General features: G+C 44.0%; 1 protein-coding gene and 2 pseudogenes across 1 annotated transcript; all 3 read right to left on the bottom strand.

The window, feature by feature from the left end:
• Positions 1–34,511: 34,511 nt before the first annotated feature.
• Positions 34,512–34,629, bottom strand: LOC124712733 (annotated as a pseudogene).
• A 419-nt stretch (positions 34,630–35,048) lies between these two features.
• Positions 35,049–143,802, bottom strand: LOC124712111 (roundabout homolog 2-like). The gene is made up of 18 exons (XM_047242408.1): positions 143,787–143,802; positions 121,097–121,425; positions 116,678–116,879; positions 105,772–106,082; positions 96,932–97,174; positions 93,765–93,990; positions 90,940–91,055; positions 86,022–86,209; positions 82,517–82,671; positions 78,024–78,295; positions 69,721–69,883; positions 69,530–69,639; positions 61,133–61,280; positions 58,003–58,130; positions 53,205–53,361; positions 51,821–51,945; positions 42,192–42,345; positions 35,049–35,478 (listed from the first exon to the last, which is right to left on the bottom strand). The coding sequence occupies exons 1-18, from the start codon at positions 143,800–143,802 to the stop codon at positions 35,276–35,278; spliced, it is 3,246 nt and encodes a 1,081-aa protein (XP_047098364.1). The 3' UTR covers positions 35,049–35,275.
• On the bottom strand, positions 75,140–75,257 carry LOC124712934 (annotated as a pseudogene).
• Positions 143,803–144,179: the final 377 nt, after the last annotated feature.

The raw sequence follows: 144,179 nt of genomic DNA, 5'->3' as shown, positions 1-144,179 counted from the left end.
GTGGATTTCTTTTGCTATGTATGCGCAATGTTGCATTTATTTATGTTCAGGGTCAACTACCAGAGTCAGTACCATTCATCAGTTCTCTTCAGGTCGTTCCGCAAATTCTTACTACCTTCTGCCGTTGCTACTTTGGTATAGACAACTGCATCATCTGTGAATAGCCTTAAAGAGCATCCGACGGTTTCAACTAGACCACTTATATATATTGTAAACAACGACGGTCCTGACACACTTCCCTGTGGTACGCAGGGTATTAACTTTACATCTGTCGATTTTATTCCATTAAGCTCGACGTGTTGAGTTCTATCTGCAAGAAAGTCTTGAATCAAATCGCAAGTCTGCTCCGACATTCCGTAACCTCGTATTTTTTTTTTATTAAACGGCAATAGTGATGTTGTCAAGTGCCTTACTGAAATCAAGGAACACAGCATCAACCTGAGCGACGTTGTCCATTGCGCTGTGAATCTTATGGAGGAACAGAGCGAGCTGAGGTTCGTAGAATCACTGTTTGCGAAATCCATGATGATTTTTATACAGGATATGTTCATTTTACAAAAACGTCATCATTCTTGAGCAGAAAACATGCTCCATAATTCTACAACAAATTGACGTCCACGATATAAGACTATAATTGTGTGGATCTGTCTTACGGCCTCTTAAAAACGTGAATGACCTGGACTTTTTTTCTAGTCGTTAGGCACCTTTCGTTGCTCAAGCGATCTAAAAAAATTACTCCTCGAAGGGGAGCAGGTCCTTTTGCATAACATTCAGAAAATCTTATAGACATCTCATCTGGACCAGAGGCCTATCCACTACTAAGCGATTGTAGCTGCTTTTCAGTTCCACGATCGGTTATCTCAATATCTGCCATTTACGACTATTGAAAGGAGGGACAGTGTTACTATCTTCCGCGATGAAACATCTTCGGAAGACCAAATTCAGTAGTTCGGCCTTCTCTCTGTTATCTTCCGCTACGGTGCCGGTGTGGTCGCTGAGAGAATGAATAGATGATTTTGACCCGTTTATATACGACCAAAATCTCTAAGGGTTGTTACTCAGGTCGGTTGACAACATCTTACTTTCAAAATCATTGAACGCTTCTTTCATTGCTGTCCTTACGCATATATTCACTTCGTTCAGCTTTTGTTGGTCAGCTTAGTTTTTAATTCTCTTGACTCTCAGATGAATTGCTCTTTGTTTACGTAGCGCTTTTCTAACACCGCTATTAAACCATAGTATATCTTTTCCATCCCTTTAAACCTTACTCGGAACATATTTGTCTGGGGCATAATGGAAGATGCCTTTGTATTTCTCCATTTGTTCTTCGCATCATAGTCATCATCATCGAAAATTTCATGCTGTTTGCTGAGATATTCTGAAATTTGTAACCTGTAACCCTTGCTGAGAAAATATATCTTCCTACCTTTCTTAACAATCTTTGAAGGACCCGTCGTCATAGATGCTGTCACAGCCTTATGATCACTGATAATTTCTTCTACGTTAACTGATTCGATAAGTTGAGGTATGTTTGCTGCCAGGAGGTCTATGACGTTACCATCACGAGTTGGTTCTCTAACAGCTCAAGGTAATTTTCGGACAAGACATTCAGAACAATGCCACACGAATCCCTGTCTCTGCTATCAGTTTTGATTGTATAAGACTCCCAATCTATACCTGACAACTTGAAGTCAACCCCTATTACAACGGGACGATCGGGAAACTTACTAATGATATTCTGCAAGTTTTGTCCGGGTAAGAAGCACGCGAAAGACCTCTTTCCCTGCACTGTTTCACAGTTACTGCGGAAATTTAGATCCTATGGTACTCTTGAGGGGGTCGCGTGTCGCCACTATCAGTGATTGCAGACCAAGCGCCGCCACACGGCAGGTCTAGAGAGACTTCCCAGCACTCGCCCCAGTTGTACAACCGACTTTGCTAGCGATGGTTCACTGACAAATTACGCTCTCATTTGCCGAGACGATACTTAGCATAGCCTTCAGCTACGTCATTTGCTACGACCTAGCAGGGCGCCATTACCAGTTACTATTGATAATGTGAATAATGTACCGTCCAGAGCGACGTTCACCATTAATGGATTAAAGTTAAATATTCCACCAGCTACGTCCGTTTTTTCTCAATTCTAATTTCCTTGTCCTGTTCCAGACCTCACGCCAGCCTGCGTGAGCTAAAACGCGTGCCTTTCGGCTTCCCCTAGTAACAGGGTGTTGGCTCTCCTGCCAACCACAACATTCAGTAACTCAAAATACGTTCATGTTGCTACCATTCTTTTTCGTCCATCCCGTCAAATGACAGCATATTGTGAATCGTCGCCAAACTTCTGGGGACCTTGATTTTCTGTTGTTATTAACGCAATGCAACTGTTTCGCCTTGTTGTTTGTTTAGGCCTACTTGTTGACTTTGTGCGTGGAAGACCGGCAACCAGTAAACTGGCAGCCAATAAACCAAATATACATAAATCACAAAAAGTTTTTCATCACCATGATTCCCAGAACTTCTGAAGATAGACGTTGACTGTGGATATTGTATCACACAGTCTCTTTGACTGTTCAGAGATGTCACTAAACCCATCCAAAGATGTAAACAACCATGCATGAGAAGCGCCTATTAGACGGAGGGGGTCCGACAGCCAATCAGTTCCAGTAATTCTATCAGGAATGAGGTACACGATTCGTGTTGTTTGTAGTTCAACCACGACTAGATGGTCAATACCGCGGTTCGATCGTGTCCGCATCGTTACTTCCAGGAAGGGCTCTCAACAAGAGAAGTGTCCAGGCGTCTCTGAGTGAACCAAAGCGATGTTGTTCGGACATGACAGAGGTACAGAGAGACGAGAACTGTTGATGACATGCCTTGCTCAGGCCACATAAGAACTACTACTGCAGTGGATAACCGCTACCTACATAGGCTGCATGACGCGCAACTTCACTCCCGATGTCCATGGCGAGGTCCATCTTTGTAAACACGGCACCATGCAGCTCGGTACAGACGGGCCAAACAACAAGCATCACGTTCTTTGCACAGACGAGTGTCGCACATGCCTTTAACGAGACAATCGTCGGAGGCTTGTTTGGAGGGAACCCGGTCAGGCTGGACGCCTTAGACACACTGTCCAGCGAGTGCAGCAAGGTGGAGGTTCCCTGCTGTTTTGGGGTGGCATTGTGTGGGGCCGATGTATGCTGCTGGCGGTCATGGAAAGCACCGTAACGGCTGTACAATACGTGAATGCAATCCTCCGACCGACAACCATATCGGCAACATATTGGAGAGGCATTCGTCTTCATGGACGACAGTTTGTGCCCCCATCGTGCACACCTTGTGAGTGATTTTCTTGAGGGTAACGACATCGCTCGACTGGAGTGGTCGGCATGTTCTCCAGACATGAAACCTATCGAACATACCTGGTATAGATTGAAAAGGGCTTTTTATGGACGACGTGACCCACCAACCACTATGATGCATCTCCGCCGAATCGCCGTTGAGGGGTGGGACAATCTGGACTAACAACGCCTTGATGAACTTGTGAATACGAATACAGGCATGCATCAGTGCAAGAGGACGGGCTACTGGGTATTAGAGGTACCAGTGTGAATAGACCACTATGAATAGCAGTCTGGACCATCACCTCTGAAGGTCTCGCTGTATGGTGGTACAACATGCAATGTGTGGTTTTCATGAACAATAAATAGGTTGGAAATGATTTTTATGTTGATTTTTGTTCCCATTTTCTGTACATGTTCCGGAACTCTCGGAGCCGAGGTGATGCAACATTGTTTTTGATGTGTGAATCTGAATGCAACTGACATTATTTGTTACGTAAACCTATCTACTTCTCTAAGGAGTAGCAGAACAATGAACTGGCCGAAGATGGGAATCAAACCTTAACATCGTCAATACATACAAAAACCTCATGAGTCTCATCGTTACCTTTACCAACATAACGCGAAATTCTAATTCCTCCTAGTTTTGTCACTCTTCCCAAAAAGACAATCACTCAGCCTCGCTTTCGTCACCCGACTACTAGTACTACTCTTATCTCGCACAAACTCACATAGTTCACACACTTCCTCAAACATGTAGAACAATTTAGCCTCTTCAAGAGCTCCTGTAAACTTGATTCGCAACAGCCTATATTATACAGTTGGGTCTACAGTCTCCCCATCCTTGAAAACCGGTGTCTGCTGCCGCGTTTCTGTCAACAGTGAAACATATTTTTCCCTTGTCACCCGTGTGGGCTAGCCCTGTTAGCTATTGTAATCGGTTCAGCCAGCATCTAGCTGTACCGGGGAAATAGGTTCTTGTTCGGTCTCAAGAAGGTGGCTCAGAGTTTCCATAAACCTCCTAAATGGGTTGTGGCGGGAGCTCATATGGCGGGCTTACAGTTATTTCTCCACGAGGAGTAGTCTTTCCTGCATCTGTTGCAGCAAAAGGCAGGAGGCAGAAGTGCTGCAACCAGTACCTCGAAACGGCGAATGAGAACGCCCACATTCTGCCCCTTATTCTGACTGGCTGCAAGACCTGTGAGCTAAACATTTTTTTTGATGGATTTTGGAGCTCACGAGGGGGGGTGGGGGGGGGGGGAGGGACTTGTGTTTTAAGGAAGTTATCATTTTGGAAGTTAGGAGTTCTGTTCCTCCGTCGTCAACAAAGTTATATCCCCGGTACGGAAAGCCTACAAAGCATTCAAAAGTGCGTTTTTGTGGGTGGCCGTGATGTTAGCTACCTTTATCGACGAGTGTAGCGTATTATGAACGTGGACTTGTTCGATATAAAGAGGCCGCAGAGCATAGCTTGGAGCTCCTAACTAGCTGGTGTTAGATAGAAGTGGTAGCACTGGCTATGGTTAACCAATGCCACTACATTTCATGTGTTTCCAGAAAAATCTAATGTTTATATGTGACTCTTTCTCTATTGACTTCGATCTATAATCTTATTTTGTTGTTGTGATTATCGGAGATGGTTGCTCGCGACCAGTTTGGGGGTGGTGAATGGGCTGTTGGCAGTGTACACATTCCTGTTCAGTTGTTGTACAGTGCATTCTCTGTCTGTGCGGTTGGACTGTTTGAGTGCTTTGGTTATTTACATTGGAATACTGAGATCTTCGTCTCGCGGAAGAAAGAGAAGCTGACGAAACTTATTTAGATCGCTTTGCTAGCGAGACAGAGTAGAGGTTTAACAAGAGTTCGAAAACAGACGTTTTGAATTATATCCACGAAGCAGTGGGTTTCGTAATTTTATCTTGGGCCCCGTATATCACCAAGAGTGGGCGGAATGAGGTAGCGGCCGTGTAGCCAAGGAAACGCCTAGGCGCGGACGGATGCCCCGTTCCCTGCATCTATATGCACTTCACGTTCTTTCGTAGTGTAAATTCATAACCTTCTGTCAAGCAGACCATCAACTCATCCCCGAAATCTACTCTTCCAGCTACAAGCTATCTTACCCCCAACACACCAAAATCTGTCTCAAACCCACCCTTGCCCTCTCTAGCTGTAATCTAACCCGCCCCACCTACTATTTCTTTCACACGCAGATATGGGATCCTTCTCCGTATGACATACTCTCCGGTACTACATCCCAGTACCCACCCACAGTCACCTGGAACCTCTCATCCTCATACACTACTGCCCATTAAAATTGCTACATCACGAAGATGACGTGGTGCAGACACGAAATTTAACCGACAGGAAGAAGATGCGGTGATATGCAAATGATTAGCTTTTCAGAGCGCCGGCGCCGGTGGCGACACCTACAACGTGCTGACATGAGAAAAGTTTCCTACCGATTTCTCATACACAAACAGCAGTTGACCGGCGTTGCCTGGTGAAACGTTCTTGTGATGCCTCGTGTACCGGAACTTCAAGCGCTGATAGAAAGCACCGAAGCTGAAATCGTTATAGGTACAGAAAGCTGGCTTAAGCCAGAGATAAATTCTGCCGAAATTTTTACAAAGGTACAAACGGTGTTTAGAAAGGATAGATTGCATTCAACCGGTGGTGGAGTGTTCGTCGCTGTTAGTAGTAGTTTATCCTGTAGTGAAGTAGAAGTGGATAGTTCCTGTGAATTATTATGGGTGGAGGTTACACTAAACAACCGAACTAGGTTAATAATTGGCTCCTTTTACCGACCTCCCGACTCAGCAGCATTAGTGGCAGAACAACTGAGAGAAAATTTGGAATACATTTCACATAAATTTTCTCAGCATGTTATAGTCTTAGGTGGAGATTTCAATTTACCAGATATAGACTGGGACACTCAGATGTTTAGGACGGGTGGTAGGGACAGAGCATCGAGTGACATTATACTGAGTGCACTATCCGAAAATTACCTCGAGCAATTAAACAGAGAACCGACTCGTGGAGATAACATCTTGGACCTACTGATAACAAACAGACCCGAACTTTTCGACTCTGTATGTACAGAACAGGGAATCAGTGATCATAAGGCCGTTGCAGCATCCCTGAATATGGAAGTTAATAGGAATATAAAAAACAGGGAGGAAGGTTTATCTGTTTAGCAAGAGTAATAGAAGGCAGATTTCAGACTACCTAACAGATCAAAACGAAAATTTCTGTTCCGACACTGACAATGTTGAGTGTTTATGGAAAAAGTTCAAGGCAATCGTAAAATGCGTATTAGACAGGTACGTGCCGAGTAAAACTGTGAGAGACGGGAGAAACCCACCGTGGTACAACAACAAAGTTAGGAAACTACTGCGAAAGCAAAGAGAGCTCCACTCCAAGTTTAAACGCAGCCAAAACCTCTCAGACAAACAGAAGCTAAACGATGTCAAAGTTAGCGTAAGGAGGGCTGTGCGTGAAGCGTTCATTGAATTCGAAAGTAAAATTCTATGTACCGACTTGACAGAAAATCCTAGGAAGTTCTGGTCTTACGTTAAATCAGTAAGTGGCTCGAAACAGCATATCCAGACACTACGGGATGATGATGGCATTGAAACAGAGGATGACACGCGTAAAGCTGAAATACTAAACACCTTTTTCCAAAGCTGTTTCACAGAGGAAGACCGCACTGCAGTTCCTTCTCTAAATCCTCGCACAAACGAAAAAATGTCTGACATCGAAATAAGTGTCCAAGGAATAGAAAAGCAACTGGAATCACTCAACAGAGGAAAGTCCACTGGACCTGACGGGATACCAATTCGATTCTACACAGAGTACGCGAAAGAACTTGCCCCCCTTCTAACAACCGTGTACCGCAAGTCTCTAGAGGAACGGAGGGTTCCAAATGATTGGAAAAGAGCACAGATAGTCCCAGTCTTCAAGAAGGGTCGTCGAGCAGATGCGCAAAACTATACACCTATATCTCTGACGTCGATCTCTTGTAGAATTTTAGAACATGTTTTTTGCTCGCGTATCATGTCATTTCTGGAAACCCAGAATCTACTATGTAGGAATCAACATGGATTCCGGAAACAGCGATCGTGTGAGACCCAACTCGCCTTATTTGTTCATGAGACCCAGAAAATATTAGATGCAGGCTCCCAGGTAGATGCTATTTTTCTTGACTTCCGGAAGGCGTTCGATACAGTTCCGCACTGTCGCCTGATAAACAAAGTAAGAGCCTACGGAATATCAGACCAGCTGTGTGGCTGGATTGAAGAGTTTTTAGCAAACAGAACACAGCGTGTTGTTATCAATGGAGAGACGTCTACAGACGTTAAAGTAACCTCTGGCGTGCCACAGGGGAGTGTTATGGGACCATTGCTTTTCACAATATATATAAATGACCTAGTAGATAGTGTCGGAAGTTCCATGCGGCTTTTCGCGGATGATGCTGTAGTATACAGAGAAGTTGCAGCATTAGAAAATTGTAGCGAAATGCAGGAAGATCTGCAGCGGATAGGCACTTGGTGCAGGGAGTGGCAACTGACCCTTAACATAGACAAATGTAATGTATTGCGAATACATAGAAAGAAGGATCCTTTATTGTATGATTATATGATAGCGGAACAAACACTGGTAGCAGTTACTTCTGTAAAATATCTGGGAGTATGCGTGCGGAACGATTTGAAGTGGAATGATCATATAAAATTAATTGTTGGTAAGGCGGGTACCAGGTTGAGATTCATTGGGAGAGTGCTTAGAAAATGTAGTCCATCAACAAAGAAGGTGGCTTACAAAACACTCGTTCGACCTATACTTGAGTATTGCTCATCAGTGTGGGATCCGTACCAGGTCGGGTTGACGGAGGAGATAGAGAAGATCCAAGGAAGAGCGGCGCGTTTCGTCACAGGGTTATTTGGCAACCGTGATAGCGTTACGGAGATGTTTAATAAACTCAAGTGGCAGACTCTGCAAGAGAGGCGCTCTGCATCGCGGTGTAGCTTGCTCGCCAGGTTTCGAGAGGGTGCGTTTCTGGATGAGGTATCGAATATATTGCTTCCCCCTACTTATACCTCCCGAGGAGATCACGAATGTAAAATTAGAGAGATTAGAGCGCGCACGGAGGCTTTCAGACAGTCGTTCTTCCCGCGAACCATACGCGACTGGAACAGGAAAGGGAGGTAATGACAGTGGCACGTAAAGTGCCCTCCGCCACACACCGTTGGGTGGCTTGCGGAATATCAATGTAGATGTAGATGTAGATGTAGATGTGAGGAGGAGGAATGCGTACCATCACGTTTCCGACTTTTATAAAGGTCGGATTGTAGCCTATCGCGATTGCGGTTTAACGTATCGTGACATTGCTGCTCGCGGTGATCGAGATCCAATAACTGTTAGCAGAATATGGAATCGGTAGGTCCAGGAGGGCAATACTGAATGCCGTGCTGGATCCCAACGGCCTCACTTAACAGTCGAGATGACAGGCATCTTATCCGCATGGCTGTAACGGATCGTGCAGCCACGTCTCGATTCCTGAGTCAACAGATGGGGACGTTTGCAAGACAACAACCAGCAGGAGCATGGATTATCAGCTCGGAGACCATGGCTGCGGTTACCCTTGACGCTGCATCACAGACAGGAGCGCCTGGGATAGTGTACTCAACGAGGAACCTGGGTGCACGAATGGCAAAACGTCATTTTTTCGGATGAATCCAGGTTCTGTATACAGCATCTATGATGGTCGCATCCGTGTTTGGCGATATCGCGGTGAATGCACACTGGAAGCGTGTATTCGTCATCGGCATACTGGCGTATCACCCGGCGTGATGGTATGGGGTGCCATTGGTTACACGTCTCGGTCACCGCTTGTACGCACTGACGGCACTTTGAACAGTGGACGTTACATTTCAGATGTGTTACGACCCGTAGCTCTACCCTTCATTCGATCCCTCCGAAACTTTACATTCAGCAGGATAATGCACGACCTCATGTTGCAGGTCGTGTACGGGCCTTCCTGGATACAGACAATGTTCGACTGCTGCCATGGCCAGCACATTCTAGAGATCTCTCACCAACTGAAAAAGTCTGGTCAATGGTGACCGAGCAACTGGCTCGTCACAATACGCCAATCACTACTCTTGATCAACTGTGGTATCATGTTCAAACTGCTTGGGCAGCTGTACCTGTACACGCCATCCAAGCTCTGTTTGACTCAATGCCCAGGCGAATCAAGCCCGTTTTACGGCCAGAGGTGGTTGTTCTGGGTACTGATTTCTCAAGATCTGGGCAACCAAATTGCGTGAAAATGTAATCACATGTCAGTTCTAGTATATTTGTCCAATGAATACCCGTTTTTTCATGCCCATATTTATAAAAATAAAAAAAGAACCTGTCTCAGCACCTTGTTCTGCAGGCGGTGCAACGCCCGCATCCTGGTGACACTAATCGTGGCCCATGCAGCAGATCCATACGCGAGGGCAGGCAGGATAACTGTTCGGTAAATGCGGAGCTTGGTATGCAGGTTAAGTTCCCTACTGCGAAAGAGCGAGTACAAAGCCCTGGTTAGCTTTTGCCCCTTGTTGGTGACATACTCCGCATGACAGTGGAAGAGCATAATATTGTCATGAAATCCTCAGTTATTTTCATTCCCCAAGTTAATAATTAAAATTGTAATTTGTAAAACTTCTATTGGAAATGAGCATGTTAGTAAGGAGACAGGCAGTTTAACGTCAGGTGTCTTGTGAACGTTGTTAATCGGCGAGGAGGGGGAGGCCTGTCGATAGCCAGTCGATAGCCTGTCGATAGCTTGGAAAGGCACAGTACCCTTTTGTAAAAAAGTGGAGGTTACGCACCTCATCCGAAAGGATGACGCCAGAACACCAGTGGCGTACTGAGCAACCGCCCATCCCGCCTTGGGCATCCGGATTACTGGATTCCACCAGAAATTGAAAGCAGCGAATCACAGCACTGCATTTCAACTGCGTATGTTTACTATAAAGTATAGTTGAAATATTCAAGACATGTAATCAAAGAAGTGCTGCGCCACGAATAAAGACTGTACAGGCGTGGATTTGGGGAATCTTTGTATATGTCGCGCAGCTTTGGCTGGAAGTCAGTAGTTAAGAAACCGACTGGTACATCGGATGGCAGGTATGGAGAATGTTGGTATTTTTCAAACGATTCTGTGAGCCAGGGCTATGAACCCGTACGCTGCAGTTACAGCAGCGTCTAGTGGCCTGTGTGTACTAGCCGAAGCGGGCTGAAGAAATCTGACGTCGTAATTATTAAAAAGTTCTCCAGTTGTCCTCTCCAGAGGGTCTACTTTAGAGGCGTAGGGAGAAGACATAAAAAATCCAGCTAGAAGGCTCAAATCTGGCAATCGTGTCGCCATTCTGTCCGCGTCTAGATCCGGGGAGAATGATTATTGTCTAAGTTGCAGGTCAACCACGACGACATTTTGGTGGTGGATAACGGCAGCCAGCCGGTCCGCTGAAGCTACCTGTTACCTCCGCTGCACGGACGCTTCACTGCTGTGGCGGGGCGAGTCGCACCTTGGAGCTACACCGGCGCGAGGAGCGAGAGGGCTGCTGGTCTCCGCTCTCTGGGTGACGTCGCCCGTGCGGACAGCACGCTGCCGTCAGCAAGGGTGCGGCCGGAGCGCGAACTTCCGTCCCCCGTGTACAGAGCTTGTCTGCGGTCACTAAGCAAGCTGCCCTGGACGGATGGATGGAGCTGAAAGGCTCATTACAACGACGGCAGCCGGTCGTTTTCCTTCTGCGCTCTTCATGAGGACCACGACACGCGCGTGAGGGAGCAATCTACATCTACATTTACATCTACATCTACATCTACGTCTGCATGATTACTCTGCTATTCACTATAAAGTGCCTGGAGAGGGCTTAATGAACCACCTCCAAGCTGTCTCTCTACCATTCCACTCTCGATCGGCACGCGGCATAAACGAGCACTTAAATTTTTCTGTGCGAGCCCTGATTTCTCTTATTTTATCGTGATGATCATTTCCCCCTATGTAGGTGGGTGCCAACAGAATGTTTTCGCAGTCCGAGGAGAAAACTGGTGATTGAAATTTCATGAGAAGATCCCGTCGCAACCAAAAACGCCTTTGTTTTAATGATTGCCATTCCAATTCACGTATCATGTCAATGACACTATCTCCGCTATTTCACGATAATACAAAACGAGCTGCCCTTCTTTGTACTTTTTCGATATCAACCGTCAGTCACACTTGATGGGAATCCCACACAGCACAGCAATACTCCAGAATAGGGCGGCAAGCGTGGTGCAAGCAGTCTCTCTAGTAGCGGCTGGTCACGGAGGAGGTTCGAGTCCTCCCTCGGGCATGGCTGTGTGTGTTTGTCCTTGGGATAATTAAGGTTAAGTAGTGTGTAAGCTTAGGGACTGATGACCTTAGCAGTTAAGTCCCATAAGATTTCACACACATTTGAACATTTTTCTCTTTAGTAGACCCGTTGCACCTTCTAAGTGTTCTGCCAATGAATCGCTGTCTTTGGTTTGCTCTACCTATAGTATTATCTATGTGATCGTCCTAGTTTACGTTATTTGTAACTGTAATCCCTAAGTATTTAGCTGAATTTACAGCCTTCAGATTTGTGTCACTTATCGCATAATCGAAATTTAGCTGATTTCTTTTAGTACTCATGTGAATTGCTTCACACTTTTCTTTATTCAAGGCCAACTGCCACTATTCGCACCATGCGGATATCTTATCTAAATCATTTTGCAAGTCGTTTTGATCATCTGATGACTTTACAAGATGGTAAATGACAGCATCATCTGCAAACAATCGAAGAGGTCTACTCAGATTGTCTCCTATGACCTTAATATAGATCAGGAACAGAACAGGCCTATAACACTTCCTTGGAGAACGCCAGATATTATTTCTTTTTTACTCCATCCCTTTCCGTCTATTACAACGAACTGTGACCTTTCTGATAAGAAATCACGAATACAGTCGCACAACTGAGGCGATTCTCCGTAGGCACGCAATTTGGTTAGAAGACTATTGCGCGGAACGGTGTCGAAAGCCTTCTGGAAATATAAAAATTTGGCCTTAATTTGACATCCCCTGTCGATAGCACTTATTACTTCATGAGCATAAAGAGTATATTTTCTGAATCCGTGCAGACTATGTGTCAATAAATCGTTTTCATCGCGGTAATTCATAATTTTCGAATACAGTTTATGTTCCACAATCCTACTACAAATCGACGTTAGTGATATAGGCCTGTAATTCAGCGGATTACTCCTACTTCCCGTTTTTCGGTATTGGTGTGACTTGAGCAATTTTCCATTCTTTAGGTACGGATCTTTCAAAACGATTCAAATGGCTCTGAGCACTATGGGACTCAACTGCTGTGGTCATCAGTCCCCTAGAACTTAGAACTAATTAAACCTAACTAACCTAAGGACATCACACACATCCATGCCCCAGGCAGGATTCGAACCTGCGACCGTAGCAGCAGTGTGGCTCCGGACTGGAGCGCCTAGAACCGCACGACCACCGCGGCCAACGTACGGATCTTTCTGTGAGCGAGTGGTTGTATATAAGTGCTAAACACGGAGCTATTTTATGAGCATACTCTGAGAGGAAATTGACTGGTATACAATATGGACTAGAGACCTTGCCTTTATTAAGTGATTTAAGCTGCTTTGTTACACCGAGGATATCTTCTTCCATGTTTCTCATCTTGGCAGTTGTTTTTCACTGGAATTCAGGAATATTTACTTCGTCTTCTTTGGTGGAGGAGTTTCGGAAAACCGTGTTTAATAAGTGGCATTATCATCAGTAACTTCACCGTTGTTATTGCGTAGTGAAGGTATTGACTGCGTCTTGCCACTGGTGTGCTTTTTGTATGACCAGAATTTCTTTGGATTTACTGCCAGATTTCGAGTCAGATTTCGTTATGGAAATGATTAAAAGCATCTCGCATTGAAGTACGCGCTATATTTCGAGCTTCTGTAAAACTTTTCCAATCTTAGGGATGCTTGGGTATGCTTTTATCGTTGCTGCTGCAACAACGATCTGACCCATTTTGTGTACTATGGGGGTTCAGTACCATCACTTATTAATTTATGTGGTATATATCTCACAATTGCTGTCGATACTATATCTTTGAAAGCATTCCACAGCTTTTCTGCACTTACATGATCAGATCGGAAGGAGTGAAGACTGTCTCTTAAAAAGGCGTTAAGATCATTTTGATCAGCTTTTTTAAATAGATATACTTTTCGCTTCTTTTTGATGGTTGTAGGTGTTACGGTATTCAGCCTAGCAGCAACTGCCTTGTGGTCGCTAATCCCTGTATTCGTCACGATACTCACTATTTGTCCAGGATTATTTGTAGCTATGATGTCAAGTGTGTTTTCGCAACCATTTACGCTTCAAAAAATGGTTCGAATGGTTCTGAGCACTATGGGACTTAACATCTGAGGTCATCAGTCCCCTAGAACTTAGAACTGCTTAAATCTAACTAACCTAAGGACATCACACACGTCCATGCCCGAGGCAGGATTCGAACCTGCGACCGTAGCGATCGCGCGGTTCCAGACTGAAGGGCCTAGAACCGCTCGGCCACACCGGCCGGCATTTACGCTTCGAGTGGGCTCATAAACCGGAGAGAATGATGCTTGTCTAAGTTGCAGGCCAGCCACGAGGACCTTTCCGTGGTGGATATCGGCGGCCAACCGGCCCACTGATACTACGTCCAACCTCCGTTACACGGACGCATCATTCTTTTGGCGGGGTGCGTCGCGTCTTGGAGCTGCACTGACCCGAGGAGCGAGAGGGCTACTGGCCCCCGCTCTCTGGGTGACGTCGTCCGGCGGACTGGAGGCAGCTGTCCGCAGGGGTGGGGCCGGAGCGCGAACTTCCGTCCTCCCGTGTACAGAGCTTGTCTGCGTTCACTGAGCAAGCTGCCCTGGACGGATGGATGGAGCTGCTAAGGCTCACTACAACGACGGCAGCCGGCCGTTTTCCTTCTGCGCTCTTCATGGGGTCCACGAGTCGCGCGTGAGGGAGCAGTCAGCCGTGTTCTTGGCCAACACCGACTCAAAGGAAGGCCTCGGCGCTTGTTCGTGACGTCACGTCAGCTAGGCACGGCGACCGCCAGGTCTGTTGCAGCCAGATACGTTCTTATCACTATAAATCTCTTATTTTTGGACAAACTGTTAGGTATTGTTTTGGATTCTGCAGTTTCATTTAGATGAAAAATTTTCTTATTATCGTAAAGCTACAAATGAAGGTCATAGTTCTGTGTTACTGAATCCTGTCGAAACAAACGTAGATCAATATGAGAAGATGCTTTGCCCCATTACAAGCTTCGCCAATTTTACGTTCAAGAAACTATATTTACTTGCTCCATTTTGTTATCGAAACTTACCCCCTTACAATGAACTCGTTTCTTTTATTTATTTTCGTTTGACATCGTCACTGGCAATGTGAACTAATTTACATGTGTAGGTTCTAGGCGCTACAGTCTGGAACCGCGCGACCGCTACGATCGCAGGTTCGAATCCTGCCTCTGGCATGGATGTGTGTGATGTCCTTAGGTTAGTTAGGTTTAAGTAGTTCTAAGTTGTAGGAGACTGACGACCACAGCAGTTAAGTCCCGTAGTGCTCAGTGCGATTTGAACCATTTACATGGGCAAATGTCAAACTGTTGCCAGTCATTAGATTACAGTCGTTTTCAACGAAAGGAATTCTAAACAGGAAACAAAATAGCTTCATACCTTGAAAATACTGCTGAGCTTAAATTTTTTTAAACATGCACATTAGAAAAGATAAATATTCCCCTCTTGCAACTGAAAGGAGAATATAAGATAAAAAAGAATTATTTGATAAAACAAGTATCTCTCTTTTGCCTCTTCTTCTGTCCCCCACCCCCTCCCCCAACGTGTACAACCGCAAGATAATTCATTAACATTCATTGCTCCTCACCCCATAGTCAACCAAGATACCTAAAGAAGAGCGCCAATATGTTCACAGTTTCTTGTAAAAGCAACCCAGTACAAACGTAACTTCCTCAGATTTACAAATAAGGTAAAGAAGCACGAATTCTGTTGCTGCTGGACCATGAAGTTGTTTTTGTATGTCAATCCTTAAAACAGGTGGAAATTTAAGTTCAGGAGTACACTGTTTGTTAAGAAGTGTAATGCATTGCACAATTAATTGATTGCAGAAATCTCTCAGAACAACGTGTGTTGGTCAACTACCGCCAATAGTTTCACATTTTCCCGTGTCAGAGAGGGAGACGCCACCATTATGAGTATGCCTGCAACAGACCTGGCGTTCGCCGTGCCTAGCTGACGTGACGTCACGAACAAGCGCCGAGGCCTTCCTTTCAGTCGGTGTTGTCTTGGCCGGCGGCCAATTAGCCGTGGCGTGAATAGGAGCGCTACGTCCGCAAGGCTAGGCGAGCGGGCGTGGACGGTGATTCCGACGTTGGCATCGGTGCTGACGCACGTACACACGGTGTGCGGCGCCATCGCCGAGCTTATCAGAAGGCCGCTGTGTACCTTACAAGGGAACCTCCCCATCGCACCCCGCTTAGATTTAGTTATAAAAGGGCACAGTGGATAGGTATTGAAAAACTGAACACAGATAAATCTAGAAAACAGGAAGAAGTTGTGTGGAACTATGATAAAATAAGCAAAATATACAAACTGAGTAGTCCATGTACAAGATAGGCAACATCATGGAGAATTGGAGCTCAGTGGTGCTGTGGTCCCGTGGTTAGCGTGGGCAGCCACCGAACGAGAGGTCCTTGGTTCAAGTCTTCCCTCGAGTGAAAAGTTTATTTTCTTTATTTTCGCAAAGTTATGATCTGTCCGTTCGTTCATTGACGTCTCTGATCACTGTAATAAGTTTAGTGTCAGTGTTTTGCGACCGCATCGCAAAACCATGTGATTAGTAGACGAAAGGACGTGCCTCTCCAATGGGAACCGAAAACACTTGATCGCAAGGTCATAGGTCAACCGATTCCTCCACAGGAAATCACGTCTGATATATTCTGTACGACACTGGTGACGGCATGTGCTTCACATGACAGGAATATGCTGTCGACCCACCTAACTTGTACACTTGGCGAATGGGTAAAAAGATTCTTCTATCTTGCCCGATTTAGGTTTTCTTTTGGATGTGAGAATCACTCCCAAAAAAGTGATGAAAACATGAGAGTTTGTCACATAAACTGAAAATAAAAAAATTAAAATTTCCATTCGAAGGAAGACTTGAACCAAGGACTTCTCATTTTTTATTTTTATCGTTGTGTTTGTTCGTTGCGGACGTCGCAAGACATCCTATTCAAGTTCGGTGGTTGATCCATCCACTCAGTTTTTTTATTACAGAGGTCAACCGGCTCTCTGACCGAACACGCTGAGCTACCGCGCCGGCTATCTCATTCTGCAGCTGCCGACGCTAACCCCGGGACCACGGCACTACTGAGCTCATATTCTCCTTGATGTTGCATATCTTGCACATGGACTACTCAGTTTGTATATTTTGCTTATTTTATCATAGTTCCACACAACTTCTTCCTGTTTTCTCGATTGATCTGTGTTCAGTTTTTCAAGGCCTATCCACTGTGCCCTTTTATAACTAAATCTGAGGGTGGTGCGATGGGGAGGTTCCCTTGTTAGATATAATAAAGTCAGTGACACAGTTTCCTGTGTTTCTCTGCACGCTTCGGCGTAAGTCACTCCGCTCTCTCAAATCATACATCTACAGAAGGCTCGGCCGGAAGAGATGAATTACTACGTTGGTCCATAACTTCGTAACGTTTTTCCATAAGTTTATTAAATGCAAAAGAGATACACATAACAGAATCTTTATTTATCAGCAACGTATTCTCCTTCTGTGACTGTAGAAATCACGGGTTTTGAGGCGTAGAACTCGTGGGATGCATTTCCATCTGTAAAGGAAGCTCCTTCAAGGTTGTTCGATAGAGCTCGGGAATGGTGAAAATATGAGGGCGCAAGATCAGGTGAACAAGGTACGTGTGGACTGACTTCCCAACCCAACTCCTTTATAGTGTTTATCGTTCGTCTAGCAGAAGTCGGACAGACGTTATCGTCGAGTAGCGTCACTTCACTCGGTCTTCCTGGTCGTGTTTTTGGACTGCGTCTGCAAGTCGTCTCAGCTGCTGACAAGAAATGTCAGCAGTGATGTTTACAGCTCCTGAAGCAATTCGTAGAACACTACACTGTCGCTGACCGAGCAGATGCACAACATTATCTTTTGTGGATGCGCACAGCTCTTTGTATGGGAAGCTGCTGTTTCGTCTGGGCTCACCTATTCCTTTCTTTTCTTTATGTTAACATGAAGACTCCATTTCTCGTCACCAGAAACAAGGCAGGAAGATCGATGTTGGTCATGAGCCATTTGACGACAACCTAAGAGAGATGCACATACGGCCACCCAATGATATTTGTGACTTTGCCTTAGAGGATGCTGCACCCAAACACCAGATTTTTTAATCTTCTCCACTGCATACAGATGTCGCACGATGGTGGAATGATCACAGGTCACCACATATGTTATTATCCCCATAGGCGGCGCAAATGTTTCTGGCTGTCTCCGCTGCTGTCACACCTCTATTGAACTCGTACAAACTGAAAAATGGTTCAAATGGCTCTGAGCACTATGGGACTCAACACCTTAGGTCATAAGTCCCCTAGAACTTAGAACTACTTAAACCTAACTAACCTAAGGACGTCACACACACCCATGCCCGAGGCAGGATTCGAACCTGCGACCGTAGCGGTCCCGCGGTTCCGGACTGCAGCGCCAGAACCGCACGGCCACCGCGGCCGGCGTATAAACTGAAGAATACGTTGGAAATGTTCCGATTTCTCCACTTGGCACATAATTTTCTAGCGTCCGCAGCTACAGTCACTATTTCCAAATGACAAAATGACTACATGGGAACTCAAATAGCAACAGTGAACTAGAAATAAAAAATGGCAATCGATAAATAAACCCATAGCAACCGGAAAACCAACATGCAACATGCATCGTTGTTTCTATTTTGTTGTTGAGCGCGACAGTTCAAGACTAACACGGGCAGTATAAGACACAGAGCAGGTTTCTTTCTCATTTCTCTGATTTTGCAAGCTACGAACTTATGCATCAGTCTAATATTTTTGCAATCCGTAGTTACCATGAAATATTATTTAAAGCGAAATTAGCATGCAGGAAGGTGTCGGAAAATCATTAGCACGAACACTCATTGTGCGAGCCAGTCTGGAGGCGATATCGTTGGGAAACTTGCCTTCTTTCTGGGCCTTTGTGAGCGGCTGACGCACAAGATTTCTGAATCGAGACTCGTAAGCTGGCTGATAGTCTTGAGTATAGCGATGCACAACATTGGTGAGACATTGTATTTCAGTTACCTTGCACCAATGTAGTATGTTTTCCCCAATCAAAGTCAGTTCCGTGCCTAGCCGTTTTGTTCCCGGGTTCGATTCCCGGCGGGGTCAGGGATTTTCTCTGCCTCGTGATGACTGGGTGTTGTGTGATGTCCTTAGATTAGTTTGATTTAAGTAGTTCTACGTTCTAGGGGACTGATGACCATAGATGTTAAGTCCCATAGTGCTCAGAGCCATTTGAACCATTTTTGAACCTAGCCGTTTCAATATAAGTTATTAAAGTTAGGCTTAACTTCTGCTTCCCAAACGTAAACCAACACTGCATTCTAAATGGGGCGTCACTATAGTTATAAAAACCAGTCTTATTTTGACTTAGCTCTGTTTTTATCCAGGTTGGGACCCGGTGGCGAACTTCACGTTTTATTAACCCTGTTGAACATGTTCCAAATTCTGCAGGTGGATGTATCCGCTGTAAAACAGCCCACAGAGGTAAATGTATAGGTGGGGATCAGATGTGCTGGAGCATCAAAAAGCAGATCTCTGGATTCGATCTGGATTCGACAAATTACGGAATCTGTGCGCAATAGCACGACATAGTAAAAGCATTACGAAGCCCCCTAACCCTGGAAACAACTTATATTTGCAAGGTGTCGGTACAATTTTGCCCCTTAACATACTATTTTCAATGTAGAAACGTAATCTCCTCATGAAGCTGAGGAGTTTGAAATCACGTGTGCCCCACTTCAGGTAAAGTAAGGCTGATTTGCATAGTACGGAGAGTAATCATTCGTACGTGGCCGTCATGGACTCGATACTAACAAGCATTCCCTAATTCGCATGTTAATAGTCACAAAGTATCGCAATCATTTTTAACTGAAGTGGACGCAGAGAGTTCCCAGCCATCGAGAGAAGTAGAACATGGAACGCATTACGAAAGTACGTCGCTAAGCCAATAGTTTAGCGAGGGAAAAACACAGTTTTTCGCCTCACGAAAACTCAGGGCAGTTTTCGACTGCTGAGACAGTCGGAGTGGTATTGAAGTTTACAGGTCAGCACGGCATCCACGCGCCGCCGTCATCATACGCCAATGCCGACCACAGCAACCACCAACCAAGCACGGTAAATATCGTGTTTGCTCAGGCGCCCAGTAAAAGAGTCACTAACTTGTGTGTGCACTTCAGTTCTATTGCAGATTGGAGTTATTTTAAGTATTTTCTTCTCATTCCCTCGTTTCAAGCTACCCACGTATCGCTTGTGTGTTCATAAGGCTTAAAAGTCGAGAAAGGCATCGGTAAATATACGTTGTTGTCCAGCTAAAATAGCATAGACAAAGGGCATATTTAAGTGTTGTGAGTGTAATATTTTGGAGCGCCAATTGCTTTGTGATCATTGTATTGTAAGTTACGCTAAGGGTTCATTTCTTATGTAAGAACGCTTTTGAAAAGGTTGTTATGTGTTCACGTTTATCCCGATTAATTTCATTTAGTTTTGTGAATTCATTGTCAGGATCTTCCTTATTACAGAGGATTTTTCAACGTCACCAAATACACATGTGAACCCAATGTATGAGATGATTCTGTAATAAAAAGATTTATTACAGGTAACAGTTGTTTGTGTGTTCCAGAGTGGAGGCTATACCTTCCTCATTGAAATATTTTAGGGCATGTATGACTGCTGTTATCCTGATATGTAATCGTGACGTCATCCGAGATATCCTTACGTTGCGGGGGCTGATTTCCCAGGAACTTCAGATCTGTCAGATATCTCCGTGCGTGGCAAGTAGTAAGGGTCATAACGATCGGGGGAGTACATTAGATGCTAAACGGTTGAAAAGTGACAGTGGGACCGTTCCCAGCCCGCCCCCCTCTCTGAAGAATGTAAAAAACGTTCGATTATAAAAAGTTACTTGCTGAGTTTGACTGTTCTTCATCCTAGTATAATAATACAAAACACACGATTAATTACGTCATGGGGACGGGGGTCATCGCTGTTTGGATTTTGGTGTTGAGCGGGACAGTTCAAGCCTAATGTCGGCAGTATAAGGTAGAGAGAGGGTTTCTTTCTCTGTTGTCCGGTTTTGTAAGCTACGAGGCAACGTATATTCCGGTCGACGTACTGAAACTGAAGCGCAGGTTAAGTTTTCGTACAGTATTACAATTGGATATTTAACTATCACTCTCTATAATTTATAACAACACGTGAAAGAGCTTCAACCAAATGTGAACTTTGAGGATCGCTTGCAGCTTAATACGTCTGAACTTTTAACAACCGAAGTTCAGCGCAAGAAATGAGACTGTTTGCTGTAATATCTGTCTTCACCTCAGAAGGATTATGATTTGTTGTTCAATGTACAAAATAAACATAAGACGGAAGAAATACACTGCAATGCACGATACTTTGACTATTCCTGTCAAAATGAATATGACAATTCCACAGCGTGCAAGTTCTTGACATACGATTAACAACCACTCAAGTTTGCCAGTAACTTCAAGAATATGCAATGCACGAATAGAACTCCGCGCCTAATCAGAGTGGAGCCAGTGACAGGTGATGGCAAAATAGCTGAGCCATCGAAAAATTCGTGCGTTTCTGCCAGATACTGGCGGAGAGAAGTACGGAGAAAATTTCTTACAAATTGTGCTACGAACACCAAAATGACATGAATCAAAATAAGTAACAGCATGATAACATTACTCAGCAGAAGAAAGTTGACAGGACCTGACTGAATGCCTATGCGATTGTACATACAGATTGCAAAAGTTGTTGTTCCTGTTCTAGCAGCAGTATGCCGTAGGTCGATGGAGGAGCGAAGCATTCCTAGCGATTATAAGAATACGTTTCCAAGAAGGGCCACCGAACAGATGCTCATAGCTACACGCCCATATCGATGACGTCAGTACATTGTAGATTACAGAATACGTTTTATGCTCCCGTATAATAACTTCTCACCAGAATGAAAATATCCTCTGTTGGGATAAACATAGAGTCTGCAAACAACGGTTGTGTCAAACCCAGCTCACTCTGTTTGTTGTCGAGATCCAGAAGGAAATAGATACAGGCACCCGTGTTGATACCATGTTCATTGACATCTGAAACGTGTTTGTTAGAGCTCCGCAGAGTAACTTAATTAATAAAATCAGAGTGTACGGAGTATCAGTCTAACATTATGATTGGATCGAAGAGTCTGTAGTAAATGAAACACAGCATTGCATGCTTAGTGGAGAATGCTTTCCTTCCAACCTTAATCTAACACACCCGTACGAAATGAAGGTTCGAACCCACTCATTCCTTGCCCATCTGACATTCCACTCATCTCTTAACATCTGCAACCCACATGTCAACCATCAGTTCCTTCATACGTACAAATGGTTCAAATGGCTCTGAGCACTATGCGACTTAACTTCTCAGGTCATCAGTCGCCTAGAACTTAGAACTAATTAAACCTAACTAATCTAAGGACATCACACACAGCCATGCCCGAGGCAGGATTCGAACCTGCCACCGTAGCAGTCGCTTGGTTCCAGGCTGTAGCGCCTAGAACCGCACGAGCACTCCGGCCAGCCTTCATACGTACACATACTCATCATTTTCTACGTAACATCCTGTTCCATACTTCTGATCGCAGAACTCTACACCTAGTGGCTTCAAGGGCTCTGGACTGGCTGTCACACCTGAACATATTCATTTGATTGAAAATACATTTGTGTATATTAATTGAGGTGACAAAAGTCATGAGCCAGCGACATGTACATGTACAGATGGCGGTCACATCGCGTGCACAATGTATAAAAGGCCAATACATTGGCGGAGCTGTCGTTTGTATTCACGTGACTCACGTGAAAAGGTTACCGTCACGATTATGATCGAATGACGGCCATTAACGGACTCTGAATGCGAAACGGTAGATGGAGCTACATGCATGGGGTATTTCATCCCGGAAATAATTACGGAATACTGGCGTTACCATTCACCATGGACAACACAGAAGGCGGCGACCTTCACTTAATGACCGAGAGCAGCGACGTTTCCGTAGAGTTATCGGTGCTGACAGACAAGAAAACTGCGTCCAATGATAACAGAAATCAATGTGGACGTACGATGAATGTATCCTTTCGGACAGTTCGACAAAGTTCGGCATTAATAGGTTCTGGCAGTAGACCGAAGCGAGTGCCGTTGCTAATAGCACGACATCGCCTACAGCACCTCTCTTCAGCTCGTGACCATATCGCTTGGACCCTAGGCAACTGGAATACCGTGGCCTGGTGAGATAACCCCGATTTCAGTTTCAAAGAGCTGATGGTAGGGTTCGAGTGTGGTCATGGACCAAAGTTGTCAACAAGGCAGTGTGCAACACGATGATGGCTCCATAATTGTGTGGGCTGTATTTACATGAAATGGACTGGGTCCACTGGTCGAAATAAACCGATCATTGACTGTAAATGGTTATATTCGACTACTTGGAGACCATCTGCATCCGTTGATCTGTTGACTTCATGTGTCCATACATGTCACCGGGTGCCAACTCATCGTTATTGATTTGACAAACTTCCTGGACAATTGCAGCGAATCATTTGGCCACACAGACCGCCGGCCATAAACCCCGTCGAACATTTATGTGGAATAATCGAGCGAACATTTCGTGGAGAAAATCCTACTTCAGCAACACTTTCGCAATTACGGACGGTTATAGAGGCAGCGCAGCGCAATATTTCTGCAGGAGTCCTCCAGTGACTTGGCATATCGAGTTGCTCCATTGCACCGTCAAAAAAGGAGGCCCGATACGATATTAGGAGGAATCGGATGACTTTTCTCGCCTCAGTGTATGTCGAAACAGAACTTTTTGCACCATCGAATTACTTTCAATCGTGGTACTCTATATTATCCGTTAACAACACTTAGTCAAATGGTTGGTTCAAATGGCTCTGAGCACTATGGGACTTAACATCTACGGTCATCAGTCCCCTAGAACTTAGAACTACTTAAACCTAACTAACCTAAGGACAGCACACAACACCCAGCCATCACGAGGCAGAGAAAATCCCTGACCCCGCCGGGAATCGAACCCGGGAACCCGGGCGTGGGAAGCGAGAACGCTACCGCACGACCACGAGATGCGGGCAACACTTAGTCACTTTGATAATTTGTACAGGTATAATTTTTCTTTTCCTGACATCTCGCTATTAGTTCGGTAATGAGTGAACGATTTGCTTGTGTGGTGTCATAAACGGAACAGAGGTAACTCACACGTGGATGTGCTACTTTAGTTTTGCTGCCAACTCAGTGCGTGTGGGGAATTATTAGTGAAGAGGAATTGGTAGTCGAAGATACACCTGTAGTGGTATGAGTCTGGTGTATCTACAGGGTTTGTAGGCCTTCTCCTCAGCCCCTCGAGGTAGTTCCGTCATTCTCAGCACTCGGGTTCCGGCGGGCTTACAGAATTATCGGACTCCACGCTCGTATCAATCAGGTTGTATGGTAAAGTATCATAATGCGGTATATTTTAGTTAAAATCACTAATCTGCTATTTTCCAGGCCTTTTTCGGAGAAGATCATGTTGTGAGAATCATCTGTACTAATTTTGAGCTTAATTTCAGTGCTCCTTGCAAACCAACCGATTGTCCCTAATCTACTTACGCCTTTTGCACTTTTATTGTACTTGTTTCACTGCGTGCTCGTGTTTATCCGTTTTCTGTAAGTTTTTTGTAACATCTTTCAATGACTGTCTCCTTGAGAGCCGCGCTGTGTGGCAGCGCGGTCAGGGGCACCATGTCACGGATTGCGCGGCCCCGCCTCCCGGAGGTTCGAGTCCTCCCTCGGGCTTGTATGGGTCTGTTGATCTTAGCATAAGCTATTTTAAGTAGTGTGTAAGTCTAGGGGCCGATGACCTCAGCAGTTTGGTCGCTTAGGAATTCACTCACTCACATTCTTGTTGAGATGGGCCTTATGTAGCCATATGGTCGCAACCGCTCATACAAAGGGCGAGTGCCTGAATATAATTGTTCGAGTTCGGGGAATTATACGTGCGACCAGTGCGAAATACTTAAGTCTTCCTGCGAGTGAAGTCAGCTGATTGTTTTAGAGAGACCTGTATGGTGTTTGTCTTTATGCATCCATACAGGCATGACTGCATGGATCCCCCATCGAGATTCCGTATCATGTCTTGCGTGTGTTACGTGCGCAGTTTTGTATAATGATCCAAGAACGACCACCTATGGGGAGTACAGAATTTGCTACTGTCTGCCATTCACCCATGAGGTGTCGGCTGCACAGTCAATGAGCCCAGATCGCTCTTGCAGATTTCAATAATAGGTTCTGTGTGTGCGTTACGTGTATCGTACTCGATAATGAGCGAAGGATGATCGCATACGGTGAATGGATGAATTAATTTTTGTTACTTCTATTCATCCATATAGTGTTAGCTGCATAGTCAACGAGCCCAGATCGTTCTTGCAGAATTTCATGGAAAGTAATGCGCGTCTTCGTGTGGTGACTAGTTAGGACGATTTTTTGATTTGTGTGTTGTTCTGTATAGAATATTTATGTTTGCTTGACCCCTCCACTAGCCAGCATGAGATGGCATGACATCTCGCATCACTTTTCCCGCCAGATCTAACCGGCCCCAGTATTTACTTTGTGCGTAAGCTCACTAGAAATGGGAAACCCAGTCATGTGTTTGAGAGGCATGAGTAGGAAGGTAATCCATACAGATGAATTTAATCCCACTAGCAATGAGTGTTCGTATTACCAATACCCATCCCGTGGACTATAAAATTAAAATATGCTACGAGCCACTTAGGCACAGGAATTTAGCCCCCTTAATGCCTAAAACACTTATAATTCTAATCCCAGGCTTGCGCAGTGATCGCTAATAAATTGCATATTCGAACCACATATACCATCTTGTTGTTCAACTGGTTACTTCAAACGCCTAATCGCGCCTAATAGTTCATTCTTAAGTAGATATCAACATCCCGGCCGCATGTTATCTTGTTTTAATACTGAGTTATTGTTTTACAATCTCATGTGAATAGTGCTCATGTGAGAGTCGCAATGTAATTTTTTTGGCTGCTCGGTCTCCTCTTCTGCGTTACCCGTTGTGCTAAAGTTTCAAATGTATGGGCAAAGTAATGAATTTATTCAGGAACTACTCGGGTCGACCCTCGTTGTTTATTATCTAGCACTGAATCATAGAAAATAGTGTCGTCGTAGGCAATTTCAGAAATATTAATACATTCCATTCACTCTTTCACTAATGGTACTGGACAGAATAATCAAACGACAATCCACATAAACACCAAGGAAGGTATAATGAAACAAGCAAACACCTCTTAATGTAAAAAGACAGCGAAGGGTGGGAATTTAGCCAATGCGAGCCCGTCCCAAGTAGAGGGAATATAAATAACATTTAAAAACAGAAAAATTCTGAGGTATTCTGTGGGCGTCCATCGTCCATCACGCTGTTCACTCAACGAAGCCCCAGGACTACCCTACAGACAATGACTACAGCGCTACATGGGTGGGCCGGTCGGCGTTCTTTGCACCAACAGCTGCCGCACTATTTATGACTTGCTGAGAAAGGGTTTATAAACTTCCACTTCGGTCTGGCATCTGTACAAACACTTCACGTATGGACACGAGTATTGATGCTTGTAGGGACTTTCTTGTACTTGAATCCCAGCGAATCCGGTATTTCAGAAAGATGAATAATTCTTGATATAGGACTGCGTGAAAGGATGTTGAGAGCTACCGTCAGTATGAATCTACCGATAGGAGCCTGTTAAAAATGGTGACTCTCAGCATATTTTCTCGCAGTCCGAAACCAAAAATTATTGATGGCTCACGGAAAATGACTGATTAGTCAACACGGCTTAAACCACTGAAATATTTTCTGCGAGTATCCCACTACAACAAGCTTCATAGTTACAGAGCAAAATGTACAAACCGCTGACACTTCTTCTACCAGGTGACAGCGGTGTATTTCATTTCTGAGAAGTAAACTCTCGTCCTATGTGTTGCTTACCTCCGGCAGCAGCCAGTTGTACGTTATATTTGGCGACTACATCGCCATGTTTGGCAGCTCACTTATATTTAAAAGGATGGGCCCTACTACAGCGAAAACTCAAAGAAAGACGCATGTTAGAATTTTCCTTTCTTATTAAAATTCCTGCAATTGTTCGGCAACGCTATAGAGGTCTAAATCGATTAGCTATTCTCTGAAGTGATTGTATATCTTCCCTTTGGGCCGTTACCCGTGTATCATGTCAGATACAAACAGTAGTCGTGGCTATCTTTTAACCTTTTACTACCTCAGCTTCTCTCTCTCTCTCTTTCTCTTTCTCAGATGGTTCAAATGGCTCTAAGCACTATGGGACTTAACTTCTGAGGTCATCAGTCCCCTAGACTTAGAACTACTTAAAACTAACTAACCTAAGGACATCACAGACGTCCATGCCCCAGGCAGGATTCGAACCTGCGGCCGTAGCGGTCACGCTGTTCCTGACTGTAGGGCCTAGAACCGCTCGGCCACTCCGGCCGGCTCTCTTTCTCACTCTCTCTATATCAGCCAACCATCTTCCTTACCCTACGATTACTTGTCTACAAGGTGAAACGCAAGTATTGGCCGTCAGTCCCTTGTTGTTCGGGATTCTGTCACAGGTCATTCAAGACCGTTGGAAAATGAAGGTAGGCTTTGCGGAGAACACATCGATTGGCTGTATGGCGCTGTCTATTGAACTACGTAATATATAACACTCCAGGAAAAGCAGCTATGGCCTCTACCAAAAAGCTTCAAATTTGCGTGGCAATAACATAAAATAAAACACAATTAAAATTATTAGACGGCTGTCTGACTTACTGCCACACTTAACAGTGAACATAGAAGATGTAAAAATAATTCCAGATTCAAACCTTATGAGCACAGTCGCTATGTTATTCTTTAGAACGCATAGGAAATGTATATTTGGTAAAAAAAATTATAAAATAATTTCAAAGCACAAGGGGAGACAAGCTGTATTCTGTGACTATTAGAATTTATTTGATTTAAATTTGGTATCTTTTGGACTATTTTTCTATTTATCTAATCATCGCGGCGAGGTATGCGGTTCCTCTTACTTACTGAATAGTTCATAGATGGCGACATATGACAGCAAGATGGATAGTTGGTGTGACTTGCCGTTCCGTTACGGATGTAGAGTCTACTAATTTCAGTGGCACCTCATATAGGTTTTAATTATAAGTACAATAAAATCAATATGCTTAACAGCTTTTATTACCAATGTACAGTCATCTAAACTGACTTAACACGGAAAATTTCTGTAGGTTCAATGTTGTAACCATCGTTTTAATGCAGAATTATATTAACGGCTGCTACATATTGGCAAGACAGTATCCATTTCCCTGGTCAAGCTGTTCCCTGCTTCCCAGCAGGACGTTTTGAAACAGTTCCCAAAACTGCGTGTTTTTGTTAGTGATGTGATCGTTAATCAAACTGCAACTAACATTTTTTTGATGGAAAAATATCTCTAGTTCTTGAAGGAGATGGAGGAACATGCCCTTCCCACACTTATGCAACTAACCTTCATTAAATGTCAAAGTCGCCAACTTATTTTGCGTTGTAAGTAAATGAGCGGCTATACTCGATTCCTCCCGGGGTGGCCGAGCGCTTGTAGGCGCTACAGTCTGGGACCGCAAGACCGCTACGGTCGCAGGTTCGAATCCTGCCTCGGGCATGGATGTGTGTGATGTCCGTAGGTTAATTAGGTTAAAGTAGTTCTAAGTTATAGGGCACTGATGACCTCAGAAGTTAAGTCCCATAGTGCTCAGAGCCATTTGAACCATTTTGAACCACGTAGCAACGTTTCTGTCCAACACGACATGTTTCCCAAACATAATTTCCAGCCTCCTTTCCGTTTGCCCAACGTGACAGGCCCCATAGTCCAAGCAATCAATTTTATAAACTCCAGAATCATTAAATATATTCTTTGTATCTACAGTACGTTGCAAAATACATTCAAAGCTACTTTTTGTTCCGAAAGACACTGCCACTTTGTACTTTCTAAAGACAGTTGTAATCCTTGCACTCATTTCTCCATAGTAATATAAACTAACAAACTTAGTATTTTCTTTAAAAGCTATATTATCGTAAAGGGTAATCTTATTTTCGTATTTATTAGCTATGTTCTTATATATACTACCTACAAAGTAATGTGGATGGTTGTTCGCTTTTGCAATATGCCTTATTATTGCGAATTCATCCTCATGTTCGTATTTTGATAACGGGATTTTGTAACTTTTTATACTATCCTCTGATTATGTACCTCTTGTATTTTTTAGTAATAATACAGGCTAGGCACTAGCCCTAATCCAGATTTACTTTAATAAAACATGAAAGGAAAGGACGACTGATTGCTGAGCTCCATCATTTTGAAAGTACTTTTTCTTTACATTTTGTGAAAAAAAAATTGTTCAAATGGCTCTGAGCACTATGGAACTTAATTTCTGAGGTCATCAGTCCCCTAGAACTTAGAACTACTTAAACCTAACTAACCTAAGGACATCACACACATCCATGCCCGAGGCAGGATTCGAACCTGCGACCGCAGCGGCCGCGCGGTTCCAGACTGTAGCGCCTACAAACGCTCGCCCACTCTGGCCGGCTTTTATGAATGCACTTGTAGTTATAGCCTTTTACAAATACGTACTAAATGCCAAACATAGTTTAGTAAAAGCCATCTAAAGCATAAATTACACTTCGAACTATGCCAGAAAGTTGACAGATGCACAAATGTCTCATACAGCGACCAAGATGCTGGGTCTCCACACCTACCTTCCATTTCATAGAATCACCAACTCAAAGCATTCGTATCCAAGAACATGAGCATTCGTGTTCTGATTAGGGTACTCATCCTTGAAAAGTCGGAAAATAATCTGGTTGTCTAGAGAGTGGCTTTTTTTCAGTTCCGTTCTTTTTTGTTATCCCAGGCGTAAGCAGCTTAAATGTCTTATTAAATGGTTTTTTGTCTACGGTTTGATTTTCTGGTCTGATCGAGAGGTAATGCGTAGGGTGAAGGAAGGAATTAATAAATTTAAGGTCTCGTTGGGATTCGATCCCGCGACCTTACAATTTGCAGACATCCGCGGAACCACCAGATCACCAAGTCCGAAATGGTGAAAACTACGCATAATTTATTCCAAAGTGCTTAACACGTTCACGCCGTTGCTGAGAAGTGGGTTCTCGCTGTGGGGCTTCATGCTTCCCTTCATCTGGTGTTGCCGCTTTTCCTGTTTCTCGCTGTGAGGCAGTGGACGTATTCGAAAGGCTTAGGCATCTATTTAATATATTGAGCATTTACAATGAAAGTGGTGTAAGTCCATTTCTTTTTTTAAAAAAAGCAGAAACGAATGTAATTGTACACTGGATTCATCACAAATTATGTGATAGCTGAATTGTCCAGTAAGCTCTCTCGTTGTAGGGGCGCATGGGTAGTTAAAATTTGTTCTTTACTGCTGTTTGGTAGACAATACATCGTTCGTTAGTGTATTTCTGGTAGCATAACTGGTAGAGTCGAGCTTGAGCCACAACGAGTACACTTGGAAAGGCTGTGACGTATTTGAGCCGATGACGACATATGCCACGGGGAGGGAAGAGGGAGGGGGTGGCAGTAGATTTACTGACAATGGCTTCGTGGTCGTCCACCAACAGATAGCTTATTGGTACAGTCACCAAAGCGCCATGCCATCTATGTCCACACTTTAATAGGAAATGCTCACAGCCAGAAGACTCAATGTGGAGCAAACGTGTAGAAGCAAACAGGCAGCCATATCACAGAGACCCCCTCGTGCTTCCTACAGCCAACTGAACGAGTTTGAAAGGGGTCAAATTGTGGCCTTGCGAATGGTGGGATAGCCCTTTAGGAGATTTGCCAATTGGACGTGCTGCGTCAGCTGTGCAAGGAGACTACTATCAGTGGTCACGTGAACATTTTCACACCTGTAGACGAGGTTCTGGACGTCCACGCAGCACAGACGACCGCCAGGACTGTCACACTGTATGGTCAGCAGCGGCAGGTCGTACAGCTACCACAGCAGAGATAAGATGGCTCGTGAGCCCAGACGTGCCAACACGAACTGTTGCAAACCGGATATTTAGTTAGAGACTATGGGCACGCACAACACTAGCCTGTCTTACAGTCACACCGCAGTTTCGACGTGCCCGGCTCAAGACTTGTGCCGTCAGGTGATTGCTTGGAAAATAGAATGGCGCGCCGTGGTCTCCAGCGATGAAAGCAGATTCTGCCTGCACAAAAGTGATGGTCGTTTCCGCGAACGTCGTAGACCTAGAATGAGATTTCCCCTCTGCAGCGGAGTGTGCGCTGATATGAAACTTCCTGGCAGATTAAAACTGTGTGCCCGACCGAGACTCGAACTCGGGACCTTTACCTTTCGCGGGCAAGTGCTCTACCATCTGAACTACCGAAGCACGACTCACGGCCGGTACTCACAGCTTTACTTCTGCCAGTATCTCGTCTCCTACCTTCCAAACCTTACAGAAGCTCTCCTGCGAACCTTGCAGAACTAGCACTGCAGTTTGGAAGGTAGGAGACGAGATACTGGCAGAAGTAAAGCTGTGAGTACCGGCCGTGAGTCGTGCTTCGGTAGCTCAGATGGTAGAGCACTTGCCCGCGAAAGGCAAAGGTCCCGAGTTCGAGTCTCGGTCGGGCACACAGTTTTAATCTGTCAGGAAGTTTCATGTCGTAGACCTAGTAAGCACTGTTTCATAGAGTGCATTCCCCCAAGACACGTTGACCCCACTCCAGGTCTTATGGTCTGGGGTGCGACAAGCTACAGCTCTCGTTCACCTTTGGTGTTTCTGGAGGGGATGCTAACCAGCGCTCGATGCTTGCAGAATGTTGTTAGACACGTTCTTTTGCCGTTCTTGCAACAGGACGGTTATGTGTTGTTCCAATGGGATAATGCTCATCCACACATTTCCCATGAAACTCATTGTGCTCTGCAAGAAGCGCAACAACTTGCCAGGCCTACACAATGACTTGTCTCTAATCGGTCAAGTGTGGGATACGAGATGCGACGAGTAGAGACTCGTGCGACTGGTCAAAAAACAACTCCTGTAGAGTTACGTGAACAGACCGCAAAGGCGTGGAATAACGTGTTCCAGGGCAGTATTCCACATTTGTATGATCGTCCTTATTGCAGAGTCAGCGCCTGAAGTGGCGCAAGTGGAGGCTACACCACATTAGAGATGGGTAGTTCGCGAACGAACGTGTGTTAAGGAACGGTTCCCCAAGATGAACGGAAGGACTGAGGAACGAATTCCAAGAAACGATCGGTTCATAGTTCATTTCGGTCGCGGCGGCCTACTTATAGTTGCCGGGAACGAGGAACGATCGGTTCATAGTTCACTAGTTCACTTCGGTCGCAGCGGTCACTTCGGCAGTTCTCGTTCCAGCCTCGGTCGCGTGTTCGCCTCAGTCTCGGCCTCCCTCGGCCGCACTCGTCGTTCTTGCATGACCAGTTCCACTGCCGACTGCTCCTAGCTAGTTCAGTATCCAATTGTTCGTTTCGTTCACTGCGCTCGCCTATTTTACGTGTGTTCCAAACTGTTCTTGCACTTGGTTCTGGCTATTCAGCGTCCGCGACCGGTAATCAAAAAGTATTTTATAGTTATGTAAATTGCCTAAAAATTACGTTGTATGTAATAGGTACGTCTTTTCGGGTAACAAAAGGGCATATCAGCTCACTTCATTATATCGATGAACAGGTGAAGACATACTTATAACAAGGCAAGTTTTTTTTGTTATTCATATATTTTTTGGTTTCATCGACTTGATTTAGCAGCTTTCAACAATTTGCTTAATTTTTAGTGTAAGAAAGTTCATATAAAACGATTTTCGTGTATCTTTCATATACAAAACATTACGTTTAGGAAGGCTCTAATTATTTTTAAGTTTCGTTGTTTCCAATTTGCATTACCTGCTAGTTTGGTTTCTTTGGGAAAAAAAGTGGGTTGTGGGTCATTTTGGCTCAGTAGAAAAAGCAGTGCCTCTCCATTTGAAAAGACACAGATTGCCATGAAATCATATTTATTTATTATCCCAAAAACATTTGTTCAGAAGGAGCTTTCAGACCAAAAACTTTATTACTGCGAACTTAATTATTATTATTATTGCTGCATTAACGTTAATAATGCAACATAAAAACCTAATTTAAACTAAGCGTCTGACGCAAGTATGACAAAACCACATTTTATTTTATGGTTCCATAAAGTCTCTACTTCGCCTACGAACTCAGAGTCAACGTGAAGTATATATAGGGTGTAAACGATTATTGTTTACAACGTAGCATAGCTATGTAATGGAAATCGAAACGAAGAATTTTATACAAGACACTTGTGATCTATGAATTTGGGAAACAGCCACCAACAGGTTTTGAACACCACATGAGCTATAGCCCATGCGCGTGGCGTGAGATTTTCATGTTCTCTTCTCCAGCTCTCTACACATCGTCATCGATTGTTTCGCAATTGTTGCTTGCATGAGCTTGTTATTTCTTCACTGCCTAATTATTACATGTTTGTCTGTGTGTTGTATCTGCTCGTAACGGGCAACACATCGTCCGTAATTGGTGAGCAGTCTTCACTCGGGGCCAGTTTTCCGTGTGCCACCCAATATTATTTCCCTGCGATCAGCCACAAAAGACTACGGTTGGCTAAACGAGCCGGCCGCAGTGGCCGTGCGGTTCTAGGCACTTCAGTCCGGAACCGCGTGGCTGCTACGGTTGCAGGTTCGAATCCTGCCTCGGGCATGGATGTGTGTGATGTCCTTAGGTTAGTTCGAAGTTCTAGGGGACTGATGACCTCAGATGTTGGATTCCATAGTGCTCAGAGCCATTTGAACCATTTTTTTGGCTAAACGACAGGTTCTGCAGAATCACACAAATTACTTCTAAAAGTGTGTAAGAATTCTGTAATGAATAAAAACTCTATACTTTTGGTGTCCTCCATCCTTCAGTCACCTTCGCTACTAGTTTCCAGTTTTTCATTAGAACAATATACCAAGCGCAAATGAACGGTGAACGAGTAAAAATGAACGGTTCCCAAAAAAGAACGATCAGCAGTGAACTAGTTCCCAAGGATGAACGAGTTTGCCCATCTCTACACCACATACCACCTGAGTCGATAGCTGGTTATCTCAGAAGCGCTTGTGCTATTGACGTGTGAATATATTCACTTCATGTGCTCCATATTCTCTGTTGCAACAATAAATCCTGAGCGAAATGGAGACCTCTACAAGGTTGTACATTTTTTGGAGTTCGTTTAAATATTAAATAGTCTCTACTACATATACATTAAACATTTGATGACGGAATACATGAAAATGATCCCATACTCGCAAAAAACCGTCGTAGAGAGTAGACACAAGAGATGCTGAATTTAATTTCATCTTTTAGAAGGTTGCCTGCTATATCAACCGAAATATTAGTACTTTAATTACATCACGACGAGATAACAGGCAGGCAGGCAGCAGGTAGCCCTTCTTCAGGCCACAAGTGGCCCATCGGGACCATCCGACCGCCGTATCATCCTCAGCTGAGGATGTGGATAGGATGAGCATGTGGTCAGCACACTGCTCTCCCGGTCGTTATGATGGTTTTCTGTGATCGGAGCCGCTACTATTCGGTCGAGTAGCTCCTCTATTGGCATCACGAGGCGAAGTGCACTCCGAAAAATGACAACAGCGCACGGCAGCCCAAACGGTCACCCATCCCAGTGCCGGCCACGCCCAACAGCGCTTAACTTCAGTGATCTGACGGGAACCTGTGTATCCACTGCGGCAAGGCCGTTGCACGAGATAACAAACCCAGAATAATTTAAATGAGCTCTGACAGCGAAAACCTACGTTCATCTATAGACGGTACTTGGTTGTGACTGTAACTGGTTTACAAAGAACAGGTTATAACTTGTGGACTATTCTTGGAAATATCGTTAGAAATCGATTATGTTCTGTTCTGTGTTTATAAAGGAATGTAGGCATGTGTTTGAGAAGAAATATCATCTGTAACACGCTTTGCTATGGATGTGACACGATAGTGGAGGACAGAGGAGGATAAAGATGGGCATTCTTACAACAGTCTTGGCTGAGCGGTAACAACTAATTGAGGTAATTCAAAAGTCAAGTAAAATCAAGTCTAATTGTTCCGAAAATTTATTCCAAACAGTTGTACATGATATATATATATATACTCAATACGTATGCTTTGCACAGATATATTTATGCTGCTTCTCTAAGCAACATTTTCGTATTCTACAAAACGTATTTACAGTACTAAAATACACAGTCAAAACATTTGATACAGGTATGAGTGTCTAAAACTAATTTGTAAAATACATCAAAAATGAAGTATTACGTTTCGTCAGACGAACCAGAGATTCATCTCTTTTTTTAAAATCACACATGGTAAACAGACATCACACTATGAGCAAGATTCGTAAATCAGACCGTATACTTCACATCCGACACAGAGTTGTTGGCATCCGCGGAGCTGGACGTTGTCCACGAAATCCGGTTGTTACGGCCGCACCTCTCGTCTGAGCAAGTTTCGTGGATTCGGTGCCCATCTTCTACGCTAGCACTCGTTTCGCTGTTGGGTGACTGGGAGTTTGGGTAATCCAATTTCGCGTAGCCGGGAAGCTCGTCTGCAAAGGGAGAAAAACAGTCATTAGTTTACATAGCTCACTCAATCAACTATACCAAAATAGATGGTTCAAGGGATTGTCTAGCTGTTGAGACAACCCTCCATGATTACCAACTTTTTCTCGAAAGAAAAGATTGGGGTGATCCAGATCATCTTGAGCGAACATGAGACAATCATAAATTTCTTAAAGTAATTTGTACTGAGCAACATGTGATGTTCACATGTAAATTATGGAACTGCGCACTATTCTTTGATGAGGATGGTGTAGTAGACGTACAAACGGGATGTGTTTCTGGTTGTTTTTTCCGCTTATTGAAGCAGATGGAAATATTCATGTACTTGAGGAAAATGCTAAGATACTGTAAGATTTCACAGACGCTAAAAAATTGTGTTATGCATAAGAATACAAAAGCATAAGGTGCGAGAATCGTACATGATACAATTTTTCTTCATATGCGCTGGAATGGCTTGCAAGATATGTTGGACGGAACATACAGCCAACACAGCTAGGTATTTTAGTTGGGTGTCAGCAAGGAAAATGCTTAAGTTATGGAGAGAAGTCATAAAAGCTACTTGTTAAACAGAAGAATAAGAAAGGAAGAGGAAAAAAATTAAACAATCCTTGTATCAACGAAAAAAAAGCTTAGAAAAGATAGGAAAAATCAAAGGAGTCATCAAAAGAAAGCTGTCGCATCCGAAGAAATACTTCATCAACAGAAATCTTCTACTGACATCAAAACTGTGATGTAATTCAGGATTATCTTTCTAATCTTAGCTTCTACAGCAAACCGTTATGTGCACTGGGACCACGGCTGACGGAAAAACTATTAATTTGAAATATGATGTTACAGAAGGAAATCTTGCGGATTGACATTGTGCAAAATGACGAGATACTGCGATCATAGTCTGTTTGGCCTCAGGGTATCCAATAAAGAACAACAGTACAAATCGTCTAATACCGCGAATGCGCTATCAAAGTGGGCACTGGAACGCCTGGAACGAATCGGGACCAATGCCATCGGGTTATCTTCATAGAGGAGTACATGATTCCTCTGACCAATGACAACTGTTGAATAAGAGTTCGTTGGTACCCACGGCCGGTTCCCGAACACTAATCGATGTACATTTGGCGCCCCTTCCCCCTCTTCCCCCCCCCCCTTTTTCCCTCGTACAGTTCCATCCGTGTCAGTTTTCACTACTAATTGTGATGCACACTGTGTACAAATCTTGGTCGCACTTGTCCCTCGCCGGTCGCTGTGTCGGAGCGGTTCTAGGCGCTTTAGTCCGAAACCGTGCTGTTGCTACGGTTGCAGGTTGGAATCCTGCCTCGGGAATGGAGTTGTGTGATGTCCTTAGGTTAGTTAGGATTAAGTAGTTCTAAGTCTAGGGGATTGATGACCTCAAATGTTAAGTCCCATAGTGCTCAGAGCCATTTTTTTTAACTTGGCCCTACTCTCAGCTTGGTAGCCCAAGGGGTGGTTTATGTCACTCGGGTCGTAAACCGGCCTGCTGGTACCTGTCAACGCAATTCTCATGCATGCAGCTTTACTGGTTCAGTGTGCAGAAAGGTAAGACATGTTTCGAATTTCTAACGTCTGTAAGTGTCACTGTACACTATCTGGTCAAAAGTAATCCGTATGTAATGCGGAACTGGCCAGAAGATGTCGCAAGTGGCGGCCCCGCCAGTATAAAAGAAGGCGCGGAGTGTGGTTTGGTCAGTAGGTCAAAAGAAGCAGTTACAGCAAAACATGTCGGTCAAGAAAGGTCAGTGACTTCGAAATGGACAAATCACTGGATGTCAACTGAGTAACAAATCCATCATGGACATTCTAAAATTGTTCAGGTGCACTGTTGGTGATGCGAACTGCGAAGAACAATTACAACTAAACCAGGACCAGACAAACATCGTGTACTGACGGACATGGACTGTTCAGCACTAAGGAGGATGGTTGTATAAAATCACTTGAAATCAGTGCAAGGAATCACTCAAGAGCTACCAGCAGTCAGCCAATACGACGACTGTGTGTAAGAAATTAGAAAGAATGGGGTACGATGGTCGGGCATCTTCTGAAAAGCCAGACATTTCTGTAGCGATTCTTGAGATGGTATAAAGACCGACGTCACTGGACAGTGGATGCCTGGAAACGAGTCATTTGGAGTGATAAATAACGCTATAATCTGTGGAAATCCGTTGGAAGGGTTTGGATTTGGAGAATATCTGGAGAACGTCACTTGTCTTCATCTCTATTGGCTACAGCGAAGTATAGAGGAAGTGGTTTTATGGTATGGGGGATGGCCCACTTATTGCGCTTAAGCAAAGGGTGAGTGCAGAAGTATATGAACACATTTTACAGCATTGTGTTCAACATGCTGTAGAGAAAGACTTCGGAGGCGATGATTGCATCAGCGTGACAGTGCAACTCTGTCATGAGGCAGTATCCGCGAGGCAATGGTCTGTGGACAATAACATTCCTGAAATGGACAGGCCAGCTTACAGTCCCGACCTGAACCCTATGGAACACGTTTGTAACCTCGACTTCGTTCCAGATTCCTGCGTCCCACAAAACTACCTGCTTTAGTTTCGGCTCTTGAAGAGGAATGAGCTGCCATTCTTCCACATTCAGACGCCTAACTGAAAGTTTTTCAACAGAATTCAAGTCATCATAATGGTGAAGATGGGAAGCATCCCACATAAATTTCCGCTAATGGGTGATCGGCTGCTTTCGATCGGTTAATGTCAGTTGCAATCAGTTGATGGATCAACATCAGATTAAATGTCACCCATCAATAAAATTTGTTTACACTGTTCTACAGAGACATGTACATTAGAAATGCCTGTCTTTCTTGTGTTTTAATTTCACAGTAAAAAAACTTTTTTAACGTTCATAATACTTAATGTTTCATTTTCCTCGATCTAAGCCCACACAAGTTCGTAACAATGCAGACAGAGCATATCTTTATCTCAACAGTTTATATTTTGGCTAACAAACGGATGAAGGAGATTAAGCAAAGAAAAAAATTTAAAATATTTTAAACCAGATTTTGAGACTTTTGATGACGATACCGTGGACACTATAAGAGGTACTGTATTGGTTACCCTTATACAGGTGTCTTTCTCACTTAGAAGGAGGCACTGGAAAGATATGGTCCACCTACTGGCAGACGAATCAAAACGAAAAAGGAATATTTTATAACCATCTTTATCCTATGACTTAACTGATGAATCCAAGTTGTTATTTGAAAATGAAACTTGGACTTTGGTCAACGTAACATCAGACAGAAAGGGAACCAGATATAGGTAATCTATGCCTGAGGAATGGCAGGTGATGATATTGAATACTATAAACCTCGCTTTGTCGCAAAAAGTTATCGCCATATACGAGACTGGACTCTGATGAAACGTTCTCGGCTGCTATTCATCATTCTTGTTAACTATAGCAACTGAAGTTGATCTTTACACTGACCACATGGATGCACCAACCATGACGCTATAAGGTGATCTCGATGAAGAAGTCTACATTCGTCAACGCATACGCTACGTGAAGAAGGCAGAGGAGACTATGCCTCCCATCTAAAGACAGAAATTTGTGATTTAAGGCAGGCTTCATACGTTTGGTATGAGAAGTTGGCTTCGAAATTACCTAGAATGAACCTATAGAAACCAGAATATGTTTCCAGTATTTATTACAGAACTGAGAAGCAATTTAAATCCAAGATTTTGTTATTTGGATGACGACAAACGCCTCAATGCACCGGTCATTAGACTGTGCTCTGGAAAAGTCTGCTATCTGAGCCACCCCCATCAAGTAAAGCTTTAGCACGAACCGTTTTTTCCTCAATAGGCTTAAAAGAAGCCAACAGATTTCTGGAATGCAGAAACTTTGAGAAGGAGCAGGAGGAATTAAACGGGAATCTTAGGAAACAAGGAAACAGAATCGCCACATGAATGAAAAGAAGTTTGGCTGTTTCATAACTGTGTCTCCAACGTTATGTTTTAACGTACCTCTGAATTTGTAAGATTCACTGATACTGAGCGTTGCGTTTCCTTTCGTTATTACATTAGTGTCTGAAAAATCGCTGTCTATCTGGCTATACAGTTTAATTCACTGCCGACTGAGGCCATTTTTAAGCGCCTGCGTCAAGTGCTGTATCCTTGGACGTCCACATGAATGACAAATGGAATCAACTTTCTTTCAAGCAGAGGATGAGTCGAGAGAAGATCAGTGTTGAGACATAACTGGCACGCTACAGCAAAGTTTATTAAGACAGTGATTGGATTTCTCAATGTAGATGTAAGTGGCAGTTGCTGCTGATGATGAGAAAGCCCCAGGTTTCCAGCCATGAGATAGTGTTGAAAAACAGCGATGTTTCATAATTATCACCTTCAGCGAAGTGCCAGGAAAGCCCACGGAGGGAATTAAGCGTAGCCTTCGGCAGCACTCCAAGATCTCTCCCACATCACCAGAGTACGCTCGACCACAGCACCGCATGCAGGAGGAGCAGGTAGCCTCTGCCCACGCCAGAGTGCATCACCTAAAATGTGCACCGCAAATATTGCGGGAAGGGAAAGCACTATTTGTGTGTGGTTTTCACGGAATGGATTTCTAGTAAGGGGCTCGTATTGTTGATTGTGCTAACATAAACTTTTTAAACAGAACAATGCCTGTTGGCATCAATAATTTAAGAGTAGGCTGAATTTGAATTTCTGTTGCGTTTGTTGCAGGATTCTGGTGCAAGCCATTTACGAGATACAATATTTTGAAAATCTCACACACCGACACTCCTACACTACATATGGTGGCACACACTACAGAGTAACACAAGTGCATACACTAGTTATGTGGATTCTGCCCTGTAACGAGACAAATGACCATGACAGGTTGTGTTCAAATTGACCACCGGTAGCGGCAATACACGCTTCCAATCTGGTATGGAACGACTGATGCACACGTTCTAGCATTTGAGTGGAAATATCTGAGCAGGTTGCAGTAATACGTCGTTGCATAACATCGGGTGTAGTTTGAATGTCCTTGTAAACGGAGTCTTTCAGCTTTCCCCTCAGAAAAACTTCTACAAGCGTCAAATTCGGGAAAAATGCCGGCTATGGTACAGCTCCTCTTTGTCGAAGCCGACGATTTGGAAACAATTCGTGAAGACATGCTGCAGTACTTCGTGCACCATGAGCTGGGCAGCCTTCATGTTGTTACCACACGTTCCTCTTAGTTGCAGAAAAATATCTTCCAGTCTCCGTGGAAGATGGTGAAGAGGTTGCGACACATGTGCGCATTCATGTTCCGCTCTAAAAAAAATGGTTCAAATGGCTCTGAGCACTATGGGACTTAACTTCTGAGGTCATCAGTCCCCTAGAACTCAGAACTGCTTAAACCTAACTAACCTAAGGACATCACACACATCCATGCCCGAGGCAGGATTCGAACCTGCGATCGTAGCGGTCACGCGGTTCCAGACTGTAGCGCCTAGAACCGCTCGGCCAATCCGGCCGGCCCAGTGTTCTGTCTATGGAACACAGGATTATGAGCTGATGACTCACTTTCCCACACCACAAATTTACACTTCATGGATGCTGACGTTATACCTGACAAGGCCAATGGGGATTTTCAACAGACCAATAGCGCACGTTTCGGCGGTTTACCGCGCCCTGGTTTATAAATGTCGCTTCAGCACTAATCAGGATACATGATAAATCTGGAGTATCCTGTCGCAATTCTCACGTACCGAAGTTAACACGACTCTCATAATCGTTTCCATGCAGCTCTTGATGGAGAGAGAGAGATGTGATACGGGTGTCGATGGGGAACATGTTGTGCACTTGCGTGACTCATTCCACTTTGTGAGATTGCGAGGAAGCTAATGTGCACATCGACTGCAACAGGAGCAAGAGCATTAATTTCCTCTTCTTCTGCCGGCCGGAGTGGCCCAGAGGTTCTAGGCACCGCGTGACCGCTACGGTTTTAGGTTAGAATCCTGCCTCGGGCATGGATATGTATGATGTCCTTAGGTTAGTTAGGTTTAAGTAGTTCTAAGTTCTAGGGGACTGATGACCTCAGATGTTAAGTCCCATAGTTCTCAGAGCCATTTGAACCATTTTGAACCTCCTCTTCTGTCGTCACTCTAGCAAGTCGCAATGCACTCAAGGAACAGACAAGCACGCCGTAAGCAAACGTAGCAACATCATACGCAGCGACTACGCGAGTTGAATGGCATAATCAAATGTAGGTTTGGAAACTTTTCTATGTACGATATCTCGAAATGATTCGCACTAGAATCCTGCAAAAAACACCTCTGACAGTCTAATTTACCATACTTCTACTTTGTTGGTGTTAACAGGCATTTTCCCATATAAAAAACGTCATTTATTCACACAAATACCCTTTCTAAGCATTATTACAATTTGTCCATTGGCTAACAATACCAGCCGCTGACTTATCAATCAATTCTCTGAAAACCGCAGATCGAAAACGCTTTCAATTTCCGCCATATTTGTGGGGCAAGTTGTAGGTGATTCACCCTGTGTATACGGACATACTATATGCTCCGATACATCAGCAGAAAATGATGACCGTGACACTCGTCGAAACATCTTGTGTTTTCAACAGTGTCACATGACTGGTTTTCGTCACCCACTGGGTTGTTTGAAGCAAGTAACTGACCAGGCGCCCGGAGAGAGTACTGGATTGTTGGAGACGGACTTACCTGTGGCGGGCTCGACGTCCTCCATGGGCGAGGGCGCCCCGGCGCAGCCGCTGCCGGAGTCGGAGCTGGCGGTGGGGGAGGCGGGTCGCTGATGGTGACAGCGCCGGGGGACGCGGCAGCGGCGGCGGCAGCGGTGCCGGCACGCACCGCCCTCCTGCGCACACCACGCACGTATATTGACTACGGGTACAAGCAAGGCTGGCTTAAAGCGCAATCGTCACAAGGCACCGCTGTGAGCGCCAAGCTGACAAGGCGACCGCGCAGGCATTCTTCATCAACAATTTCGTTCAGATTGATGGTACCGTGAGTTTGCGAAATCTCTCGGCAACGGCGAGCCTCGCGGCGTAAATAAAGTTGGCAGCACACTCAAATCTCGACTGCACGTGTTCCGTTGACCTGCAGTGGTAGGGTGGGGTTGGCAGTGTTGCGCGTGTGCGTAGCAGCTGTCAGTTGTGTTATCGTCTACAGGGTGTTTCCGCAAGAGCGCGCAAAAATGTAATAGGACATAGAGAATTTTCCACTGAACAATTTGAGGTAGGCAATCGGGGGTCAGAGAAGCCAGCTTAAGGAGATATGGAAGTATGTCTAGCATTGATGTTTCCCGGCTGATTTACATCCAACATGCGTACAAGTTTACACATACGATGCTGTTTGTTTACATGTACATTTTTCATTTCCTGCAAAGAAACGAGGAGGACGAGCCTGATTACTAGTAAGTGTTTCCTGGTCACTGGATTTGAAGGGGAGGTCCATTGCATGACCTGCGACATCACCTACCCTGTAGGTCCTTCGTTATTTCCTATGGGATTGGTTCAAATGGCTCTGAGCACTATGGGACTTAACAGCTAAGGTCATCAGTCCCCTAGAACTTAGAACTACTTAAACCTAACTAACCTAAGGACATCACACACATCCATGCCCGAGGCAGGATTCGGGCCTGCGACCGTAGCTGTCGCGCGGTTCCAGACTGAAGCGCCCAGAACCGCTCGGCCACTCCGGCCGGCCTATGGAATTGCTAAAGTCACTTGTTAATGAGATCACATTAGATAAGGAGATGGAATTAGTTGCCAGAATTGCAGCTGCCTTTGATGTGATTCGAACAACGCCAGGAATATTAGTAAGGGTGTGTCAGAAACTTGTTCGCCAATGTCACACTTGCATTGAGGTTTAGGTCGTCAGTTTTAGCACGTTTTATAAGAAACAGAACAGACGCTATGTTCATTGTATCAGTGATGGTATTTGCAGTTAACTATACGTAATATAAATAAAAAATTACTCAGTACTGTGATTTTATTCCTATTGTCTCTTTAAGCTCGCTTCTCCGAAGACAGGTTCGCTAACTCAAATGATTCAGTGGAGCATTCTCTATGTCCTGTTAAATTTTTTCACAACCTTACGAAAACACCACGTGTAGTCCGTTCAAAATTACTTGATAGTTGACGTCCGTCACTTGGCGCTGCAGTGTTGCCACATCGGCTATCGCTCGGTTAAAGGCGACACGAAAATACGGTGAATCAGCTCACAAGTGTTGAAATGCTGTTCGCGTAACATGGAGCGATGTTGGAACGCGCTAATATGAGGTACCTATGTCGGGAAAGCGAGACACTTTTTCCACGGATGATTTTAAATGATCCATGACTGAACTGCGGAAGACAACGGGTTTTGTAACGCTGAATTTACACTCGTATCCTAACCTAACCGCAGCCTCTAGATGTGCAGTGTATCCGAGAAAACGGCGATCAGCAACATGTGTCTGAACTATTAATCATGCTCGCTTTACTGACGGCGATTGAAGCTGACCTGTGCGAGCAAATTCAAGACGGAAATAATTCTGTTTCGGAGCTAAAATCGAACTGCAACATCTTGCATTTGGTTCGTCAGTTGACGCTATACTGACCGATGAGCAGTCCTGGTTTGAACTTGGGTTGAGTTGGCTTGCTTTAGTGGAAGAGACCAAACAGCGAGGTCATCGGTCTCATCGGATTAGGGAAGGATGGGGAGGAAGTCGGCCGTGCCCTCTCAAAGGAACCATCCTGGCATTTGCCTGGAGCGATGTAGGGAAATCACGGCATACCTATATCAGGATGGTCGGACGCGGGATTGAACCGTCGTCCTCCCGAATGCGAGTCCAGTGTGCTAACCACTGCGCCACCTCGCTCGGTGGTTTGAAGTCATTGAGAGGCTATGGGAGACACGGGCAGATTCCGAAAAATAGAAAAAAATTGAAAATAGTAGTAATCAGAATCGTTTTGATAAAGGTGTAAAAATAAAATTATCAGCCGACCGGATTTGAAACCACGACTTATTGAATCTCAGCCGGTAGCTGAATGTTCAGCGTGACGGATTGTCAGTCCTCTGAGCCCGGATTCGATTCCCGGCTGGGTCGGGCATTTTTCTCTGCCCAGGGACTGGGTGTTGTGCTGTCCTCATCATCATCCTATCACCCTCATCGACTGCAGGTCGGCGAACGGCGAGGGGGGGGGGGGAGGCTGGGCTAGCCATACGATTAAATAAATACCTATAGAACCAGCTGCAACGATCATTTGCTGCCTTCAAAAAGTTCAGTTTCACGACATGTCGTATGAAGTTTACCTACTGCAAGCCAATCTCTGTGACAATGCTGAGTATTTGAAGCCGAATCGCATCTTGGGCAACAGAATCTAGTGGTCTTTGGCTAGTGGTGAGTACGAAATGTGCATTATTTCGATGCCATCGTTTTGTGTGTGTTGTTTTGGATATGTGTACGATGTGTGATGAATTGCGAAATAAAAGGGCCGGACCCAGGATTCACGATCCAAACACAGGACAAAGGCAGACCGGGAACTGGAAGTGAACTCACCGTTTGTTGTGGCAGTTTGGCAAAGGCGAACAGTTCGGCGGCGACGTTGAGTGTTCGTGTTTAGAGGAAGACACCTCCAACATGTGGGGTGTCAACTATCAAGTAATTTTAATCAAACTATAGTTCTTGTGTAGAATGAGTGTAGTGAGAATGCTTACTATTGCAGAGAGAGCTTTTTTAGGAGAATAGGTTTTCCGTGGAGGAGGAGACTTCACGAACCGTGTGAGGCGGAAATTTAGATTGCGTTTCCCTGCTTTGAGGTGTCCACATCGTGACATTGTAGTTCATTTAATTCGCAAATTCAAGACAACAGGTCCAGTTCATGGTGCACCACGAACTGGTCCGCCGACAATTTTAACAGAACGAAAGCTTAACGATATTTCAGACGTCATGTTGCGGAGTCCAGCAACTGAGGAGATTATCGCAAGAAGCCGAGGTCTCTCGTACGACAGCGCAAAAGTACATAACAAAAAAACTGGCGATGTATCCGTACAAAATTACTGCTGTGTAACAATAACATGGTAGAGACCATGAGAAACGAATACCGTATTATGAATGGTTTCAGGTATTTGTTAACCGACATGGAGTTGATGTTTTAGATGAAACGTTTTTCACTGATGAGGCTTCGCTTCACAAATCTGGCTGCATTAATTCCAAAGATTCTCGAATTTGGTGATTAGAAAATTTAAAAGCCTTAAGACAAATGACATTGCACGCAGAGAAAATCGGACTGCGGGTTGCTATGATGCGAGCACGAATTATAGGACCGATCTTTTTTGATACTATCGTCACTTCCGATGTCTATTGTTCCCAGATAATTTATCCATTTGTTACCCTTCTGAATCAAAATGAGGTCCGTGATTCTTTTCCCAACAACAAAACGCTACTGCTCCAACAGCACACCAGTTCCTACGACTTTTAGATAAAATCTCTGAAGACAGGGTAATTACAAATGGTCTCTAGCCCCGACGTCACTGGATCTGTTTGCGCCCTACTATTTCCTTTGGCGAGCGGCTAAACCATTTGTGTATCAAAGTAACCCAAAGACAATAGATGGCCGAGCGAGGTGGCGCAGTGATTAACACACTGGACTCACTTCAGGCAAATTTCGGGATGGTTCCTTTGAACGGGCACGGTCAGTTTCCTTCCCCATCCTTCTCTAATCCGAGCTTGCGCTTCGTCTCTAAGGACGTCGTTGTCAATGGGACGTTAAACACTAGTCTCCTCCTCGTCCATAATAGATGAACTGAAGACAACGATAATTGCTTATGAGCATAGGATTACACAAGAAACATTGGTAAACGTGTTGAACTATGCCTTCGAGAAAGAGCAAAAGATTTCGAGCACGTACTGTAATAATGTTGAATCCCATCTTCCACCATAACTGCAGCCACTAGCAGTGGATCCCGGCCCCTAGCGTATACGGCGACATGAATGTGCTGCCAACCTTAAGCAACCCGCAAGCCGAGACAGAAAGATCTCGACGCTGCGGAGAGACTTTCCGGACGCACTGTACATGCAGGGCTGAGTCAGAAATGAAAATTACAGAAGTGGGAGATCCTGATGGTCAAGCTTTTAGAAAAATAAAACAGCATTTCTGGCACGAGTCGGGTGAGTCACTGGCTATTTATGTAACCGTATTTTCCAGCCTGCAGTTGGTGCAGCGGAAAAAGAGTACAGAAATGTCAGCCGAGGATCGTGAAGTAAAATCCATATACTGAAATTTTCGTTTTTATTTTATAAATTTTTAATTTACTAACACTGCAAATAAACCGATAAAATGCTCAGTACATTATACTGGTATACATGTGATAGCATGCGTAGCTAGTATGCTCCAAAACGCCAGTGCATAGAAACGGAAGTTTCAGATGGTCATACCTAGGGTTCTACTGGTCATAAAACGGTAGGGACATAAAAGTGTTTTGATAGTCTTCGGGCTAGGGACCATTTGTATACCCAATAGAAAGCTCGTCTCAATGTCACTATCCTATAGTACAGGATCAAAGTATGAATATTACACACTTCCTCCTGCTTAGGCAAATGGAGCAAATGGGTTGGTTATTCTTGCATTTGATGTTGTCTACGATGGGTCCGGTCGGACCTCTTGAGGCACGATTAGTTCATGGGCGGTTCCTCGGAAAATCCGCAAAAAAATAGTTATGTATTATATTTTCGCCGTCGCCACGGGACCAAAATCCAGCTTAGGATTCCAAAACAGGTCTACACAGCAAATGGCTTTAACTCCTACGATATTTTCCTTGAAGATTTTCTTCATATCTTTACTCTTTCCCGAGATACTGAGATTAAAAGCTGCACTACTTGCAGAAGTAAAATACGCACGTAAAATCCAATGTGAGGCGAAAACTTTATATATAAGGTGACATAACACGGAGAATTATGACGTAATATGTTGTAGAATTGAAGCTCAACCAACATTGTTTTGCACGTGGAATCCAGTATGTGTAAAATTACTTTTGTGTTATTTCACTTTCACATAACTATCTAATTTTTACTGACCAATACATTTCTTTTCATATGAGTTACATGCCCGTCTGCAGTAAGAAAAACAAGAGGACTAGCGGAAAAGTGCTCCTTTCCAAGCACAAAAATGGGAACATGTTCCTGTTTATTTAAAACACTCCGACTGAGAAGTGGGGTACCATTTGCCTCATTATACCTTCCTCAGAACCTTTAAAAAATTTCCCAAAAATTTCGGCGTGTGAACGTATTCGCGCTTTTTATGTTGAGAGAGAAATAGACTGTGGTAGTGTCAAAGAGCCCGAAAATTAGCAAAGTACTGGAAGATATTAGACAGTGGTTTTGTTAAAGAAAAAGCGAAGGAGAAAGTGGCAGGATGAGAGAAAGAGAGGAATACGGTGGCATTGGAACGTAACTGACAGTGACAGAACAGTGCTAGGAAAAAAAAAGATAAATGAAGGAGGCAGTACAACGGGGAAGGGGGGCAGGGGAGGTAGGAGTAAAGAGAATGAGAAAGTGGAAATCGGTAACAGCCAGTGATAATGAGACAATGAGCGTATGGCAATGACAACGAGGAAGACAGCGATAGTGACAGTGAGAAGAGGCAGCAGCTGTAGGAAGGAAGGAATGAGATAGTAGCAGTAAGAGAGGGCAACAGGAAGACAGTGTCACTGAGAGAAGACTGTAATAGGACAGAGAGAAAGGGAGTGTGGCTGTAACACAGCTGACAATGATAGAGAGAGACACAGAGAGAGAATGACAATGAGGAAGGCTGAAGGGGCTAGTGAGAATGGGCAACTGGGAGTGGATGGGTATAAGCGACTTGGGGCGAAGGAGTACTGCGTGTGAGCGAGATGCATTTACGGGAACTTGTTGAAGTTAGGAATGAGCTGCATGTAAGAAACGCGCGAATATACTCATTTATGTACCCAGCGATGGTGTATGCGAGTACGAAGTTAACCTGGCGTCCGACAATGCCTCATGTGTTTTCCCCTTTTCTTGTCTGGTTGAGTGCTTTCCGTTAACATTGCGGCAGATGAAACAGAAAGGTTACGAAGATTGTTTGTCGTGCCGTCAATGGTTATGTCACTGAAAAAAGAATACAGGCACACTTAGGGCAAGGACGGAGTAGTAAAATTAGTTTCATCCTTTTCAAGGAACCATCCCCATATTGGCCTTAATCGATTTTGGGACATCATGGTAAACATAAGTCTGAGAGACCAGCGGGACCTGAACCTTGTTTCTCCCGAATGCATACTGAGTATACTGATTAATAACGCCGTTGAGTCAGTATCTGAAACGGAATTCATCTGTTATAGTGTAAGTTTAGCATCGCCTATCAAATCTTTTAAACGGTTCTTCGTTTCTGGAGGTTACTGGTGGATCCACAATTACAAATCGTCTGACGCAATTTGTTGATTCCTGTAGTGACAGTCGAAGCACTGCTAACAAACAGGTTTTCGTAGACATTTTCCGTCAGCATTCAACAGTCTTGGTGCGTATATAACAAAAATCCTTCCCAAAACCAATTCTCTATGTGAGATGTGTCGTATTAATTCTATCGATGTGTGAACCAACCTCACCTATTAATATACCTTAAATCACCGACTGTTCAGTGCCATATCGAGCGCTTTCCCTATGTTTCATCTGTCGTTCCTAATTACAAGACGTCGTTCCCTTGGACCGTTTTCGAGGGGAGTTCGGCTGCTTTTAGTTCACCTGCCCATTGCTTAATTGTTGAAAATGAAGAAGCAGGCTCTTCACAAACCTTCGATAGCTTTAGATAATACACTCGTTGATGGTATACCGTCCAAAACAGAGAATATTACGATGGCACCGTCTCCTAGTTCATTCATTTGAACGGAAAAGATAAAACTCCGCTTCTCTTACAAGCTTACACATGTCTTACGTTCTGTGCGACATGACAGAAACAGAATATATGTGATGTCGACACCATTTCTCTTACAGATCCAAATCCGTATACCTCAACCCCAGCACACAAAGCAGCCTTAAACGCATTAATAGCTGTAAAAGAAGTTCTTACGTGACATTAACTGCATGACTGGTGCCTTTCATGTGAAGCCAGGTATGAAGAGACTTCCTGCCACGAAGTTTGTATTAATTGCGGTACACAGTAAAGAGATACCGGCGGGTTTCTCGTATCTACATTGCTCTATGTATGCCTCTGTGCGTGGCCTAATCTCTTTATTCTTCATCTTACGGACCTTGTACCAGATGTTTACACGACTGAGTCTTAATTATACTCTCACTCAAATATTTGTTCTCTGAAGTTTCCTCACAAAGTTCTCCGAAAAGAGCATTTCCTTTCAAGGACCTCCGTGTAACTTCCCTGAGCAGCTCCGTAATCTTTCAGTTAAGTGTGAAACAATCAATAACCACCCTAGTAGCAACGTTATAAATTTTATCTACCTCTTCTGTCAGTTCGTCCTGACGAACATCGAAAATACTCGAACTAATATTGTACGAAATATCACTTGAAAGTGCTCTCTCCTTTACCACTACAATCAAAAGAAATTTAAGTTGTCGATTAACTGTCCTTAGCCATCTTTCTGTGCTCGTTGCAGGTCATACATCGATTTTGTATCATTACAGTTAGTTAACTATGTAATACAGATAAATAAGTCCGCCAAATTATCATCAGCACAGTACTCAAAAGGCCCGAAATTTCCCTTCTACTTAAGCGCATTCTCTCATACTTACGGACATTTACTCAAACAAGGACCCAGGTGTAGCAATTTGTAGGGATATGAAATGAAACGATCACATCGGTAAAGCAGGTGGCAGACTGCGGTTCGTTGGTAGATTACCAGGGAAGTGCAATGAGCACCCAAAGGAAAATTCGTACAAAACATCAGATCTATCCATCCTAGAATATTGCTCAAGTTTGTGGGACCCGTACCAAATAGGACTAGCCGCTGGTATTAAACGGATACAAAGAAGGGCGGTACGAATTGTCGAAGGTTCGTCTAAGACGAAGATGCTGAAAGAAGTGAACTGGCTGACGCGTGAAGAAAAGCGGAACCTATCCCGTGAAAACGCACTTAAAAAGTTTCTAGAACCAGCTGTATGAATGAAAATCGGAATATATTACAACCCCTCCTCCCTCCGTATTGCTTGCACAGGGATAGCGAAGACAGGATTAGACTAATTACAGCACGCAAAGAGGCATTTAAACAATTTTTCCCGTACTCCAAACGTGAATGGGAAGGCAGAAATCTCTAATAACTGGTACAACGAGACGTATCCTCTGCCTTGCGTTTACAGTGGTTCGCAGAGTTCAGGTGCACTTGTAGATGTAATCATTTATTTAAAAAAAAAAAAAAAAAAGGAGTTTTCGTCACATATTCCAGTTGCTGGATTTCACCTGGATTTCACTGAACGTAACTTCTTGTAATCGTTCACAAATTAAGGAGTTCCGGACGTCGATTTATACCAGATTCTTTCCTCCTTGGTTCATATAAATAAATAAGTAAAGTAAATGACCAAACGAGATGTCAGAACAATGTCACTGTCCCATTAGAACTGTGTATTTTCCGAGAATTTAAGTACAAGTAAGTTCCGTATTTGAATAACTCTAGGCGAATGAAGAACGATTTGGAACTAAATCTGCTTGTTAACGAATAGAAGTTTGTTGTAAGTGTACATAACAGTTTGTTGTAAGTACGGATAAATACGAGCTAATACGCTTGCGTAGGTGAGATGATATCGAAGCTTATGGGTACATCGTCGGTGGTACTCTGCTATACTCATTTACGTTTATTAAATAATTATCTATGCGTATTGTTAAAAATTCTATGTATCAAGTGCGACAAACGCGAAAGGAACAGTATGAAGGGCTAATCGGCTACCGGTACTTAGTTTCATTTTTATTATTTTGGAAAAGTGGAGCGCATCTGTAAATAATATTATTTGCAAGACTAAGTATTTCGACTATTCTTGTGTAATGTTGGAGTATTTACGATCCTCATCAGGACGGTATTTCCGATACTTGTCTGTATTTGAGAAATCACACTAAATTCTCGTATCTCTGTTGACAGTCGACTTCTGTCTATCGCACTGCGTACGAAAGAGCTTTTTCCCTGACTGCGTGTCTACAACGTCATCTACCACGATTCCCGCCTTTTTCTAGGGTGCGTTGTTCTGAGATTAAAAACAAAAGTAGTCATCGGGAATTAGGAACACCAACCAGATGTTTCTACAGAAATCAGCTACCGGGTTAGAGACACAGTGGCTCAGGTTTCTCGACAAGTTGCTTACGTCAGAATTACACACAGTGCGGGTGCCGGTTTACCTGCCGCGGGAAGTTCCTGGGCTCGGTGTAGAGGCAGCCCACGTCGCCAGAGGAACAGCAGGACTCGCTGCCGCACCTCCCCCCTGCGGGGGCGTGGTCACACTCCCGCTGTTCCAGGCTGCCACCTGCGTACATAGAAACGATGGCGGTAACACCTGGGAGGTCAGGTTGTAACAGCCTATGTAGCAAAGCGCCACGGTTCTATTGCTCATAGAAATCGTCAACACAGTTATTAACAATATCAACTGTTCCTCAGGAGATGTTTGCATTCGTGTCAGATGCGAGAGATAACAAATTAATGAAAGGATACCAGTTCAGGGTTCTACCAGACAAGTGCACAAACTCAGTCCTGTGGTCTACTCCTCTTGAATACCACTAAGGCGACCTCCGAGCTTAGCGTTCCTCATTCGACGAATAGAACGCCATCAGCTGTGTCGGAGGTTATGAGCACTTCTGTCGAAAGCCATTTCTATGGAACCCGGGGCTTTTGCTACGATAAGTGGATTCTTGCAGCTAGTCTGTGTGCTGGCGAAGCCAACGAATGTGAAATAAAAAAACCGGGTTGTGGTGACAGCCTGAGCTGTACCTTATCCAGAGAAAAACAATCCCTGTCCTTTCCTTTTGTGTTATCCCGCCATGTGTTTGTGTACACTTGTGTATTTGTGTTCTTTCTGTCTTTATGTGATTATCTGATAAGAGTTATGTTGTAGAATTTTTCTAATAATATTTTATTTTCTTTGTAAAGATGTTTCGACATTATTTATTCTTTCCAGAAGATTTTCACTCTGCAGCGGAGTGTGCGCTGATATGAAACTTCCTGGCAGATTAAAACTGTGTGCCGGACCGACTCGAACTCGGGACCTTTGCCTTTCGCGGGCAAGTTCTCTACCATCTGAGCTACTGAAGCACGACTCACGCCCGGTCCTCACAGCTTTTCTTCTGCCAGTATCTCGTCTCCTAGCTTCCAAATTTTACGGAAGCTCTCCTGCGAACCTTGCAGAACTAGCACTCCTGAAAGAAAGGATACTGCGAAGACATGGCTTAGCCACAGCCTGGGGGATGTTTCCAGAATGAGATTTTCACTCTGCAGTGGGGTGTACGCTGATATCAAACTTCCTGGCAGATTAAAACTGTGTGCCCGACCGAGACTCGAACTCGAGTTGTCAGAATTATCAGTGAATCCCATCACTGAAAATTAACATTTATTCCAAATTGAGAGAACGCGTCTATTTAGCTTCCATCTAAAGCGTAACAGCCCTCCAGTGACCAGTGGCGGGCTTCGTATCTGATCATTATCCAATTAATACAGAACATTTAGAACGTATACTTAGTGTTAAGTCCTTAAAGGTACGATCAGAGATCCAAATACTTGAGTCGGCCCTACCTTGCGGGTTGTGCCTGCAGCAGCGCTGCGACCTGTGGTAGAAGGAATGCCTGTGGCAGTGGTGCCTCTTGTGCTGCGGGTGACACTGGCTGTACTTGTGTTCGCCGCCATTTCCGAAAGCCGTGACCGACTCACAGGCCGCTAGGAAACCTGGAAACTGCAAAGAAACATCTATTTATATGCCGTATTTGTCTTCAGGCAGGAAGCATACATATGATCTAAATAAGAGGTTTTAGTACAGAAAAAAAAAAAATTAAATGAACTGCCGAACAAGACATGTGACGCACCCAGACGACACAATTCTCTGTGTGTGGCAGAACGTCCACTGGGGTGCATTAATTCGGTTCGTATTTAGTACTGTTATCAGGCCTGGTAGGGTATAAAGGTGACGTAAACAGCGTGAGATGTTGAGTGACCACAGAAGGCCACGAAGATGCCGTGTACTCGTCTGAGACAGCGTTATCAGCACCTGACTGTTTGAAAGGGACCACTTTGAGGGTCCCAATTTGGTGTCTTGGGCGAATCTCGCAATGCTCAGATTTTTGGGGAATTCGGGAGTGACAGTGGATTGATGCTGGACTGCATCCTGTAAAATTTTGGAAATTTATGGTAAGGTCTTATGAGACCAAAGTGCTGTGGCATAGTAACTTCTTCACAACCGCGCCTGCTATTCACGAACAAGCAATGGACACCTTGCGACATTCTGTGTAATCTCGCATTGTTGGCCGGAGACTGGCAGCAGCCGGACTAGAGAAACACCGCCCCACGTGTAGGCTGCCGTTAACACCACAACACAAACCGTCGAGTTTGGAGAGGCGTCGTGACCGGGAAGCATGAACTGCTTATGATGGCGTCGCATTGTGCTGAAGAATCACTGTTCTGCATTACCGCGGATGACCATGGACGGCCGTCCGGTGTGGCCGAGCGGTTAAAGGTGCTTCAGTCTGGAACCGCGTGACCGCTACGGTCGCAGGTTCGAATCCTGCCTCGGGCATGGATGTTTGTGATGTCCTTAGGTTAGTTAGGATTAAGTAGTTCTAAGTTCTAGGGGACTGATGACCTCAGAAGTTAGGTCCCTTAGTGTTCAGAGCCATCTGAGGCGTGTTTAATCTGAACGTATTAGGTTACACAACTATTTATTGTTCTAGAATTAATAAGGGTCTTTTCAGGGTTACTGAGGCATTATTCGTTACGTTATTAGTATCTATTCTCCTTCGCTTTCTACTAGTGCCTGATCCCGATGATTTTATTTCATTAATTTTTAATGTTTTTCCATATAGGTTGCCTTTAAGTATGTTTCATGCGATGTCATGCCTCCTTGACGGATGCTTTTTGGAAGACAGTTTCTGACCCTTTAACATGAGTTACATTATGTTTCCTCGTGAATATCACACAACTGATTTGTCAGGAGAAAAAGTGAGCCCATTTTTGAACTCCTATGCGACCAACATTTCACATGCGTGGGTAAGCCATAGGCGTGTCATCCAAAAGCATGAGGAGCGAGCGTATATACAGACGTCGTCCGCATACTGTAGAACTTCGACGGTGGGGCTGAACAAAGTCTCTAGGTCGGCAACGTAAAGAGCAAATAGAAAGCGACTCAGTATCGCGCCTTTCGGGCGCCCGTAAAGCGATTGGTGGGGTCCATGCAATACATTGCCCTGATCGCGAATATATTCGGTAAGGCAACCTAGAAAATTATGTATAATCCGTGAAATCACCACCGGGAGATGCGGCAGTTGCAATTTTCTGATAAGTTCTGGTATTAGTATGAGCACCAAAATCTGTCTTCCAGTCATTTAGAACGTTTCCATCCCTCCAGATGTCATTAAAGATGTTCACAAGAACACGTTCTGCATCGTCAGACAAATTGTGAACCATGTAGTAGTGGAAGTGGTCACAACCGGACGATGTACCTGATGAGGACGTTAGGGCCCTGTGGAGTTCGTCGAGAGAGAATGGTGTGGATAAACCGCCTCGTATATCGGCAGCGGCACCTGTCTCCACGAGATCGATGGGTTCCGGCATGACAGTTGAAGGTGCGACAATGGCGGCAAACTCCAGATATGCATTCGCTTGGCAGGTACCGATTTCCGTTTGAGCGAGTTCACCATCGACCAAATACGTCAAACAGGAGAGTGCTCAGATAGTTATTACCAGAACTTCTTCCAGAGTTTTTTCTTGCGGGTCTGGAGAAAGCGCACAGTGGACTATTGCATCCGTTTGTTCTCTCATGTGGTATGCTGTTTAAGACGACTGCAAGCCAGTCTCCGATACGCCACCAGACGCGAACATTCTGGGTCCCCCAGTGGACTAGAATGCGATGCTGCATACATTGATATAATTCGTAACCAAAACGCACCCTGCTTGCGGGGACGCCACGGTGTGGGAATTACGATAGTTGGGCATCCATTGATGCGTCATACCGTGACCAATCTGCCTGCATAACGTTCCATTTACGAGATGGCCTATAGGCTGTTATGGGCGTTGTAGTGAAAGTCAATATAAGAAAAGCGTAGTGGTTAGACAGCACAGGATAGAGAAGAGTAGTCCATGTAAAAAACAAAGAAAGAAACGCCGAACACAGAATCAAATCGATGGCTGAACTCCTCTTCCCAGGTAAGGGAAGTAAAGTAGGGAATCTATCATTGAGGAGGATAAGATTGAACTCGTCGAGAATCTCGAAGGATCCTGTCACCCAGTCTATCTTTATAGACACAGTCCCAAAGCCTATTGTGAGCGTTAAAATAGACACAAAATAGGAATGGAAGTTCCAACTGCCGAACCGGTGCATACCATTTTTCAAGGGGAATATACCACCTTGATAGGCTGCAAAGAGCCACGATAATTAGGGAACTGAGTGCAGCAAAGAAGCTGGCCGCTATCGCTTGAAAGCTATTTACATTCTCGTGGGATATCTGTACTGAGGTGCGATACAGTCCATTATTAATGAAGACACCTCTTCGACCATCTTCTCTGTCTTGGCGATAAATTTTGTATCCTCGAAAGCAGACAACAGAAATCGGTTGAAACCACGTCCCTTAGATGGCAGCCACTGCTCCCTTCCGTGTCCAAAGTGCATGCGGAAGGACACCTTTACTGGCGATCGTCGATCGTGCATTCCATTGGAGGACCCTAAAGCCCGTCACAGCTCCTAGGCGTAATTAGGGTCATTAATACTCCATAGGGTAATACATACTTTCGATTTTTCCTTCGTTTTCTACTAATGCCTGATCCCGGTGATTTTATTTCATTAATTTTTAATATTTTTCCATACAGATTGCCTTTTAGCAAGCTTTATGCGGTATCTGGCCTTCTTAACGGATGCTTTTTGGCAGACAATTTGTGATTATTTAATGAGAGTTACATTACGTTTCTCTGTATAATTTTGTGCTTTCGGATTTTGAAGCTTATTTTACTTTTATAGTTGCCCAGAATAATACCACGCCGGACTGATTGTTGGCCCCTGTATTTTAGGATAACCTGCTGATGCCCTGACCGGGCGAAATGCGTCGTTCTTAAGTTAATAAAAACATTCTGCAACCTGCTATTATTTTAAATAGCAGATTAATTATTGAGTTTGTTATAAAAGACAAATTAATATAATTCTTAATTCCTCTATTATTTTATCATTATTATGAGTATTACTATTATTATTGACAATTATTAATTCTTTAATAATTGAAATTATTATTACTGTGATTGTTGCATAAAATTTCTTATGCGTTATTCTTTGTCAGATGTAAAAGAGAGCGTTACGGCTCTAATCTGTTCAGACTAAATAAGCACTTTTGCACTACTTTCGATACGGCCACGGTATCCATTTTTGAAAACTATTGTTTAATACGATATTAGAGTTATAGCAATAAATCAGTTTATCAGCAGTCATTCGTTGATGAGTTCCTCGTAGCACTTACTTATTAACTTGAGCCTCAGGTGCGACGTTTCGAAACAAACGTAGCCTTAGGCATTAACTGCCTTGCCGCAGTGGTAACACCGGTTCCCGTCAGATCACCGAAGTTAGGCGCTGTCGGGCTGGGCTAGCACTTGCATGGGTGACCATCAGGTTTTCCGAGCGCTGTTGGCAAGCGGGGTGCACTCAGCCCTTGTGAGACAAACTGAGGAGCTCCGATCTCGGAAACTGACGTACGGCCGGGAGAGCGGTGTGCTGACCGCATGCCCCTCCATATCCGCATCCAGTGACGCCTCTGGGCTGAGGATGACAGGGCGGCCGTTCGGTACCGTTGGACCTTCCAAGGCCTATTTGAACGGAGTTCAGGCTTTAACACTGTCGTAACATTGATATGACTGCACTTGTGCATATGACGTATCGGGGAGGCCAATGGTTTCAGATACTACCATTATTAGGATTGAAATAAATGGCGGTAGCTCCGTCATAAGTTGTATAAAGAAGTATGTTCTTTATTTCTTGATGGCCACTACTTTCGAGCACCTACGTTCATTTTCAAACCAAACGTATCGCAAGTGTGACGATACAGGCTAATGCCTATGTATAAAAAGTGCCCCTGCAGTTACGATCAAAGCGGATATATGGCCGACTTAACAACAGTAAATAGGATTGTTTCTAGGTTCATTGTCCTCTGTTCGCTCATTTTGATTATACCTATAATAATTATCCACCGTGTATAAACTTGAAGGAGCACAATCCATTTGATTGTTTCCATCATAATCAAATATCAGAAAATATTTAGAATGATATTTGAATTTGTGCTGCACACACACTGTTCGTTGCTCACTAGTTACCAGGAGCCCAGATAGAGAGCGTACGTCAACTTACCGAGGGGTGATGATCCGGCACCATTGTGTATCTGACTGGGTCGTTGTACACGGAGCACACGCTGGCGTATCCGTCTTCACACAGAGAGCTCCTTCTGTCAGATGGCACTGGCCGTATGTTGAAGTCGGCTGAAAGACAGACGAAAGCCTTCACACTACATTCAACACAAAAATCACGTGTCTCACTACTAAAAAGTTTATTCGCAAGAGAAACTGCAGTTCTGACACGATAAGTGAAAGGTTCAATACATAATGTAATAAAATGTAATTTATAGTTGTGCGAGTAGCATTGCAGAAAAATATTTACTGTTATGTTTAACTTTTTTTGGAGCTGGATTTGACGTTCTCAATAACTACTGACTCGTTAGAGATACTGTAATCACATTTTCACTTAGGGAAATGGTGGCCAGAGACTCATGAAAGAAAGACCAACATGTTTCCGCAAATTTAATGATCACCGAGGTGGCGGCATGAACGTAGTTTTATATTAATGGAACTATGGTACTTTTCCCGCCGTAATAGCTGGTGTGTATGAAACTAATTCCAATGTGTAGCTATTTTGTAGGTCTGACAAGAATCCACGGAATAAATACGGATTGAGTTTGCGGATTTTTGTATTGTTGCTGAGGCAGTTTGCAAGGCACAATCTTAACGGAAACTAGTGCCGCCTAAGTTATAGTACCTGATGCAGAGATACTGAAACGTATTTGCTGGACTGTATTCGAGGACTGATTATGAAAAGCAGGGACTCATAATACACAGAGTAGTCCCTCATCTCGTATAGGAAAACAGCAAGAGAAAATATTTTTTGTGGATATATGTGATGTACAACACTACTGGCCATTAGAATTCCTACACCACGAAGATGACGTGCTACAGACGCGAAATTTAACCGACAGGAAGAAGAGGCTGTGGTATGCAAATGATTAGCTTTTCAGAGCATTCACGCAAGGGTGACGCCGGTGGTGACACCTACAACGTGCCGACATGAGAAAAGTTTCCAACCGATTTCTCATACACAAACAGCAGTTCACCGGCGTCACCTGGTGAAACGTGGTTGTGATGCCTCGTGTAAGGAGGAGAAACGCGTACCCTCACGTTTCCGACATTGATAAAGATAGGATTGTAGCCTATCACGATTGCAGTTTATCGTATCGCGACACTGCTGCTCGCGTTGGTCGAGATCCACTGACTGTTAACAGAATATGGAATCGGTGGGTTCAGGAGAGTAATACGGAACGCCGTGCTGGATCCCAACGGCCTCGTATCACTATCAGTCGAGATGACAGGCATCTTATCCGCATGGCTGTAACGGATCGTGCAGGCACGTCTCGATTCCTGAGTCAACAGATGTGGACCTTTGCAAGACAACAACCATCTGCACGAACAGTTCGACGACGTTTGCAGCAGCATGGATTATCAGCTCGGAGACCATGGCTGCGGTTACCCTTGACGCTGCATCACAGACAAGAGCGCCTGCGGTTGTGTACTCAACGTCGAACCTGGGTGCACGAATGGCAAAACGTCATTTTTTCGGATGAATCCAGGTTCTGTTTAGAGCATCATGATGGTCACATCCGTGTTTGGCGACATCGCGGTGAACGCACTTTCGAAGCGTGTATTCGTCACCGCCATACTGGCGTATCACCCGGCGTGATGGTATGGGGTGCCATTGGTTACACGTCTCGGTCACCTCTTATTCGCACTGACGGCACTTTGAACAGTGGACGTTACATCTGAAATGTGTTACGACCCGTGGCTCTACCCTTCATTCGATCCCTGCGGAACCCTACATTTCAGCAGGATAATGCACAACCGCATGTTGCAGGTCCTGTACTGGCCTTTCTGGATACAGAAAATGTTCGACTGCTGCCCTGGCCAGCACGTTCTCCAGATCTCTCAACAATTGAAAACGTCTGGTCAATGGTGGCCGAGCATCACAATACGCCAGTTACTACTCTTGATGAACTGTGGTATCGTGTTGAAGTTGCATGGGCAGCTGTACCTGTACACGCCATCCAAGCACTGTTTGACTCAATGCCAAGGCGTATAAAGGCCATTATTACGGCCAGAGGTGGTTGTTCTACGTACTGATTTCTCAGGATCTGTGCACCCAAATTGCGTGAAAATGTAATCACATGTAAGTTCTAGTATAATATATTTGTCCAATGAGTACCCGTTTATCATCTGCATTTCTTCTTGGTGTCGCAATTTTAATGGCCAGTAGTGTAATTATATTAACCATACAGCTGATGACACACCAATGTCATTTTACGACTTTACGTTGCGATATCGTCATTCTCCCGATAGAATGCAGGTTGTTCGCAGATGATGCTGTAATTTACGGTCTAGTAAGGTCATCTGAAGACCAGTATCAGTTGCAAAGCGATTTAGAAAAGATTGCTGTGTGGTGTGGCAGTTAGCAGTTGACGCTAAATAACGAAAAGTGTGAGGTGATCCACATGAGTGCGAAAAGAAATCCGCTGGAATTCGATTACTCGATAAATAGTACAATTCTCAAGGCTGTCAATTCAACTAAGTACCTGGGTGTTAAAATTACGAACCACTTCAGTTGGAAAGACCACATTGATAATATTGTGGGGAAGGCGAGCCAAAGGTTGCGTTTCATTGGCAGGACACTTGGAAGTTGCATCCATTGTTAGAATATTGCTGCGCGGTGTGGGATCCTTACCAGGTGGGGTTGACGGAGGACATCGAAAGGGTGCAAAAAAGGGCAGCTCGTTTTGTATTATTACGTAATAGGGGAGAGAGTGTGGCAGATATGGTACGCGAGTTGGGATGGAAGTCATTAAAGCAAAGACGTTTTTCGTCGCGGCGAGATCTATTTACGAAATTTCAGTCACCAACTTTCTCTTCCGAATGCGAAAATATTTTGTTGAGCCCAGCTTACATAGGTAGGAATGATCATCAAAATAAAATAAGTGAAATCAGAGCACGAACAGAAAGGTTTAGCTGTTCGTTTTTCCCGCGCGCTGTTCGGGAGTGGAATGGTAGGGAGATAGTATGATTGTGGTTCTACGAACCCTCTGCCAAGCACTTAAATGTGAATTGCAGAGTAATCATGTAGATGTAGATGTAGATGAAGACAGCAGTGCAAAGCAGTTTCGTACCTGTATCAACACGTGGCAGATGAGTGAGAGGCGTCTCCTCCCTGGAGCACGAGTTGTGCCCGCTCAGAAGCGGAGTGTTCGCATTGCACTCTTCGGCTCCGTTGACGTTGCTCATCTTGCCTTCATTGGACACTCTGCGGCACTGCGGCTGTTGGCAGAAAAAGGACGGTACTGTTAGCAGTGACCGAAACGCTGTTCAATCTGGACGTATTATGTTGCACAACTCTTTACTGTTCTCGAATTAATGAGGGGATAGACGGTCTTTTCAGAGTTACTGACAGATTATTCGTTACGTTTTTAGTATCTATGAAGTAAGTTAGTGAAATGTTTACTGTCTAGCCATTCGTTATAGCAAGTTTTCTGAATTAAGTGATACGTTGATAGAGAGTTCCGCAAACGGTAAATTAATCTATTAACTTTTACTGTACGCATTGTCAGTCGCTGTAGTCAATATGCGGCTAGATGTTGCCTAGCAACAGTCACGTTTAAGTGCCAGAGAACGCTAGCATGCGTAGTTATTTCAGGTGTGGTTTTTCCTTTAGTAAGAGAGGTAAGTGGTGTATTACAACTCTTTGCAACTTAAGAGTTATATCCGTTCACAGTAACGGAACATTAACAAGGTCCGAGTATGTGTCTATTATAAAATCCACAGATTATTGCTGAATTCATTAATATTGTTTTAACTTCTCGAATTAGATAGGTCTTTGACTACAACAGTAAATTAAAGAAAAGTGTAAGTATTGCTCTCATTGCTATGGAGTTGTTTGAAGGACTTATCATTGCGCGGCTGGTATTCCTCCTATGAACTACTCGATGAGCCAAAACATAACCTTCTCTATAACAGCATGTTGGTCCACCTTTGGAACGCAGCACAGTAAGAATCCTACATAGCACAGATACGACAGATCCTTGGCAGGTTTTCAGAGGTTGGTGGCATCAAATGTCTACGCACAGATCACGCAAACCTCATAAAATTCGGGGTGAGCTAGCGCCCGGTGGCACCCTAGATGTGTTCCACGGAATTCAGAAAATTTGGTCGCAAGACAGCAACGTCAGTTCACTGTCATGTTCCTGAAACCGATGCAGCACCATTCTGGTCGTCTGACATGGGAAGTTTTTTTTTTTTTTTCTTTTTTTTGCTAAAGTATGTCACTAAATACGGGAAGACGTCAAGGAATAATTTTTGCGCCGGCCGCGGTGGCCGAGCGGTTCTAGGGGCTATAGTCTGGAACCGTCCGAGCGCTACGGTCGCAGTTTCGAATCCTGCCTCGGGCATGGATGCGTGTGATGTCCTTAGGTTAGTTATGTTTAAGAAGTTCTAAGTTCTAGGGGACTGATGACCTCAGAAGTTAAGTCACATAGTGCTCAGAGCCATTTGAACCATTTTTTGAATAATGTTTGCGCATTCCACAGCTGTCATGGTGCCATTGATTACTACCACAGGTTCCATGGTCGCCAAAGTGAAAGTCACCCGTAGCGTAATACCATCACCACCGGCCCGCGTCCGCCATCTGAGCAGGCAACACGTTTCCATTGATCCATGATCCAGTCTTGATGATCCAGTCCTCACTGCAATCGTAAATGACAATGTCGTTGGGTCAACTTGTGAATGCTTACGGGAAGTCTACTCCGGAGCCCAATATTCAGCAACGTCGGTACGCTCCGATAGGCGCCCACCTGCACCAGCGCTGTTCTCTGACATCATCTCCTCCACTGATCTCTACCTATCCTAATTCGCACAGTGGGAAAGGGGCCCCCCTCCGCTTTCTGTGATGAGGCGTGGATGCCGAACACGCTGTCGCCTGAATGTGGTTTTGCTGTGCTTCAACCAATTTGAGTAGATGCCCATGACTGTAATAAGCGAACAGACGACCCGCTTCGTCGTTTCCGAGATGCTCGTTTCCCATAAGCCACGCCATAACAATCTGCCCTTGTGAAAGTTGCTCATATCATGGGAATCCCCATTTGCGGCCTGTGTTGTTGCTAGAATGATTCTCCGTTTGCCTTCTTCAGAAATAGTGTCCATCTGTTGAGCTGTTTGGTGCTGTGTTACACAAAGATACTGCCTACTAGGTCTGATGATGCGTGCTGTATTTGAACATGCTGAATGTGTCTTCACTTGGGCCACATTTTACTGGATAATATCTAATCTGTTGTGGACCACTACCTGTCCAGTAGGTCCACAAGCCACTTGCAGCAGCCTATGTCTTCTTTAGGCTGACCTAATTGTCTTATGAGAGCATTGGGTGAGTGTCGCAACTTAGTACATAAATGTTCTGTGTTCTCCTTCACCCTCTTGATCCCTTGTTTTTCCCCTGCAACTTTGTGAATATAGAAACATGGAAAATAATGGGGACATGTTATATGCAATGGAACGCTTTATTCTGGAGGCGATGAATGTTATCAGTATCCATTTCCCCATACCGGACACTCATAGCCTGTGATTGAGTGTATCATCGCTAGGAAGATCATCAGTATGCGGTGCTCTGAGAGGGGAGATTTTAAATAGAGGTAAAAAGGCTCCCAGGATGACAAAAGTTTTCTTCTATGTGTCTTCGACCTGATGTTTCCACGCGAGCTGTCGATCAGGAGTGATCCTTCTTTATTTTACCCTATTTCCGTCCACGGTATGCGGGTGGGAGAATGATGTCTCCTGTTGGTCTGGGCCGCCGCTTTGATAACAGACCAGCTTCGCTATTGCCAGCGTCAAACCTATTACGTCAGTTTGATGCCCATTCAGTGACTCTGCAGGTCCAGTAGTCCGCGTCGTATCACATATGATCGTTTGTGTCTGCACATCAAGGCAGTACCGTTTGCATCGATTACTTTGATAGCATCGAGTGACTGCTGTGTAGGCAAGACAAAACCCACCACCGACCCTTGAAGCACCGCAGCAAGTAAATTTCTGCACTGTGAAATGGCGTCCCCCACTCCAACAATGAAGGAGCGACCTTCTAGATAGGTTATGAGTTGTTACAGGAAGCTCGGTAATAGTTTGTAAATCAGACCCTGATGCCAGGCGCTGCCAGTGGCACAGGACACATCTAGGAGGATCATGGCACATTGTTTCCTGTAATTAAATGCTACGTTTGTTTCTTCCACCAGACATAGAAGGTGGAGAGGCGAGGTGTGTCATGCTAGGAACCCGATCTGCTCCTAGAACAACACTGCTACGGTCGTTATTGAACTGCGCTAGCAATACGCTCTCGGAGACCTTGCCCAGCTCGGAGGGGAGCCTGATAGTCTCGTAGCTGGTAGGATCTGCTCAATTTTTCCCCGGTTTTGGGATAGCTATTACGACTTTCTTACGAGATGAGGGATACTTCTTATGAGTCAGGAGGCTGTTAAAGATCCGCTCTCTAGAGGCAATTCTTGGGCATCTAGGCCCTGATTTGATCATTCCTATGTGGCAGCCGTTTGAAAGTTTGCTGTGACGGCCTCTATCTCCAGATCTTCTTCCGGTTCAGTGGACTTATATACTTGGAGTCGTTCGTTCACCAGTTGAATGTGGGCGTCTTTGACGGACTCCGTCATGGGTTCAAAGTTGTTTTCAGATAGATCAGCTGTAGCGTTTGCTTTGCCCAGTGGAGTGTAGGTCTGACCAGCAGCAGTTGTTAACGGTGGCATCTTGGGCTGTCTCTTCGTAATGAAGTGGGCTACGTCCCAAGCAGTGGCATCAGGTTGAAGTGCGGCTATCTTTTCCACCCATCTACAAAGTCGGTGCCCAATTAAAGCTGTCCTAATTTGCCGCTGAAGGGGATTTTAACTGCGTGCTGTCTTGTAAGGCTCCACTCCTTGATCGGTCAGTTCCTCTTCCCGCTGGATGGCTGGGTTCCGTGCTCATGGAGTGTAAGGCGTCACTGCTACAGTATTGGACGTAGATATAGAATTGCATTATTCATACTGGTGCCAGCTTCGAGTACATAATCACCGATTTTGGTTTACACCTGTCGTTGGTATTCATCCGAGTTGGCTTTTAGCTGTGTTAAGATGCCTATTTATAGTGGTGAACATTCCCTCTGTGATCAGGTGAAAGCACGTGTAAGACCTCCACAGAAATGAATCCAGGAATTTACTTGACGATACAGACATCGAATACGTACGGCCGGTTTCCATTGGCTAGATAGCTGAGGAGTTCTTCAAGTCGACATACTTACACAAAGTAGTGTTCTGCTGCTCTGAGTAAGGTGTGGGCAGTGCGAGTGATTGTCCAGTATTGCCACACCGTGGCATTAAGGTCCCTGACGATAATGTACTTCCCTCTAGTTTCGATGAGGTTAGTTGCATGCCCTTTTATGCAACGAGGATGATGGCTTGTCTGGTCTTCAATGCAAATGAAGTGGTTTCTTCGTCGTGTAGCGCTGGCTTCAGTGCAGTATAGTGGCAGAGTCGGTTCCTGACCTAGACAGTAGTTCAACTTCCAGCTGTAGGGCGTCGGTGCGAGAGTACGCACAATTGGGACCGTTGGTTCGCAATGCAGGTTTTAATAAGTTTCAGCCACCACGCAAACGTCAAAGATCAGGTCTTTCATGAATTGCGTGAACAACAGCAGGTGGTCGTATGTGCCGTTGGCATTCCAAGTCGAAAACCTGATGACTTCAGTTAGCTTATTTCTAGGTATATCCAGCTGGTTGATTCCGCTGGTTATCATCAACATGATTCTGTTGGCTTCTTGTACCGTCGTGGCTGTGACTGATGGCAGCGTGGCAACGGTTTCTTTATTTCAGTAAGAGTTTATGAAGTGCATGTACTAGTCCAGTAACCTCTGATATGCTCTGCCGTGGTCTGTGGCACGACGTGGGACTGTTGTCTTCAAGTTTGCTCCTGGATGAGTCTCAGTGCTGCATGAGTGGCAGCGGCTGCATCCTTGCCAACTTTACGGACTAGCTGATCACACCTATCCATGTAGAGCATTGCATCATAAGTATGGGGGTTGGAACTGCTGTTTTTTGCGTGGTTGGCGTTGTGGTGCAAAGATTATTTTAGGCTGCTGGTAGTTGCGGATGCTGTATTTTTCGCGGCGTCCTTGGGCTTTAGTGAAGAGGACTAGTCTGTCAGCGTCTAACGTTTTTGTACCTGATGTGGCCTCTGTAAATGGATGGATGTTTGCCTTCTATTGCAACATAGCACCGGAGATGCCGAATTTAGTGGACATTGTCCTCTCGGTGCCATTGGACAATGACGCGCCAGATATTCTTGGCAGATTTAGCATTGAACTGGGCCTCTGCTAGATCGTAATTTTTCATGAGTGACAACTTTTCTTCAGTGACAACTAGGTTGTAAGATCCCTACTTGTGGAAAATGTTTCTCTGCTTCTCTGTATCCGGAAGGCTTCGGCGAGACTTTCTGTGAGCGTGGAATCTTGAGCCACTCGACAACTGTGGTGGAGTATCCCATTTCTTACACATCTGATTTTACATCGTCGTGAGGGATAGTCGTGGGGAACATTTTAATGGCAGCACTCATCCATTCTGCTTTCACAGTCGGGAACGTGTTACACGGAATCCTTTCAGCTACGATCATACCTATCCCTTCAGCTACGATAATATCTATTATTTTGGCATCATCAGCAGTCCTCGTAATCATAAACTTTAATTTGTCTCCGCCAACTTGTTTGGCGGCGAAATATCTACCGCAGTACATCTTTAGGTAAGTATTCAGCTTTTTTTAGTCGTCCGAGTACTGCAGCGCTACAGGTGAAAACTTCTCTAATTGTTGTTGCTGGTGTGTTGTTCTCCAGCCCTGCTTGTTGTTCTGCTGGCTCTTCGCTGCGTAGGGCGTTGAAAGAATTATTTGTTTCTAGCGCAGGTGTTCCACGCTCTTTCCTCAGTCTGGTTAGCATCTTCCTAGGTCACTTCCATCGGTGCCACCTGAGACTAGCGGCTATATCGGAATGTTTACTCTTGGAATATCAGGTAAAATAATGCACATCCGTGTTGCCTTCACTGACTGAACCCGTACCAGGAAACTTCTCGCATTCAGGCTTTGTATATCGCGTCTCGTTAGCCGGAGCGACTAAGGGAGCCGCCGAGTACGGAAACTCCTTCGTCATCGAGGCAGGTGCTTCGACCGCATGCGTAAACAACACATCCTTTTGACTCGAGCTCGCGAGAACCACGAGAATGATTCCCAGTCGTCTCTGTTTCGCTTATTATGATGGCAGATTAAAACTGTGTGCCTGACCGAGACTCGAGCTCGGGGCCTTTGATGAAAGGCAAAAGTCCCGAGTTCGAGTCTCGGTCCGGCACACAGTTATAATCTTCCAGGAAGTTTCATATCAGCGCACACTCCGCAGCAGGGTCAAAATTTCATTTAAGTGCGGAGTGTTTTGAACTATGGTTGCTTTAGATACCGGTAGTGGTCGGGCCCGAACAACCACTGCCAACCGTAGAAAACAATTACGCTGTAATCACTACCAATTGCTTTGTATATTCCAATTTGCTTTGCGTTGTGTTTTCTTTCCAATTTGGTTAGAGTAAAGAGACTAATCGTGATGCATGAAGGGATTATACGAATGAAAATCTCACCACTAGAAAAGGAATCAGCGACCGTTATGTCAGTTCTGCTTTCCCGAAAGCACAGAACGCGGACGTAGGATGGCAGCCCTTCGAGAGGGAGGCGGTGTTTATTCCCGCACACTGCTCCTCGCCCCTCGGACAGTCAGAGTTCCAGTTTGTTTATGGGCGCTGCCGACTGCCACGATACACTACCAGCGTAATATATACTTTCCTTATCGAGTCAGCCGGCCGGTGTGGCCGAGCGGTTCTAGGCCCTTCAGTCTGGAACCGCGCGACCACTACGGTCGCAGGTTCGAAACCTGCCTCGGGCATGGATGTGTGTGATGTCCTTAGGTTAGTTAGGTTTAAGTAGTTCTAAGTTCTAGGGGACTGATGACCTCAGAAGTGAAGTCCCATAGTGCTCAGAGCCATTTGAACCATTTGAACCTTATCGAGTCACGTGCCTGCCACGCCACCAGGCCGCATTCAGTCGCAAGGCGGGCAATGGTCTTAATGTCTGCCTCATCGCAGTAAGCTCCGCTTGGACGCGAGAGTATGACAGCTGTTGTCGCTACTTCAACAAAACCATCAGGGCTTTCGCCATACGTGATTCACGGAAATCACGGAAAACACAGACGGGATTCTGAACCCGCGAGTCCAATACCTATATCACAAACATACTACAGAGGACAGTTGCCGAGTACTGGCTGATGTGTTACATGTCATGGAATTGATCTTTTGGGCAAATGACGTCACTGACACTTACAATGCCGAACTTCGAGAGCAAGTTGAGTATCTCTCTTTGCTTTTTGGTAGTGAACAATGAAGAATGAGTTTCTCCTTTTATCGTCCGTACTCGGCGTAAATAAATAAATAAAGAAAAACATAAAATAAAAAATAATAATCTACACTCTATTCTGTTCCGTATAGCCCTATTCTTTATCGTCCTATTTCATTTTATGTTCGTGACCAATAAGTGAGATGTATAATGTGTTAAGATACGCTATTATTACTGAAACGTCGCCCATCCATAATGCCTTTCTTGTAGCGTGCACTTTGTGCAGCTTCGCAGCTTTCGCTCTGCTCATGAACTACTGTGCGGCTTATGTTCTCTTGTAATAAAATGTTACTTCGATTTTATTTTATATCGCACAAATTTCTTGTATAGTGAAAACTGCGATAAATGACCAGCACGATCTAAATCTCCATCAATCACGGTAGACGAATGAGGGTGGAAAATATTTGTATGGTACTAGACACCAGTGTTTGTTCTTCTGCTGACAGATGTTCTTCAATAAAACCAAAAAGTAGAAAAATTCGTCCAGGTAACAGGCGATTCGCCATTCCTATCGTAGAGCATGTTATTACTATTGTTCCGGTGCTCTTCCATTGCCTCGTTTGCTGTTCGATCAGCATGATAAAACTTCCTCTGGTATTCTTCCTTCTTACATATTCTTTTCATGCAAGAGTCACCTTTCTTTATTTTCCTTAACTATATATTGTTTTAAAAATGTTCGTTTCTCATCGTTTATCTAACCACTTTTGTACAGCCTTGAACATATCTCAGGAAACTCTTCTCCAATGTATGTATGTTGTTAAATCACTCTGTGTTTGTCTTCTACGTCGATTACAAAACTTCATAATAACGTAGAGACATATCAAATAAGATTCCTCAGAGTACTTCTTGCAGCTAAAATCCGCCAGACGTCGTGGTCACAAGTCACTCCAGTACTTATAAAAAGATAAACAGAAGAATGCTTCCATGTGCAGGGATGCAGCTAGACCCAACTTGGCGATAAAGGAACGAGTCAAATATTTAATCATATTTCACCATCTCATCTTGTTATTTTCCCTTACTTCTTATGTTAGGGTGAAAGAGCATCTGGTGCTGGGAACGAACCTGCAGAAGGCAGCTCACGTTGCCGTTGGCCGTGTCTGAAGGCAGTGGTAGCTCCGACCAGTTGCTTCTGTGTACGTGGGTGCAGTTCTCTGGGTGCCTGCCGATGTTATCTGGAAGCCAAGATGCGACGCGTTTAGTTGAATTTACACCTTTCTGTATTCACACAGCTTACAACTCCCTGCTTGGGTTACCTGGATAAAAGTTCTTGTCTTCGGAGCAAGAGCTGCTTGACATGTATCCAGCGCAAGAGTTTGTGTCCGAACTCAGTAGAACGGTATTTGCGCAGGAGCCGCTGGAGTTGGATGTCTTCATTTCCATCTCGTGATCCGACTTCTGCGTTGTCTGGCACATGTCCTGGAAATACAGTCCACAGAACTTATTATCTTCGAGTGAACTCTTAATAGAGCCGTTGTGGTGTTCCTCTGTTTCCATGTTCAGCTCCTAAATAAAAATATCTCGCCCATTTTTCTGCTTTTCCCAGACGAAGTCATCCATTTTCAGACTGAAGTTATGCGACTTGGACATTAGCGAGTCTCGAGCACGTATAAACTCAAATGCTAAGGTTACTATCATTATTGTGTCCTGCAAGAGCTTATCATTCGTAAAAATATGGTTAAATGTTGCTTTGCCAATGCAGTATTATTGTCTACGAGTGATTCAGATTTCTGGACGAAATTACGTTTTCGCATAAGTGGAAAGAACTAAACGTGTATTGAGATCTGCATTGCATATACAGATTCTAAATTATCTTTTCATGCTTAGTTGCTTCGCTTGGTGAAGGAAACGAGTTAACTTCTATCGCAGTAGCAACAGTAGCGTTTTGAACTGTAAACAACACACGTGCATTTGACCAGTCAGTTGTGAGAGGGAGTGCTAAGTAGTGGAAGTGCAGCCGCAGCGTGTCTGCGCTGTTCTGACGCAAATCGCAGAGGAGTAACATCTCTAAATGAAGTATACTAGACATTCTCCAGAATGGTTTGAAGAAGAAAAAGCGTGTACACAGTTTGTCCCGCATACCTTCGCCCTCGATCCAAAACAACGATGCGTGGATGCCTATCGCTACTCGACTGAATCGCTTTGACAACGTAACTGGAAGTCAAGCCAACGTGAAGCGCGGGGTGAACAACATCTTTAAATAAACGACTTTTCTGGCAGATTCACATGGCTGAATCAGCGCTGTGGGCGTAGCGCTCGTGTGTGAGAGGAGGAGAGGGGGGGGGGGGGTGGAATTCCACAACACCCCATTTTTCCCCACGGCCTTAAGTGATACTGACATTTTCACTCAACACACTCACGTAAACCCACATAAACCATACACCACTGACGCCAAATAAAATCAAACTCGCGCGCCCCACCCAGCAAAACACGCTACGAAACAAATGAACACTACACGCCCACAACAACACGTAATGGCAGCGAAAACTCCGCCTATGCTTTGAGAAATCGAAAAAGTGCAGTGCCAAGCGACCATACGTTAAGAAGTAAGCCTATTTACACCGTCAACAACACAGGAGAACTCACCACAACTTCAAAACTGTAAGTTACACGAAAAAAAATTATACAGACTCATTTCCGTTCCTAAATGGATAAGAAACAGAAAAATAAATTACGTTTTACTGTTTGCAGATGACAAGTTGTATATTGTGTAGCAGAATAGCTACCAAAAGAAATGGACAATAACATCATGTAAGGTATGTTAACTAAGGCTTACATCCACGTTTCGCCAATGAAGCTATAAATGGAAGTTTTACATAATGTTGTAAACAACGCAAATGTTAATATGTAACAACTATTTTACAGCTAAAAATAAAAATTGAACCCACTGACGATAGCACGAAAGTACTGAAACATGTATGGGTGAAAAAAAAAGTGTCTTGCATAAGGCGGAAATTCTCATCCCCGAGGCCACTAAGTTCAGAATCCTTTAAGAAAGGTAGTCATAGTGACTTTTTCTTGGCAACCGTACAGTGAGATAATGGGAAATTCAGGTGGCTGTCGTCTGTGACAGGCAGCATCAGGGGGATGGAGGTGTTGTCCCGCCTGAAAATGATGGATCGGTCTTTCCCTAATCCTCCTGGATTGGTTGTGGCCAAAGCCCGTATGGCTGGGTTAAAGGTCTGTGATTTCCTATGATGGCCACTGTTTTCTGATACCCACTGTAGAAAACGTTCTAGACGTCCACCCAGGAAGCAGCATCTTACAGAAGTTCTGTTAACGGCGGCAGGAAATGGTCAGTGAAAATATCTGAATTTTGCTCTTGATTCCGATTGGCTGGAAGGCTTTGTAGCTCGCGAAATCAAGAAGTCAAATGCAGGCGTCGTAGTGGTAGGTCGGGAGTCATGGGTCCTATGGTGTGAAGCTGAGCTTTAAAAGTTGTGTATGAGATCAGAAGTTAATGAACATCAGTGATCAACTTAGTTGTTCCCTGGTTTTTGTGAGAAAGGGAGCGACTTAATGAGCGAACATTTTGTACGGAGTCAGAAGGCTCATATTAGAACATGGAGACATCAGCTAGCTGGCGGCAGTGTTTGATAATGACCAGGCTTAGCAAGGTCTCATGAAAGATAATAAATTCTGTCTGTTCTAGTGGAAAACTTGTGTTATTTGCGTCCCCTTCTCCCTTTTCACTTTAGGCAAATACCTTGTTTTGTTTTTGGAGACGATAAAAATCTGTTGAGGAAGCCCGTACTGTCCATTGATCTATCACCTTGTGAGCATGTCGAATCTGAGAGCTGTCGAAGGGGTTGCCTGTGCATGGTCGCCTAGGAATTGGTGGAGGATTGTCTCTGCACAACACCAAGGGTGTTAACGAACTGGTGTTCTTAGAGGCACCCTTTCCTGTTTCATTCATGCACCCTGAAGGCGTACATTTTAGGAAAACTAGTTATGAAAGATATACAAATGGCGAGAAATGTCTCCTCGTTTGTTATATTTGTCATTTTATTTGGAATGTTTACCACTTTGAGCGTCTCTGCATACCGGAACATCAGTGATACGTATTCTTCGGCAACCTGAAGTTGTACAATTATTAAGTAGAGCTCAGGCAGGCGAAGGATTCGGAAGTAGCTGCAGGCTTGTGATGGGGAGAGAGGATTGTGTTATAGCAGAATAAGTAGCCTGGACATCAGATGTGCTGCAAAAGGAAGGAATTTATTGTTTCAGATGATTTAATTTAACATTTAGGATAAGGTATGATTTTTGTGGGGATCCTATAGAGAGACAGCACTTTGGAAAAATTAATTTGCATTAACCTTTACTTTTTACAAGCGCTATTTCAACAATTACTGTACCGTAAAGATTTCATTGTATTTAACAATACATACATGTTGGTATCTAGAGTAAATTATCAACCGTGCGTTCAGTGTTCTATTAGCTTTCTCCTTCTACTGTTAGTTAAAGTATTTTATCAAGAGAGGCAAAGAGTAAATATTATGTAATCTACAGATTGTGCACAAAGGGCAATTTTATGTACGAGTATGTGACAATGCTAATAAAAAGTAACAGTTCGCGTTAGTAAAAGTGTCTTATCGCTTATTAAAAGCATTTAACCTAATTGCAAGGTACCCTCCTACTTATTTACAAAAAATTTCGCGAAACATAACCTCTTATTAGATGAAAAGATAGATTTGGCAAAACCTGCACCATCACATATTGCAGTATTGCGTGAGCAGTGCCCCATATTTTCAAAAAAGGAACAAAAGTTTAATTTGCAAAAAAAAAAAAAAAAAAAAAAAAAAAAAAAAAAAAAAAAAAAAAACCGAGAAATAAGTTAACAAGGCAAGCTGCCGCGCAGTGATTTATTTCAGCTTGTCAGTCTTACAGTGCAGAGAGGTCAGACCCGAGTTATCCGTTGCGAAGGTAAGAATCTGTTGTAAGGCCTAAATAAACTCTTGTGAGAATATTAGAAACAGTTTTCATATTCAACATTTCATATAAATTCAGTGGATGCAGGGCATAGATTTTGTTACGCAACAGTTAGGCATTGTGTGTGATGGTTTCATGAGAAAGTCATTCTGAGTGTTGCTGATAACTAATCTTTACCTTTAGTCTCATTTAGAAATAGTCAGATGTGTTTCAGATTAATCCAAATCACGTACCTAACAAAAGAATACGTACAGAAAAATCCGTGTTTAAGCACGGTAGCAAAGGCGTTTCTGGATCAGACTCGGTAATCGGAATTTCAAAAGGGCTTGTTAGGTAGAAGTTTTGACACGCACACACACGTTCCAAGAACTAAAAGTAAATGCATACAAATTAGTTTCAGGTAGTCAATGTCGTACTCCAACTCCATTCTCCCTCAAAACCACGGCGCAGGAGGATGGAAACAGGTGGGCTGCCAAAGCATAAGTAGACCTCGCTGGTTCAGATCACTTTCAAATATCGTCACACGGTTTCCAGCGGTACCTGATGGTTTACAACCTGTATATCACAGAAAAACTGCGAATGCGCTACACTCCAAAGAGCTCATATCACATTCAATGGAGATGCAGCCCAACTACATCCTTAAAAAAGAGTTGAGTCCCTGGGGCTTCTCAGCAGTATCATAAGTTATCAACTTCGTCGTTCTGTTACACAATGCCCTGCCAACTACCGTTTTCGTCCGCCAAATTTGAGTAAATGAACGCCCCGAGATCAGGGGTGGTTTTCCTGACGGACTTTATGCCACTTCCTCAGGGATTTTTGTGTCGATCCTGATTGGTTAGGCGGTTGATTTTTGGGAGGGGATCAAACAGCGAGGTCATCAGTCCCACCAGAATAGGTAACGATGGGGAAGGAAGTCGGCCGTGTCCTTTCAAAGGACCTTTCCCGGAATTTGCCTGAAGCGATTTAGGTGGATCACTGAAAATCTAAATCAGGATGCTCGAACGCGGGTTTGAAACCGTCGTCCTCCCGAATGCGAGTCCAGTGTGCTAACCACTGCGCCACCTCGCTCGGTGTCGATCCTGAGTGGTAGGGCGTCTGAAATATTTTCGTCGACCATACATAAGAAAATCGCACGATTCTAACGTCCACCGCACAGTTGTCAAGAGAGCGTTTGAATGTTTGTAACGGGGGTTTCCATGAACTTTCCAAGTTCGGTGAAGTTTGGTGACAGAGTAACGTCATTAACCCACCATATACCTCATATGAAAGTCTGAGTTTGGGCCTTCTTTCGCACGTGTCGACACCATGTTGCCTGAATCTCCTTCGAGCCCGAGGATGACGTCACAGGCCGCCTCACTTTTGTACAATTGCAAAGAAAAGTTGTAGTCACCCCGTTTTGGTAATGTAGTTTGGGTAAATGACGGGGTTCTTTTGCACGGAGTAGATGCATTGCTACAGAGCACTGATTAGTGGTTTAGAAGGAGTGACTATTTTAGTCCTCTCTCATGGGTCCATGTCAGGCCTCCGAACTTTATTTAGCATGATAGTATACAGTATTAAACTCTGCCCGAACAAGCCATGAAGGCCCAACGGTACCGACAGGCCACCATGTCATCCTAAGACCAAAGGCATCACTGAATGCGAAAATGGATGGGCATGTGTCAGCACATCCCTCTCCCGGCCGTACGTCAGTTTACGAGACCGGAGCCGCTACTTCCCTAATCAAGTAGCTCAGCGCACCTCACTTGCCAACATCACTCGGCATACCAGACGGTCACCCATCCAAGTGCTAGCCCAGCCCGACAGTGCTTGACTTCGGTGATCTGACGGGATCCGGTGTTACCACCGCGGCAAGGCCGTTGGCATTACGTGTAATAGAGCACGGAAATAACGCTGGCGCCTTAACAAACGCGGATCTGCGGAACAATAGGTCGCATCATTTGTGTCGCATATGCCACGGCGCTAAGAGTGAGTGGACTCGCAGTCGCTGAGAGCAGGACTTCACCCGACAATACGGAGAACACTGGGCGGGAGGAGAAGGAACGTTTCAAATGGGGAAACGAATATCGAGACCTCTGGTCGCGGAGTGCTATGTTAGGCCTCAGTTGTTTGGCAAGGCTATAAACGAAACAGTTCGGTGACCAACCAAGACTGAAAAAATTGGTGTTCCAAGATGTGAAGTAGAGGGCTTCGTTGAAGTGGGAGTGCGCTGTGGTAGAATGCGTGGAGGATACGGTGGCCGATGCGCAGTGACCACTTCTCATTTAAAGTGCCGGACGAGTTCATTCGTTCGTATGTAAAGAGAGACTGCCATTGTTTGCTCAGTCTCGGCTGGTCGGTGACGTGCTGCGATGACATAAACAAGGCGGAAGTTCTACAGTCTTTTTGAAACGATTTTAAAGAAATATTGGGCAAAAAAAATTATTTTTCCGTTAGTTATAGTGAAACGGTACAGTAGTTTCGCTGCTCGCTCGCACCGGGAAATACAAACGGAGCGGCTCCGCCGCCAATTTTATTGCACGACGCGGCCGGCCGTGGGTGCAACAGAACCCTTGTGGACGGGAGGAAAGAAATGTGTCAGGCTTCATAATATATATTTAAATGTGTCGTGTACGTGAATGTGAATCTGCACATGAACTTTTCCAATCCTCCTTACACCTTTCCATAAAGCGTGGCCAAATATTAGCTGGGAAGTAGTTCTGTAGTATAGTAGTGCCAACCTTACTCCTGGGTAGGGGATCAGAGAGACAGCACAGGCAGGCCAAAGTCAAAGACGTTCCAGTGTCACAAGATTTGGGGTGGAGAGGTTAGTCGCGGCCAAGTGTTTCGACCATCCCCTCCACAGGGGCACAGGAAGACCTCCGGGTGCCCGGGATATCCTGGGAGTGTTACAGAAGACAGGTAAGTGAGCAGATGTGCCCTCAGTGCGTCTGTCTCGATGTTCACGGGTGGAAGAGAGGTATTTGAATATTTGCACTAATTCTTTTATTTCCAGCTTCGGACTGTGTAAGGAAATGAATGTTCTCGTTTAATTTCGGAAATTTGACCTCCTATGTTAATGTATCTGGTCTCCAGTTTGCCTGTTATCTTCCTCACATGGTGGATGTCCCATGCAAAATATTGGGAGTCTTTGGTGGTATACATTTGGCCTACGAATTTCCATTTTGCCTTTAGAAATGTATGTGCAGATTAGTATATAATATACCAGAGTTATAAGTTGTAAAATTGTAATATCTGTAAACTGGAACAAATGTTGCAATCGCTGTAAAGTCGAGTGATAATGTTTAAAATAAATAGGTAATCAATTGTCATCAATCTTTAACATACCCTAAAAATCACAAAGGAGTCAAGTTAAAGGAAATCATTTAAAATAAAAGATATAGAATGCAGGGGCCCACACATCAACGTGTGAACCCTCCAGCCCCTTGCCTAGTATCGCACAGAAACGTAGCACTCTCAAGCTCCCCTCCCCAGATCCGTTGCGCAATTTTCATTCAGGGTTTGACATCAACTTTCATCTGGCGTCCCTAGGCAAGGCAGTTTGACGGTAATCTTTCAATAGCTTTGTAGATATTTCCATTTAAGTAAGTTATTGTGTGAAATTCGAAGAAGTTTTTGATTAAAGGAAAGACGTAGTCATAGTTTTGCGTTTGCTGCATATCACATTATATGTTGGTGCTTATGAACTTCAGCTACCATACTGAATTTTTTATCAGACTTGGTGGATGTCTCTGTCTGCCAAGACTCTTGAGGAAATTCATCTGATGTCGCACACCAATTTGCCATCGCGTGTACCAGCGATAAAGACAGAATGATGTATTCACAGCATTCCTCATACTTCATACCGGTAAATGATTTCAGGTATAGAAATACGTTTTGGCTAATGATACCACACAAAGAGTATTTCGTCATATGGTTATTACATAAAACTTCACCATGTACTGTGGAATTCCATTAACTATGGAATAAGTTGGTGTGAAAAGGGAATCGCTGTGATCTTTGGAACAGCATATGTGAAGACATTACGCGTTTATTTTTATACATAGGATATGCTTTTCCATAAGCTATTAACCATACTTCTCCTTGGTTCCTCACTTAATAAATTTGATAAACCATGGTTTCAGAGCTCGGTCGCAGTCCCATCTCCACAACATGTTATTGAGGTGACATTGTATAAACACCGATGTATTTTGGGAAAAGATGCAAAATTGAAGATAAAACATGAGCAATCTAGGTGTTTCTTAAAAATGATGTCACATGGGGCTTCTCTGAAAGTTACACATGATCAGAAAGCGGGGCGAAAATAAATCACTACTTTTATTGCGTTTTGAGCGGAATTCTTTACAGATTTTAAGCAAAGCAGAGGTGCCAAGAGGCCTTTTTGAATGGTCAACATGCAAATGTGGGCGCGGAGGTGCTCCATTTATTGTTTACAAAAAATATGAGCTTAGGCTTCAGTTTAGAATGGCACCTGACCTTCAGCGCTCGGCATTTCCCCTACAGCACCTGCCCGTAACCCCCACCACTACTGCTCTCCCCACGCGTGCCCTGCCGACTGCGCATTTACCGTTCACGTTAGTCTGCATGGAGCAGGAGCGGGTGGCGGGTGGCGGTTGGTGGCCCGGCTTACCTCGGGGTCCCTCCTGGCGGGCAGCAGGCTGGTGGTGGCATACGGCGCAGGCCTGGGGTGCAGCGCCAGCAGCAGTCCGCGGGCGTCCACCTCGGCGTACTCTGCGTGGGCGGCGGCCAGCTCCTTGGCCGTCTGCGCCGCCCCCAGAGCCGCCGCCTTCGCTTCGGCGCCGCCCCACGCGCTGTCGCTGCCCACGCCGACGCCGCTGTCGATCCACAACGTGTCCTTGCCGTCCGTCAGTTTCAGCTGGCAGATGTCGTTTGCGTTCATCACTGGCACGGAAGGGTCGGGTGTAACAATGGCACTTGCGAGCTGCGAATTGGGCAGCCTAAAGACCTACTCCAGTAACAAGGCGCTTCATCTCATTAACATACCCTGGCTCTAGCAAGAATCATTCTCTGTGTGACTGAGTGTATGAGAATTGTAAAACTAACTACCAAATTAGAATTGTGTGAGAGTACAAGTTTATTGGTGAATTTTACTGATGAAATCTTCTCCAGTTATAAGCAATATGAAATTCTTAATCTATAACTCGAATCATTCTCTATACAGTACAAGGGCAATAAAAGTTCTGTATAAATTACTGTCGTATAGGAACACAAGAGTAGAAGTGTCGTCCTGAAGTAACATACCGGTAGGTTTTCTAATGGTGACCACCAGTAATGTTACTTCTCCTCTACAACAATGAATGGTAAACTCGGTAAAATGTTCTTTCAAGAAGAAACTACCATTCAGCTGATAACCGGGGAAGATTTCTCCAGTGTAATTACAAGTGCTTGCCGCATCTAGACTCGAACCCTTTCGCAGAGTAAAGAGGTGTCACACTGCTGTGTAGCGCAATACATTAAATGTCACGCAAATGGACTAAATGGTGTGGTCAGTGATGACTCCTGCTAAAGTAACAAAGTAGGACACGTGCGATCTTCCACCGCGTCATTACGTTGCTGTTGTGGCAAGGGTCACGCGTCATTGTGAGGAGGAGTATCTGCGAGTAAGAAATAATAATGTGCTGCCAGAGAGAGTGAGGACACTGTTGTCGTGCAGTCACTGCCAGCCACGCGAATAGACACTGCCCCTTGAAATATGGATTCCGTCTAGAGCTGGAAATGCTTGTAAATCGTCGTGAACGTGATGCTCAGATACTGTATATCTATACGCCACACACCAATGGAATCCACGACAGTTGCTCATTAGATGGCAGCGCATAGTCTGAACGACGATCGACAATATATTTTGAACGACGACGGAAGACCTAGTAACTCTTTATCCTATTTTCCTTTACAAGGGTGGATATTCAGAAGAGCTACAACACCCAAAATACGATTATTAGTCCATATTCGTATCTTCTCCCCAAAATTTTCGGAGCCCGAATACAGGTTTTCCCAACTAGGATTTTCTGACACCTGCAACACCTTATATCTTTATTTTGGATTTTTTTAAATTTTGGTATAATAATATACAGTAGCTCCCGTTTTTATGATTTGTGCTATAATTCTGTTCTTTTTACACGACTTTTAGCAAAATAACTTTTTCTTAATTTCAGTCTAGCGTGATAGTAATTAACCTCGCAAGATTGCTAATTATCATTTTCTCGTACAGTCCTCCGCCAACAGCGACAACAAATGCTTTCGTAATCAGAAGAGGCTTCAGTCTGCGAAAAACGTATATATCGGCATTGGGAGAGCAGTTATGTGGGTCAAAGATAATGAGGGATAAATAGTGAGCCTATATGAGAATATAATCCACGTTTCCCCATGTATTGTTTTACACAATTAATGTGATGGCTTATGATCCCTTTTACTTCCTGTTACATTAAATCGGATTCCTGCAGCGGTACAACATTAAGCGCTCCTTAACCAGAATTCCTAACTTCAACGTTTGCCTCAGGTGGGATGCTATGTTAATAACACACCTTTTAACTAAGGTGTAGGTATCAGGTAAGATAACACGAAAGAGTTAGCATAACAAGAGATGGTACAAGTAGGAACACCAATCCCATCTATGAGTTCATAGCTCAGATTATCAGAGCATTCCCCTTAATGGAAAAGGTCCTGATTCGAATCGCTTACCAGCACATAATTCAGGAGAAGGTGTAGCACTCTTAACATCCCCAGTTGCGAAACCGGACCGTTGCCATTAAACGGGAAATACTCTGATGAACTGAGCTATTAAGCGGTACCTTAGATCGCTGTTTCTACTTGTACCATCTCTTGGTATGCTAACTCCTTCGTGTTATCTTATCTGGTAGCTACGCCTGACATACAAGATGTGTTACTAACAGAGCATCCGAAACGATGAAGTTAGAAACCCGGATTAGGTAGGGTTCAAGTCGTACCGTTAATTTTATGGAAAATAAAAAGCATTGTCAGAAGGCACACCACAAGTATAAAATAAAAGCATGGAAAAATGTGGAATGTATTTTCGTCGAAGGCTCACTGTCTGTCCCTTAGTATTCGTGATCCATATAACTGTTCTCCCAACGCTGTTGCAAGCTTTTCTCCCATTCTTCAGACTGCCAATTACGAAAACACTATCATGAAGTATTGCTTCAATAAAGTAACTATACAAGTATGCTATTGACTCAATACGTACAGATTCATTGTGAATGTTATAAAGACTGACATCAGCGGTTCAAAGAAAATAATTAACGATATGCAAGGTCCAAAGATATTAATTTTAGTAAATTAAGTAAAACTCCATGTTAAAATGTGTTATCCAGCTAGAAAACATATGAAAATGGCACAAAATATTAATTAACTGCGTAGAAACTCAGTCTCATTTCTCAGTTCCTCACAACAAATATAATAATAAGAAGAAGAACAACGCAGTCCTAAAAATTAGTAATCTGTAGGAGACATCACGCTATGCCGTGTAACTTAGTCTCCAGCCTTGATAACTGCTTCATTTAAATGTGGAAGAGAGTTTCATCATATGTACTATAGCCACTTGTTCGTGTTCAGACGTCGTAGAGCTATCAACTTTACAGTATTCGAATGCTACATTTCTCCTGCTGTCTCAAACAGTCCCAGACATTTTTGTGTGGGGCTACGGTCGGGTGATTTAAAGGTCCGGTCGCGGTGCTATTGCTTGCGTGATCGTTCGTCAAATGAGAAATGCATGCGTGCTGCCCTGTGAACACAGCAGTTTGTCCTCTTGCAAGACAGGAGCGTCCAGAGTATACTCGTCGTGAAGAAGTAGAAGATATGGCGACACTTCGTCCCCGAGACTGTCGAAATGAACATCCTAGTTTATGTTCATGGCGTAGAAAACACCCCAAAACATTAGGGAAATTGTACTTTCGGCCTGAGCTACACACCACGCACATACACACTGCGCACATTGTGAGTTACACGCCTCACTGGGCTGTCGGTGAACTTGACATTTTGGATAATTTGAACAGAGGCGAAATCGCGACTCATCACAGCACACTGTACGCCCTCAGTCAGTTACTGTCCAGTTTATGTGTTGTTTGGGTCCACTGAAGATGTGCAACTTCACGTGTTGTTGTTTTGTGAACTAGCCTAATCCAAGTATCCACTGCGTACAGTTTCTTTCGCAATGTCCGCTCGAAAACTTGTTAAGGTGGACCTGCTTTCGCTGACGTACGTACTTACTTTTCGGAATAACATCGACTGTCATTCATAAGACTTGACACTCGTCTCGGATTTCTGTCGGCCACTCTAGACAGACAGTATTGCTACACCATAACACAAGACAACTTCTTTCACGGTGTGGTCATAGGCACATCTATACACAGTAGTTCTTTTCTAACCATTTAATCATTCCTCAACATTGACCCATTTTACTACGCCGATTCCACACAACAGTCCGACATTTACGACCTAATTCACTATCATGACTTACGACAACGGTGGAACTCAAAGAAATTTCGGGCTTGCAGTCGGCCGTCGTTAATTAGGCCTTCACTCCGCGACGTTTCGACTGGGCACCTGTCAGCCGCTGCAGATAAGCCATCGAATACGGTGTCTTCGGTGGCTCGCCGGAGGCGGCTGGTAGGTGCTCAGTCGAATCGTCACGGAGTGTAGCTGGCAACGACCGGCTGAAAGTCCGAAATTTTCTTTGAGCATTCAATTCGACCGGAAAATTTTCGAATTGTCAACGTTGGAGAGTCAGACTAAGGCCTGATACCAGTTCTACACCACCATAGCGCTCCAAAATGATCAATATGCTCTTGAAAGGAAAAAAGTAATATTTTGTCCGGTTGGTGTGAGTCACATAGCTCCTGGCGATCGTCACTAAATAGCTACCATTTTATGGACGTAATTTAACAATGGTACATTTTTGACAGATGACTATGTGGCATATGCAGCCCTTTTCTGTGTCACCTACATTTATCATCAGTTTTTGTTTATCGTCTTGTATTTGGCTTATAAATTATTACGTGCGCACCAGATTTTCCAGTTCCTTAAAGTATTTTCTATTATTGTGAGACATAAGGTGTGGTTCGCTCGCATTCCTGGTGCCGTTCTTACCGTTCAGGTTGCTGATGTCTTTCTTGATGGCCTTCCGGTGCCTCAGGTAGTAGCCGGCGGACAGCGCCAGAGAGACGGCCAGCACGAGGCCCACGATGACCGCGGGGAACCACGTCTCCTGCACCACGCTGTGGACGCTCCTGCTCGGCTGAACCCTACCAAACACACCACACAGCACAGCCGTCACAACACACTTTCCATCAGGCGACCCGTCATACATGATCTAGATGTATATCTGATTGTTGTTGTGACCTTCAGTCTGAAGACTGTTTCCATACACCTCTACATGCATTCTACTGTGTGGGTTGGATTGCTTGGGGGGGAGGAGAACAGACAGCTAGGTCATAGGTCTCATCGGATTAGGGAAGGAAGTCGGTCGTGCCCTCTCAAAGGAACCAGCGCCACCTCGCTCGGTATTCTACTGTGTGCAGACCTCTTCACCTTTGCGTAACTATGCGACCTACATCCTTTTGAACCTTGTAACTGTACTCAAGCCTTGGTCGCCCTCTACAATTTTAATCAACCCCCTTCCCCCCCCCCCCCCCCGGCCCTCTTCCACACAGGCAAACAGGCAAGTCGATCCACTACCAAACTGACTAGTCTTCCATGCTTCGAGAAGTTTCCTGTCAACCCTTATTTTCTCCCAAATTAGTTTCGTTACTTCCTCAATAGCTATTTGATATTTATAGATAACTTTCAGTGTCCTTCTACAGCACAATATTTCAAATGCTAGCAACCTAGCCGGCCGCGGTGGCTAAGCGGTTCTAGGCGCTCCAGTCCGGAACCGCGCTGCTGGTACGGTCGCCGGTTCGAATCCTGCCTCGGGCATGGATGTGCGCAATGTCCTTAGGTTTAAGTAGTTCTAAGTCTAGGGGACTGATGATCTCAGATATTGAGTCCCATACTGCTCAGAGCCATTTGAACCATTTGAAGCTACCAACTTCTTCTTGTCTCGGTCTCTTTGCTGTCCACGTTTCTCTTCCGTACAAGGTTACACTCCGTGTTTGCGTTGAGGTGACGAAAGTCATGGGATAGCAATATGCACGTATACCGATGGTGGTATCATCGCATAGACAAAATATAAAAGAGCAGTGCAATCACGGAGCAGTCATGTGTACTTAGGTGATTCGCGTGAAAAGGTTTACAATGTGATTATAGCCACACGACGGGAATTAACAGACTTTTAATGCAGAATAGCAGTTGGAGCTAGACGCATGGGGTATTCAATTTGGAAATCGTTAGGGAATTCTGTAGTTCGAGATGACAGTGTCAAGAGTGTGCCGAGAATACTAACTTTCGGACATTACATCACACCAAGGAAAACCCAGTGGCCGACGCCCTTCAGTTAACGACCGAGAGCAGCGGCGTTTGCGTAAAGTTGTCAGTGCTAACAGACAAGCAATACTGCATGAAATAACCACATAAATCAATGTGGAGCGTACGAAGAAAGTATACGTTAGGACAGTGCGGCAAAATTTGGCCTTTATTGACTATGACGGCAGACAACCGACGTGAGTACCTTTGCTAACAGCACAACGTCATCTGCAGCGCCTCTCTTGGGGTCGTGACCATAGCGATTGGACCCTAGACTACCGGAAAGCCGTGGGTGGCTTGGTTAGATGAGTCACGGTTTCAGTTGGTAAGAGCTGATAGTAGTATTCGAGTGTGGCACAAACCCCACGAGACTATGGACAAGTTGTTCAAATGGCTCTGATCACTTTGGGACTTAACATCTGAGTTCATCAGTCCCCTAGAACTTAGAACCAGTTAAACCTAACTAACCTAGGGACATCACACATATCCATGCCCGAGGCAGGATTCGAACCTGCGACCGTGGCGGTCGCGCGGATCCAGACTGAAGCGCCTAGAACCGCTCGACCACACCGGCCGGCTATGGACAAGTTGTCAACAAGGCATTGTACAAACTGGCGATGGCTTCATTATGGTGCGGGCTGTATTTACACGGAACCGACTCGGTTCTCTGACCTGACTGAACCGAACATTGACTAGAAATGGTTATGCCCGGCTACTTGGAGACCATTTGCATTCGTAGAATTCATAGACTTCAGTCCCCAAACAGCGATGTCACGGGGCACAATTTTTCGCGATTTGTTTGAAGATACAATTGAGACGTCAGTTCGTGCACAAAATGCTGCACCGGCAACACATTCGCAGCTATGGACTGCTATAGAAGCCGCATGGCTATTTCTTCAGGAAAATTCCAACGACTTGTTGAGTCCATGCCACGTCGAACTGCTGCAACACAACGGGCAAAAGGGGGCTCGACACGATATTAGGAGGTGTCCCACGACTTTCGTCGCCACAGTGTTTACGGTACCATAAGAAAAGAATTGCTAACATGTAAATTTATAATCGATATTCACATGTTTCTCGTTTTAAGAAAAGGTTTGTCGGTATTACTAGTCTTCTATTTACATCCCCCCCCCCCCCACTTCGGTCATTCACAGATACTTTGTTGCCCAAATACTGATCTGCTATTTGTAGTGTCCCATTTACTAATCTTATTCTGTTACCGTCACCTGATTTAATTCGACTACATTGAATTACTTCTGTTATACTGTTGTTGATATTCATGTAACCTATTTTCAATACAGAACCCATTCCATTCAACTGAGCATCCAAATCCTTCGCATTCTCCGACAAAATTACAGTGTCAGCGACAAAACTCGAGGTTTTTATTTCTTGTCCCTCATTTTCCCTTTCCAGACTTTTCCTTCGTTTCCCCTGGAGTAGATCAAATAATTTCGAATCGCCACTTTTCATTCGGTTGGATATTTACATTCAATTTAACGTAATTGTATTTATGGAGATTGTGCAAATGCATGTTTACATTTGGTTAAAGCAATAGCAGTGATTGTTATGGGAGATTACATTTCCTCTTTTGTACTGTACTACAACTAACTTGGAGCAGGCTCTCATAATGATTTCTTTGGGAGAACTTTCAAGCTGTTGCGTGCGGGGCAGGACATTCAGGGAAAGGAGCATAGGTACAGCAACTGGGGTGCATGCCTCGACAGCTGATAAGACCATCTAATCTAGGGCTGCTGCATCTCCGCTCCGATGCCTTGTGTGGCGTGGGTTTTATTCCTTGTGACTGACTGCGGCGGCGCCTTAAGTTCATGACTTTTTGATTATTTGGTGGCACTTGATGGTGGAGCTTTAATCTTAGATACTGGTCGTGCAATAAAAAAGGCCAGTTACTTACAACTGAAGCTAATTTTTATTCCCTTACACTGCATGGAAGGCATCAGTCAATAAAAGAAGTTCCTTTTGAGGAAGCCTTCTTGATTGCACTCTCCGCTTTGCTGGAGAACCCATATCAAAGCTCCCTCCACACACAGCTCCGAGGCCAGAAATGTCACCCGCAATATTTTTAAAATTAAATACAACTGATTGTCAATCCACTTTGCTTTCAGGGAATATTGTCTGAGTGTTAAAGACGCAGGACAGTGTGTCTGGCTTCTGGAAAAGAGAGTATGCTCACCTGGGAGAACTTCGATCGCCCCCGAGCGCGGCAGCCGTGGAGAAGGGTCCGGAACCGACCACTGTGTAGGCCGACACCTGCACACTGTACACGTTATCCGACGTCAGGTTGTTGAGCAGCAAGGACGCCGTGCTGGCGTTCACGGACAGGTGCGCGAAGACGCTGCTGCCGTTCACCATCACCAGCACCTGCTCGGCAGGAGACGAGTGCATTACAACCCATGTCACACTGGCAAATCAGTCGTAACGCTACAGCATTGTTTACACTGGAACAAGCATTCGCAGACAATTCGCCAGTGTTTACTATTAATCGCTTGTACCGTGTGAACAAACGTTTCCACAGGAGAGAACAGGAGACAACACGGGAAGACTAGCACAACCATTTCAACCCTACGAACAATAGGGCATTGTTTTCTGGCGTAATAATTGTAACACAGATTTCGTGCGATAGCATTAACAACGCTTATTGCAGCCACGACAGAAAACATTGATATTCATAAAGGATTATTTTGCATGGCGAGCAAACCGTCTTTAACGAAGCAAGAACAATGGCACACCAAAAGAAAAAAAAAGTGTAGGTGACTGAATTTGTACGTAAGACGACAGCTGTGGAAGTAATAAACTTAACACTGCTTTAGAGCTTCTGCTTTCCTTAGCATTATTCCAGAATTTTTCACATGTGTCGATTGACGCTTTCTGCTGGCTTCTCATCACAAACGAGGAATACATTTAAAATCGCAAGACTAACTAGTGACGATCAACGCAAACGGCAGAAACGCTGGCATTCACACTCCGGTTATTAGAAAATGGAGACATGTAAGCCACTAACTGCTTCGCATTTAAATTGCTGCTATAGATTCCTAATGTCTGCATGGACATATGCAATGCACCTTTAAAGTAACTATAAATAATACAGGGTGTACATAAAGTCCGGGAACACTTTGAATTTTTTATAGCACCAGAACCAAACATTATACAGATATCATACATATGTCATTTTGAAGAGAAACTCTGAAAGTTTTTTTTTTTTTTCATGTATACCACCAAAGTGTACTTTGGTAATTTGCCGATGGTCAGCGCTAGTCGCAAACATGGCGAGTTCAAGTGCGGAGCGAGCTTTCTGTGTGTTGGAGTTCGAAATGGCCTCCTCGACCACCAGCTATCACTCCGTGTGACCTTTTTCTTTGGGCACACATTAAGGATCTGGTGTATGTACCGCATCAACCACGTGATGTAGCAGAGCTCCGGAAGAGAATACGGGAAGCGACTGCTACAGTCGACGATGCAATGCTGGGAGGGATATGGCAAGAATTCGATTACCGTATTGACGTCTGCTGAGTCATTCAGTGTTCCCATATCAAATGTTTGTAAAAAAAATTTCCAGAGTTTCTCTTCAAATGCCATATGTATGACATCTGAACAATTTTTAGTTCTTGTGCAATAAATAACTGAAAGCTTCCCAGGACTTTAAGTACACCCTGTATAATGTCAATAAAATATCATTAATGAAACATGAAATACACGTACAACCTGTCACATAGGCTGCTTGATATAACTTGATATACAATTTTTTAGATGGTGGACTGTGTGCTCGCCAGTGCATGATTTTTATTTATTCGCTGTTTACACAAAAAATCGGCAATATGACATTGACACATCAGCTGTGTAATAACAGGTACCATGAACTAAAAAACGAGACTGATAAAGCTTTTCCTGTAGCTATGTTACATTTTAATCGCCATAATATATACATATTCGCATTTGTTTAAATTCAGGTACTTTCCAACGTGGTCATGACTATTCTAGAATATCTGACAAAGTTATTTTCCTTCTTTTATTCAACCATACCGAATCACTGTACTTACTTATGATCAAAAGTATGCGGATACTCGTATGTAATGCAAGATTGATGCAACGGGAGGTGGAGCCGCCAGTATAGAAACTGTCGTGGAATATCGTCTTGTCAGTAGAGAAGCAATAACAGCAGGTCGGGTGGATCATGAGAGCTCAATCACTACCAACGAGGACTAATTGTCGTGTCTAACCAGAGTAACAAATCCATCAGGAGCCTTTGAACTTTTCTCAAGTTGTCAAAGTCGACCGCTTAGGATACAATTGTGAAGCGGAGACAGGAAGGAGCAACCGCTCCTAAACAAAGACCAGGCAGATCTCAAATAATGACGGACAGAGACTGTTGAGCCTTAATGAGGCTGCCTAAAAAGTCAGACGAAATCGGCGTAAGGAATCACTCGTTAGTTCCAAAGTGCTACGAGCAGTCCCTCTAGCACAACAACTGTGCTTAGCGAGTTGAAATGAATGGTCTACCAGCTCCTCAGAAATCACACTTTTCAGTAGCAAGTGCGAAGTGACGCTTGAGAGGGTGTGAAGCAGATGATGATTGGAAACAAGTGGTTTGGAGTGACGAATCACGCTATACCATGTGGCTACGCGATTGAAGGGTTTGATTTCGGTCAATGCCTGGAGAACATTGCATGCTGTCATGTGTGGTGCCAACAGCGACATATGGAGGAGGTGCTGGTACATTATGGGGGTGTCTTTTGAGATTAGGGTGTGGGTATCCTACTGCACTTAAGAAAATGAAAAATGCCGAAGGATGTGAATACATTTTACAGTACTGCTTACTGGTACAGTGCAGGAAAAGTTTGGAGTACCTGACTGTATCAGCATGAAAATGTAACCTTCGAAAGCAGCAAGCACCATTGGTGAGGAAATAGTTTGTGGATAGTAACATTCCTGTAATGTACTGGTCTGCCCAGACACCCAACTTGAACCCAGTGGGACACCTTCGGGATGAGTATGAATGTCGAACTCACTCCAGATACAAGCGTCCAAAATCACTTTCATCTCTGATATCGGCTATTGAGTAAGAATGGACTGCCATTCCTCCACAGACATTAAGACACCTCACCGAAAGCGTTCCCAGCAGACCTGAAGCCATCATAAAGAGGAATGGTGGATACACCTCATATTAATGTCCACTAATAGATGTCCAGATGCTTTTGATCATATAATGTACTAGTGAACCCATCTACAATTTTCAGTTGCTGAATGTGTATGGGAGTCGGGTATACGCCCTAATGTCGTTCTCACTCTCTTTGTCCATCTCCTCCTCCCTCCCCTTCTCCTCCTCCTATCTCTGTCCATTATCTCCTGTCCCCCTCTCTGTCCATCTCCTCCTATCTCTCTGCACCTTCTCTTCCGCACTCTCTATGGCCATCTCCGTCTTTCCTCTCTCCATGCCCATCCCCCCTCCCCCCTTTCTGTCCGCCTACTCTTCTCCCTCTCTCTCACCTTGAGCCTTGTTTGTTGTTACTGCCAACGAAACCATGACTTGGAAATGAAGTCGTTTGAACGGATAAACTTGTTGGGATCATTGCTCTATGGTATACGAGAAACTCCCCTTCTCTTAGATCTGGGATGATGGTAGCGCCAGTGATAGTATTTCGCATAGTTTTAACCTGCAGTCGGGTTGGATAACAAAATTTCGGGGGAATCAGATCCTGTAATAATATTCTACTAATAAGCTGAGAAACCATAAATACAACTTTATTTTTATCTGTTAAAACAGATTGTGAGGAAGGAAACGAAACGACTCATTTTTTTCAGCCCAGCACAGCATTTTTTTCGTCACAGTCGGTTTTAAAAGAAAACCTCTTCATTGTTGTTTACAAAAATACATAGCTGTTTTTATTTATATTAGACTACTGCTTAAAATTTGAAGTATGTCGGTCGATAAATTTCAGGATTTTTGCCGATAACTTTTTCCTAATAAAATACGTAGCCTATGTTTATTTGAATATCGTAGAAAAGTTCGAATTAAATCAGTCAACAACTTTTCGATTTTTTTGGTTACTCTTTGGACCAATACACACATCCCACTAAAAGAAAGGATCTTTCGTCGTCGCACCTTATATGTGGTGTCTGTTCTTTCGGACATGGCCGAAAGAGCAGACAACACACGTAATTATATGTATCCAATAGTGTTTTGCAAAAACATTGTCCGCTTTTCTTCAAAGATTTGCATTGAAGTTCACCAAACACTTACCTTACACTTCCTTTTGGGCTACCTCAGTCTTCTCCGATCCTAGCACTGCTACTATGAATTCGTTCGATGTCGACCGTCACACCTCCAACACCACAGGAATGGTCTGGGGTTTGTCACTCTGGTGTCTTGTATGAGATTTTATTTGCCGACACATTGACATTTCCTAGGACTCTTCCAACAAATCTGCGTTCCCTACTAGAGATTTCACATCCGTTACTCTCTTGTTATAGGCCATAAATCCTCCTCTTCTTCTTTTCTTGTTCTTTTTCTTCCTCGGTGTTTTTCCCAAAATGTAACAGTGTTCGCTTATTTGTCTCTTTGTCTCCACTTGGCGGGTTCTTGCACTTGGTAAGGGTGGAGACGGGGTGTCGTGATGGGAAACAGGCAGCCAACGTCATCCCTATAGGTCGTTTATCATTTAAAACGCGAAAACCCGCGTTTTTCCGTTGTTTCTTGATACGTCCAAAGTACGTGTCCGCACCACAGTAGACAACTTTACGTCTTCTTCTCCACGATAGCTCCCACTCGCTACTGAACGCAAATTTCACCACTGATCACATGATCACGAAGTCTCAGTCAAAGTGTCCACCGACGTATTTTGGTTTGCATTACAGCAAGTCGCTGCTCCCTAAATATATAAATGATTTCACATGTCCCATGTTCTTTTAGTGGAATAGTATCGGTGTCTTTTCTTACTCACTAATTTAAGGTAAACTACAAAAAGTCCACAATAAATTAATTATTGTTGGACTGCTTCAGAAGGCGTTCGTGAAGCAGAAAGATGTACCAGCGTTTTAAATCATAGCAGTTTACCTGGAAGATTTGTTTAAAATTAACAACTAGTATGACTTACATTGTATCCTTGAAGCATTCCGTTTAGATACTCAGGCGCAACAGGATCCCAAAAGATACTGGCTGCAGTAGAATTGAGCCTCCTCACTCGCACATTTTCTGGGGATGCTGATGGAGCTGTACAAAAGAGGGAGGCAAGGCGGGTATTAATGCACATGCGAGCTGCGAAATCTTTGCAGGAGATATAATCTTTAACATTCTCCACCTCTCACTTCTCGGTTGCTAGTAGTAATATTTTAATGATTTTTTTGCTGTGTCTATGAACAACGAATAAATCGGGTTTTCGTTTTGCCAGACACATTTCACCTGGAACTATTCACGCATCTTCAGTGGCCTGGAGTACGAAATTTTTTTCACTTACTTTTATTACCTTTAACTCACATATGGCACCATGGTACTAAAGAGCTACAAACAGTGGTGTAGGCGGAAAAAACAACTTTACCAGCAAACGACTAGGGCGCATAAAGAACACCTCCTACATAAACTGCAAGTGTTCAGCATGAGAATGACACGCCCAGAATAGTTTAAAGTGCGAGTGTAATACAGGCTACTGACGGTCGCTGAATAAGTTAATGTGAAATGCTTCTGGCAAAATGTAAATTAAACGTTTTTAGTTGCCCGTAGACATCATGTCAAACTTGTTAATTTCTTTTATGTTTCATTCTGTACGCCGTGGTCCGAGGCATATTTCTCTGCTGAAGTTTCGTTTCGCAGTGCTAGAGACATTACTAGAATATGCAAAGACTCAGAAAACTGCATCAGACTTTAACAAACTTAGTAGACAGAACCGTTTATACATATCCACTCAAGATCGGTTCGTGGTATCATTACACAGCTGTCAAAGATCACAGAATCGCGACTACGTATGTTAGGGAGTTTGTACTGGGGAAGAATTGGAGCTATTTCCTTTACTTAGAACTAAAACCCATAACTTACCTAATTCTTATAATCAGGTCTTCTTCTTTTCTACTAAACTACTTTTTTATGCTTTTGAATTTCCATTGCCTCTCTGTACATCCTAGTGTAGAAATTATTGGATGGTTCCCGGGTCTCTGATAATAATCAGCTACTGTCGATTTATCCGTGTTTCTCTGACTCCTATTCCTCATGTGTTGCTAAAACCTGGGGTTTTGTTTTGTTTTAGGGCGCAAAAACATTTACGGTCTTACGCGCCTACGTCAGAGCTGCAGAACACGAAGACAAAGAGAGGAGTTGAAAACGACTACATATTGATCGCAATCGACGGAAGAGAAGACAGGTAAAACCAGGGACGTAGAGATAGATCTATAAAATACGCCATAGAGAAACGGAGGTCCTAAACCAAAAATTAAATGGCCTTCGCCATATTGCTCCGACAGCCCGCGCGTCGTTAGCTAAAACGGCCGATAACTCAGACGTCATACACAAACGAGAGCATAAGTGGTTAAAAAAAGGGCATTCCGTCAGGAAATGGTGGACCGTCAAAGGCTGAGCGCAATGAACACAAAGGGGTAGTGGAGTTCCACGCAACAAAAGTCAGTGCCCGATACGCAACCTAGCTACTAAAACGATTTCCCCCACAGAGAGCAGGCAGAAATGAGGTCGTTCAACCCGCTGGGAGAGGCTTAATAACCCGGAGATTTTTCCCTTGAAAGGAGGACCAGTGGTGATGTCAAAGTGACACCACCTGCTGATTGACAGCAAGACACGTATCATCGGAGGGAATGTAAGAACTAGCAGGCCGAGGTGCGAGGACTGCAGCCGTGACCATCTGTCGGGTACAGCACTAAACTACGGGCCTAGTGGTCCTGGGTTCAGTCCCGAAATGGGTGTTAGAATTTTCCTTCGTTCCAGTCGCTCGCGGAAAGCCCCAGGTCTACTCAGCCTGATATCAATTGATACCGGTCATCTTCCCAGGGGCTAACAGTCAGCTAGGGCGATACACCCACCACTCTCGCTCTCCTAGTACCACGGCGAGGAAAGGCTGAACTCCACCTGCAGTCACACCAATAGCCCGGTCACGGGCTTGCGCCACAGTCTATGTACACTGGACATTATCTGCAAGTGATTTTATACACTCTTGCTGCGGCAAAGGCGAACATAGGTCCTTCCCAGTGTTCAAATGTTCGCACACCTATCTTGTTGGTTTAAAGACAGTGTCAGTACTGTGTCAGCACTCTGATGACGTCCGCACCATAGCTGAGTGGTCAGCACGGCTGACTGCCATGCGGTGGACCCAGGTTCGATTCATGGCACTGCCAGGGATTTTTCCATGCTGGGATTACTGACAGGGAGTGCACCCCGCTCACTATGCCAACTGAGCGATTAGTAGCAGTTCCAAGGTCAAGAAACCCGACAACGACCGAGAGAGTGGCGTGCTAACCACATGCCCCTCCATTCCTCATCCGACGACGCCATTGGCATAGGTTTTTACGAATGAGAAGAAAAGTCTCCCTTCAGTTGATGCTTTTTCCTAGTTATTTTTGGCTTTAGTCTTTTTTCGGAGTAGCTCTTTCTTCTCAAACCATTACTTAAATAATCGATCTCGTCCTCCAAGTAATGTGGGTCACAGCCTCGTTTAGCCATGTCGACTAATGTTTTGATCACCCGTCTTTTCTGCTCGAGATGATGACTAAAATTTTTATGAAGGTACATGTCTGTGTGAGTGGTTATCCATAGACTTTGTGCTCTAAAGTTCCCTCTCGGCAGTAAGCTATACCTAGGACCACGGCCTAAAACCCTACGAACAAAAATCATCAAGGACTCAAATACAGTCGGGAAGTACTGCAGTGTATAATCATCTATATATACCCAGGAAGTGTGCACAGTAGCCGGCTTGGTGCTTACCGTCCTCGAGGGTGCGTGCCGTGATGGTGTTGGAGGGCCGGCCCTCGAGGGCCTTGTGGAAGGGCACCAGGAAGAACTGATAGCGCGTGAAGGCGCGCAGCCCGGACACGGTGTAGCCGGTGGCGCCCGCGTTCATCACGGTCACCAGGCCGAAGGAAGGCTCGGCCGCCGACAGGTCGCGGTAGCGCACGTACACGCCCTCCACCAGCTCCTCAGCGCCCAACACCTGCCAACATCATCGCCAGTGCTAATGTCTCTTTTGCCGATGAGTTCTCAGGCGTAAACTATTGCCCACCTATCAGCCGCGTCAAGTGTTTTCAAATGCACGAGCTTTCGGCCGAGTGTTTCTCCGTCATTGTTATGTGTACAGTGACTGTGGTGCGTGTGGGTTTTCATATTTTTTATTCTCTACACAAAGCATGCAGTTGGATTTCTGACCCACTGCAACATTAAGACTTTTCACCTGAGCTCTAGACGAGCTAATAGAGGGGCAGACAGAGTGCCTGTTGAGGATATCTTTCTGAAGGGATTTCCGGTTCTAGCATTTTCCAATAAGAGGATGACTGCTGACGGCACGCAGTTGTTGACCTCCAGACCTGACGCAGACGTTCAGAATTAAATGTCGAAACTCAAGGCATTGCTCCATACAGTGACGTCATATGAACTTGTTACTGGTGACCACTCAGTCTGCTTCTCATCGCTTCGTCCGTCGTATGCTACACTGCTTCCCAAGTAGCAGAATTCATTCACTTCGCAATCCCCAGTTTCGATGCTATGTTTGTCGCTAATCTTACATTCGCTACTCCCCATCACTTTCGTCCCTCTTCGGTTTACTCGCAATCCATAGTGCGAGTATATTAGACTGCTTATTCCATTCAATACATTCTACAGTTCGTCCTTACATTCACAGCACCAACGTTATCAGTTAAACTTATCACTGATATCTTTTCACCATGAATTTTAAGACCACTCTTCAACCTTTCTTTTATTTTTGCCTTTCCTTCTTCAGTGTAAAGACTGAAGAGGTGAAGCGAAATAATACGCTTGTGTCTTACACCCTTTTTATTCCTGTCACTTTGTCCTTGACCCTCTAATATTATTTTTCCCTCTTTTCCTTGAACCTATTTATACAACACATAAATGTAAATATGTCTTATATACTCAAGATTAATGACGGTTCTTTATACAGACCTTTGACAGCTGATATAAAATGTAGTGGTGCCCCATTATTCTACTTATCTTTTCTCTAACCACATTATTGAAAGCTTTCTCAGATATACGAAAGAAATAGGTGTCTCTTTGTTAAACTTTCTGTTTCTCAACAAGCTATCGTAAAATAAAAACCGCGTCAGTCGCTGATCGTCCATTTCTAAATATGGCCTGTTTCTCCAAACACTGTGCTACTGTTTCCAGTTTCCTCTTTAAAGTACTTGCATAAAGTTTATACGGTGTGTGAAGTAGGCTTATCCCTCAGTATTATTCACGTATAATTTTTTCTGTTTTCATATATATATATATATATATATATATATATATATATATATATATATATATATATATATATTACTTGCGTCTTCTTCCAGTTTCCTGGTAAGTCTCCTTGCTTCCAGTATGTATTAAACAGATGTAACAATTTAAGATGTAATGACAACGCTACATACAGGGTTATTACAAATGATTGAAGCGATTTCACAGCTCTACAATAACTTTATTATTTGAGATATTTTCACAATGTTTTTTTGGGCATTCACAAATGTTCGATATGTGCCCCTTTAGTGATTCGGCAGACATCAAGCCGATAATCAAGTTCTTCCCACACTCGGCGCAGCATGTCCCCATCAATGAGTTCGAAAGCATCGTTGATGCGAGCTCGCAGTTCTGGCACGTTTCTTGGTAGAGGAGGTTTAAACACTGAATCTTTCACATAACCCCACAGAAAGAAATCGCATGGGGTTAAGTCGGGAGAGCGTGGAGGCCATGACATGAATTGCTGATCATGATCTCCACCACGACCGATCCATCGATTTTCCAATCTCCTGTTTAAGAAATGTCGAACATCATGAAGGAAGTGCGGTGGAGCACCATCCTGTTGAAAGATGAAGTCGGCGCTGTCGGTCTCCAGTTCTGGCATGAGCCAATTTGCCGTGGGATACGCGTGAAACTTGCCCGCACGCGTTCAACCGTTTCTTCGCTCACTGCAGGCCGACCCGTTGATTTCCCCTTACAGAGGCATCCAGAAGCTTTAAACTGCGCATACCATCGCCGAATGGAGTTAGCAGTTGGTGGATCTTTGTTGAACTTCGTCCTGAAGTGTCATTGCACTGTTATGACTGACTGATGTGAGTGCATTTCAAGCACGACATACGCTTTCTCGGCTCCTGTCGCCATTTTGTCTCACTGCGCTCTCGAGCGCTCTGACGGCAGAAACCTGAAGTGCGGCTTCAGCCGAACAAAACTTTATGAGTTTTTCTACGTATCTGTAGTGTGTCGTGACCATATGTCAATGAATGGAGCTACAGTGAATTTATGAAATCGCTTCAATCATTTGTAATAGCCCTGTATTTAGCTGAATCTCTACTAATTCCGTTTAAGCCAGTTGCTACTTCATCTTTTGTGGTTTTCGAAGCTGCTACGAATTCTTTTACTATTATCTCATCAAGGGGTTTTACTTTTACTTCTGAATGTTTTTATTTCTTCTCTTCCACGTCTCCTCATGTTCTACAACCCAACGTGAATATTCGTTTGGTTGCACTTCCAAAAATTTTAGAAAATCCGAAGGAGTGTTATCTGTGACTTGGGCCTTAGCTAATCGCAAATTTTTCAAAATTATGTGGAACTCTGATTAATCCTAAATCCCCTATGTCTTCCATATCGATTCCCATTTATTTTTCTGTCACATCACCAGACAGTTCCTACCACCGTAGAAGACATCTGTATTCCGTAGCTATTAGTACAGCACAATTGTTATTATAAAATCCAGCTCGAGCGTGTTTAGAGACTTTCTTTCAGGGGAGGGAGAGTGAGGGGGAGAGGGGTGAAATTTTCAGGTATCTTCCCTTCTTCCCTAGAAGATCAGTGTCATGTACTGTTGTGAAACCGCTTTACGGGGGTGTATGGTTTTGGTAATATGGTGGATAGCGTCCCTACAGTAGGATGATGGCACGCACCTGCCAGCGCAGGCGCACCGCGTTGGAGCTGATGGGCTGAGCGGCGTTGAGGAGGATCTGCAGGCGGCCGAGCGCCTCCCTGGCGGCCTGCAGGCGGCGTTGCTCCTGGGAGTGGGGGCGGCTGCCGCCCCCCGGGGGCAGAGTCCGCGTGGGGTGCGACGGGGGGCTGGCGCGCGACACCCCGGCGGGCGTCTCGGAACGCACCACCACCGCGTAGCGCGTATCCGGCCGCAGGCCCTCCACCTGCAAAATGTACAAGTCGGTCAACACGTGCAACGTAGCACCAAATATAGAAGCAGCTTTCTCTTTCGAAACCTCTTTTCTGGGCACGAGAGCCGTTCAGCAGTAACAGCGACAAAGGGCTTTAGGAAAAACAGGTCACTGACAATTACAAAAAAATGGTTCAAATGGCTCTGAGGACTATGGGACTCAACATCTTAGGTCATAAGTCCCCTAGAACTTAGAACTACTTAAACCTAACTAACCTATGGACATCACACACACCCATGCCCGAGGCAGGATTCGAACCTGCGACCGTAGCAGTCCCGCGGTTCCGGACTGCAGCGCCAGAACCGCACGGCCACCGCGGCCGGCGCTGACAAGTACAAATAAACTATCATTCCACTGGACGTGACCGCTAATGAAGAAGCGGCGTATGACATGTTTTGTGACGTCATAACGGGCAGCTATGAGCGTGAAGAAGCCTGCACGTCGAATTTTCTCAACGTACTTTGAAACGTGAATTAAAGCGACGCAAAACAGCTATCTACGTTATAGACGAAACGATGCAGTCCTCCTATTGTGATATAACTGAAAGCGTCTTATTTGTATGATTATATAGTACAACTTTTTTGTTGCAAGTGTCAATTGTATCTTTAACTATGTTTCGCATCATCTCACGTCTGTAATAACTTTTCATGCTATTCCTCCTACACTCCTTTCTTTGACTAACGTTGTCTTATAGGGTATTAGGTTGTTAACCATAATTACATTTTCTTTGCAATTAATTTTAGTTCTTTTGCACATGAGTGACTTTGCTAATTTAATTTAAATTGTTTCCTAGGCCCTTACGTTGTTTTGTTACATCTTCTCTTCAATTGAGTACAGTTCTTTGCGCATCATTGGGCTCATTAATTTAATTTAATTTAAACTGTTTTGCAGGTTGTTAGATTCTTTGTACCACACCAGAACATCTTCTCTCCAGAATCGTTTCGACGTTTAGTCTTAACGTTTTCTGGTTTGTTGCCTTTACCTTCATGTACTGTTAGGTTTAAAATTTTCAGTTACGTTACTACTGCGAAGTCATTGCGCCTCACTCTCTTTCAGTGTTGTACATCCTTTTAATGGTGATACACAGTAACTGTCTGAAAAGAACCTCGTGAGTAACGAATTGAAAAAATACTGCAGAGCTTCAACAGTTATGTGCTTTCCATTCACAATTATGAAGATGTTCGACGAAGCAGTAACACAGGGATCAACTAACAAGAAAATATGCTATTTCAAGACAACGATGCATTAAGGAAAATCTCTCAATAACGCGTCAATTTTGGCACGATTTGTTACAATAAAACTTTGATAAATATGACGTCGCTTTTCATATCCTTTCGCTGCTGTAGGCGTGTATACACGTCCTGCCAAGCCATGCTACAGGTGTTGTAAACGTCTATAAGTGAGCCGCTTGGGTTTTCCCACAGTGCTATGGACGTCTGAATACGTCCTCAGCCGCCTACCTCTGACTGCTGCGGAGGAGTACTTCCGTATCTCGCTGAATAATAGGGTTTAGAGTGTTTACATTAGGTTGGTGTATAAGTTGGTAGCGTTTTTTCGTAAGTTTAATAAACACAATGGATAAAAATAACATATACTTTTACTCATCAGTAATACTATATTCGCGTTCACTGTGTATAACAGTAAGCCGACGGTGGGGTAAATTATCTATCGACGGTAGAAATCACGAGGCCAATTTTCATCACGAAAAGAAGTTCCTGGAGTGATATTTGGTAGGGAGCGGAAAAAGTGAAAATCTGAGGGCGCAATATAAAGTGAGTAAGGTGGATGAGAAATGATTTCTCAACTCAACTCCTGCATAGTGTTTACTGCCGGACTAGCTGGATGAGAAGAGGCGTATTGTTGTTGTGAGCCGATAATCAGATACGAAGATTGTTATGACTACATGATTCACGACTAGGAAGGACGTCAATGGACGCGTCACGCACGCCCTTCTTCGGATCAAAAGCCCACTTCTCTAACTTCATTTGTATTGTACTGTATTGTATTGTATTGTATGTTAACCGGGGGCATAGAAAGGACGGAGAGTCTCCGTCTCCGCCGCAGCACAACCCCACGACGACTACCGCAGTCCACTTCATCCCTCCGCCGCCCCACACCGAACTACTCTTTCTGTGGTGTCACCACCAGACACCACACTTGCTAGGTGGTAGCCTTTAAATCGGCCGCGGTCCGGTAGTATACGTTGGACCCGCGTGTCGCCACTATCAGTGATTGCAGACCGAGCGCCGCCACACGGCAGGTCTAGAGAGACTTCCTAGCACTCGCCCCAGTTGTAGAGCCGACTTTGGTAGCGATGGTTCACTGACAAATTACGCTCTCTTTTGCCGAGACGATAGTTAGCATAGCCTTCAGCTACGTCATTTGCTACGACCTAGCAAGGCGCCATTATCAATTGCTATTTATCTTGTGATGCATGTACCGTCAGACCGATGTTCACCAATTATGGATTAAAGTTAAGTATTCCAGAAGCTACGTACTATTTTTGCTACTATAAGACCTTTACCTGTTCCAGACCTCACGCCAGCCTGCGTGAGCTTAACGCGTGCCCTTCGGCCTCCCGTCCTTGTGGATTAGCTGTCTTGCCAGTCCACAAAACTTTCAGAGTTATTGTCCGGTTCGGCCCCAAGTGGACCACCCCAGGGAACGTCTCACACCAGACGAGTGTAACCCATATGTTTGCGTAGTAGAGTAATGGTGGTGTGCCGGCCGGGGTGGCCGAGGGGTTCTAGGTGCTTCAGTCGGGAACCGCGCGACTGCTGCGGTCGCAGGTTCGAATCCTACCTCGGGCATGGATGTGTGTGATGTCCTTAGGTTGGTGAGGTTTAAGTAGTTCTAAGTTCTAGGGACTGATGACCTCAGCTGTTGAGTCCCGTAGTGCTCAGAACCATTTTTTGAATGGTGGTGTACGCGTACGTGGAGAACTTGTTTGCGCAGCAATCGCCGACGTAGTATAGCTGAGGCGGAATAAGGGGAACCAATCCGCATTCGCTGAGGCAGATGGAAAACCTCGTAAAAACCTTCCACAGACTGGACGGCTCGCCGGACTTCGACGCAAGTCCGCCGGGCGGATTCGTGCCGGGGACCAGGCACTCCTTCCCGCCCGGAAAGCCGTGCGTTAGACTGCAAGGCAAAGCGGGTGGGCTAACTTCGTTTACTACTCTGTATGAGCTAAAGTCAACCATAAGCGTTTTTACCAATGCAAAATCTTTTGAAATTTCGTGCAACGTTCTAGTTAATTTGATGCAGTCCAGTAAGTATGGCGGATAATGAATGGAAATTCCGTTTTTTATCGAATGACGACATTAGACAGTAAGATGTACAAAATCAATTTTTTTGGCGTAATATTTTCAAAAAATTTGGGTGATTAGAAGTTCATATCCGCCGGAATGCCGTCTCTCAAGACAGGCACCAGAATTCCAGGAGCACTTCAGCCATAAGGGAAAAGGTTATGATGATGTTCTAAGACGCAGCGACGGAAGAATCACCTAACTATAAAATATGATGATCAGGACACCGCTGCATTAAAGAAAATAACGCGTCATTTTTGGTACGATTTATTATGATAAAATCTTAGTAAATATGACGTCGTTTTTATATTGCTACCCTACATGATGGGGAAAATGTGATGATGGAAATATAAACGTCTCCTGAAGTTTTATTCAAACAGTCGTTGTGTTTATCTACACTACATACGTGGAAATGAAATCTCTAGATAAATGTTGAAGATGAGAAAATAATCAAGTCAGAGTTAAACATTTTGAGGACGACGATGGTGGACGTAAAACTATGGGAGTGTAGGGAACATGATTTTAACATCTCTAAAATGTCAGAAATTTTTATCGCCTGTTCCAAGCAACTGTCAGTGTCATTTTGTCTAGGGAGAGGCAGAATGTTTTTAGCTCTTCATTTTCAAAATCCTATGCACTCTTGAATCGACTGACACCTTTGTAACTTTCTTGCGGATTTTCTCCAGCCATTATCGATAATTACTAACAATATAAGCTCACTTATTTCGCTCCTATCCATATTTAAAAATATAATCTATATGGTTGGCGCGGAAGGTATAGCAGACAACTGCAGGCAAGCGCTGCAGCACCTAGCAAAGAACGTCGATGTGCATCGCTGTTTTCGCCATCAATGACGTCACATTTTTCAAATGGCTCTGAGCACTATGGGACTCAACTGCTGAGGTCATTAGTCCCCTAGAACTTAGAACTAGTTAAACCTAACTAACCTAAGGACATCACAAACATCCATGCCCGAGGCAGGATTCGAACCTGCGACCGTAGTGGTCTTGCGGTTCCAGACTGCAGCGCCTTTAACCGCACGGCCACTTCGGCCGGCTCACATTTTTCATTTCAGTTTCACCGACATCCATCATATCGCTCCGTTTTATATTTCGAGTGCTGAAGATTACCTGAACTTTCGTTTGAGGTTTTCGAGAGCCGTTCGTTTTCTTCAAACTTTGTGTCACGTTAAACCTATTGTAGTGTTTCCAACACATGGAAAATCGATCAAGAAACTCATTATCTTTCCATAAAAACTGTAGTCTTAATTAAGAACAAACGCTTACAAGACTGTCTATATCAACTTAAATGAACTGTCATCTAGAGCCCTTAACTTTGTCAAAAGTGAATGAATGAGCAGTTCTCGCTGTTTTTATTTGCCTATGTTCGGGATTAACTGCACTTAACAGATGTTATATCGCTTCGATCGAGAATTCGACCGATCGTCCGCTGCAAGAAGTATCAGAGCTACCTATTGCGCCGTCCCAGCGATGATTGTGTCGTAAAGACATTTAAAACAAAACAAAAAAAACAAACTTGGAACCAGAAATATTATAAGAGTAAATAAATGTACGCGAACCTTACGCGTTTCACCGACCGCATGGGCGGCGGAAAATATCCATGTTTTATTGTGGATATTAGATTTTAATTTTAGTATCAAGGAATAAACTCTTAAAATGTAATAATCTCTATGATGTTAATAAGGGACAAGAACGCTCCCAGATCGTTCCCCTCTTCCTCTTCCTTCGCTTGTCTCTGTTGTAGAGAAGCACACATCTTGCTTCACGAAAGTAATGTAAGCTGTTATGATGTTAACCTTGTTAATAGAGTACGTTAAAGTTTCTATTTGAGTTATTCCAGTGTACAGTGAGCCCTCTGTCATGTTCCTTGCATTGGTTTAATTTTTCTTAAGACGTTTACAGCTCCACAATAATAGCGGCCGCTGCTTCAACGGACGCCATTACGCGTCGGTCTAGAAAGCGAAATCAAAGCGGAAAAGCAGAGATCGCCCGCTTTAACATTTAAAAAACATTTTTTCACAGCAATGAGCCACAGCAGAGAGCTACATTAGTTTTAAAATTTTACTTTTCAGCTTACACCGAGAGCCAGGATTCAACTACCACAGCCTGAATATAACGGTAAGAGGAGTATTCTTCTAGTGTTGTTTGGGCCCACAGTATATTTTTGAGTCCATGCTCTTTAAAGAATTAATACGCCGAGGATAATTATCATTCTGCTACATTTTCTTTCTCACGTAACATTCTGGGAAATAATAATCAGTTAACAATTTTTTCATTTGGATCACACGATTAAATTTACGCATGTTTTTAAAGCCATCAAATAAATAAATATACTACTCCGGTTGAATAGCCACTTCACTATTCTGCTTAATTTAAAGCATTAAGTCCAGTAATGCGAGATGTAGTCATAGATTTTTAATGAACCAGTCAAAAAAATCAATCCGCCACTATGAAATTTGTGATGGTATTAGTCCTTCTCTACGTATTCACTCTTGAGGATGACACATTGCTCTCAACGACGGACGATTTGGTGGAGACGCTGGTTGCAGAAGTCTGAATTTTAGCGTTTCAGGAACGTTCCACGTAAAAAACCCACCTCTTCATCATTCTGGAAATGCCGGCCTCGCATCCGGAGGCCACACGAGTGGGACAAGGTCTGAAAGACCAAAGAAGCCGCATGTATGACTGCATGGTGCAGAAAGAACTGCGTCGTTGTCGTGGAGTAAAAACTCCCTCTTCGTCTGTTTCCCGCGACGCTGTGTGTTGAGCATCCTTTTATCTCGTCAGAAATTTCGGTACAATGCTCCTATGACAGTTAAGTACCACATTACGGCAATACCAAAGAACATTAAGCATCGCCTAGTTTCGATGCTGGTTGAGCTTTCGCCCTTTTTGGCGGTAGTGAATTCATAAGTTTTACTGATTTCACTTCTTTGTGTCTTGTTATAGTGATAACCCTGAACTCGTCCTTCGTGTTTAGGCGATTGCAGAGATCAGTAGAATACAGCTGCAAAATACGCGCTATTTCCTTGGTTCTACGGGATTTTCCAGTGGGTGTGAGGTGTCGCAAAACCCAGCAAGTGGCAAATATTTCATGTTCAGAACTTCGTGTTAATTTTAGAAACAGATTTATGACTGATTTTTCACTTTTTAGGGTTCCGTACTTCAGTCAGTAAGTAAAATCACTTTGTTGTCCGTCTATCTGTTTGTCTCTCCGACTGTTACAAAACCTTTTTTCTCAGAAACGGTTTGACATGCCCAGTTGAAATTTATGTCATGTACTAACTTCTACAGTCCCTTGACGGTGTAAGAAACGTAACCTTCTAACTAAATTGTAATAAAAAGATACGGCCGTCTATGTCACATATTTGGACTTAAGCAAACTCACTCAACAAAACCTATTGGATACTTTCCATTGTCCTAGCACCATGAAATTTGGCAGTTGGGCTTAGCAAGGTTTCACGTTACAACCAAAGGAAAAAATTCGAAAACAATAAATTCGTAATTGTGTTACATTTTTTTTTTCTTTTCTTGTCATATACTACCTAAGTGTCTGTCCACCCTCCGTCTGTTAAGACACCTTATTATCAGGAACGGGTATACGTATCAAGCTGAACATTATGTCACATACTAAGGTTTATGATCCCTTGGCACTGTAATAAGTGTAAGCTTCTGAGTCAACGCAGTCAAAAGATACGGCCATTCATGTCAAATATTTCGATACTCACGAACTCACACCTCAAAGCTTATAGTGCACTTATCGTTGACCTAGAATCATGAAATTTTGCAAGAAGCAAGCTTTCACAGTACGAAAAAATAAAAAAAATCCGAAAATATAAATTTGCAATTATATCACAAGAAAAAATATTTCCCTGGTCGTCTGTTAACTGATGTCAGACTTGAGATTAAAACATTCTCGAAAGTCTTGAAATCCCTGGGACCGATATCTTGTCAGTATCAATGTCGATAACAGGCGAGAGTGGTCGAGATGCTCGATTCCTAAAATAGATGAGCTGTCTATATAAATAATTAAGTTTACACGGAATTCTCAGTGTGCCAGTCCTATTAGCACATGAACAATTTTAATTTCACTGTTACCCGGATTGTGATACGCTGATCTTCCGAGCACCACGGCTTCTACTTCCATAGCGATTCCCAGCTCTAGCCAGAGAGACGGACCGCTATATCGTCTGTCGTTAATCCGACTACGAAACTTCCTAGTAGATTAAAACTGAGTGCCGGACAGAGACTCGAACTCGGGACCTCGGTGCGGCACACAGTTTTAATCTGCCAGGATGTTACATATCAGCGCACACACCGTTGCAGAGTGAAAATCTCATTCTGGTTATTCTGACTAGTTTCACCATATCCTAAGCGTCTGCGGCACCTGAAGGCTGTGTCGACTGATGGTGTATTATGGCCGTATACTTCCACCGACCATGCGTTGATGGTTATGACGTTATTCAAACGGTTCAAATGGCTCTGAGCACTATGGGACTTAACTTCTGAGGTCATCAGTCCCCTAGACTTAGAACTACTCAAACCTAACCAACCTAAGGACATCACACACATCCATGCCCGAGGCAGGATTCGAACCTGCGACCGTGGCGGTCGCGAGGTTCCAGACTGAAGCGCATAGAACCGCTTGTCCACACCGACCGGCTATGACGTTATTCCTTGAAATGCAAAATAACAGATTATCGCACTATAATCCACTTTACTGATCATGGGCTGCACCGCTTCTCTTAGACTCCTCTAGCAGCATGCCACGGCAGTGTGGCGCTGGAATTTTAACATGTACCAAGAATGGAGAGATGTAGTCGAAAACATACAAAAATTTAATTATCTGTCTTTATGTTTTCGAGACGTTATTCAAAAATTTCATGTATACCCTCGCACTCGTTTCCACAGCTTAAACGGTTTTCACCATACTATATCGATATTCTCAAAGAAATGTCGTCCAGTTTCAAACTTGTGAATGACAAACATCTTATCACAGAATGTTGTTAGACTGACACTAAAGTTTCGCGAGGGGATGATATTTTGAAATTAACAAAATACATTCAGTTCAGTTTTATTTCTATTTATAAACTGACCGCATTGGTCACTATGGTTGTGAACTTGACTTACAATGTGTTTCACCTGATAATAGTCTGCAGTGCCCCTTCACTGAAATTGGAAGGCACTCAGTTATTGAATATTTTCTCACATCTCTTGTGAGGAGGGCCGGTGAGGTACTCACGGTGAAGGTGTCTGGAGGCAGCCTCCTGCCGGCCACGACCCACCCGCCGTGCAGGTCCGGGCAGCAGTACTCCAGGGTGTAGCCCAGTACGTGGCCCTCCACGGGCCGCCACGTCACCGTCAGTGACGTATCCGTGACGTCAGCGACACGCGGCTGTGACGGCGCCGGAGGCAGCGCCGCGGCGCTCCAGGGCACCCCAGCTGCCGAGCCAGACGGCGTCTCGCTCAGCGACAGCAGCGCCGAATGCATGCTGCGGCCGCCACCGGAAGCTGCCCAGCAGCTGTACTTGCCCACGTCCGACGGCTGCACCTCTGCGTTTGAAAAGCAACGTGAGCGTTAGATATGTACTGAAATTGATGTTGTTGACACCACAGCCGACTGACACATATATTAATGAGTAATGAAAACCAGAATAGCGGTATTATTACACATTTATGGTATCACGACCGGTTTCGTTTATACATCATCTACATCTACATCCATACTCCGCAAGCCACCAGACGGTGTGTGGCGGAGGGTACTTTGAGTACCTCTATGGGTTCTACCTTCTATTCCAGTCTCGTATTGTTCGCGGAAAGAAACAATGTCGGTATGCTTCTGTGTGGGCTCTAATCTCTCTGATTTTATCCTCATGGTCTCTCCGCGAGATATACGTAGGAGGGAGCAATATACTGCTTGACTCCTCGGTGAAGGTATGTTCTCGAAACTTCCACCAAAGCCCGTACCAAGCTACAGAGCGTCTCTCCTGCAGAGTCGTCCACTGGAGTTTATCTATCATCTCCGTAACGCTTTCGCGATTGCTAAATGATCCTGAGACGAAGCGTGCTGCTCTCCGTTGGATCTTTATCTCTTCCATCAACCCTATCGAGTACGGATCCCACACTGGTGAACAATATTCAAGCAGTGAGCGAACAAGTGTACTGTAACCTACTTCCTTTGTTTTCGGATTGCATTTCCTTAGGATTCTTCCAATTAATCACAGTCTGGCATATGCTTTACCGACGATCAACTTTATCTAATCATTCCATTTTAAATCACTCCTAATGCCTACTCACAGATAGTTTATGGAATTAACTGCTTCCCGTTCCTGACCTGCTATACCGTAGCTAAATGATGAATGATCTTTCTTTCTATGTATTCGCAGCACATTACACTTGTCCACATTGAGATTCAATTGCCATTCCCTGCACTATGCGTCAATTCGTTGCAGATCCTCCTGCATTTCACTACAGTATTCCATTTTACAACCTCTCGATATACTACAGCATCATACGCAAAAAGCCTCAGTGAACTTCCGACGTTACCCACAAGGCCATTTATGTATATTGTGAATAGCAACGGTCCTACGACACTCGCCTGCGGCACACTTGAAATCACTCTTACTTCGGAAGACTTCTCTCCATTGAGAATGACATGCTGCGTTCTGTTATCTAAAAACTCTTCAATCCAATCACACAATTGGTTTGATAGTCCATATACTCTTACTTTGTTCATTAAACGACTGTGGGGAACTGTATGGAACGTCCTGAGGAAGTCAAGAAACACGGCATCAACATAGGAACCCGTGTCTATGGCCCTCTAAGTCTCGTGGACGAATAGCGCGAGCTGGGTTTCACACGATCGTCTTTTTCGAAGCCCATGCTGATTCCTGCAGAGTAGATTTCTAGTCTCCAGAAAAGTCATTGTACTCGAACATAATATGTGTTCCAAAATTCTATGTGTGTGTAAAATCTTATGGGACTTAACTGCTAAGGTAATTAGTCCCTAAGCTTACACACTACTTAACCTAAATTATCCTAAGGACAAATACACACACAAATGCCCGAGGGAGGACTCGAACCTCCGCCGGGACCAGCCGCACAGTCCATGACTGCAGCGCCCAAGGCCGCTCGGCTAATCCCATGTGCCTCCCAAAATTCTACATGTTGCTAAGTTGTGCCATTTCGTGACAGAAATGGTCTGGTCGTCAAATGTAACGTCACAGACAAAACTCTGGAAACGATGATCACAGACATTCGGCTGACTGCCTGTCGGAAGTATAGCGAGCTGACACGGCATGCTTGCGATCACTGTTTCCAGAATTTATGTGTAACGTTACATATGACAACCACACGATTTACATACTGGCACAACCCGCCAACCTGATCATATTCTAAGGACATACATACATTGGGCGTTCTCCTAAGAGTCACAAGCGCAATCTCTCTGGTGCTTCCTCAGATATGTGCAGTTTGGTTTTTGTAGTGTTTACCTGGAGTCAGCCCAAACAAACACAGTTTATGGTGTCTTCCATACGACGCCCAGAGTCGAAGGACAGTGTCGGTTTGTTTCCCAAATTAAAAAAAAAAATGTCCTCAAAGCGGAATTTTACGTGCTCATTAGATAGGGTGGTCCAAAATTAGTCTAGTGTGATATTTGTTTTATCGACTTGAATTAACGGCGACAGTAAAACACGAAGAATAACCAGTACTTCAGCAGCGACTTAGTGGCACTTCTCCATGGTGGCAGCCGTCAGTACGGGCCAGGGTATTTATACTGAAGAGCCAAAGAAACTGGTACACCTGCCTAATATCGTGTAGGACCCCCGCGAGCACTCAGAAGTGCCGCAGCAAGACGTGATATCGACTCGACTAATGTCTGAAGTAGTGCTGGAGGGAACTGACACCATGAACCCTTCAGGGCTGTCCAAAAATTCGTGAGAGTACGAGGGGGTGGAGATTTCTTCTGAACAACACGTTGTTGCAAGGCATACCTGATATGCTGAATAACGTTCTTGTCTGGGGATTCTGGTGGCCAGTGGAAGTATTTGATCTCGGAAGAGTGTTCCTGGAGCCACACTGTAGCAATACTGAACCTGTGGAGTGTCTCATTTTCCTGCTGGAATTGCCGAAGTCCATCGGAATGCACAAAGGACATGAGTGGACGTTGGTGATCAGACAGAATGATTACGTATGTGCCACCTGTCACAGTCGTATCTAGACGTAATCGGGGGTACCATATCACTCAAACATCACATGTCTCACACCATTACAGAGCCTCCACCAGCTTCAACAGTCCCCTGCTAACTTGCAGGGTCCATGGATTCATGGAGTTGTATTCATACCCGTGCACGTCCAACCACTCGATAAAATTTGAAACTAGACTCGTTCGACCAGGCAAAATGTTTCCAGTCATCAACAGTAAAATGACTGTGTTGACGAGCCCAGGGGAGGCGTAAAGCTTTGTGTCGTGCAGTCATCAAGGGTACACGAGCCCATATCGATGGTGTATCGTTGAATGGTTCGCACGCTAACACTTGGTGATGTCCCAGCATTGAAATATGCAGCAATTTGTGGAAGATTTGCACCTCTGTCACGTTGAACGATTCTCTTCAGTCGTTCTTTGCAGGATCCGGCCGCCGACTTCCTAAATAATCTGCGATGCTGGATGTATCAGATATTAAGCTAATAAGAGCAGATTTTGCTAGCGTAGAGTGCCGAAATGGCATTTTCCCTCACTCGTCTCCGCCCACCGCAAAGACCATTCGATTTTTGTTCATCATTTTCAGCAACTGTTTTTGAAGAATGCCGATGTGTAGAAATAGCACACTAATTGCTTAAAAATTGATTTTTAACGCAACTGGTGTGCTATTTATTCACATCAGAAATCTTGTTATTCCGTTCGCACCCCCCCCCTCCCCCCTCACCATTCTTGCAATCTCACTTCTTCTTTTGTGCCACCTACACTTGCTTCTTGCATCACATTCAAAGAGAACGACTGGACGTGATGAAAGCTCAAAAAATAGTTACGACTCCTTCCCACAGTGGAAGTAAAATTATATTCTACTACAATTTCACAAGAACAATATCAAATACTGACCGAAAATCGCAAAAAAATATGAAATTAAAATATCGGCTCTCGAATTGCCATTTCGATATCGATACATAGAGGAAATATATGCCGCTGAAATATATCGATACTTTTTAGTGAAGATGCCGGAATATCGATATTTTGTGAACTAACCTACACTGCTGATAACGTGTCTCTTCTCCTTTCCGCAGTGACTGTCACGGCGACAGTTTGAAAAAGACCCGATAACACTCCCGACTCCGGACGCGCCCAATAAGCCTATTCGCCTTACTACAGGAGCGCCCTTTATCTAGTTGCAAGTCTCTTCAGTTTATTTACTCACGAATATATAATGAATTGTCGGTTACTTGTTCAGTGACTTCAAGGTTTGCCGGCCGGAGTGGCCGAATGGTTCTAGGCGCTTCAGTCCGGAACCGCGCTGCTGCTACGTTCGCAGGTTCGAATCATGCCTCGGGCATGGATGTGTGTGATGTCCTTAGGTTAGTTAGGTTTAAGTAGTTCTACGTTCTAGGGGACTGATGACCTTAGAAGTTAAGTCCCATAGTGCTCAGAGCCATTTGAACCATTTTGAACCACTTCAAGGTTTTCTATGCTTATTTACATTATATCCCTCTCGCAGCACTAGTCTTTAATTTTCTGCTAATATCCATGAACGTCAGGCCCGCTTGTTTTCAGCGATTGGCATTTTTTCATCCCTGTGGTAATGCATTTTATGTTGAATGTCCACTTGGGGTAGCCGTTACTGTGCAACGGGAAAAACCACTACCCGACGCTTTCGATATTCAGCTTTTTGGTCATAGTCGTAAGGCGGATCCGGTGGAACAAGCTTTGTTTTGGACTAAGCGAAAGCGACACGGTTTTCTTCACCTGATAAATAATGAGCCAGGCCAGTGTCAGCAGCTTGTGTGTGTACATAACTTTCAAAGACAGAACTACGATGGTATTATTACAGGATATGTTTGTGACAAGTGAAAGGAACGTAACACTCTTATCAACAAAATATGAATAACAGAAAATAACCAGTAGGGGCCGAAGTTTACAAAATAACCCTTTGTATGAAGGGAAATGTGTGTTTCATTGAATAACTACAAAGAAATATGGTTTAATATGAGAGTTGCATTAAGCTAGCACTAATAATATTCTGTAGAAAAACAAGGCCCTTCGTTTTTGGTACTCTGTATTCGATGCTGAACTCGACTACACATAGTTAAGATATTATTATTAGACAATAAAATTGTAATAACATAATGTCTCTTAATAACTATAAAATTGTTACTAAGGAAGGTCTCTTTGCGTCAAAATTTAGCCGGCCGCTGTAGCCGAGCAGTTCTAGGCGCTTGAGTCCGGAACCGCGCTCCTTCTACGGTCGCAGGTTCGAATCCTGCCCCGGGCATATATGTGTGTAATGTCCTTAGGTTAGTTAGGTTTAAGTAGTTCTAAGTCTAGGGAACTGACGACCTCAGATGTTAAGTCCCATAGTGCCTAGAGCCATTTCCATTTACATCAAAATGAAGTATTTTGGTTTGTAGGAATTCGGGTTCTATCTGGGATAATCAGTTCAGTTGCGAGTGATGTCATGAGGCTGTTGTTACTGTAGCGAAGGCCCCTCAACACCGAGAGTCGTAGACGTTTGTACGCTTTCATGGAAAAACTGTGGGCTCGTGTTCCTAAGGTGAAGCAGAGATCGTTAACAAGCGCAGTTAGTACATATTGCAGTTCTGATTATGCACGACATCACAGATAAAGAACGATGCTGTGATGCCCCAGTAATGCGCATGTGTGGCTAAACAGGAGGCCCATTATTCGGTGGCAAGCAGCGTCGTGACCTGCTAAGATTAATTTCGGTGGATCATTTTTAAGCCGTATTAACATGACGTTACTCAAAAGGAACGACACTGATTGGCAATCGATGAGTGGTGACCGACTGGATGGCAACGTAATCGTGCAGTGCTCTACTCTGAGGCAGAGGAAACTGCAGTAAACGGCTGCGAGCAGGTATGACATACGGTACTGCTTGTTATCATGTAAGATCATCTTTCTACTGCAGTAGACACTCCCAGTGCAGACTCAGAAAATTCAGGGAGGTTGCAGTATTATTATTATTATTATTATTATCATAGACGAACTAGCTACATGTCCTGGCTTTACAGTGGTAGCACCAAGTACCTATCGCTGAAGGACTTGTTTGGGATAGCAGTAATTTTGTGTACAGGCCACTGCGTAGAATAACGATTAAAATTCACAGAGCACCGCTAGATAACTGAACATCATAGCCAATGTAAACGATTTATGCAACAAACCACTGAAAAAGTTACTTGCTCCACGTTTAATAGGCGTTTGGAGTGGCATCTCGTCATAATGATGGGAGCTATTAGCTACTGCGCCGCCTGGTCCTTTTGTCACTACAACTGCAAGGTCGCTGGCGTTGGCAGAAACGAATAAGCAGATAGTCGACAGGAAGTGTTGTGTACAAATTCGATATGTGACGATACTGAACGACGAACTCATCGGATACCTTTTATTGTGCTACTTACATGCAGTTACGATTGCTACAAACTGGTTAACGTCAAGCGTGAAAGTACATGGTTTTTCCTTTCAGTTCTTGCTCTAATGGAATAGACAGGCTGCTGGCTTGTTGACGCACAGATCCAGTACTTAAATATATATCTCTAAATTCGACAGTATATTTACAACGTGCAGACGATAGCTTTATAGGCCGGTTTGTCGATACTTTTTCTGTCGATATACCGATACGTCGGTGGTTTTATTCGCTATATCGACGATTCTTAATTACATTTCTTAATATCGATATATCGGACTGGACTCCCGATATTTTTAGAAACATCAACAGCCCTAACCAGCACATGTTATTTCTCCCAGTTCTTCGGTGTCCGATACATGGGTCGTTCTGTCTCCAAACTCGTGCAACCACGGGGGACTGTCTTGTGCCAGCGTGTGAAGTATGTACCAATAAAGTATACACACTTAACAACTGACAAGCGTATTTCTATTCTGTTCGGCTCTTAAAAGGCAACCTCCTTGCTTAAGAAGCTAAGGAAGGTACAGACACACCACGCAATAGTCGATTCAACAGTGACCAATATGTGACGGAAGATTAGGAGGGAGACTCACATAGCAATTGAAGCACATATCAACATGAAATTAATTTTGTCCATAGTGGATGCTGTCGAACTCCGTGACTGTTCCTTCATAGGGTGTAGAAAAATTTGCGCCACCAGTCACAATAAAAGGTTATTTATTTTTCACACGACTGGTTTCGGACTTGCGCCCATCCTCAGGTGTTTATACATTCATGTACATGTTTATATTGCTAGTGATCACTGTATAAATACAAAAATATTATTTGCTGGTGACTAAACAGATACAAGTGTTACAGTTGTAAGTGACAAACACCTGGGGATGGGCGCCAGCCCGAAACCGGTCGTGTGAGAAATTGATAACCTTTTATTGTGACTGGTAGCGGAAATTTTTCTACAACATATCAACATATCGTGCACTAAAATAGATGACGCTGTTGCGAAGAAAGACATTTACAATGACAAAAAAGAATACAAGTTTGTACCATCCGGAGACTTTACCTACATGATTAAACATCTTGATAGAAAATGCGTAGGACAGAGAGTAAAGAGCCTCACAGGCGACGACGTGAAGGCACTGAAAATGAAATGAAATGTCGTGTGACGAGGGCCTCCCGTCGGGTAGACCGTTCGCCTGGTGCAAGTCTTTCGATTTGACGCCACTTCGGCGACTTGCGCGTCGATGGGGATGAAATGATGATGATTAGGATAACACAACACCCAGTCCCTGAGCGAAGAAAATCTCCGACCCAGCCGGGAATCGAACCCGGAACTATGCTGCCATAACAACAACGACAGCAACCAGCCCTTGGTACTGTGGACACGGCTGCCGGCAAGGATTGATAGTCATTATATCCCGTTTGATATTCAATCAAGGTCGATTCAAACATAACTATCATCCGGTCAACATCATTTACCATCTCCTCTGTACGACTGCGATGAATACGAATACCTAAATCAGTTGGCTGCAAAAACCGACAGGATTTGACAAAAGAGTTACAAAGACACACCACCTGTCTGAAATACCTATTAACAACCTGAGCACACGTGTCGATATTATCAAAGACATTTCAATATAAACGAGACTACCTGCTATTTTAGTCGAAACAAAAGTATAATTATAAGGAGCAACGTGAAATATAAAGTAATTATTTTAATAGAATGAAATTTTCACTCCACAGTGGAGTGTGCGCTGATATGAAACTTCCTGGCAGACTAAAACTGTGTGCCGGTCCGAGACTCGAACTCGGGACCTTTGCCTTTCACGGGCAAGTGCTCTACCGAATGAGCTACCCAAGCACGACTCACGCCCCGTCCTCACAGCTTTAATTATTATAATGTTGGAATCCTATTGTAATCATACTTGCTACATTTTCGTAGTAACTGTGAAGTTATTGTAGTTACATCTTTTCCTTTTATGTATTACCATACCGTTTTCCCTTCAGATCTGTAATATCTTTAGGTGGCTGAAAGGCTAAAAAACCAATATCACAATTAAAAATAACTTGACACCGTCAGTGATTCGGTTAGAGGAAAACCGTTGCTAACAGAGTCAAGTAACGTGGGCATCAACGTTTTGATGACAAGTCTCTATCATTGTGTGGAGGAGACTAACAGCAGATGGGAGCGTCACAGTGGAGCAAACAGGCGCCAGTTTAATGCTAGATAACGGCAACATGTAAGCAGGCATACCATGCAGAATCATGTCTTCGTTATGAGCTACTGAATCCATCCACAGCACGTAGCACTTGGCACAGATTAGTAGCTGTGTTGAATCACTACAACTTGAACCATGAAGTATGGAGGAAGGTCAAAAAAATAGTTCAAATGACTCTGAGCACTATGGGACTTAAATTTTGAGGTCATCAGTCCCTAGAACTTACAACTGCTTAAAGATAACTAACCTAAGGACATCACACACATCCATGCCCGAGGCAGGATTCGAACCTGCTACGGTAGCGGTCGCGCGATTCCAGACTGTAGTGCCTAGAACCGCTCGGCCACCCCGGCGGGCGAGGAAGGTCACCTGGAATGTTGTTGGATCGCGCTAGACATTAGTATATACCGATGGTAAATTTCGAGCGCGCTAAAAACCACAGGACGCGATGTCTCTAACATGGCAACACGGCATCTTTCAGACAGGCCGTGGATGAATTTCTCGCCTGGTGGTTTTTTACGTGGCATGAAACTGGGTCCCAAATACGACTACCGTTGTCTCTGACCAGCACAGGGCGTAGAAACCTACTGTTCGATCAGGTGCATCCTTTTGTTTCCTCGCAGCTCTTTACAGGTTAAATTGCACCTTTCGCACGATTCTTGATGTCCAGCGCAGAAATAATGAGCAGTTGCTGCACCGCTGCGCTCCCATCCGTATCTATATTCCCTGCTGGTGAATCAGACTTACACGAGGAGTCCGTCAATTCTTCTCTCTGGTAGTGGCGAATTTCCTCAAACTGAGATACTCAGCCGGCCGATGTGGCCGAGCGGTTCTAGGTGCTACAGTCCAGAATCGCGCTGCTGCTACAGTCGCAGGCTGGAATCCTGCCTCGGGCATGGATGTGTGTGATTTCCTTAGGTTAGTTAGGTTTAAGTAGTTCTAAGTCTAGGAGACGTGCCCGCATCTCGTGGTCGTGCGGTAGCGTTCTCGCTTCCCACGCCCGGGTTCCCGGGTTCGATTCCCGGCGGGGTCAGGGATTTTCTCTGCCTCGTGATGGCTGGGTGTTGTGTGCTGTTCTTAGGTTAGTTAGGTTTAAGTAGTTCTAAGTTCTAGGGAACTGATGACCATAGATGTTAAGTCCCATAGTGCTCAGAGCCATTTGAACCATCTAGGAGACGGATGACCTCAGATGGTAACCCATAGTGCTCAGAGCCATTTTTTTTCAGATACTCGCACCACTAACTTACTACGCTGGCTCGCGGCTGTGCGATTTCTGTCAAGGAATGGCTAAACCACTGCACCCGAACCGTGTTAGAACAACTTTAGGAAGTTTCAGCGAAGATGAGGATAGTGGTGCGGTGTACGACGTCACCTCTAAGACGTCATCGAGAGATAAATGCACGCCTTGGACTTAACTCCGACATGAGCTGGTGCTCCTACTGAGCTGGTGCATCGTGAGGTTCCAAATGACCTTCGAAGGGTGGTGGAGTCCGTGTTCCGACTTCTGAACGCCGTCATATGAACGAAAAGTGGGTGATGCACGCTGCTGGACAAATGAGCTCCTCGTCCCCCCCCCCCAACCCCAACCCCCTTGAAGGCTCAAAGGATGTTTACCGGCCACCGTCTGATCGTCTGCCTTGCGGTGTCATGCGGATGCGGCATGGAGGTGCATGTGGTCAGCATACCGTACTCCAGGCCGTTTGGCAGCCTTTCGAGACCATGGAGCCGCTGCATATCTTCTAGTAACCCCTCAATTAAACTCACTAGGCTGAGTGGACTTCGCGCCAATCCTCCCACCAGGAAAAAAAAAACCTTTGGTAGCAGCAGGAATCGAATGAGGGTCCTTCGTATGGCAGCCACCTACGCTGACGGCTCCCCTTCGTAGGCGAACTACACGCCTCTTGATAGGTGTGTCTAGTTCGATTGTCCTTCACTGTATGATGGGCCGTGCTTCAATGACAAACGTGCTGTAGCGTAATTTCCCGCTTTTTAGGGTCCATAAATTACGGGCACCAGTCCTTGCGGGTGAAGTAATTATCACATTTCTTTGGCCATGTGTTATTACTGCCACTCCAATATCATTTACTCTAAGAATCTGGAGTTTGGCTGTTTGACTGCCGAATACGTGATAGAATTCTTTGATACAAAGCAGTTATCAGATAAAGGAGGAAGGGAGTTTACACAATAGATGTAGACAGCCACAGAAGCTACGCGAGTCAATAATTTACTAGTAGATTACGATCATTTTTTTCAAGAGAGAGAGAGAGAGAGAGAGAGAGAGAGACTTGCGCTGAGAACTTACCCTTGATGACAAGCGTTCCGTTGCCCAGCACTACTATCCGCCCTCCGGGAGCCAGAGGATCGTCATTCTTCTGCCACTGCACGGATGTCTTGGCGGCACCAGCCGTGACGCAATGAAACACTGCTGTGCCCTTTGGTGCGACCTCCATATCTCGAGGGCCGATGTCAATAATAGGAGGAAGCTCGTCGCCAGGGGCCAAAACCTAAAGAGCATTCATTCCAATGTAAATAAAAATTTCAAAATATCTGATAAAGTTGTAACACATTATCTCCATTAATGAAACATTTGTCTGCTTCACATACAGACATACAGTTAAATAACGGGATGTAACTTTTAATTTATATACGTCTTAGGCCTTTCATCGACTTGTCCTCCAGAAATATGTAATCTGTTCCGGTTTTATTATCAGTGATTTTCATTGATGAATTTTCCTTCAATCAGTCAGGAACGCAAACACATCAGGTCAGTAATACACAGAGGTTGGAATAAAACATGGGAACACGCCAAGAAATACATGCCTGAGTATAAATGTAGATGCAGGCCAGGTTTCGCTGTTGTATCTGACCATGTACGGCACATGTATAACGTGCTCAATACATTGTGAGTGTGAGTCGTGAAAAAAGCAGTGTTCTGTGTAATCGTGAGTACGCATTATGTCGAAGCTAAATGACGCAAGCACGGGTAAACTGTTCTGGTGCTTCGAGAGGCATCGTATCGGAGATTTATACTCTCTATATGGTAAATGGAAAAACACGGTCCGCTAAGCGAAAACGTGAAAAGAGGTGTGTATTGTATGACTGTGAAGGACGGTCACTGAAAACGATTGTGACAAAAAATAAGAGGTCGACAGATGCACAAATCACTGCAGAACTGAATCTCTCAATTACGTACATGTGAGCACCAAAAGAACACGAAAGGAGGTTTATAACCAGGGAATTGCAGGGTGAGCTGGAATTCCAAAATCACTCATCAGTGATACAAATGCTAGTAACAGGAAACCGTAGTTTCGGAGCCATAAAACCTGGAGTATGGAGCAATAGAAGGATATCATTTCGTCGGACTATTCTTTCGCACTGTTTCAAACACCTGGTCGAATTTACGTCCCATGAGTGAAACGTGGTGGGGTTTCGATGATGAATCGTGGTATTCCAATGGGCGGCATAGTTACACTGGAAGGTGGCAATAGTTCCATGGATTATGTGGCCAGTTTAGCTGATAAGGTCAATTATATGGCACAATGATTTGTTCTCAACTGCGATGCTGTGTTGGAAGACGACAGGCCCCTGATCACACAGCTCGCATCGTCCAGATATGGTTTTCGTGAACATTGGATGAAATGCGTGACCACCACAGTCACCATGTCTCAATATTATTGAGCCTTTGTAGTTTACTTTAGAGGGAAGGGTACGTGATCCATAGGATGGAAAAATATTCCATTGAAAATCATAGAGGAACTGTATCTACCCATCCCGAGACGACTAGAAGATACTTTGAATGACAACGGTTTTCCTACACCGTTTTAGGCATGAAAGCTCTACCATGTGGTGAACAAGATGTACGAGACAGGTGAAATATCCTCAGGCTTCAAGAAGGATGTAATAATTCCAGTCCCAATGAAAGCAGGTGTTGACAGATGTGAAAATTACCGAACTATCAGTTTAATAAGTTACAGCTGCAAAATACTAACAAGAATTCTTTACAGACGAATGGAAAAACTGGTAGAAGCCGACCTCGGGGAAGATCAGTTTGGATTCCGTAGAAATCTTGGAACACGTGAGGCAATACTGACCTCACGACTCATCTTAGAAGAAAGATTAAGAAAAGGCAAACCTACGTTTCTAGCATTTGTAGATTTAGAGAAAGCTTTTGACAATGTTGACTGGAATACTGTCTTTCAAATTCTGAAGGTGGCAGGGGTAAAATGCAGGGAGCAAAAGTCTATTTAAAATTTGTACAGAAACCAGATGACAGTTGTAAGAGTCGAGGGGCTTCAAAGGGAAGCAGTGGTTGGGAAGGGAGTGAGACAGAGTTGTAGCCTCTCCCCGATGTTATTCAATCTGTATATTGAGCAAGCAGTAAAGGAAACAAAAGAAAAATTCGGAGTAGGTATTAAAATCCAGGGAGAAGAAATAAAAATGTTGATGTTCGCCGATAACATTGTAATTCTATCAGAGACAGCAAAGGACTTGGAAGAGCAGTTTAACGGAATGGACAGTGTCTTGAAAGGAGGATATAAGATGAACATCAACAAAAGCAAAACGAGGATAATGGAATGTAGTCGAATTAAGTCGCGTGATGCTGAGGGAATTAGATTAGGAAATGAGACACTTAAAGTAGTAAAGGAGTTTTGCGATTTGGGGGAGCAAAATAACTGATGAAGAAGAGAAATTTGTAAACATCGGGTATAGATTTAAGTGTGAGGAAGTCGTTTCTGAAAGAATTTGTATGGAGTGTAGCCATGTATGGAAGTGAAACATGGACGATAAATAGTTTGGACAAGAAGAGAATAGAAGCTTTCGAAATGTGGTGCTATAGAAGAATGCTGAAGATTAGATGGGTAGATCACATAACTAATGAGGAGGTAAGGAACAGAATTTGGGAGAAGAGGAGTTTGTGGCACAACTTGACAAGAAGAAGGGACCGGTTGGTAAGACACGTTCTGAGGCATCAAGGGATCACAAATTTAGTATTGGAGGGCAGCGTCGAGGGCAAAAATTGTAGAGGGAGATCAAGAGATGAATACACTAAGCAGATTCAGAAGGATGTAGGTTGCAGTAAGTTCTGGGAGATGAAGAAGCTTGCACAAGATAGAGTAGCATGGAGAGCTGCATCAAACCAGTCTCAGGACTGAAGGCCACAACAACAACAACAACAACGCATCGTGTTTATGGTGTTTCAGTTGAAGTTTACATACGCAATAACGTGGCGCATTGTAACCTGTTTTCTGACTGCTGACCATGTGTTACATCAGTTGTTCGTCTGATTCTATTTGTTCTACTGAATTGAGCATAATGTGTTTTCTCAAAATTTCGAGAGAATATTTTCAAAGAAACACTTAACAATTCCTTTTAAAAGATCATTGTGAATTGGTATGCCGCTTCCTCTGTAGTAGGATTTAATAAAACTAGTATCCCCAGCAAAAAGTATCGGTTCCGCTTGATGAATGTTAACTGGAACGTCATACCCTTATGTTGTGGAATACTCTATGTAATTCTCTTTTTTTTTCGCCAACTCACTAGAGTTTTCTTTCCTTGCAGCATTGTACCATTCAGCACAAGATAACGCTGAAGTAGAGAAATAAACAAAAGTCTTTCCAATAATCGAAAAATTTTTACCACCTTTTGGCTTTTGCTGATGATCTGGCACTCATTGAAAATAATATTGACCAAGCTAAGGTTCAAGTATCCAGCCTACAATCAATTGCTGCTAAGACTGCCCTAAAAATAGCAAAATAAAAAAAATAGCATTTAGCAAAACTGAATTCATCACAAACATCAAACACGCTCCTCCTCATATTGAAATACAACAAGAGAAAATCAAGCAGTCGAAGAAATTTAAATATCTTGGAGAAATAATTACACCTGACGGTTCAGAAAATGCAGCTGTATGAAGAAGGTGTTCTGAACTAGAAGGTGATTTTCATCTGTGCAAAGACTTATACAAAAGCAAAAGCCTGTCTTTAAACCTAAAACTTTGTCATTATAACACCGTAATCAGACCGTCAGCTTTGTATGCATCAGAATTTCTAAATATGACCAAGAAAGGACCACTACGAAAACTTGAAATAAAAGATCGGAATATTTTGATGATAATCCTTGGCCATATCAAAGAAAACGGAGAATTCCGGCGAAGACACAATTGTGAATTACACGGACATACAAAAGACATTGTTACCAGCATGAGGAAGCGGAGAATAATGTTTTTTGGTCATCTGGAAAGAATGAACCCGCAAAGACTTACCCACAGCATACATTCATCAATTTCAAAAACAAAATCGTATTCAAAATGGGCAGGTCAAGTTAAAAAGGATTTACAGGGAGCTGAAATTTCATTTGATGACATTCGGGATCGAGAAGTTTTCAGAGAAAAAGTCGAAATTACTAAAAACCTTATTTCGTTTGCTACGCCAGTTCCACGTCCTGCCTGCAAATGGTCAAAACGGAGAAAAGAAGCACAGTCAGCCGAAATGAAAATCTACTGGCAAAAGAGGAAAACAGGAAAACACAGTCAGGGAAGAGATAAAATTCTTCGTGGTCCATAGCATAGCAGCCCGAAACGATAGCAAAAAAAAAAAAGTGTGCAATGAGGAGAATGAGGAGTATCTTCTGCCATGAAACATGTCATGTGATTAGCAGAGTAGGTAGTAGATGTAGTTACACAGGACAGCGGCAGTGGGGTACAGCAGAGTGTGGTGACTACCTGTATCTCGGCGCTGCTGGTGGCAGATCCCGCGGCGCTGACGGCGGAGCAGACGTAGCGGCCCGCGTCCTCTGGCTTGGCGGCCCGCAGAGTCAGGGTGCCGTCCGCGGCGACGGCGAGGCGCGGCTGGCCTTCGACCGCATCCTGCGCCTGTACCTGCTCCTGGGAGCTGCCGCTGCCGCTGCTGCCTGGGAAGAGCAGCCGGCGCGAGCCCTCGCGCGCCCAGAAGACGGAGGGCGGCGGCCGGCCGTGGGCGGCGCAGGGCAGCGACGTCTCCCCGCCCTCCGCCACCGTCGCGTCCGATGGCCGGCGCCAGAACGTGGGCGGCGCTGCAACACCCGCCACCACACACTCACCTGGCGTAGCTGACTGTAGCGCCCGATGCACTACCCCTCACAGAGAAACAATCAGAACCGCCCCATCGTTTTTAAAATGTAAGCATCTCGGGTTAGTTTAAAACACGTGACTTGGTTGGATGAGTAGGATGAGTGATGCACACGGAGGCTAGCTACCACCTGAACTTTCACTGCAGCTTAATCCTGCCAGGCGACCGCATATCTCAACCTTGCACGTGTTAACAATCGATTGCTGACGCTAATAAAACTTCTTTGCTCGACGTTTCCAACCGAGGGGTTGGTCTGCGTATCGCGTGAGGGAGCGGAGTTGCCCGCCGAGCCCACTTAATATTTTCGCCATTGTGGGCTTGTGTGCACATGCCGTTGGCCACGTTGGGTATCCGCTAGGTTCAAAATGGCTCCGAGCACTATGGGACTTCTGAGGTCAGCAGTCCCCTAGAATTTAGAGCTACTTAACCCTTTGTTGCCTGACGGTACTTAAAAGTACCAGTAAGTTTTGACTCTCATTATTTTCTCGTGGTGCAGTTTCGTGATCTGAGAGCCTGTCGGTACGTAACAGTAACTCTGCTCTACTGTTTCATAGATGTTATTGTGCAATACATAGACCTCTCTGGCGGTCAGAGCTTGAAATTGTTTTTCGCGCGCTGCTGTGAAAACAGAAGATTGTATGTGCTTGTTTCCATGGCGTTGCCTGAATATATTCGCAATTTATTGAAACTTCCGTTGAGTTTTCCATTGTACGTACTTACCTTCTTTGTTTTTTTATAACAGTTTGAAGCATTACATTACAAGTGAATGAGATAAAGTGGAAAATATAAGGCGGACTTATTAGTACCGTCAGGTTGTGCGAACACTTTATTGTAGCAACAACGCGTTACCTCTCACTAGTTGTTCTGTCCACTTTTTCTCACACAGAAATCCGTAAATACATTTCCCTGTGGAACAATTAGAACAAACAGGAAAGGTTTGCCAGGGAATTTACCTAAAGAAAATGTCTAAATCAAATCACAGAGAGTCATCTTTAGACCTAACAATATTTCAATGGAAGGAAAATAAAGTACTGTATTTTGCGTCAAACTTCCATGGCATTGAACAGAGCGTAGTGACAAGAAAACAGAAAGATGGAACTAGTATGACTATACAATGTCCAGTTATTGTATGTGATTACAATAAAAACATGGGTGGTGTGGATCATGCACACAGATTACGTTCAACTTATGGTCTTGACAAGCGATCAAGGAAATGGTGGCACCGTCTCTTCTGGGGAGCAATAGAAATCGCTTTTGTCAATGCTTACGTCATTTTCAGTGATCTGCATGGGGCACTGCCACTGCTGGAATTCAGGCGTGCTGTGGCACTAGGGCTAATGAATGAACAGCAAGTGCCAAATCTCAAAAAGAGAAACTCTGGTAAACATGAAATAACTCTCCCAAAGAGAAGGAAGGATAACTTTTCTGTTCCGAAGGATGTACGTCTTGGCAACCGAGGAAGCCATTTTGTAGTGTTCAGTTGTAAAAGAGGACGATGTGAAATGTGTGCGAAAAATAAAATTCAGTCGAGATCACATTCACAATGTAGTACATGTAAAGTATATTTGTGCTGCAGTGAGAAAAAGAACTGTTTCCTACAATTTCATGAGGTATCACTAAATATGTGATATGTATATACTGTCAAAAATGTATAGCTAAGTTACTGTGTATTGTGAAGTTGCTCTAGAATAAATCTATGCGAAATTTAAAAAAAAAAAAAATCAGAAATATCATATTTCTGTTAATTAATTTTCTAATGTAAAAATATTTAATATTTATGTGGAATAAAGTACAAGTTGTAAAAATTGGAGCATTTTTCTGCGCATGTTGTGATTCTGTCCATGGAGTCCGACGGTACTTCTGAGTACCAGGAGAGAAAAAAGTTGCAAAAAAGAAAAGAAAATTTTACAAAAACTCCTACCGTCATTTGAGGCCACAATAGCATAAATTCTGCATAGAAAATGTTAAAAAGTAATTTTTTTCTTATGTCAGAAAACAAAGGGTTAAACCTAACTAACCTAAGGACATCACACACATCCATGCACGAGGCAGGATTCGAACCTCCGACCGTAGCGGTCGCGCGGTTCCAGACTGAAGCGCCTAGAACCGCTCGGCCACAGCAGCCGCCTATCGGCGTGGTGTAGGGCACCTTGCTACAGTTCGCGCTCCTCCCGTCGAAGATTCGAGTCCTCTCTCGGGCATGGGTGTGTGTTGTCCTTAGCGTTTACAGTTTAAGTTACATTAAGTAGTGTGTAAGCCTAGGGAGCGATGATCTCAGTAGTTTGGTCCCTTAGAATTCACACACTTTCGAACATTCGAACACATGCTGTGACGCCGTTATCCATGTGCTGTGGACGTGCTCGACTTGTGTTTTCCTGCAGTGCTGTGTGCTGTGTCGTTGGCACAAGACATAGCCTGAGCTAAAGCACCACCGGCGCAAAGATGCGAGCTGGTACCAGTGCCATAGAGACTCGCCACTTGCGCGAGTTCCAGCAGTGCTTCGGGCAGCGCTGAGGATGAAGATATCGACTTCATCTCGGCCAGTTGCTAAGTACAATCCGACAATGACTGGACGACAACGGCAAAGCCTCCTCGGAAGGGAGATGAGCAGCTCACGCCCACTTGGTTATAGATCATCGTCAAGCACTTAGACAGAGAATGTCGTTTAGCGAACTCTTACAAGTGTACATACAGTTATTGCAATTGCATTTGTTATGCACTGTGAAGGTTGCCTACGATTATTTGCACTTAACTGTAGAGGGCCTTCTTTGCGTTGTATTACAAGCAGTGTGGCTGAATTCATTATTCGACTAGTCACAAAGATAAGTAAACCATTTAAGGGGCTCCGGAAAGGCTCAAAATCATGAAAAGTTCAATTTTTACTTTTTTGCGTTTTCTGAATCTGCAGACTATTACCTTTTAATAGATATATAATTTATTCAATTCTGAAGACTACAACTATTTTTAAATTTTTTTTGAAATGTGTTCTACATGGGCGTGCCCCACTGTGGCGCTGTTAAACTGCTGTCAAATGGTGTTATTATTAACGTCCGTGTTCATCAGGTACATTTTAGTGATGTGAGATAAAGTATGTGTTGTGGCTAACCTGTGATGGTTCAATATATATCGCTGGTGTGATTGTCGATTGTTTCATGTTTATTTACTCTGTCGTTATCTCGAAAATACTCGTAATTAATTCTATTTCTTGAGTCTCTGTTTTGTTGAAGTATAATAATGAGTAAAAGTAAAGTTATTAGAAATCCTCTGAAGGCTTTTAAGAAAAGGAGAAATGTTGGAAAGCCAAAGGTATGTGTTATTACTGTAAACAATAAAGACGATAACCAAGTGAGTGAACCTAACCTCTCAAGTACACCTGCCCATAGCAGTCAAAGTGGGAAAGAAAACACTTCACAGAAGAAGCTTGGTTCAATGAGGGAAAACTATGAATGTTTTATGGGCGAATCGGATGTGAATGAAATATTTGATATGTCGGTTCTCAAAGGAATTTTTTCAAACTGTGTAAGATGTATTCATTGTAGTGAAGTTGGTCTGGAACTCTCCATAATAAAGCACGTAGGACTTGCTAGTGAAATACAACTGAAATGTGATAAGTGTTCATACATGACCACCTTTTGGAACAGTGTTGGAGTAACTGCAACTGAAGAAAATGGTAGCAAAATCTACAAACACAACGAGCGATGCTTGCTTTAGACAAGGAACGCCTTCGGGTTGCAGACAGGGCTGTAAAGAGTCTAGAAATACAAGCAAGAGTAAACAGGAGGAGGAACAAGAGGAAGCTGGAGGAGGAGTTTGCAGAGGATGAAGATAATCCATCCTATGGACCTGGAATGCACTAAAAAGTTAATCCAATCTTTGTCGCTCGATTCCCAAAACTTTTATTTTCTCATACTAAGGATCTTCCAAACATATTTGTTTCAAACTTTCAGTAAATGTTACACAGTACCTTCTGCATAATTTAACACAGCCTTTTTCCAAAAAACTGTATATTTTTGAATATATAAATAAAAAATTGCAAAAAAAATGTTGTGAATTTTCATTACAATTGAAAAAAAAAATCATCTTTAATAACTGAACTAAAATTTTGCAAAATCCCTGTGTTAAGTTGTAGCCCATATTACAATAAATAATCTGTAAAATGTTCAACTTCCTACCTCAAATACTTTCTGAGGAAAGATGTACTTTATAAGCGTTGTTTTAACATTGCAAGTATAGGGCGTTCCGGAGCCCCTTAACTCATTTGTGTCGGAGGTACTAATTTGTTGGAGTGTTGTAGAACCTTCGCTCTCCTATCCTGTTACCTGACCCTGGGGCACAGCTGCATAATAGTGGCAGGTAGGAATTGTCTTAGTGGTGTACTGCACCAGAAGCCGTTTCACGAACTCACAAGCTCGGTTTACCGCAACAACAGTGGTAACTCGGCCCCTGCCGGACGCTGTGGCCGAGCGGTTCTAGACGCTTCTGTTTGGAACCGCGCTGCTGCAACGGTCGCAGGTTCATATCATGCATCGGGCATAAATGTGTGTGATCGCCTTAGGTTAGTTAGGTTTAAGTAGTTCTAAGTTCTAGGGGACTGATGACCCCAGATGTTAAGTCCCATAGTGCTCAGAGCCATTTGAACCAATTTTCAACTCGGCCCCCGCGCGGGGTAGCAGAGCGCGGCTCTCCCCGCCAGAGGTTCGAGTACTCCCTCGGGCATGAGTGTGCGTGTGTTTCCTTACCGTAAGTTACTTTGAGTTAGGTTAAGTAGTGTGTAAGCCTAGGGACCGATGACCTCAGCAGTTTGGTCCCATTGCAACTTACCACAAATTTCCAACTCGGCCTCCGCAGCAGTAGCGACGAGAGCGACGACGCCTTTCCAAAACTAGCGAAGAGGGTTTACGAAACAATGGACGTTTGAATGCGTGCTCAGCCGCCAATCTCCCACTGCTGCGGACGAGTTTCTTCCGTATCTTGGTGAACAAAAAAGTCTCGAGTTCTTATCGCACAAGATATGTGCCTCGTTGCGTACTATCATTTGGAAAAAAAAAACGACAGTAGTTATGACCACATAATTCATGATGGGCAAGGACGTGACCGGACGCGAAGCACGCAACCGTCCATCTGATAAATATCTCAACAACTGGAGAACGGAATGAGATTACCTTCTGCTCTCAGTTTTAAGGAAAATTTCCGTATCTTTCCTACATTTCATTTACTGCACTGTATGACCTCTTACACGCACTGTCTCTCAGCACACGCACCAGCATGTGGGGAGCAGTACAGCCGTAACAAAAGTCGTCTCAGCAGGGAATGCAAGGGGCTCGGCTGCAGCAGTGAAAGCGTTAACAAACCGCGCACTCTTTCCTGTTCTGAATCTTTGTATGGCGTGTGGTTTAGTAACTGCGATTGCTAACAGAGAAAGGATGTCCAACTTATCATGTTATCGGTGGCTGTGGAAAGGATGGGCATACTACAGTTCTAGAATCAATTCTTCTCTCGGCTTGTATGGTGGCGAAATTGCGATGTCGAAATACGTACGTTTCTCATTTCGGCTGCCTTCGTTTTGATGCTGTGCTGACTGTATTTACTTGCAGCCAAGAACGGACGTACAGAGGAAAGGCTATGCGTATGACAGTTGAAAAATCATTGATTCCCTATGCCTCCATGGTTGCGGAATTGAGTCTTCAGAATCGGCACGCTTCTTACTTCTGCTGTCTGGTATGTGAATACTGAACTATAGGAGTTATCTCAGAGTCAAACACAGGTGTACTAACAAAATGGGGAGCAGCTCTGCCACGTGTTGCTGAACCACCTGAAATACTATTGGCATTCGCGAAATCCTTTGTTCGTTGTGCGAAATTCAATTTGGGTTCTCGCATATAACGCCGCCTACCTTTCTTTTAGATTGTTATTGTCCATCACAATTCCGGGTTAATAGTTCAAGCCCGACTAATTTAGAGCCTACGTGTAGACGGTAAACGGAATATTATATTTTGAATTTGATTGTTTAGTGGACGTTCTATTTACAAACCAAATGTTAAAAGCGCGAACCGTCTTGCTTTGTCTGTTTTCCTTTGAACTGTTACAGCAATTTCTTTGATTCACCATTACAGTGGCGAGGGTACACACATGAATTGCTAGTTAAGGTTATGAGGGTCTCGTATAATTATATGGTGTGCGATTTCTGGTTGTCTTGTTTTAATGTCATTCTATTTTAGGCCTGAAGGGACCGAGAGATCTCTGAGCTAAATCAAGACAGTAGCCTTATGTTAATGTACCATTTGTTTCCACCTCTTTTCTGCGTTATTCTTAGGAAACTAATATACTTGGTAAGATTTATTTTCGTATTGCTTATCTTACCTGAAACTTATGTTTACAAACTTTAAAGTTTTTGGTTGATACTATGTTATTTTCAGTGCCGTAATCATGAATGACTTTATAGTGGCTGTTGTAACACTTCTTGTCATGTTTCTTGTCAGTGTTAAAATACCGTTGAGGCAAGTAAATAATATGAAATGTTTTTTATTATTATTTTGCTCAGCACCTTACGACTCCCACATCCAGGCTCCCTACGATTTCAGTCTCTCCTCGGTACAGAGATAGGATTCTGTCGAGTATAGCGTGAATATCACGTACCGTACCTACTGCTTGGGCTGCAATACTTTCCCTGTAGAGTGGGGTAAACTTTCAGGCGGTGGGACATTTAACGGCCAAAACAACAACACTGAAATTATCGCAATTAACGTATTTTTATTCCGTGTTTCCTTGTTAGGTAGACTGAATTTGCTTCATAGAGATCTGCTATCACATATATTTGCGTGGTATCTGTTTTGCGGACACATCCGAAAGACCAGACGCCATTTTTCTTCTGCCGACACTATGAATCAAGACACGACGGAATTGAAGACATTAGCTGAGGTACCGGACGTTTTGGCCGAGCGGTTCTAGGCGCTTCAGTCCGGAACCGTGCTGCTGCTACGATCGCAGGTTCGAATCCTGCCTTGGGCATGGATGTGTATGATGTCCTTAGGTTAGTTAGGTTTAAGTAATTCTAAGTCTAGGGGACTGATGAACTCAGATGTTAAGTCCCATAGTGCTTAGAGCCATTTGAACCTATAGCTGCGGTGGGCATGGTTTTAAACCAATCGAAAATTTGTGCCAGAGCGGGATTCGAATCCAGGTCTCCTGCTTGCTAGGAGGATGCCCTGACCATCACGCCATCCGGACACAGGACCGCCAGTCACGGGAGACGTGCTAGGGTAGTATGTGCTGCTGTGGTGACCGATGAGTCCGGATATTGTGGAGGTCAGCGTATCTGCAGCACGCTGGAGACCCGAGTTCGAATCGGTACAAATTTTCAACTTGTCACATCGATTTAAATAAATGTCCTTCGGCTGTTAACGTCTTCAATTCCTTTGTGTCTTGCTATTATGACGAGAAGGGATGCCGCAGTTCCGTTGAGAATAAAGTTGATGCCTGTATTTTCGTTATTAATGAAGTACGACAACGCGCTGCCGTGAGTTCAATGAAACTCTAACCATTGTCTGACTACAGTATAAATAGATAACAAATGTGTTGCAGAACAATGAATTCTCTTCTTCTGCTGGCCGAGGTGGCCGAGCGGTTCTAGGCGCTACGTCTGGAACCGCGCGACCGCTATGGTCGCAGGTTCGAATCCTGCCTCGGGCATGGATGTGTGTGATGGCCTTAGGTTAGTAAGCTTTAAGTAGTTCTAAGTTCTAAGGGACTTATGACCTCAGAAGTTGAGTCCCATAGTGCTCAGAGCCATTTGAACCATTTTCTCTTCTTCTAGGACGAGAAGTGCTCAGCGACTGCTCGTTATTGTGCTCCAGCTGTACCACCCGTGTCGCTAGACGATCGACCTAATGAGACGACGGACGCACAGAAGAGTCTCTTAAATTATCAGAGCCATTTCGTGTAAGAGCTACAGTTGTATGAAGAAACAAGAGGATCCCCGTAAAATGCTCCTCGGACAAATAAATTTCTGATAAAACAGACAGAGAGAGAAAGAGAGAGACAGACAGACAGAAAGACAACGAGAGAGGGCACCTGAAGGTCACCGGTCTGTCGATAGCGCTGCTGCTCTTGAGCTACGAAGAGCCTTGGCTGGAGTCGATAGTCAGTCCGTGGAGACCTGCCGAGGGAGCAACCAAGACATGTGTGAGCAGTGCGAATAGATCTGCAAGTTCGCGTGCGCAGCAGTGGGGTAGTGCGGAGGGGTGCCGGTCAATGGAACATGTTATCAATGAGCGGACATGGGTTCCTCTTCCGAGTGGGTGGACGCTGACCGGTCTCTTGGGGAAGCCATGCTGACGTTACACAAGTGGATACTATCCACGGTGTGTGCTGTTGGGCTACGGAGCACAAGAAGACCGTCTTGCCAGTGGTGTCTGACCAAAACATCGGTTGTGGTTCACCTTCAAGCTGCCCTACCAACTGGAGAGTAAATTGTTTTCATGTTTACAGTTGTCCATACGGCCCGACCACTGCAGGCCGTAAGTGTCTTTGGCTGAAGTGCGTTTCATTTGTCGAAGACTTACGTGAATTAGACCTTGGCGGGGGGGGGGGGGGGTGTATTCTCACGTTGTTGTTAAGTTATATTTAGATGAGTGATCTTTACACAGACTGAAGCGTCTAAGAAACTGGTATAGGCACATGTATTCAAATACATGGATATGTAAACAGCCAGAATGCGGCGCTGTGGTCTACAACGTCTATACAAGGCAACAAATGTCTGGCACATTTGATAGATTGGTGACTGCTGCTACAACGAAAGGCTATCAAGATTTAAGTGAGTTTGAACATGACGACTGCACGACACAGAGCTTTACGCCTCGCCCGGGTCCGTCAACACTGACACAGGACTATTGTTGCCTGGTCGGACGAGTTTCTTTTCAAATTGTATCGAGTGGATGGACGTGTACGGGTATGGAAACAACCTCATGAACTCATGGACCGTGCATGTCAGAAGGAGACTGTTCAAGCCAGTGGAGGTTCTGTAATGTTGTAGAGCGTGTGCAATTGGGGTGATATGAGAAACCTTTGCGTCTAGATACGATTCTGACATTTGACGCTGGCCTCTGTGACCGAGCGGTTCTAGGCGCCTCAGTCTGGAACCGAGTGACAGCTACGGTCGCAGGTTCGACTCCTGCCTCTGGCATGGGTGTGTGTGATGTCCTTAGGTTAGTTGGGTTTAAGTAGTTCTAAGCTCTAGGGGACTGATGACCTCAGATGTTAAGTCCCATAGTGCTCAGAGCCATTTGAACCATTTTAACACTTGACAGGTACGTAAGCATCCTGTCTGCTGCATCCATTCATGTCCGTTGTGCATTCCGACGGACTTGAGAAATTCCAGTAGGACAATGTGACACCCCACACGTCCATATATGCTACAGAGTGGTTCCAGGAACATTCTTCTGAGTTTAAACACTTCTGCTGGCCACCAAACTCCCCAGACATGAACATTATTGAGCATATCTGGGATGCCTTACAACGTGCTCTTCAGAAGAGATCTCCCAGGTTTCATAGTGTCCATTCTCTCCAGCACTACTTCGAACATTAGTAGAGTCCTTGCCATGTCGTGTTGCTGCCCTTCTACATGCTCGAGAGGGTCCTAGACGATATGAGGCAGGTGTTCCAGTTCCTTTGCCTCTTCAGTGTATCTAACTGGATGGCGCAGTGGTTGTCTTTGCTGTAACTGTCTATCTTTCCTGTATTCCAGGATAGTATAAACTTGTTCTGGCTTACTTAAGTTGTCTTTTTGGTGCTGCCTTTGGCTGAGTGGCAGAGTTCTTGTGTCAGTTCTCATTTGTAATTCATCTGTGAATTGCATCCTGAACTTATGCCCAGCTACCCTATTCCATTATTGTTCCATCCTGCTTGTAACGTTAATTAGTTGTAGGCTTTATTTTGTACTTTGTGCTCTCCAATTATTCTTAAGTTACATTTATTTTAAGGACCAGGGATTTTGACGAACCACTTTGGTAAGATATGAAGCTCATGTGCCTTTGTTGAATTTCAATGCAAGTAATATTTCCTTATATTTTTACTAAGTTCATGCGCCTCGATTTCCTGGACTGTGTTATTAATAACCGTTTTTAAACTTGATAAGTACGCTCCAGATCCCCCAGCCGCGTACCACTAAAAACATTTCCTCCGCCACTTTGTATGTGTACTTTAGGTAAAATATTCGCATGTAGGACGTACCGCATCCTGGGCGTCCTTTCTATAATCTCACAGTATCAATCATTTTTGAAACGCCCCTGTTTCATTTAGTTCGAGTTTGTGAACGCCCTACGTGCTGACGCTTCCGTGAATTAATAAATCGCACAACGGTTTCTCAGGGATCTTAGTTCGCTTAGCTTACTCGGGTAAAACCGATACGCCGAGGAAAGCGCAGGTGACAGTGGTCTGCCTACCCGTCGGTGTACTGGTTCCTACGCAACAACAGGAACATCGCTTGCGTCGTTACGTCACATACCCTAAATTTGGAATAAGTGATATGATCCAGATGTTCGCCGCTAATCTAGTTTTCGGATATTAGTAGGTTCTTTGATTGACTTGTGGGAACTATTAAACTAAAGAAAATTTTAATACACATACCAGCCACAAGAAGCCTACACTGCTACATTACGAAATTCCGCCCCAGACGCCTGTCTTGTAATAAAGAAGAACATTCTTGTCAATCCCTCTTGCAAAAGCATTTATATTAGCAGCTTTTGCAAATAACATAAAATTTCAAATTGAGCCACACAGTATGCGTAATACGAGGTTTGGTACTTAAACAGTGGCAACTATTTAGTGACAACCGATTCAAAAGAGTTACATATTTGCACCTGTTACTGTCCTTCAGAGTAGTCACCAGCGTTGTGTAGAACCCGTTGCCAGGGATGTGGAAGGCGTAGTGTAACGTTAGCAGAGCCTGTTTTGTTGATGGTGCGAATGGAGCGGTCTACTGGCCGTCGAATCTCTGGAACAGTTTTGAAACGAATGCCAAGAAGTGGTTGCTTCATCTTTGGAACCAAATCAAAGCCACAAAGACATAAGTCCAGGGAGTATGGTGGATAGTACAGTACTTCCCAGTCCCATCGACCGAACAGAGCAGCCACAGCTTGCGCAGTATGCGCCCACGCATTGTCGTGCAAAATGATGGGAGGGTTGCGCAGAAAGTGTCGCCGCTTCCTCCGCAAAGCTGGCCGCAGGTGATGCTCCGAAAACGAACAGTAATACTGCACATAGACGGTCTGCCGTAGAGGAACGTAATGCGTTAGGATAACACCATCACAGTCGTGCACGAGAATCATCATAACTTTAGACCACTCCATTCGCACCAACAACAGAGCAGGCTCTGCTAACGGTATACTACACTTTACACGGGTTCTACGCAACGCTGGTGACTACTTTGAAGAACAGTAACAGGTGCAAACATGTTACTCTTTTGTGTCGGTTGTGAATAAGTAGTTGCCACTATCAAGTTCCAATCCTCGTATATTCGGTTTTTCGACAAATTCCCGAACTGTTATTCCTAGGCGGAAGGATCAGCATATGGTTCTTACGTATCATCGTTTGCGGAATGTAGTGTGCGATATCCTCCACCCCGTCTAAGACTTTTCAACAATTGGATAATACTTGCGAAATACGTCGTATGTCCCTCGCAGATATTCTGTCTGAGGAAAGGAAGACCAGAGTTCAAATTAAATCCCTCTCCCAAAAGATATTATTGATACACACTTTGCACTGGGGGGTGAGACAGAAAAAGAAAAGAATGTGTTACGTCAATTACTTGTGATTGACATAATTATCCTGTCTTTTGAAGTGATTGTGAAACGAGATTCGGCTATCAAGAGGCCATTTGATCTCTTTTGATGAAGGTTAACTGGGTGGTTGTTACGCATAAAAATACGAATATTTTAATGAGGTAAGGGGTTTGCTTCGCTTTCTAAATCAAATTCCGCCTTAACGACCACTCCAGTAAAATCCCCAACCGGCGTTACTTCTGGCACGTGCAAACCGCAGCGTCTTCTGCATTTGTACAGAGCTCTTCCCATTAGGGGTTTCCTTTCCAAAAACGTTTCTTCTGAAAGCTTCTTTGTGTCTCAGGTGCCCCGGGATTTCCCTCAGAATTCTTTTTTCTCCTTTCCTTAGCAAGTTTCTCACGAGACGAGACTCTTAATGCAATGCAGAGAAGGCACTGAAGATTTACGTCAATTTCACATCTGAGGCCCTCAATTTCCCTCAAGATCATCATTTACACAGAACACTTGCTATGTGTGTGTGTGTGTGTGTGTTTGTGTGTGTGTGTGTGTGTGTGAGAGAGAGAGAGAGATACTCGAATATCATTATAGGCTGGAAGATTCTCCAGTTGCCTTGTCTAACTGGAACGATGTGGCCGAGCAGTAATAGGCGCTTCAGTCCGGAACCGCGCCGCTGCTACGGTCGCAGGTTCGAATCCTGCCTCGGGCATGGATGTTTGTGAGGTCCTTAGTTAGTTAGCTTTAAGTAGTTGTAAGTCTAGGGGACTGATGACCTCAGATGTTAAGTCCCATAGTGCTTGGAGCCATTTTGAATCTAACTGGAACGAGTGATATTTGTAGACGGTTGTGGCGAATGTGTGTAGAACGTGTGTGGTTCCGAATGTCTGACAATGAAGTGCTGAAAAAAAGTAGACATAAAGTATTTTTAGTTGGTACAGTTTCACTTTCGTACAGAAATAGCAATGAATGCAACCGTTCGGCTGTGTTCAATACAGAATCAAGACAGGACAATGTCTTCTTTTCTGAAGAAGCTACGGAGTCTAGCATGCATGTCCGACATAAAATCGATCGCATCTGTTCGACAATACATTAAAAGGTGATCACGTAGACCTTCTCCCCACGTGCAGCGATATCCTCTACCGGAACAAGTGATTTGAGCAGCTAAAATTTTTATCACCCAAGGTAGAAACACCGAAATTACGATCTGTCAAGAACGAGATTAGATGTTTAACAGCAGCGTTTATAAGAATGGCGAAGAAATCCACTTCTAGACGACTTTAAACGTTGAAATTCATGGCCCACACAGCAGCGTTTATAAGAATGGCGAAGAAATCCACTTCTAGACGACTTTAAACGTTGAAATTCATGGCCCACAGTGTCGAGGTTTTCGCTTGGCCCGTAGATAACATTTATACGAATAATGTTTTATTGTTGTTATGTTGGTACAAGTCGTTACATGAGGTAATCCAAGTACCAAGTTCTTGGGCGGAATAGATTTGTCAAACAGGCCTTTTTAAGAAGTCATCTGTGAGTAAGTTACGTATTTGTTTTGAATGGATTACCGTCAACCAAAATTTATTGAATGTGGTGAATGTTCGTACTGTGACTGTTGCTTTATTTTAAATTATGAGTTTGACATATATTTCTTGAGAATGGTCCATTTGGAGCGCATCCCAAAACTGCAAATACACACGAAAACATTGCGGAAGTGTACAATATGGTGCAAGATGATCGGGTATTATAGGTGTGTGAAATTGGTAAAAGCATAATCATATGAGAAACTAACTAAGAGTATGGTACATTTTGCACGAAAAGTGAACTATACTGCCGGCAACTGCGAATTGGCATGAAGTCTATTGCATATCTGAATGTGGAAATAGAGTAAATAGGAGTAATACCACCTATTCTGTATGTAAGGGAAGACTACTCTGCACGTTTCTCATTCATAAATCACCTTTTAATGTTGGTTGTTTCTGAGAAAATGCAGTAAGGCCTCGTGCAAGAATGAAAAACCTTTGAATTCGACAGTTACAGATTTCGGGCCTAGGGCAACTACGAGTTTTCAATAGCGATAATACGGTCGGGAACCGTATCCATGCGTTCATGAGGACCATATTCAACGTCATGCAGGATCTCTGCGCCCCACAGGTCTATCACCTGAGAGGGGAGGTATTTTTTCAGTCAGCTATGCAGGATGGTACGGCAATGTCACGTACCTTGGGTCAGGAAACGGGCTTGTTTACAGCTAGAAAAGTGCTATGACGCAGCAGACAAAGGTGCGCAGACAGTGGAGGGACCATCGGCATCACTGGACACAGGATGGCACTACGTCGCCTTTTCAGACGAGTTCCCTGTCTACGTAAAGCCTCACGATGGACATATCCACATGTCGAGGTTCCGAGGAGAACGAATGTTGTAAGACTGCACTCGTCATCATGCAGGCCCAAAAGGTAAACGCTCTCCCCTGGTACACATAGCCAGTAGCAAGGACGTTAGGTTGGTGGATGCATCCCACCTTCAGAGTCTCCGTGAAGTTAACTTGGAAAAGATAACGCAACAGCGCATGTTTCCCATGATGTGCTGACTTACCTGGATGCAGAAGGTGATCAACTACCGTCCTGGTCAATATGTTCTCCAGACCTCTCACACACAGAAAACACCTGGTTGTGGCTTGCAGAGAGACTGTCCAGCCACTACCATTAACGAGTTCTGACATGGAATGACCTCATCCAAGCTTATTTAGACTCGATGCCCAACTGGTCAGAGCCACTGTTGCACCCTCAGGTGGCAGCTCTGCACAACGAAAGCCCACGTACTTGTATGTCACACATAAAACACACATTTCCTCTTTCCCCTCTCTCTGTCCATCTTCCCTCCTCTCTCTTTGTCTACCTCCTCCTCACTCCATCTCCTCCTCCTTCCTCTGTCTGTTCATCTCCTTCTCTCACTTTCTCTGACACTCTCCATCACCCCTCTTTCCCTGTCCCTTTCTCTTCACCCTTCTCTCCCTCCATCTTCTTCTCTCCCTCTCTTTCTGTCCATCTTCTCCTTTGGCTTTCAGAGACACTGTGCCAGGGTGGGGTAAAGTTCAGCGCATCTGCCTAGAGAATAGGAGACCCAGGTACCCTTAGTATGAATTTTCATTCGTCACTTCAGTCTTCAAATGTACATCAAAGTTGGTTAGTTACATTGGTTGTGCGTTGCAAGGATACCAATGCAATAAGTCGAAACAACGAGGAATGAGACAATTTAGAGGTTATAAAATTCAATTTTTGTATAGATCTGGTAGCAAAAACATTTATAGATGACTTCACAAGGCGAATCGTCAGAAAACATGGAAGCTTGTAGCTGAAGTTCGCAATGTATTATAACGTATGGATAAGAGCTTTACCCAGAAACTACGCCGGCCAGGGTGGCCGAGCAGTTCTAGGCGCTACAGTCTCGAACCGCGCGACCGCTACGGTCGCAGGTTCGAATCCTGCCTCGGGCATGGATGTATGTGATGTCCTTAGGTTAGTTAGGTTTAAGTAGTTCTAAGTTCTAGGGGACTGATGACCTCAGCAGCTAAGTCCCATAGTGCTCAGAGCCATTTAGCCAGAAGACTACAGTCTCACGAGGTCGGTGACAACCGCTACCATGAGTTACAGGGCCAGTTTATGTACAATCCGTTCTACTAGTTGTTTTATACGTTAAAATATGTGTATGTTATGTGACTAACATACTCAATGATGATGGCGTCCTCTTGGGTAAAATATTCCGGAGGTAAAATAATGCCCCATTAAGATCTCCGGGCGGGACTACTTAGGAGGACGTCATTATCAGGAGAAACCAAACTGCCGTTATACGGGTTGGAGCATGGAATTTCAGATCCCTTAATCGCCCAGATAGGTTAGAACATTTAAAAAGGGAAATGGATAGAATAATGTTAGATATAGCTGGAATTATTCAGAAGCATGTAGGTTGCAGTAACTACGGAGATGAAGAGGCTTGCACAGAATAGAATATCATGTAGAGCTGCATCAAACCAGTCTTTGGACTGAAGACCACAACAACAACACGTAATGTGACTACCGAAACTGTATTTTTGTCTATTCATATGGCGGCCTATGTCGGACACAATGTTTTACCCCTTTGAAGACGGTACGCGCTATTGAATATCTGATCACAAGATGTAACGCATCGAAGGCCATTGCCCTGAGAGCAACGATCACACATTATCCTTCTTCTTGTCTACGAGATTTTGTAACGTCGTGTGAACTGAAAATGGTTTGGAGTTGAGTGACGTTTCTATCAGATTCGCTTATTCATTCAGATATATAAAACTTGAAACTCCAAATCAATGTCCTGAGGCTGGAAAGCCAGTGCCGGATTTGCAAACAGACTGAAATTAATTCATGTCAAAAACATGTTACAAAGTTTTATTTTATGCTGCAACCTGGAGATATGTTTTCGAGTCGCCCTATAAAAGCCTAGTGATTTACTTAGACAACTGATGATAATTTTAAGAGAGAAGTCTTTGCTTCATTGTTTTTGATCTGTACATAGAAGATCAGCGTCGTTCAGTGGCGATTTAATGAGAGTTTGGGACGATAGATAGATGTAAAGTTTGCCAATCTCCTCATCCCTACTCTACGTATTCTATAACTTCTTTTAATTTCCCTTTTCACGTTGTAGAAAGCCAAATCTGCACTCTGAAAATGGAAATTAAAATTAACAGACGACGAGGAATTTTGGTACACAGCAGAGACCATGATAACTGGTAAACAGAGAAATAGTGAAACATTGTGGAATGCTCTTAAGGTGGGGTAGGACGTCAAAGGGACCGACTTGGAGCGGGAGCGGCACCACCGAACATTTTAATTTCCATTGTCTATACATTTACAAATAAATTCATAAGACTTTGTCAGCGTGACCAGGAATGATACAGGATTCACACTCATAGCAGTGGAAGTTCAAAACCGTAGCAAAATTTTTTTTTTTACATGTGAAATTTCATCATTTTTTCACTTACTATTGGCTATATTTTTTTCTATAGGTTCACTTTTCTTCATAAGTAACAGAGATTCTTCGATGAATTTTAACCAGCACAGAAACCATATTTGCAGGTGTACGAAAATGCAGAATTTTCCATATCTATTAAAAACTGTGTTAAAAATTGTGATAATTGACTATAAAATTTGAGTTTTTTTCTAAACATGAAGTTGAAAATGTAGCATCTCATTCATTTTTTCGTAAATTAAATAAATTCTAGAGTTTTATTCATTTGGAAGTATGGTTTGTATGCTGTGCAAAATTCATCGAACAACCTCTCTTCTTTTAAAGAAAAGTGTACCTATAGCAACAAACGCAGCCAATAGTAAACGATAAAATGATGAACTTTCTCGTGTAAAACAAAAAAAAAAAACAAAAAAATTGTTACTTCCACTGCTGTGAGTGTGAATCCTGAATCCTTTCTGGTTTTTCTGACAACGATTTATGAATTGTTATGTAAAAGTATACACAAAGGAAATTAAAATGTTCTCTGGTGCCTCTCCTGCTCCATGTCGGTCCCTTTGACGTCCTACCCCCTTAAATCAGTAGCGAAAGATAAGATCAATAAAGTCGTCCATTGTTATTGTTTGAAGTACCGTCGTGCTTAATCTACAGAGCGCCCGTGAAGCGAAGCACTTTAAAATACAAGTATCCATATAAAAGAGCAACTACCAAAATCAACCAAAAAATTGTTTCAAAACAAAATTTAAAGATGCATCATATTTAAATTATGACTTGTAAAACACATTTGCGTACTTAAACCTTGCAGTGTGGTACAGCAGCACTCTGACTTACGTTTTCAAAATCCTGAAATGAGGATGACGGTTAATTACAACTTACGTAAATCTGTTACACGTTATAAGAACAGGTTAATACCCAGCAGGCAGTACGCAAACGTTTCATGTTCACAGACAACCATTTCTTCTTTGAGGAACACGTTCTACAACTTCTCAGCACTAAAAGATCTCGACTCGAGGCTATAAGAGATTATCACGTAAAAAATAAATAAGTAAACAAGCAAAAGTCTGAACTTGCCCTGCGTCAGTCCCACACAAGTTATACTGCGTAGTTCAACAATAATTTAAGAGTCTTTTTCCTTAAAGGATGCTCTTGAACTCCGTAACAGTTCCTTCAAAGGATAAAGCTGTTTAACTTTATTCAATAATTTAAGAAATTATGCGGCTGTTTGATGTTAAGTTACAGTTATCGTTCAAAGTGTCCTGAAATTTGGGCCTTAACTCTTCACTATATGATGCACCGTTGGATTCAAAGACAAAGATGCTGTTTATCGAAATGGCGTTTGATATCTCTTTTTCCAGAAGTCTTATGAGGACATTGTCTGGCAAAATATGAAAATTGTGGGCATGCTTTTACATCTTGATCACATTATGGTATATCTGCTTGAAAATAGCTGGACGCTGTAAGTACGCACGATGAATAAGATGGCGAGGCATTCCAAAATTAGTCTGTGTCTGAGGATAATGGATAAGCTACGCTGTATTCAGTCACGACACCCACAGACACTGTTGGTAGTTTTATAAGAAATTAACGATACTTTCTCTGGCAGACTGTCCAATTTGAGTCTACTTCTTAGACAACTTACAAGGTTCGTTTGGGCAAATAAAATACTGAAAATCAACTCAATTAGTAAAAAAGCAGGTATTTAAAAATACGGTAACTCAGTGAACAACTTAACACGAATTTCAACGTTACAAAATTGTAGTGAAATGTAAGAGGATCAGTGCTTGATGCAAGGATTGGCAGTTGCCGCAGTTACATAAGAAATGTAACACATGGCTGATAAGCAGAGCAAAATAAACATCGTCGATGATATCACGATTTCCGAGCAAACAGTTCAATCAGACACATTTGTTAAATATGTGGGTGTTTGTGTACGGAGTGATTCAAAGTGGAACGACCATTTGAAATTAATTTGGAGGATGGCAGACACAGGACTAAAGTTTTTTGGGAGAATCGTCACGAAATGTAGTCCTAAAGTCCACCCACGAAGGAGGTGACTTAGAGAAGTATTGACCGACCCATACTTGAGTATTGCTTGTCGGTCTGTGCCAGTACGAGGAAGAATTGATAAAGTAAATAGAGAACATTGACAAAGAGTACTGAGTTTCTTCACAGATTCGTTTAGTAAACACGAAATCGTCACAGAGATATTCATCCAGCTCTAGTGCCAGACGCCACAAAAGAGGCGTTGAGCATCACCGAGTGGTTCCTTCAAAAATGGTTCAAATGGCCATGAACACTATGGGACTCAACATCTGAGGTCATTAGTCCCCTTGAACGTAGAACTACTTAAACCTAACCAACCTAAGGACATCTAACACATCCATGACCGAGGCAGGATTCGAACCTGCGAACGTCGCAGTCGCTCGGTTCCGGACTGAAGCTCATAGAACCGCTCGGCCACCGCGGCCGGCGAGTGGTTTTTTGCTAAGTTGTTGAGACTGTACATTCCTAGACAGATGAACCAATAAAGGCTTTCTCAGGAGAAACGGTCATTATTCAGGAAAATGATGGAAAAGCCTATTTGAAACGAAAAAACTTCATTTGGTCATATGTCCTATTCAGAACGGTTTCGGAGGAAAACAGATGAACATTACATTTGTGTTTGGGCCAGTGGCGCTCATGTCTATTTCTTACCCCCCCTCCCTCCCAAACCTCTTTGACGTTTCATTCTAACCCAACCTATCTCGTTGCAAATCTCATTCTGCAAAAAAATTATCCCGTTGAAAGTGCAATTGTCCTTAGCGTGTTGTAGGTAAAGTGGTGCACTTGGGATGGAGGCTGATCAGAGAGGGGCATCGGTTAACTGCGTTTTTACACGTGCTGCCACACATCTTACACTAATGAAGATGTGGAGTATGTTTACAGCTCCCGAGATGGTAGTGCTACTGCTGCAATTGAAGTATACCACGGAGCTATCCGACACGTTCCATTCCGCATCGTAGACTTTGTAGCAGAGCTTTCAGCACTTTGCGAGAATCAAGTACTCCTGCAAGTTCCCATTTATTTCTGAACGTATAGTTTCAAATACCCGTGCAGTAACAGCAACACATTGTTGAAATAGGCAGCGTAGTCTTATTTCCAGTACATGGCAACTTTCTGCACGTATCAATGTCCCACGAACATCTGTATGGTAAACAGTACATGCGAAAAATTTCTGCCCATTGCACTTACAGCGTGTCCACAATCTTCACATTGGCGAAACTGCCACACGAATTTTGTCACTGTATAAACGACAATCATCATTTACTTTCTTTAATACACTGAAGAGTCAGAGAAACTGGTAGTCCTACCTAATATCGCGTAGTGACCCCGCGAGCGCGAAAAAGTGCAGCAACACGACGTGGCACGGACTCCACTAATGTCTGAAATAGTGCTGGAGGGAACTGACATCATGGATCCTGGACGGCTGTCCATAAAAACGTAAGACTACGAAGGGTTTGTGATGTCTTCTGAACAGCACCTTGCAAGGCATCGCAGATATGCCTGATAATGTTCATGTCTGGGGAGTTTGGTGGACAGCAGAAGTTTTTAAGCTCAGAAGATGGTTCCTGAAGCCTCTCTGTAGCAATTCTGGACGTGTGGAGTGTCGTATTGTCCTGCTACAATTGCCCAAGTCCGTCGGAATGCACAATGGACATGAATGGATGCCGGAATCGGACAGCATGCTTACGTACGTGTCACCTGTCAGAGTCGTATCTAGAGGCATCAGGGATCCCATATCACTCCAAATGCATACACCCCATACCATTACAGAGCATCCACGAGCTTGAACAGTCCCTGATGACAAGGCGGTACATGAATTGATGAGGTTGTCCCATACCCGTACACGTCCATCCACTCGATACAACTTGAAACCAGACTCGTCCTGCCAAGCAATATGTTTCCAGTCAACAGTCCAATAACGGTGTAGACGGGCACAGGCGAGGCGAAAAGTTTTTTGTCGTGCAGTCATAAAGTGGACCTTCAACTCTGAAAGGCCATATCGATGATGTTTCGTTGAATGGTTCGCACGCTGGCAGTTGTTGATGGCCCAGCACTTAAATCTGCAGCAATTTGCGGAAGGATTGCACTTCTTTTAAGTTGAATGATTCTCTTCAGTTGTCATTCAGCCCGTTCTTGCAGGATCTTTTCCGGTCGCAGCGATGTCGGAGATTTGATTCTTTACCGGATTCCTGATATTCACGGTACAATCGTGAAACCGCCGTATGGGAAAAGCCCCAATTCATCGCTGCCTCGGAGATACTGTGTCCTTTCGCTCGTGCACCGACGATACCACGATGTTCAAACTCACTTAAATCTTGATAACATGCCATTGCAGCAGCAGTAACCGATCTAACAACTTCGCCAGACACTTGTCGTTTTATATAGGCGTTGCCGACCGCAGCGCCGTATTCTGCCTGTTTACATATCTCTGTATCTGAATACGCATGCCTGTTCCAGTTTCTTTGGCGCTTCAGTATAGAGAAGACACGTAATGTACATCGTGGTTTATATTCTGTATTATTCAGTACACTGTTAGGTTTAAACTTGTAGACATGTACAGCCAACCCTTGATGAGTGCACAACACAAAGCTTTACGCCTCGCCCGGGCGCGTCAACACCGACATAGGAGTGTTCATAACTGAAAACATGTTGCCTAGTCAGACGAGTCTCGTTTCAAATTGTATCGAACAGATGAACATGTATGGCTGGGAGACAACCTCAAGAATCCATGGTACCTGAATGTCAGCAGGGGACTGTTCAAGCTGGTGGAGACTCCGTAATGGTGTGAGGCATGTGCACTTGGAGTGATATGGGATATGGGACTCCTAATACGACTCTGACCTGCGTCCACTCATGTCCATTGTGCATCCCGACGGACTTGGGCAATTTCAGCAGGACAATGCGACACTCCACACGTCCAGAATTGCTAAAGACTGGCTTCAGGAGCACTCTTCTGGATTGAAACACTTCTGAAGGCGACCAAACTTCCCAAATGAATAAAATGGCTCTGAGCACTATGGGACTTAACTTCTGAGGTCATCAGTCCCCTAGAACTTAGAACTACTTAAACTTAGCTAACCTAAGGACATCACATACACCCATGCCCGAGGCAGGATTCGAACCTGCGATCGTAGCTGTCCCACGGTTTTAGACTATAGCGCCTAGAGCCTCTCGGCCACCCCGGCTGGCACCTAACTTCCCAGACATGAACATTTTTGAGCATATCTGGGCTGTGGTGCATCACGCTGTTCGGGAGAGATCTCCAACCCCTCGTGCTCTTACGGATTTATGGTGTCAATTCCCTCCAGCACAACTTCAGACATTAGACGAGTTCATGTCACGTCGTGCTGCGGCACTTCTGCGTGCTTGCAGGGGCCCTACACGATATTAGACAGGTGTACCAGTTTCTTTGGCACCTCTGTACTGTACTACCACCTAGTGAACAGTATAGGGTACTACTTCCAATCGGAAGTTCCCACCGTTTTTGCTGTACCTTCGCGCAGAGGCATTGTATAGCTGAGTGTTGCTCTGTAGAGGAGCCTTTCAGTGCTGTTTGAGTGACATTTTGTGATTTTTTCCTCAAAGCTATAGTATAAGGTAAATGCTTTTGATTTACGCAAATTTACGAAGGAAAACGTAAAATTGGAACGAGGAGAATTCCAGTGTGAAACAAAAGGAGCCATTTCTGCAGTAAAATGGATGGATAACCGCCCAGTCACTTTCCTGTCCTCAATTCATGACACATGAGAAACAGCCACCGTGAAAAGGGAGAACAAGGATGGTACTAGTACAGAGATTTCTTGTCCTGAAGTTGTGGCAGAATACAACAAAATAATGGGTTGTGTCGATAAGTTGATGAATTATGAGAAAGGTATGCTATTGGCAG

Source organism: Schistocerca piceifrons, chromosome 8, assembly GCF_021461385.2.
Source record: "Schistocerca piceifrons isolate TAMUIC-IGC-003096 chromosome 8, iqSchPice1.1, whole genome shotgun sequence".
NCBI classification, from domain to species: domain Eukaryota; kingdom Metazoa; phylum Arthropoda; class Insecta; order Orthoptera; family Acrididae; genus Schistocerca; species Schistocerca piceifrons.
The sequence above is the reverse complement of the archived record's forward strand: the minus strand, read 5'-3'. Positions and strand labels throughout refer to the sequence as shown.

Coding starts and splice junctions, on each gene's coding strand:
- LOC124712111 (XM_047242408.1), bottom strand. Junction 61,281..69,529: donor ACGTGAGCTGCCTTCTGCAG/GTTCGTTCCCAG, acceptor TTCTGCCAACAG/CCGCAGTGCCGCAGAGTGTC. Junction 53,362..58,002: donor TGCCGGATCATCACCCCTCG/GTAAGTTGACGT, acceptor GTTTCTTTGCAG/TTTCCAGGTTTCCTAGCGGC.